Genomic DNA, 144,179 nt, shown 5'->3' on the forward strand with positions numbered 1-144,179 from the left:
TGTCGCCTGCATTGGCAGGCGGCTTCTTAACAACTGCGTCACCAGGGAAGTCCTTGTAATTCACTTTAAACCTTATTAAATGCATGTAATATAAATATCCAGCTTGTTCTATGTGTGTACTTCCATAGTGCCACAGAGCTAGCAGTTACTCAAGAGATCATGTTCAATTTCTTCATTGTATATATAAGGGAAACTGAGACCTGAAAAGATTGATTTGCCCAAAGGTACATGATTGGTCATTTCAAATAAGAACATGAGTCCCCCAAGCTCCAGATTTTTTCCATTATAAACCATGTTTCATGAATTTCATATCTGCCCTTAATATGTCTGCCCACATATCTAAAAACAACCAACAAATGCCCATATTCAAGTCTAAGGCAGACTTGATTAAACACGGGGTCAGAGGTTAGATTTACTAACAGCATGACTTCAAGCAACACTCTTAAAAGTTTTAGCCATCAGATTTTGTGTTCTGATTTTTGTTTTTTGTTTTTTTTTATTATTACTCTGTTTTCTGTTCATCTCTAGAATTGCTACTGGGTCCAAATTTATAAAACATTAACAATGTATTAATTCATTGAAGTCTAGACATGAAGGAGCCTAGAAATCTACTCTAACCCCTTTCTTTTATTCTGATAAAGGACTGTTTCTGAACATTGTCATGTTCATTTAACTTTTATTTCTTGTTTTTTTTAAACTGTTTAGGTAATACATCCAAATGGCTAAAGTTTAAAGCAATATAAAAAGCTTACATTAAGAAGCCTCATTCCCACCCCTCCAAGTCCACTAATTTCCCCAACCCAACCTATAGGTTTCTATTGTCATGTCTTTTGTGTATCCTCCCAATGCAAACACAAGAAAATAAAATATATATTCTTATTCCTTCCTTTCTTAAGCAAAAGAGCATACCATACATACATTTTGCACCTTGCATTTTCTATTTACTATTTTATATAAAAATTTTCTGACATATTGGGCTTCCCTGGTGGCTCAGTGGTTGACAGTCCGCCTGCCAATGCAGGGGACACGGGTTCGTGCCCCGGTTCAGGAGGATCCCGCATGCCGCGGAGTGGCTGGGCCCGTGAGCCATGGCCGCTGAGCCTGGGCGTCCGGAGCCTGTGCTCCGCGGCGGGAGAGGCCGCAACGGTGAGAGGCCCGCGTGCCGCAAAAAAAAAAAAAAAATTCTGACATACCAAAAGCAGAGAATAGTACATATTCCCAATACACAAATTTAAAATCATCAGACTTTCATTTTAAAATAAATCCCAGATGTCATGTAATTTCACCCTTACAGACTTCAGTGTGCATCTTGTTTTCAAAAAATTGACACTCTAGATATAACCATAATATCATTATCACACAAGACGTAATTAATAATGATGTTTTAGCAGTACCTGACTCTTCAGTCCATAATCGAATTCCCCTGATTATCTCAAAATTGTCCTTTTATTATAGGTTTAAGTCCAGACCTAAACAGCTCCCTACATTGCATTTGGTTGTTATGACACTTAAGTCTCTTTTAATTGAGGACAATCTTCCCTCCTTTCCCCCTGCCATTGACTAGTTGTACAAACCAACTGTCCTGTGCACTCTTCCATTTTCTGGGTTTGTCTGTTTCCTTGTGGCATCATTTAAAGTATTCCTCTTTTCTTTGTATTTCCTATAAATGAAGCTTAGCTCTAGAGGTTTGGTTAGATTCAGGTTCCACTTTTTGGCAAGAATACACAGCTGGTGCTATTCCATCACAGTTGTCTGGTTGCCCCACATCTAGAGATGCTAAGATTGATCAGCTTGCAACTTTCTTTTTCAACTTCACATTCTATGCTGAGCACCTCTCCATTTCAGCTCATATAGAATGTCCTCGTTCTTTATTATGGCTACATAGATCCCATTGGGTGAAAACACTGGGTGAAAATAACAAAGTGATCATTCCCTTGAAAAGAATACTTCATGTCTCAATTTATTTGTAAAGATGATCATAAAAGGCCCATCAAGGTCTATGATTCTTTAATTATGTGCAACAGAAGTTTGCTTTTTAAAAGGAGCCCTTGAATGTATTTTTGGTAAAGAAGTCTTTTGTATTGTAATTAATTAGTTTCTAAATTCTGTTTAGAAAGTCATATCATAAATTTTCTTAAGGGACAGTTGAGTGTTGGCTATAATTATGTGGAGGGATAACTACAAAAAAACTATTGCATATGATACTACTATAGAAATTGTTTTGCTTTTCTCCCTTCGTCAGCAGGAAAAGGGAGAGAAAATCTTAGACTCCTTAAAGATAGCCTCCAAACACCAAATGGAGACACTGGGATTATGTGTGATTAGAATTACACATTTATAGATAACTAAGGGGCCACTTGACAAAATTCATAAAATGGAAGTGAGAGAATTTTACTCAGGAGACAGGAAAGCATGGGCGATACAGATGGGATCACCTGGAAAAACTCAGTTCAATTAGAATCTACCCTGTACAATGGGGGAGCCACAGTGGAATGGATATGGGGGAGACAATAACGTCCACTAAAGCTGGAATCCTATATGTACTTAATTTGAATAAAAAATCCTCTCATTTAAATCACAGCATCTCAGTTAGGTTCTATGTATCATTAGTCCCAAAATTTTGCAAAGGTAGACACTGGGGTTGGATATAAAGGGTAAGAAGTTAAGCAACTTTGAGCTCAATCTTGACTTACAGATTACAGCTAGCCATGTGACTTTCGTTAAGAGTGCTTGTAACCTTGTGTGCCTGTACAGTACTTGAAAACTTTTTTTATTATTATACAGGTCATAGTCACTGTAGAAAATTCTGAAAAAAATAAGAATAAAAATAAATAAATAAAATAAAGGCCAGATCCCACTACCATGAAATACCCACTATCACCAAAACAGGTCTCCATTCAGATATTTTTCTATAAACCTCTCTATATATACAATGTGTTAATGCCAGTACCTCTGGTGGGTATATCTCTAGTAAGAAAGTCTTACTCATGGATGATTGTGAACATCATGAACTCAGTGGGATCCAGGAGAAGGTACAAAACATTTCTTTACACACCCCAAGTCTTTTTATTTTTATTTTACTTTTATTTGTGTGGTCTCAGTGCTCTCATTTGCATCAAGTTGCTTTCAGCATTGCCCTCTGCACTGGGTCCCAGCACTGAGAGGGCTACTTCATCCCTGTGGAAAACTCCAGGTTCTCAGGGTCACTTACAAGATGAATAAATTTCTCCCTTGCTACTGCCCATCTCTCACAGCATGATCTTGGTGTTCTTATGCCAACAAAGACTTCTTCTCTCACCAAAAACCCTACACTTTACTTATGTTGCAGATGACAGAAAACCCAACTCAAACTAGCTTAAACTACAGATTTATTGACTGACATTATTGAAAAGTCTAGCTTCAGGCAAGACTTGGTTCAGTGGCCCCAGTGAGGACAGCAGGGACCTGGTTTCTGGCTGTCTTGGCGTTGGCACCTTCTGCAGATTCCACACAGTGTCCTTCTCCTGTCCCTGCAGAGCACGTATCTGCACACCAAGAACATCTCTTGGCCACTCCCACACAAGCCCACAGATGCACACCCCCTCAAACACCCATGCTGGGTTACAGACTTATTCCTGAACAATCTGTGTCCATAGGTTCAGAAAGGACTAATTGGGTGAGCCCTGGGTCACATCCCCAATCTCATGCTCTGAAAGTGAGAGAAAGGTGGTTTCCCCAAAGAAAAAGTATGGTGCATTTTAGAAGGAGAAATGGTTGCTGGGCAGCAGAAGCAAATATCCAGTACAGACCCGCTCCCAGAAAGGGAAGGGGTGGGGAGATGGGGAAAGAAAACTTGCCCCTCCGAATATGGATGGTTCTTTTTCTTACAAAAACGACATTTTACTAATACGGTGCTTTTTTTTTTTTTTTTTTTTTTTTTACTGTACGCGGGCCTCTCACTGTTGCGGCCTCTCCCGTTGCGGAGCACAGGCTCCGGACGCGCAGGCTCAGCGGCCATGGCTCATGGGCCCAGCCGCTCCGCGGCACGTGGGATCTTCCCGGACCGGGGCACGAACCCGTGTCCCCCGTATCGGCAGGCGGACTCTCAACCACTGCGCCACCAGGGAAGCTAATACGGTGCTTTTTAACTTACAAGGACGCCCTCTTCACAACCCTGGGGTGATGCCAAGGAGCTCTCGTGTCTTTAGAGAGTCTTTATATTGAGTAACTCTGGATGAGTGCCAGAGAGATTAAGCTTGAGGCCACACTCAAACCAAGGCCAGAGCCAGCTCAGTGCTGCTCCTGCTCACGTAATCAAACCTTTCAGAGTGGAGGACATGGGAGGGGTGTGAAATAACTTACCCCGAGGCTCCCAGTGACGAAACTGAAAAGGGTGAAAACCATCAAGAAAATTCTGTTGAGCTATGTGTGAGTCACTGTGGGAACTCCTATCGGCGTTGAAAATGGCAGTCCCACTGTCTCCTCCAGGGCGACGCTGGTGGGGGAGCTGTGAGTCGTCACTCATCCCAAGCATGTTCTCCTGTATGGCAATTCTTTGTGTTTATTAGTTTTTGGCTCCAGGTTCAGATACTGAAGCTAATCATCCTCAGTTTGACGGACGTACTCCTCATCAATCCCAGTGAGGTCCCTCTCTTATTTTATTTCATTTTACTATTTCCCCACTTTGTCCTTGACGCACATTCTCATTTCTCTCGTCTCACGGCCATCTGCTTTACCCGAGAATGTTAAGCAGTTTTCCAAAGTGTTTATTCCAGCTCACATTCTGACAGTGAGAAGAACTCTTACGATGCCCCCCACATCTTTGCCGGTATCAGGACTGTCACACTTTTTAATTTTTTCCTATATGAGTGTATGATGATGTCACAATATGGTTTTAAGGTTAAACTACTGTTTAACGGAAAATGGCACAGATATACAGAACATTGCATACTTAAATTTATAGTTTACCAATACTTGGAAAGCAAACACTCAAGTAACCAGGACCCAAAACAAAAAATAAAACATGGCCTATCTCCTCAAGTCCCTCTGACCCCCACTCCAAGACCACATGTCCCTTCCTGATCACAAAGCCTTCCCCCTGTCCTACAGGCAATCACTATTTTAAATTTTGCAATAATTGCTTCCTTTTTTTTAAATAGTTTTACCATCTAGGTAATGCATCCTAAAGTTACATATATAATTTTGCTTGTTTTTGAACATCATATAGTGAAATCAAATTGTCTATAGGCTTTTGTGTTTTGTTTCTTTTACTTAACAGTGTATTTGTGAGATCCATTCATGCTGCTTTGTATCCCTGTGGGTTGTTTTTATTACTGAATAGTTTTCCTGGGACTGGATATGCCTCAAATTGTTTATTTCCAGGTGAACATTTCTTCTTCTGTTTCAGTTTTCATGAACAATGCCATCCTGGACATTCTCATACATGGATTCAGGTGGACACATATAGGAGTTTCTCTGGAGCATATTTCTGACAGCGCAATTACTGGGTCAGAGGGTATACATATTTTGAGCCTTATTACATAATGCCTGCTTCCAAGACATCTACCAGCAGAGTATAAGTTTCTCTTATTCCACATCCTCCTTAACACTTAGTATTGCCAGACTTTTTTTTTTTTTAGCCAAACTGGTAAAGGATATGATGGCCTCTCTCTACAGCTTTACTTTGCATTTTCCTCATTGCTAACAAGGTTAATGAGCACCTTTTCTTTTGTTTGTGAACCATTTGGATTTGGGGAAGGGGAGGAGCGCGAATGTTTGAGACTTTTGCCCATTTTTCTGTTGGCTTTCTCAGTTTTTCTTATTGCTGTATATGAATAATTTATATACTCAGGATACCAGTCCTCTGCTGGTTTAATCTGTCATATTTTCTCCCACTTCGTTGCTTTTCACTTATTTATGGTATGTTTTCTTGAACACAATTTCTTAATTCAAATGTAGTAAAATGTACTAGCCTTTTCTTTGGTGGGTTGTACTTTTTGTATTTTATTTACGAAGACTTCTCTTACCCAGAGATTATGAAGATATTCACCTACATTAGCTTTAAGGCTTTATAGTTTTTTCTTTCACTGTTGGCCTTTAATTTTCCCATAATTGATTTTTGTATATTTTGTCAATTGAAAATTCCAGCATTTTCCCATTACTTTGTAATGCCATCTCTGTTATATTTCAAAAATCATACAGGCATGGATCTATTTTTTGGCTTTCTAGTCTGTTCCAATAGTATATTTTCCTATCTTTCTTGTCAGTATAATACATCGTTTTAATTATTGCAGCTTTACGGGAAATGGTGATGTCACGCAAGGCAAATCCTCCCCTTAGTTCTTTTATCAAGGGTATCTTGGGACTTCCCTGGTGGTCCAGTGGTTAAGACTCTGCACTTCTACTGCAGGGGTCGTGGGTTTGATCCCTGGTTGGGAAACTAGGATACCATGTGTTGAGTGGCATGGCCAAAAAAAGGGTATCTTGGCTCTCTGGGTCCTTTGTACCTCCCAAAGGGAAGGGTATAGGCTGAGTCCATATTTGTGTCTCTCTGTCTCTCCATACTCAAATTGGAAAAATATATTAAAAACTATTTTATGGATGAGGAAATTGAGACTCAAAACTGTAACTTGCTGAACAAGTTACATTTGTTGAACAAGTGAGGGTACTCAGTAACTCACCATCCCAGTCCCATAAAAAGAGCTGGGGAATGTTCCCTCTTTTTCTATTCCCTGAGTCTGTATAAGATTTTTTTTTTTTTCCTAACAGTGCTTGGTAGAACTTGTCAGCAAAGCTATTTGAACTTGAAGTTTTCTTTCTGAGAAGATTTTGACAACTTTTTCTGTTTTTAATCATCAGAAAGCTATTCAAGTTTCCTACTCTTAAACCTTGGTAATTTTGTAAGAATTTGTCCAATTTATCTAAATTTTCAAATGTGTTGGTATAAAGTTATTCATAATATTTTATTATTTCTGTCTATAAAATCTGTAGTAATATCCCTTTTTCATTTCTGCTATTATTTGTGGCTTCCTTTTTTTTTTTTTAACCACTCTCCCCTTTAAGTAGTAGTGAGTCAGAACGCCTCAGGCTTATGAACCACTTAAGCCTTTCAGATACCCCCTCAGCCCTTCCAGATCAGATGTTTCTGCACAGATGATTCTGAGTATGTTGCCTGGGGACAAACAAGTTTCAGAAAGAATCAGCATGGGCCTTCTCTTTCATTCCCAACATAAATGGTACCTACCCTATACTATGGGTCCATAATTATCATAGTTAAGCAAATCGAGTGTCATGGAGGTTAATAGGTCAAACCAAGGCGAAACTACTAGTAAACAAAGGAGCCCAAATTCTACCACGCATTACTCTTTTTCTGTTTCTTTTCTTTTAAATCTGAGTTTTAACAGCCATTTACTAGCCCAAGTGTCCTCGGTGTGTAGCAAGTTACATTTCTGAGTCTCAATTTCCTCATCCATAAAATAGTTTTTAATATATTTTTCCAATTTGGGTATGGAGAGACAGAGAGACACAAATGTGGACTCAGCCTATACCCAGCAACTTCTGTTATATATAGAATGTATTTCCACATCAGTACTCTCATTCTTAATGGCTCTTAACGATGGTATTCATAGATCTTCAGGTTTGTTGAATGACTGAATAATTGTGAAAATCAATAAAGACCCCAAAGGCATCTTTCCTTATAGTTATGATACAATGCATTCCTAGCCAGCCACATCACCCCACCTGACACCCATCCTTTCAATGTCTTCCCTTACTCCAAACCTAGAGCAGGGGCAGGGAACCAGCAGCTTCACAGAACTTGGTGCTAAGCAGATATGAGAAGCATCTTACTGTCCTCATGTACTCAGAACTAACCAACAGTGCCTGAGGTCTTCCTCAGGTCTTGTCCAGGCAGTCCTGGGACAAAAGCTCTAACCAAAAATCTCTTATTTGCAACATAGTACTGGTTATTTTGACAAATTTACACCCTATTCTCTCCATCAGAAAAGAGTTTGTAGGCCACAGTCAGACACAAGCAGCAAGTCTCACTTGTTGAATAAAAAGCTCAGTATTACAAGCAGCACCTGTGAGTTTCTCCACCTTAATCTCCTCTGCCACCTGGCTGCAGCTTCTAAACTTGAGGTAAGACTGCCACTTACTGTTAGACTCATCACATTACAGTTTGAAACCAGTTCCTAAATCTTTGATTCTAAATGCCAAATGCAAAAGACTTAGCAGGGAAGGTACCAGTTAACCTTTGAAAGCTTACTAACTACCAGAAATTAGGCTTAGTGCTTTGTAGCCATAATCTCACTTAGGCCCTAGAACAAACCTATAATTTTTATTTTGTGGTTATTAAGTGGTTTTGTGAAAACACTCCAGGGTTTAGAATCCAATCACCTAGATTAGAACCTCTGGCTGAATTCATTTGGCTGCCTGTTTTTTGTACAGTCCACAGGCTAAGAATTATTTTAACATGTTTAAATGATTGGGAAAAAAATCAAAATAATAATATTTCATAACATGAAAATTATTTAAATTCAGGTTTCAATGTCCATATCTAAAGCTGGAACACAGCCGTGCTCATTTGTTTACATATTTTCTATGGCTGCCTTTGTACCATATAAAAGAGTACTTATAATGCCTAAAATATTTACTAACTGGCTTTTTACAGAAAAAGTTTGTTGACTCCTGACCTAGATTCTAATCTGGAAACACCACCTGAGCAGACCACAAAACTGACCCTCACTTTCATAAAGTGGCGGTGATATCTACTAAGAGGGAGTTTTAGGAAGTTTAGTGCTATACGCACAGCATCTCCTTAAGATAGCAGCAGAATTCTGACAAAAATGCTTTAAAATGTTCAAAGGGAGCTCATAATCTTTGTCTACAAATCTCCTTCCTCAGTCCAGTATCATGTAGTGTATAAGAGTATGGATTTTAGGGGTTTCCCTCATGGCACAGTGGTTGAGAGTCCACCTGCCGATGCAGGGGACACGGGTTCGTGCCCCAGTCCGGGAAGATCCCACATGCCGCGGAGCGGCTGGGCCCGTGAGCCATGGCCGCTGAGCCTGCGCGTCCGGAGCCTGTGCTCTGCAATGGGAGAGGCCACAACAGTGAGAGGCCCGTGTACCGCAAAAAAAAAAAAAAAAAAAAAAAAAAAAAAAAGAGTATGGATTTTAGGGTCAAAATATCAGATTCCACTCGACTCCATTACTTATTACCTATGATTTATTAACTATATGATGCAGTAGAGAGGTGACAGAGTATGAAGGTTGAGTGCTTAGTCTTTGAAACTAGAATGTTTCAATCCAGGGTTTGCCACTCACTAGCTTGGTGACCTTGGGTAAATGACACCTCTCTGAGCCTCTGCTTCCTCATCTGTAACATAGGTGTAAGAATCATAATGATTTCAATGGGTTGTTTTGAGGATAAAAATGGCTTTTTGTACATAAAGTGATTAGAACAGTGCCAACAAAGTGCTAGCAGGCTGCCCCAAAATATGCTATGACGGCATACTGAACTAAGAAATGGCCAATGCAAGAGGGACACTCTGACCCCCACTTTCTGTTTCCCCCAAAGCAAAAAATAAACCTCTCCCATGAAAGGTGCACTCCCTGCAGTAAAGGTAAAAGGACACCCTTATTGCCTGGGAGAAGGAATTTCAGCCAAGAAGCCTATACAAACCTTGTTACTTCTTTAATTTACTACCCCAAGCCCAAATTGTTTAGATTCTTCACTAATTGAGCACCCAAAACCTAAGTTTCTTTGTCCTGTCAATTCCTCAGAAATTCAGTGTTTGTCTAAAGAGTATATATGCTTTGGCTACTTCTTAGGTCCCATTTCTATGAGACCTCCCTGTATAAGAATTAAAATGTCTCTTCTCCTGTTAATTTGTCTTGCGTCAATTTTATTATTAGTCCAACCACAAGAACTCGAGAGGGGTGGAGGGGGAAATTTCTCTCTCTCCAACACTTCCCGTCAGATTTAGGATATAACAAACTCCTTCCCTTGGCCTTCTAAGTCCTGTAACCTGACCTCCATCTGCTTCTCTAGCTCCAACCTCCTCCCTCCCTATGCTGCGGCCATAATAGCCTTTTCTCCCAAATCATGCCAACTTTTAGTTGTCTCATGAGACCCTTGCACTTGCTGTTTCCTGTGACCTCAGGACCCAGGACACGTCTTTTCTCTCAGATACAACACAGCACAGTTGAAATGGCCTTCCAACACCCTTAACAACTGTGAACATAGAAACATAACTTGAAAAGAGAAGATAATGTGGACAAGGCATTTTGAGCAGGAAATAGGAATATAATTGGAAGCAAGATTCTTCTGTTATAATGGCTGAATGGTTAAAGCAAGAACTTATACCTTCAAAAATTAACCTATTTGTTTTCCTGTTTATCTTTCTTCCATTTTCCTTCCCACTCCTCATACCCCCAGCAACTAAACCAGTATCAGGAATAGAGAGGAACACAATATCCACTAAATGAATGCAAGGAATAAATGGACTTAAAGGGAGGGGTGGACCTCCTCCCCCCACACACTGACATGCTGGGGTCTGTCAGATTCTTACAGAATCTGCCCCCAGCTGAATGGCCCAGTTGGAATCAGGTGTGCCACCCCTAACTCCTCCCTCCGAACTGGTTAATTAGCCTTTCACCTTTTTTTTTTTTTTCGTTTTTGAGAGACAACTCCCAGAGAGTGGTATAGAAAGACCTAACACTTGGGAATCGTTAGCAGCCATGTTCTGCACCCATACCATCAAAGAATTTGGTTTGTAGAGAATGAAGCTAACAGAAAAGCCGAAGAGGAGAGACAGAGGGTTCTGGATCAGGTTTGAGTCCCAGTTGCCCTCGAGACCCTCCCAGTCCTTCATGGTTTGGATGTTTAACTTATGTAACACAGTATCCTTTCAACAAATTCATCTTTTGCTTAAACTAGTTCAATAGAGGGTACTGACTAATGTAATCCTCCTTTATCCTACTGCACAGTAGAGTCATCTACAGATTTCTTAAAACCAATACCAGGGCCCCAGTCCAGAACAATGAAACCAGAATCCTAGTGGTCTGGGGCCCAGGCACTGGTAATCTCAAGAGTTGCCCAGGTTATTCTTCCAGATATTTCACTTTGAGGAATCAATCTATCAGGAATATTCCTTATGACCAGAGATGTATTTTCATCCTCATAGACTGAATCTCTATATAAACTTTGAAATTTGTAACAACTATCAGACGACTAGTGCTCCTTCAACCCATTATAATACCAGGAGTTCACGTCAGAATTCTTTAGAGTTTATGCCAGGTCCCACCCACAGACCTACAAGATCGGGTCCTCCCAAGATCAGAATTTAAGATTCCACGTGAAATTTTAATCTCTTAATCCCTCTCTCCAACAAACACACACTATATACAAATGATGTCGTGACTCTCTTAAGGACGTGATAATGTGATTCAGTTAGTTTTTTCCATGCGACGAATTGTAAGGCAGCCAAAAATTGGTTTTGTACCTCTTAGCCCAGCACCCTCCTCAAAGTTGTAAAAAGATTGAGGTCTCCTTTACAAAGGAGATTCCTTTGGGGAGTCGCTCAAGTGTTGAGCAATGTCTACCTTGCCCCGCCACCGGGAGATGAGGGGGTTCCCCTCCGCCTTTAATTTAAGCTTGAGAGAGCCTGGACTGTGTCTCCTGAAGTCTCTGGAGTCCAAAAATCTATACCAAACACATATCAGGAAAAAACAAATGAGACTTGCCAACTAAGTGCCTAACAGAGGGGTTGTCTACTTGGAAACAGCCTACACTCCCCAGATTTTTAAAGAAAAGGATGCATGAATGTTTCACATATAGAACTGGCCTGTGGCCACTTTAAACTGGACTTTGCCAGCTTATCTGGCAAAAGGCCTTACCATTATCAGTGATTCTCAATCTTGAGCCTGCATGGGAATCACCTGAGGGCTCTTTAAACCACAGTTTGTTGAGCCCCACCCCTAGAGTTCGATTTAAGATGTCTGGGGTGCACCTGAGAATTTGCATTTCTAACCAGTCCCCAAGTGATAGCAATGCTGCTGGTCCAGGACTACGCTTTGAGAACCACTGGCCTTTATTAAGAGAAAGGCTGGCAGCCACCCTCAGATACAAGGCAGACTCTCCATCAAGATTTTGCTGGAAGGGAGGCTAGAGAACAGAAAAGAGAAGGTGCAGAAATGAAATCTCAGCGCTCAAAACAGGTTGACTTCTTATTCACGTGGTGAAGTCACATCAGTGGGGGTGGGGATGGGGACTGGGAGAGGGTGGAGTTAATGAAAGGAGGGCCTAGTCTTCAGGCTTTCAAGGACCCGAAATGATTGAACTTTTGCCATCTTCAAGTGGCTTCCAAAGTTTTCCGGGGTGTGACCATCAAACCAGCAGATAAGAAGAGAAATTTTTATGGGGCAGGCCTGGATTTTTACACCACATTCCACTGGTAAGAACTCAGTTACATGGCCTCACAGAGATGCAAGAGGAATGGGGGAACATAGTCCCTAGCAGGGCAGCATATCTCAGGCGAGCAAGAATCTCTGGTGGACATCCAGCAGTCTCTGCCACCAAAGCCCCTTCCCAGGGCAGGCTTCCAGCCTTAAGCAAGTCTGAGTTTAGGAAATGTATAGGTAATTACACAGACATTTTAATTATTAAAATGAATGTGACTAAAAGTGATCAAAGGACTTCTTAGTGACTGTAAAAAAGCTCTGGGACCCATCCAGGATAGGGACAAGAGGCTGAGACAGACTGTTGCAGGAGCAGCCCAGAGGAAAAATAAACTGCTGTTTTATAACTCTCCAGGGTTCCTCTCTTTTAACATGTTACACTATTCTTTTTTAGAGATTAACCAAATTTTTAAGTGAAATAAATCTAAGGATTTCATAATTTCATATTTATAAAGTTTGATATCCTTTATTATCTATCATTCTTAAAGCAATGACAAATCTACTTTTCAGGGATGAAAACCCACTATTACTGAGGATATCTTCAAAGTTTACTGCAACTCCGAAAACAGGGATGTTCCACACAATAGAGGCAAACACTGCTTTTATTAAGGTGATTACTCTTAATGTAGGCGTACTCATTTACCTAGGCTTGCCATAAAGTGAAATGACATAAACTGCCTGTGACGTCTAACAATTGAGAAAGTTGGAGAGTCAAGCTGCTTGCAAGACTTCTAGTGCTCTCTCTTTTGAGGTGCTCTAAAAGTGAATTAACTAATATATATGCTATTTACTGAAACGGAAAAAAAAAAGAAGAAAAACAAACATCCTTCACGGTCTTTCATTCATTTCGTCAATTAGGACACACAAAGCAGCATCTTTCTCTATAATCTGATCTCTCCTGTGACCTGAATTTTCTCTTTGTTGTTCATCCTGTCCAGCACAATTGTTGCTATCATCAGCATCCATTGGTTCAGTTTTTACTCTCAGCCCTGCTTCCGAATGGGGCAAATCATCAGGCAAAGAAGCCAAGCAATTCTGAATCATCTCAATGACTCGTTCCAGATGCTTCTGAAATCTCTCAGCTGTCTCAAGGCGTTGACGTTTCTGCACCTCCATCATGACTCTCAAGGTCTCTCTTGCTTGGTGGGGTCGGTATTCATTTATGAGATGATGCACATGTACAAAAAGCAGCTTAAGATCTTCTAGCTTCTCTTCCCGTTTTATACTCCCAGGGCTCCTTATCAAGATATCTAAGAGGTCTAAGAAATTAATAAGGATAGACATATTGAGTTTTCTCAGTTCTTTCTTGTGATCAAACTGCATAGGATGAAGCCGTTCGATACCCTGACTTTCTAAAGGGCGGATGATAAGGTCATCACACTGGAACTGGTTGCCGAACATCATATAACTGTCCTTTATTGGAGGTGGAGGCTTGGGAGCGAGGCCTTCCTGAATATTTTCATCTGTATACTCCTTGATGTACTGCATCGGAGGGGGTGGGAGGGCGCTTACTTGCTGTGGCTCACCCATTGTGGAAGATCAAGAACCTACAGAAATGGACCATCAGACAAAAAATAAGAAAAAAAAAAAAATCACACACACACACAGAAATAGACCAAAGATTGAGAGTGGAGCTACAAAACAAACCTGTCACATTCAGCGACTAATGACAGAACATTTTACTTTTTCTCCCCTGGCAGTTTGGCACCCAGGACAAAATGATCTCCCTGGTCTCTAAAACTAACATTTACAACAGGGAAAGGCTGCATCCTTTTCTAATTAGCAATATATACTCAATCATCGTATTTTTCCTGCTCTACTTAATACTTTCATTGGCACAAAAAATATACTGTAGTATACACTTGACCCCTGAGCAACACAGGTTTGAACTTGCACGGGTCCACTTACACGTGGATTTTTTTCAATAGTAAATACTAGAGTACTACAAGATCCATGGTTGGTTGAACCCTCAGATGCAGAACCGCAAATATGAAGGAACTGCAGATACGAAAGGTCAACTCTTAGTTATACTCAGATTTTCAACTGCACAGAGGGTGGGCGCCCCTAACCTCCCAGTTGTTCAAGGATCAACTGTATTTTCATCTATAAATTAAATCATCTGGATTCCACACCCCTCACCAGTTATGCCTCACTTCTCTACCCTCCCTACAGCCAAACTACACATGCTGCCTTCCCATCTCACGTTACAATCACTCATTTTATATTATAGATTGATCTCCAACAGCAAACACTTATAACTAAGGAACACTCTGACAAAATTAAAATTACTATATTCCAGACAAACTCACATCATCCATTCCCTTTTTTCCTACAATATACTCTACAATTTTTTATAGACTCATTAACTTTTCTACATCTACTACAGAAATTTCAAATTCAACTATACCTTCAATAGCCACAATAACCTCTATCTACTCCATTTGAAGCTTAGGTATATCATAAAATGAGAATATCCCGAGTGCTCACTTAGATGGATCTTACCAGATTTTCAAGATATAACGTAACACCATCCAACATGAGAGATAGCAAGTAATACCCTGGAGGCAGTTTTATACTTGGAATTTGTGAGGTAATAAGGGCAGCTGTGGGACAGCCCTGAGTTTCCACCAACCCACAGCAGTGAACTGGCTGCTGCTGAGAATCAGTCTGTCAGGGCCCACGGACATGATGAGTTACTCTATCAACCCACACTTCACTGCTTCACTAGCCTTCTGCATATTCATTTTTGTCACTATCCGATCTGGCGTCAACCTCCTACCTCCACAGAAACTGCTCATCACGGCCATCAACAACCACCACGTGACCAAATCCAATGGACATTTTTCTAAGCTGATCTTAATCTCTCAGCAGCATTTTCTTCCTTTTCAACACACTCCCCTTCTCTCTCAGCTTCTGTGATGCTACATTTACGTCTTCCTCCTACCACACTGGCCGCTGCCTCTCAGTCTCCTTTACTGCCCCTCCTTCTTCTAGGCAAATTTTAATGCTGGCATGCCTCAGAGACTCACAAACTCAAAACCCAAAGGGAAAAGGCAAGCAACATAAAAAGCGAAGGAGAACTGAGCATCTCCAAGACAGACCTCAAAGCCTCCAGCCACTAGCATTCATGTGCGAATGAAGATTCATTGTTCCGTTGTCTTGACTTTTCAAGGGCAAAAAAAATCCAGATTTTTATGTGAAATTTCTCAATTTTTAAAAATACTGGCAATTAATTGCAGAAATTGTCAAATACTGTGAGGTCAAAAAATATTTATCTCCAACAATCTTTGTGGTCTGCTGGCCACTAGTTTTAGGCCTCTGTTTTATGTTCTCCCTGGGATGATCTCAGTCAATTCCATAGCTTTTAATACCATTTCTATCCGTGGTTCTCAACCAGGTGTCATTTTGCCAACCAGAAGATATATGCAAGGTCTGGAGACACCTTTAGTTGCCACAACCAGGGAGGGGGTGCTACTGGCTTCTAATGAGTAAAGGCTGGGGATGCTATAAACATACAATGCACAGCAACAAAGAATTATCCAGCCCCAAATGTCAACAGATTGTGCCAAAGTGGAGAAACCCTGGTCTATATTTATGACTCTTGACTTTTTTTTTTAATTTAAGTATACTTGATTTACAATATTGTGTTAGTTTCAGGTGTACAGAAAAGTGATTCAGTTATTTTTTTCAGATTATATTCCATTATAGGTTATTACAAGATATTGAATATAATTCCCTGTGCTATACAGTAAATCCTTGTTGCTTACCTATTTTATGTATAGTAGTTTGTCCGTTAATCCCATACTCCTAATTTGCCCCTCTCTCTCTCCCTCTCCCCTTTGGCAACCGTAAGTTTGTTTTCTGTCTGTGAGTCTGTTTTGTACATAGATTCGTTTGTATTATTTTTAGATTCCACATATAAGTGATATAGTATTTGTCTTTCTTTTCTTGACTCTTGACTTTTTATCTCCAGTCCAGACTGCGTCTGGGCTGCTCCTGGATGTCTCACAGGGCATTCAAACTTAAAAAAAAAAAGAAAAAAAGAAAGTTCTTTTGAGTCCATCTACCATAAATACACATACCCTAAACCTGTTCCTCTCATAGCTTCTACTCTTTCCTGTTTCAGTAAAATGTCCCCATTATCCACCTAGTATTTCAAGCCAGAAACCTAACGGTTATCTTAATTCTCCTTTTTTACCAATCTCCTCTCCTCACCATCACTGCCAAATTTATCAAGTCCCAAAACTTCGATATCTCACTATCTCAAGTTCATCAGTTCTGATCAAGACACCATTCCCTCTTACCTGGAATACAATGGCTTCCCAGGGATCTTTTTGATTTCACTACAGTTCTTCTATCTAATAGCCAGCCTAATTCTCATACCACATTCCTTCTCCCTTATATCCTAGCATATTGTCTTCTAGTATTTGTTGGTAGCTCCATTCATTTCAAGAAGGCTTCAAATCAATGGGAATCTGGAAGTAGGTATAAACATCTTTAATGTTTATTTACTCTTTCAAATATTTACTGTTTGTCTAATATATGGCAATGATGATTATAATGGCAGATAACACCTGAGTACATAGTATGTGCCAGACACTGTGCTAAATACTTTTCTCATGGTTGCGAGAAATCTGAGGAAAGAAAGGTGCTCTTTCCATTTCAGAGATGAGATCACCATCACCGTGGCTCACAAAAGTTGATCCACTTGCGTAAAGTCACAGAGTAAAGGAAGGAGCCAGAGCCTAAAGATCTCAAACACTACATCATACTATCTTTCAAGGATAAACATGGCCTCCATCCTTGCGTTGCTTACAATCTATAAAGGAAAACAGACAAATAGCTAACTACATGTTTTAAGGTTACTACAAAAGACCAACAGATCTGACTACCAAAGATAAATCTAAAAATTCCATATAGGAAAATATACCATAAGCAAAATTAAAAGACAATCCCATTTTTCTGGGAGAAGAATGCCTGCAAGCTAACAAGGGTAAATATTAGAAATTTAATTTTGATTTTTTAAAAACATATTTTCTGATTCCATCCCCACAAGAAAAGCACTATGACTTCAGCAGTTGCCTGTCTTACTCACAACTCTACCTCCAGCACCTTAAACAATGCCTAGAAGGTGCTAAATCCTCAATAAAGATCCACGGAAAGAGTTTTTTTTTAAACCTATATATTTTTTAAAAAATAATAGAAAAATAGGCAAAAGATGATGAGAAAAATGCAAATGCTGAATAAAGGCAGGAAAATATTCAGACAAACACACTGTTAAAAGCAAATTTTACAAAGGATTCTTTTCATCTAACAGACTATCAAGATTTCACATACTCCATCATCTGACAAATGTTAGAACACCTTCTATGTGGCAGGCCCTGGATTCCAGCACAGGTCACACTCTCCTTCCTCTCAGTTTCTTCAGAGTGGCCATCCCAATTTTAGAAGCAGGCTCTTAGCTCCTCTGGCCCTGCAGGGAAGCCTACTGCGGTGGAGAGCATCCATTTCCCGCAGCTCTCACAGAAGCCACCATGACAGCCGCCACATAACACTCTCAGGTGGCAGGCCAGTACCGCCAAGAGAATATGGGGAATCCTCAGACACAACTGACAGGAAAGGAAACGAATATATTTATTTGGAATTTGACCTGACCGTATCAAAACTTTTAATGCTGATATTCTTTGACCCAACAATTCTTTTTTTTAAATTTTTATTTTATACTGGAGTATAGTTGATCAACAATGTTGTGTGACCCAACAATTCTATTTCTAGAAATTTATCCTACAAAAATATTGGTACAAGTACTCAAAAGTGTGTTTAAGGATGTGTAACGCAGCATTGTTTGAAAAGAGCAGGAAAAGCTGGAAACAGCCCATAATTTCATCAATATGAGGGCTGGATAAAGTGTCTATATATACACACAACACAGCCATTAAGAAAAAAGGGGTGAAAGTGCATGGGATGGAGGGTTATAAATACTGTGTACCATTTCATTTATTTACAACACACGAGTTGCAAATAGTTATAATCAACTTTTTAAAACTTCCAAAAACATCAATTCAGACTTACAGAAAAGCTGTATGAATAGTATAAAGAATATTCCATATTCTTCACTCAGACTCTCCAAATGTTAACATTTTCCCTCATTTGCCTTATTGGTCTCTCATCTCTGCACCCGCAAATACTTCAGTGGGTATCCCCCAAATAAGAATGTTCTCTTATAACCACATAATTACCAAAATCAGAGAATTAGCAATGATCTGGTACTTCAAAATAAATTTCAGACAGCCCAGGTTTCACCCCACTCAAGCCTTTTTAGATTGGAAGCCCAGTTATGTGCTTCCCAGCACCATGTGTAATCCTCTGCTTTAGCTGCCAATCCCCAAAGGGCAAGTAAGTGACAGGTACCATTGTTTCACATCCTCTCTTAATCTTCAAACCAATTCTATGCGTTAAGTAGTATTTTCAATTTCATTTTAGAGATGAGGCTCCCAAGTCTGTCTCACCAAGGGGAAGTGTCTGCAGCCAGATCAAAAGGCTAGTAAATGGCACAGCAGGAATTCTTAACCTTGGTTCTTGTACACAGTACAAGTTCCCTTAAATCAGTAAACTATGAAGCATCTAACAGTACAAAAGGAAACTGACGTATTACAGAAATCCTGCTTATCTCCCTATCACTTCTCTAGACTAAACTTGTCAAAGGCGATGGAGGTTTTTAGTAAAACAAGCGCCAGGCATCATAGCTGGTTATCAGACTCAAGATCCACCTTCTAGTGTTTGTTCCGTTCTGCGGTATTTCACCAAAAAAAGAAAGGTATTCTAGGGTCCCATCCCCAGACTTTTGACTCGTTTTGTCTACTGTGAATGGGGCCGCTGGTATGTTGTTTTTAAAACCTCGCCAGATGATCTAATGATTAGGCTTGGCATCTACCTCCTTCCCCGCCTCCCATTAATTCTTCTGATTTCAGGACTGCTCCCTGAGGAGGAAGAGCAAGGCTGGTTATCCCGTAAGGCTGGAGAGGCCAAAGGACTCGCCGAGGCCACCCACCTTAGCAAACCAGCCGCGAGAGACTAGAACTGAGGTCTGCCAACCTCTGGCCGGGCTCGGCCTCCCCACTCGAAGGAAGCCCAGAGCCCGCCGCAAGGAAGGTACCTACCGCCGGGCGGTTCACCCCGGGGCTCAGCGAGCGGCGGGGAGGCCGCGCTCCCCGAGCGACGCGGGAAAGGAAAGCGGGCGAGCGTACGCTGCACCAGTCCTCCCCCATTCCCAGCCCGCCCGGAGGAAGTCGCGGGGTCCGGAAGAAGAAATGCACACTGAACGGAGCACCAAACCGTCGCCGCCCACTCACCTCAGCCCCGGGTTTACACCGGTAGCTGCCTTCTCCACCGCCGCCGAGACCCAACTTCCAACCTCCTCTTCCAGGAAGAAGCCTCTGACGCTGTCCCTTGATTGGCTGAAATAGCTGTCCTTTAACCGAGGCTCTAGGCCCGCCTCTGACCGATGGCTTGCTATTGCGCCTGCGCACGGCAACCCCCCCCCCCACCAAACCCCACCCCCTCCCCGACCCCGAGCAGCCTGTCGCCTTCTGGCAATTTGGCTGCGGCTGCGGCTTTTGCAGCCGCGGAAGATTTCTGTACTTTGTATCAATAAAAGCAGCAGCTGGTAGCTCGTTCCTTTCTCTTTTTTTTTTTTCAACGCTTAAAATTGAGACATCCATACGTCTTACGTAAACGTTAGACAATACAGTAAGCAGATATTTTTAGAAATGATATCGACTGTAGCCCCACTGTCAAAAATAACATTAAAAAATATGAGGTTGGACTCTATACGCTGTTTAAGTATTTTGTAATCTGGAAATACTTGTGAACATGATTGAGAATCAATAATATATTCTTAATTTGCATTTTTTTTTACCATCTATTCACTTTTATTTTCATTTACGAATTCAGATTCTATTTCCAGGCAACAAATTACAAGTGTAAAAAAAAAAGTACACTTAATTCTTTTGGAGGTTATTTTCGTAAGAAATGTTACACATTTCTAAATTTATGGGAATCTTCCAAGAGCATGTTGCGCTTACAAAAATAAGGTTGTTATTCTGATAAACGTTCTCAACTTTAACTCTTTAAGATTATTTGATTTTTTTAAACTAATTACGGAGAGTTCCCAAACATACAAGAAAGTAGAGAGAATAGTGTATTCATCGCCCAACTTCAACAATTATCTACCGATAGACATTATTTCAGTTCATCAAGCATTTCTAAAACGTAAGGACTCGTTTTGTTTGTTCGTGGAACCAGAGAACCATTGTCTCATTTTAAAATAAATTAATAAGTATTTAATATCATCAAAATCAAGTCAGTATTTGTATACCAATTATCTGAGGATCCGATAACGTCCACCCCTTTGTAACTGGATGATGCATCATTTAATTATCCCTTAATCTATAGTTTCCTTCCTCCACCTCAATCCCCACCCCCCACCATCAGTTTATTTGTTAAAGAAATCTGTTCACTCTTGAGCATACCCCAATCAGGCTTTTCTCCCTTCACTGAGACCAATGTGACGTACACTGTGACCTCCAGTGGGCATTCTTAGTACTCATCTTATTCTACTCTCAGCAGCATTTGGCACATTTGATCTTTTGAATTGCCCCAGGGCTCAGTTATCAGTTCTTAGTGGGATGTCATCCAGGTGATAATACCCAGATGCTATCCAGGCCCTGGAAACACCCTCTCCTTTGCATTCAGACCCTCTTATCCCACATCTTTATTCAATTGCAAAGGCTCAAATCTAAAGGTTCACCTTTGCTCTTCTTTCTCTCGTACTCCATTCAAAACTACCATACCGGCCTTTTGTATTACTTCTATTTGGGAATAAGTAAAAGTCCTAAATATAATTAATTTTCACCATCTCCACTGCCTCAGTCCTAGTCCATGCCACCATAATCTCCCCTGGATTTATGAAATAGGCTAGTTTCCTTGCTTCCACTTTTGTCCTTCCTTAGCCTATTTACCACACTGTCTTAAAGTATAAGACAAATCTGAACAACCCAGTCAAAAAAGGGGTGGAAGACCTAAATAGACATTTCTCCAAAGAAGACATACAGATAGCCAAGAAGCACTTGAAAAGATGCTCAACATCACTAATTATTAGAGAAATGCAAATCAAAACTACAGTGCGGTATAACCTCACACTGGTCAGAATGGCCATCATCAAAAAAACCTACAAACAGTATATGCTGGAGAGGGTGTGGAGAAAAGGGAACCCTCTTACACTGTTGGTGGGAAGGCAAATTGATAAAGCCACTATGGAGAACACTATGGAGGTTCCTTAAAAAACTAAAAATAAAATCACCATATGACCCAGCAATCCCACTCCTGGGCATATACCCTGAGAAAATCATAATTCAAAAACACACATGCACCCCACTGTTCATTGCAGCACTATTTACAATAGCCAGGACATGGAAGCAACCTAAATGTCCACTGACAGATGAATGGATAAAGAAGATGTGGTACATATATAGAATGCAATATTACTCAGGGTAATTTGTAGAGATGTGGATGGACCTAGAGACTGTCATAGAGAGTGAAGTAAGTCAGAAAGAGAAGAACAAATATCGTATAATAACGCATATATGTGGAATCTAGAAAAATGGTACAGATGAACCTATTCGCAAAGCAGAGACACAGACGTAGAGAACAAAAGTATGGACACCATGGAGGGAAAGGTGGGGTGGGATGAATTGGGAGATTGGGATCGACATATACACACTACTATGTGTAAAATAGATAACTAATGAGAACCTACAGCACAGGGAACTCTACTCAATGCTCTGTGGTGACCTAAATGGGAAGGAAATCCAAAAAAAAGGTGATACATGTATACATATAGCTGATTCACTTCACTGTACAGCAGAAACTTACACAACACTGTAAAGCAACTATACCCCAATTAAAAAAAAATCTAACCACTCTATTCAAAGTTCTCCAAGGTTTTCCATCACATTTATAATAAAATCTAATGTCCTCACCATGGCCTATATAAGGCACTACAAAATCTAGTCCTTAGCTACTTCTCCAATAATAATATTTCCTACCATTTTTTTCCATGCTCAGTCTTCTCCAGCTACAGGATTTCTTTCCCTCGAAATTTTCAAGCCTACTGCTGCCTTAGACCCATTGCATTTGCCTGGAACTCTGTTTCCACAGATATTCACATGCCTCACCTCCTCACTTCATACAGGTCTCTGGTCAAATGTGACCTTGTCAGAGAGGTCTTCTGTGGTCACTCTATATAAAGTGGCATGCCCCAGTCATTCTCTTGGGGAATGTCCCCAATCCCCTTATTATGCATAATCCTTCCTTCATAGAACGTGTTATCATCTGATATCATATTATGTAGTTGATTTATTTTCATTGTCTTTCTTCCCCATTAAAATACAAGATTCATGAGAAGAGGGCCTTTGTTTCATTCACTGCTACATCCTCAGCACCTAGAACAGTACCTGAAATTGGCAAGTACTCCATGTACATCTATTGAATAAGTAACAAAATGAATACTGAATAATCATCATTTTCAAATGAATTCACAGTGTGACATTGATGGATAAACCAGGGTATATTTAGCCAAAACCATTGTGTGAAATTATCTTCTTCCCAACTTTGCTATTGTGAATACATTGGATGAGCATCCTGGTTCCTGGTGCACGTGTATATGTTTGTAATTTTCTCCTTGATATAAATTTCTAGAAATGGAATTTTGGGCCCAAATTTTCAGTGTTTTAGTTAGTGGCAGGATCAAGGCTAGAATTTGGGACCCTTGACTCTCAGTCTAGTGTTCTTTACAATAAACTACAAATGAATAATGGTATGAAATTCACATCATGGGAGGGACTAGTGAAAATATGGTGTATAATAAACATTTGTTTAGGTGGCTATACTTCCGGAATCTGAATAGGAAGTTTATTCCTTAAAGATGCCTTCCCTAGGGACTTCTCTGGGAGTCCAGTGGTTAAGACTCCACGCTTCCACTGCAGGGAGCACAGGTTCGATCCCTGGTTGAGGAACTAAGATCCTACATCCCATGTGCTGCGTGGCGTGGCCAAAAAAAAAAAAGATGTCTTCTCTAGTTTAACAAGGACTACATCCATTCAACAAATCTTTATTGCATCTGCTGTGCCAAAGACTGCCCTAGATGGTAAAAATGACAGACAAAAGCCTTGCCTTCTAATGGAGAGACACAGACAACAACATGCAAGCAAATAAGAATTTCAAATAGTGATAAGGGCTATCGGGAGAAAAATAATACAAAATAATGCGGTAGCTAGGTGGGTTGGCAGGTAGCTTCTTTCTAGAAGGTGATCAAGGTAGCCTCTTCTAGGAGCTGTCTTTGGAGCTAAGACATGAGTGATGAGAAGGAGTCGACTGTGCAAATATCTTGGAGACAGCTAGTGCAAAGAGTCTGGGGCTGCCGTGATCCTCCTGAGTTAGAGAGACAGGAAGGGAGCCTGTGTGCTCCACGACTAACGAGCAAAGGGAGAGTGGGAGGAGATGAGGGGGCAGTAACAGGCAGGAGTACATGATAACTAGCATCTTGCCTGTTTTAGGAGCTTGGCACATTATAGAGAACATCATTTTTATCACTTGATCCTAAGTGGCAAGCAGAAATAGTCACACTTTTTCTCCACCTTGTCGATTTTTTTAAGGTTACGTTTATTGAGGTATAGGTTACATACAGTAAAATTAACTTCAAGTGAACAGTTCAATGAGTTTTGATTAATATATACTGTCATCTAACCACCACCACCAGAATTAAGATATAGAATATTTGCCTCACCCCAAGCAATTCCTTTTGTGCCCCCTTAGTATTCAATCCCCGCCCTCACCCCTACCCCTTGGTAACTACTGATCTGATTTCTGTTTACATAGTTTTGCCTTTTCCAGAATGTCATATAAATGGAATCGTGCAGTACGTAGACTTTTGTGTCTGGCTTCTTTCACTTAGCATAAAAGTTTTGAGGTCCATCAGCATTGTTGTGTGTATTAATAGTTTGTTCCTTTTTACACTGAAGGAGGATTCCATTGTATGGATGCACCATAATTCATTTATTTATTCACCAGTTGATGGACATTTCAGCTGTTTCCAGTCCTATAAACATTCAGATACATATCCTTTATGGACATAAGATTTTCATTTTTTTTTTCGAGTTACTGCAAAGGGATTGCAAGTCCTTATAATAGGTATATGTTTCAGTACATAAGAAAGTGTCAAGCAGTTTTCTAAAGAGGCTATATCATTTTTCATTTCTACCAGCAAACTGTAAGAGTTGCAGTTGCTCTGTACCCTCCTCTGCAATTTTCCTTTTTGCGATTATAATGGCTATGTAGTGGTTTCAATTTGCATTTCTCTAGTGTTGAGTATCTTTTTTGTACTTATTTGCCATACATATCTTTTCTTGGTGAACTCTCTGTTCAAAGTTTTTGCCCATTTTTTAATTGGCTTGTTTGTTTTTTTTACTGTTGAGTTGTAAGAGCACACACACACACACACACACACACACACACACACACATACACACACAGGACAAAAGTCCCTTATCAGATATGTGTTTTGTTATTTATATTTATTTTCTTGCAAGCTGTGGCTAATCTTTTCATTTTCTTATCAGTGTCTTTCAAAGAGCAGAGCTTTGTAGTTTTGATGAAGTCCTAGTTATAAATTGTTTTTTTTATGGGTCATGCTTTTTGTGTCCTGTCCAAGGTCACAAAGATTTTTTCCCTTGTGTTTTCTTCTAGAAGATATTTTTTTAGCATGCAAAAGTCCAAATGTTCCAGCACATTTACCCTATTGATTTTTTTGGTCTTACTATGTTTGTCATTGGTAGACAGCTTCATAAATAATAATCTCTGAACTCTTATTAGTAAATTACATTGTGTCTCTGCTTGTTAAAAAGCCCAGACAGAAAAACAATGGAAGCTAGCTAATTAAATTGTTCATCTCCAGCCTCTGCTTTTTCCTGTCAAAAGACTTATCAGCTCATCTATATTGTTTGAACAATGCACTTTGAGTGAGAATCATCTCTAATGCACTGTTCTCTGCAGTCTGCTGTGTAGTTTTAATTCCTAATCACTGTTTTCACTGTTGCTGTTGTCTCATGGGTACTAATGACCTTATCACTAATAATAATCTCAACAACCCAGACCTGTGTGCAGCAGGTGGGCCAGGAGGATGTCCGTAGTTTGCTTTGCCTGCTACACCTTCCTGTAGCAGCAGGCGGCAGCAGTAACCCTGGCATTGGGGAACTAACCCCAGTTTACACTTAGTTTTATAACAGAAAGATGCGTTCCCCGCATATGAGTCCCACTGAGAAACAATGTCAGTTATCTCTTGCAGGCTGAAGAACTTTAAAAGGATGTAGAATCCTGCCAAAAAAAGGCAGGTAAGCCCTTTTAATTTATTTGTTGTACCTCCCAATGAAATAAAATGTATTTTTAAGGCAGGACAAAAAAAATTAAACATAAAATTTTCTCTCTGTGTTTGTTTGGGGCTTCTCCCTCCCTAATGTGCAGTATGCATCTGCATTACACACTGACCAGATCTCCTCAAAGATGCGGGTGCCTGCTCAGCCATAAACATCAAATTTTTTCTTTCTTCTGACGCTAGCAATGTAACTTCTTAAAAGAATAGTGTTCTTGGGCTTCCCTGGTGGCGCAGTGGTTGGGAGTCCTTCTGCCGATGCAGGGGACACGGGTTTGTGCCCCGGTCCGGGAAGATCCCACATGCCGCGGAGCGGCTGGGCCCGTGAGCCATGGCCGCTTAGCCTGCGCGTCCGGAGCCTGTGCTCCGCAACGGGAGAGGCCACAACAGTGAGAGGCCCGTGTACCAAAAAAAAAAAAAAAGAAGAAGAATAGTGTTCTTTCCCAGCTCTGTAGGGGGTCATGGTGACTTGCTGTTCACTTTGTATGTGTTTACCTGGATCATGTATCCCTGATGAATTTTATGTAAAATATCTGTATGTCATTTTGATGTATGATCCTTTGTCTCAAAAATGTATGTGACTGCCTTCGACCTCTAACAGGTGGAACGGTTCTCAGAACTTTCTGAGAAGCTGCTTCCCCGGGTTACAATCCTCAGTTTGGCTCAAATTAAATTCCCTTTTTTTCTTCTTAACTTCATAGTTAATTGAATTTTCGTCGACACTATTACTGTCATTAAAGTCTACATTTACATTATATAGCTGTGCCACTATCATATGTGTTTTTGAATCATCACAACATCTTTCCATTTTATCGACTGCTTGATTTATTTTCTAAACACTCCCCAAAAGATCTGGGTTGTATCCAACCCTTTTAAAGTCCATCTCAAACGTGACCTTCTTCAAAAAGTTTCTCCAAGTTCACCCAAATAAAAATTACCTCCATACCCACTCGTAGCCTCTTTTCTACACTTCCAGCCCTTCTCTGCCTTAAGTTGTAATTACACACCTGCTTTCTTTCTGTGGCTATAGCTAGCTTCCTAACTTATCTGTGCATCAGCTCTGACAATTCCTAGCATTGCCTCACACATAGCCAGTGCTGAATATATTTTTGCTGAAAGATGGGTATTGATGGGGAGTTCTGTGGTGGCCTAGTGGTTGGAATTCCAGGCTTTCACTGCCGTGGCCCAGGTTCAACTCCTTGGTCAGGGAACTGAGATCCCCGCAAGCCGCGCAGTGTGGCAAAAAAAAAAACAAAAACAAAAAACAAAAAAAAACATGTGGAAAGATGGGTATTGAACACAATCAAAAGAAATGAGAAAATTTTCAAGTTTCCTGAATGGCAGTTGTGTACAGATGTGAGCTGCTTGCTTTCAGAATCACTTCAGGGCTGGGACCAAGGTAAGGTATGTGAGGCACTTGCCTCAGATGCAAAATTAAGGAGGGGGAGAAAACCTCAGTAAGCAAGATAAATAAACACAATATTTAAAAAACAACAGTTAAGGCAAAAAGTCCATGATGGACAAAATATTACAATTTTAAATAAAGACAGGGTTAGCAGTTCACATACCACCATTTAAAAAGGAGAGGTCCTTCCATGGAACTCTGTCATTCAAAGATTGGAATTATTTTCCTGAAGGCATGGGTGGCAACACACACTTAGACAGGTTTTTAGAGCTTAATGATGCATTCATTTTCTAATAAATGCGATGACTCATCATTTTTATTGCTCATCTACTAAATGCCAACTACCGTCCTAGGGGTTGCAGATACACTGGTCCAACCCATTGCAAGCCCACATGCTGCTTCTCTGCAGTTATCTGAGAAAGTCTTTACCCACTTGGTTCCACCTGCTTGGGGTCCAGAATGAGCTTCTCTTAGAACATGGGGCCTCCAAAGGACAGAAACAGATTTCATGTGTTCAAGTTCCTATGGGCTTGTTTACCCCATGCAGACGCCAGTCTTTGTGACTTGCACAGAATTTAGCTATCTTCCTTCTGAATCTGCTTTCCTTTGCCTCCTTATTATCGTCCTCCAACTGACACCTGAGTCAGAGGGGTGACCCCAGCACATTACACTAACATGGTATCACAGATTGTATTCTCCAATAAGCAGATTTTGAGATAGAGTTTTGTGAGGAGGGTGTTTATTAAGAAGTACTCCTAGGATCACCTCTGGAAGGGAAGGGACAGAAGCAGGAGTGCACAGAGGGAGAAGCTGAGCTCTTGAACTGGAGTGACCCTTCAGAGAGGGTCTGTATTGGGCTACGATGACCTGACCTTCACACTCCACATCAATCATTTCTTGCCGTGCCCCTCGGGTGAGGAACCCAGGCAATTTCCAAACTCACTGCCAGCTGAAGGCTTTCTGTGGGAAGCACCCCCAGCAGCTGGGGCCATAAGTCCTTCGTTGAAGAAATGTCCACCCCATGTGGATATTTCAAATGGAACAGTGTCTTTCAAAACATACCCTCCAATCTCCTCATTATATAGATCCCGTGGCCAAAGATAGGAAGTAACATAAAGTCACATATTAACAACCCCCTAGCCAAATACTTCTTTTCACAGAAACCACAGTACCCTCCACAAAGGGCACATTTGATCAGACCACTCCCCTATTTAAAACATGTCATGGCTTTGCATCACTCCAAGGTCAGAAATCAAAATCCTTTAAATGGAAGCCTTGCATGGCCTGGACCCTGCTGTGTTCCCCAGCATCACATCACGCTTGCTCTGCCAGCCGTGACACTGCCTTCAATATTTTGAGGCAACTTGCTTCTTCCCACCATAGCACATCTTTCTTGTGTCTGAAAGACTCCAGTCGATCACAACAATCCTGTGAATGCCCTTATTTTGCTGCAGGGAAAAAACCCCTTTCTAGTATGTATGTGTGTTGCCAGACTTGAAGTTTGGGACACTGGTTAGTTTGTAATCAACCATCCATTGCCTAATTGCACTTGCAGCTGCAGAATCGCTACCATGGTGATGAATATTGCTGTCAAAAATATTGGCCTTTATCTGATAGGGTGTACTGACTTGATACCCAAATTGATGTCTCCCTCCAGAGGAAGATGCCTGTTGCTTTGAAATACGTAGGCATCTGTGCATGCGTCTCTTGATGAACTGTCAAGATAGAAAAGGAAATCCAGAGAAAGTGCCAGGCAGGGTACGTTGCGGTGGGCAAGTCCCCACCTCCACTTTACTTCAGTGGAGGTGTAAATTGTGTAAACTGTGGGTCTGCTCAGCTAACGCCCTGCATAGTGGACTAACTAGGTTCACGTTAAAGAAGTCCTTTGGGGTGAGGGAGTGAGAATGCATAATACAGGATAAGAAAGACAAAAGGTAAAGCCAAGGGTACAGAATCGTAAGATTAAGCTGTTTTAACTAGGCTGATTCAGCCTCTGGCATAGTGAAAATTTGGGGCTCTGAGTCAAAGGCTTTGGAAAGAGCTCCCCTTTATCTCTCTCCTCTACCCCATAACTCCTCACATTTCCAGAAGGCTTCCCCCAAATCCCTCTCAGGTCTTAGAGAACATGGCTCTTTCTCTCCTCTTACCAAGACCCACTGCTTCAAGAGTTAACTCCAAGGACACATTGATCCCCACCATCTATTGGTCTTTGTGTATCGGAAATCACAAGATGGGATTTTCCAGCCACCCACCAGATCAACTGAGAAGGGCTTCCTCTCATCCTCCCAAGCTACCACTCCTCCCAGAATCCGTATCTTATTTCTCACCTCCTCCACCTCTACCACTTACATTTGCTCTGCAGAGAAAGTCCCTAAGTTTTACTGGAAACCCAACTTCCGTCCTAGTAGACCCTGTTGTCACAGAAGAGAATGAGCAAAGAATTGCAAGGCTAGCAGATGACTCCCTGGCTCATACAAACACACATGGCTCTCAGAGGCATTCTTCTCAAATCCAAGTGTTGTTAACTGTTATCAACACTTCCTCTAATCCAACTGTTATCATCTGTTGTTAACAATTTAATGATTTTCATGGACTCATGAAATTTATTTACAACTCTTTTTAAATTGGAAAGACTTTTTTAAAATGGACATTTAAAAATGCATAATCTCATTATGAAATGAGATTTCATAATCTCATTTATGATTTTTTAATTTTTAGAATCGCTTTCCACATGCATACATAATTTACATAGTTCATTAGCACAGAGCATTTTGGATTATTCTATTATTTCTTAACGATATATCTAAACCTTTCTTGTGTTCCTGGATAGTGAGTATTTATGTCACTTAGTTTCTTTATCTTATATTTATTGAAAGATATCTTTCAGACTTTGTCATCCATCTCTTGTGCGTATATTGAAAGGAAAACAAAAGTGAAACAAATTGGTTAAGATATTTCTAAGGCAGAGACTGCCACTTGGCTGACAGAAATATAAAAATCATCCTGATGTCAGAGATGTTAAAATAAAATGGAAACAATAATACATTCCCATGGACATACCCCTTTGCATAATAGAAAAATTCCCACTCTGTTGAAGCTTTTCCTCCCAGACCATCCCTCCCTTCTTTTTACCCTACAGAAATCCACTATTGTGAATTTTGTGTTTATCATGTCCTAGTTTTTTTCTACACTTTTAGCAAATGTGTGTCCCTACTCACATTGTTTGATCTTGTTTTTGAACTTTTCTACAAATGGAACTATATTGCATGTATTTTTCTGACTTGCTTTTCTTATTCGACATTACGGGAGACTCCCCCATGCTACCCTGTACAGCTGTTATTCATCTTTCCTGCTGTATCATATGCACTGTAGGCATATGCCACAATTGCTCATTTCTCCTATTTGGTGAACATGTGGACTGTTTCCAGGGTTTTGCTGTTACAGTTTTACTACAAACATCCTCCTAGTTGTCTCCTGGCAAGCGTTTGTGAGAATTTATCCAGAGTACATACCCAGGAGGAAGAAGAATTTTAAGATTAAAATCAGGTGGGCAAAACTTTTCTGCCAAGTGACAGAAAATAAATATTTTAGACTTTGCAGGCCATGTGGTTTCTGATACAGCTACTCAAATCTGTCATTTTCATGTGAAAGCAGCCTTAGACAATATTTAAATAAATGACTGTAGCTATGCCCAATAAAACTTTATTCATAAAACCAGGCAGTTGGCAAGATTTGACCCTCAGGCTGTCAGTCCTGATCAAGATGATAAACTTCACTATTCTGATTGCCTACAAATGCTGAGGCACCCCTTCTTTTCTTCCCTGATTATCCCTAGAGGAGACATGAGTGCTGTCGTCACTTAGTCTATGGACTGGACTGAATGACCATGTTCAGGGACCTTCAGGGAGAAAAGGAAGGGCTTGGGGACGTGCTGGTGGTGATGCTTCCCAGCCCGTAGTCTGTGACTTGCAGCCATAGTCTTGGGGAAAACAAAGGCAGAAAGAGGTGGAGGCAAGGCAGAGCTCTAATGCTGGCTCTGCTGGGCGTGGGTGGGAGGTGGGGGTCCTGCTCGACTGGAGGCTAGGGTCTCAGGCCGAAGCACAATTCACATCACAGAAGTCACTGTGAAGTCACTACCAGGCGAGGGGACACAGAAAACAGAAGATAGCATTTCTTTTGGAGTTGTATGGTTTCCTTTATTAAAGAAAGCAGGAATTGCCTCTCTAGGGATCCTTCCCTGAAGCTGGGTCTCCATGGAAAGCTTCCTGCCCTGGCTTCTATTTAAATGGATTGGGTTTCAATAACGATGGTCTCCATCGGCTCTGATGTCATGGTTCCACTGATCTCCAGATCCCGGCCAGCTGGGGCTTTCTCCACCTTGGCCTCTATGTTGCGCTCCTCTACCGTCTTAGCCACGAAGTCTACCTCTCTGTCATGTGTGACCGTTGTTTTTGAACCAGGAATGACTCTCAAGCTCCTGAAAAACGAGTAGATCTTACTGAATTTCTTACTTGGAGTCCCTGAACTGGTGGCGGACCGGCTCTTGGCAGAGGAGCTGTGGCGGCCACTCCTTTGAGAGCTGTGTCTTCTGCCCCTGGTGCCACTGTGCCCTTTTTCTTTTTTGTCAACTTCTGAGTTTCCATGGCTGGATGAGGACCAGGGGGAGGATGATTTCTGGGTCTTGTCCCCTCCTGTCCTGCGGTGACTTTCACCTGTCCTGCGGTGATGGAAACTTTTCCTAGATGAAGACTTGTCCTTTTCCCTTCTTTTCTTTTTTTCCTTCCAGGCTTCATCCCTGGGGCGGGGGGAGATCTTCTGGCTTCCATCCCGTTTAGACATGTAGTCTTCGCTCTGCAAGGTGGAGACCAGGGGGGCTGCGACCTGCCCTTCAGCTCTTCCAGCAGCAGGCTTGTTGTTCGTGGCTGCACCTGCAAACACCACGCTCATGCTGCTCTCTGGACTATCTGCCCCCGTCGAGGATGTGCTGGCAGCACCTGCAATGGCCTTGCCGGATCTGCTTTCTCCTGGATCCCTGATGGTGGCTCTCGCCAGGGCCTTGCTCACCTGGCTGGTGCCTGTGCTCTTGGCTGCTGCCAAGCTCACAGCACCTCCTGCAGGGCCTGCTCCCACCCCCGAGGCTGCCACTCCTCCGCCAGGGCTTGATGCTGTCTCTGCTGCGACCTGGCCCGTGGTCTTCTCTGCAGCTGATCCTTCGGCACTTTTCACGGCTGCAGTTGAGCCATGGGGGGCATGATAGATTCCCTCTCCCCCAACATAATCACGACACATGGCTCCAGACACGTCACGAAGCTTGTGAAGCCCAGCCTCATCCTGATCCCTTTCTCTGTGGAGCTCTGTGGCCTGAGCCAAGAGGAGGAGAAACAGATAAGATAGAGATGACAGAAAGTGAGATCAGAACTGTCCGCTCCTCTCTCATCCTGGAGCTGAGCAACTCAAGGGCTTATACGCAGAATAACCTTTGAAATCACCAAATCTAAGCTCCCATTGGATGCAAGATCCCATCTACTGCACCCCTGTCAAACGGCCACTCCATTTTGCTTGAACAATCCCAGGGCCAGGGAAAGCACTGATACAATTCTCCACGATATACACTTTAATTTTATACCCTTGTGCTTCTCTCTCTGCAGGACAGATTCCTAGAAGCGGGGTTCCTGGGTCAAGGGATGCACACCTTCTACATTTTGGTGACTACACGGGTTGGGCTGATTTTAATCAGCATGTCAGAGTCACGGGGAGACAGAATGAAGGAAGGACTTCCTAACTGTGAATGATGTTCCACAACTGATGAGACTACCTGGGCTAGGGTAAGTGTTCAAGAAGAGACCGGACAATCAGGATGCTGTAGAAGGGATTACAGCCCTGGGGATGAGAGCAGTGCAGCTGATATGATACCTAAGGTCTCTCTAAAATTCGGCCTTGTGGGACAGAGTGGAGAAGCACTTGGAACCTCTCCAGTGTGGTGAATCCCATAGTGGTGGCTCATTTGTCCCTGACCCTTCTCAACAATGGAAGGTATTTCCCAGGTGAGTCTCAGAGAGCACCAAAGGCCATGAAGGACCAGCTTTGCCCTGCTCTCCCAAAGCACCCTGCCCTGTGTTCTTGAGTCTCTGTAGGTACTTACCACTAGGATTTTGGGATCCTCTATAGTCGCTGAATCTCCAGTTTGGAGCGTTGGGGTACTGCTGCAACTCTCTACCGGTGGTCTCAGGAGATAGACAAGCTTTACCCAATAGAAAAAGAGGTCTTCTCGAGCATCGGAAGAGGGGCACAGCTGCAGATAAAAAGTACGGCCGGTGGCAAGCTTCAGGCGCAGCCGCTGCTTCTCACAGTCATGGACGGAGATCTTGACAAACTTCAAGGGAAGCAGCCTGGTAAGCTCTAGGGTCTTCACGGGCTCGCGACCTCTTCTCTTGGTGATCTGGGCGTATCGGACATGCTCTTCACAGGCTTTTGTTGGCCGGGCCAGCAGCATGACGTCAGGTAGTGGGAGGAGGGGGCTGGTAGATGCGATGCCCACAGTCACCATTTGGACGTGGTTGTGTAGGTCAATCACCTCTCCTTTCTTGCTGATCTGTATAAAGTCGCTCTCAAACATGGGAGCATACTTGAAAATGTCATACTCTCCTCCCTTGTACAGTTGTCGTTGCAGGTCCCCCATGGAGGTACAGAACACGCCTACTGAACGGTAGCTGTTGGCCGTGTAATGAGGTAACAAATGCTCACTGCTCATGGTTCTATTCATTTGAGACAGCGGCCACCAGCCACAAATTGAGTCTCGGAGAGACAGGGAACGAAGGCAACTGGCCACCTCCCTGCAGGGCTCTGCCTAAGTCTCTTGACCCGACCTCATTTACCCTGCACAGTCCTTTGTGACCCATCACCATCACACACCCCTTTGTTGAGCCTCCAAGCTCCCACCCACTCGGGGCAGGCTCACCAGCCTCCCTGCTAAACCAACCACCACATCCATAGGGAACAGGCTGACCCTGCCAGGGTATAGGTGTGTGTAGGCTGGATAGTCTTTCTAATCAAAATGTTGAGAAAACCATCCTGCTTTTGTAAATATCTGGGTGGTTTCCAGTCTTGTTGTTACAAATCTCCCTGCAGGGATCATCTTCGTGCTTCTGCTGAATGATGCCCTGGGGATAAAATCCTGGAAGTGGACTGTGTACTTGCTAAGGGCAGGCATCCTATTGGGATTGCTGTTCTCTGTGCCCCCAGCGTATATAGCACAGTGCTGGCAGGAACTTAGAAAGAGTGCTACCTGTCAGAGTCCCATTGGTACTGTTGTTTCCAGGGTATGGAGAATTTTCTCACCCATTTTCTCATTTCAAGGAGGCTAACATATATATATATATGTATATGTATATATATATATATATATATACATATACATATATATATATTTACAGTTTTAGAAACTGTTTTTATTGTGAAATATAACACACATTCATGAAAGTGCACAAACCATAAATATATAGATTAATGAGTAACAAGAAAGTGAACACCCCTGTAGCTGCTACCCAGAGCAAGAAATAGAACCCTGCCAGCCCCTCTTCTGCATGCTCCCTCCCCACAAAGCTAACCCAACCTTGGCTTCTATTTTTTCTCTTTTCCTTCTTCTTTTTTATTTAAGTATAGTTGATTTACAATGTTGTGTTAATTTCTTCTGTTAATTTCTGATTCCGTTTTATGTATATATATATATATATTCTTTGTCATATTCTTTTCCATTATGGTTTATCAGAGGATATTGAATATAGTTCCCTGTGTTATATGGTAGGACTTTGTGGTTTATCCATCCTATATATAATAATCTGCATCTGCTAACCCCAAACTCCCAATCCATCCCTCCCCTACCACCCCCTTGGCAACCACAAGTCTGTTCTCTATGTCTGTGAGTCTCTTTGTTTCGTAGATAAGTTCATTTGTGTCATATTTTAGATTCCACAAATGTGATATCATACGGTATTTATCTTTCTCTTTCTGATGTACTTCACTTAGTGTGATAATCTCTAGGTCCATCCATGTTGCTGCAAATGGCATTATTCCATTCCTTTTATGGCTGAGTAGTACTCCATTTTATATACGTACCACATCTTCTATCTATATCCCTTCATCTGTTGAGGGACATTTAGGTTGTTTCCATGTCTTAGCTATTGTGAATAGTGCTGCTATGACATAGGGGTGCATGTGTCTTTTTGAACTATAGTTTTGTTCAGATGTATGCCCAGGAGAGGAGTGGGATTGCTGGATCATATGGTAATTCTATTTTGAGTTTTTTGAGGAACCTCCACACTGTTTCCCACAGTGGCTGTACCGATTTAATTTCCAACAGTGTAGGAGGGTTCCCTTTTCTCCATACCCTCTCCAGCGTTTGTTATTTGTAAACTTTTTAATGATGGCCATTCTGACTGGTGTGAGGTGATACCTCACTGTAATTCTGATTTGCGTTTCTCTAATAATTAGCGATGTTGAGCATCTTTTCACTTGCCTATTGCCCATCTGTATGTCTTCTTTGGAGTAATGTCTATTTAGTTCTTATGCCCATCTTTTGATTGGGTTGTTTTCTATTGTTGAGCTGTATGAGCCATTTGTATATTTTGGAAATTAAGCTCTTCTCAGTTGTATCATTTGCAAATATGTTCTCCTATTCCACAGGTTGTCTTTTTGTTTTGTTTATGGTTTTCTTTGCCATGCAAAAGCTTACAAGTTTGATCAGGTCCCATTTGTTTATTTTTGCTTTTATTTCTATTGCCTTGGGAGACTGACCTAAGAAAACATTGGTATGATTTAAGTCAGAGAATGTTTTGTCTATGTTCTCTTCTAGGAGTTTTATGGTGTCATGTCTTATATTTAAGTCTTTAAGCCATTTTGAGTTCATTTTTGTATATGGTGAGAGGGTGTGTTCTAACTTCACTCATTTACATGCAGCTGTCCAACTTTCCCAACACCACTTGCTGAAGAGACTGTCTTTTTCCCATTGTATATTCTTGTAAAGGAAGCTAGTTTTTAAAACCATAATTTTATGGTGAGGAACTGAGGCAGGGGCAGAACGTAGCACTGGATGGATTCTATCCCCAGTCTTGCACTTCAGGTCAGGCTTTTTCTCTGTCTCAAGCTGCATGGCTCACCATCGTACTCTCATTCTGCACCAAATATAGAATCACTCATGGTTAGCAAGATACGTGGGGACCCCAGGAAATCACTAAAGTCTTGAATCACCATAGGATTTCCCATATTGGTCTGCCTGCTTCTTCACTCTTGATGTCTACCTGATAAACCATTGATGTTCTGTTTCTTTGAAAAGCTCTTCAGAGAAATTACGGCAAAGATGCCTTTCTGGAGTTTTTGTACTTTGCACAAGGTGATGAATCCAAATTCGCCCTCCCCCAGTTAGAAGACTACTTTTGAGGTAAAAATACATCTCCCAAACTCAATGATTACTATGTGAAGGTATTGAAATAAACTTCACCCCCCAAATGTTCTTTTTTATATCCCTAGTGCCTACTGCAGTACCTGGCAAATTGCAGCTTTTCAGTAAATATGAACTTGCTTATACCCACTGAGATTCATTCTTCCATTTGTTTAGTCAACAAAATTTATTGAGCAGGCACTATTTTCAGGACCAGCTAGAAAATGGAAAATGCAGAGATAAAGGTCCCTACTTCTGAAGAGCTAAAATTTTTTTTCTGAAGATGTTAAATGATTTCTCCAAAAAAAGAACAAAGTGGCTTATATTCTATTGTAAGGAGATAATCACTAAAAGTTAGCACTATTGGGTTTTTAAACAAGAAGTTTTTATATACTCAATCATCTCTTCTTCTCGTAAGTCCATTTCTGATGAATGATTAATGAGAGAAATCATAATTATATTATAAATAACTTACTATAAATCAGGCATAGTGCTAAACACTTTACATTCTTTTAAAAATGTAATTCCCAAACAATGCTATAAAACGTAGGTACAACTACTATTCCCATTTTATAGGGGAGAAAATCAAGGCTCAGGGAAGTTAGGCAAATTTATCAATGTCAAAAGGTACCAAAAGCATATATAAGTCCCCAAATATGGCAATGGTTAAACTATACTACACTGGGTCACACAAGTAGAACACAAATATACAAGTACTATGCAGCATAAATTCATCAATTCTTTTAATTAATATTATTAGGTACCTACTTTGTGCCAGGCCCTGTTCTAGGTGCTAGGAATGCAGCAGTGGACAAAAGAAACAAATATCCTCACTTTCATGGAGCTTATATGTAGATGAGTAAAATATATGGTATGTCCGATGCTGTGGAGAAAGATAAAGTAGGCAAATGGGATGGGAGTGTGTGCATGAGAGAAGGAGCTGGAGGTGGTGGTCAAGGAAGGCTCAGTGAGAAGCCACTTTTAAGCAAAGACCTCAAGGAGGTCAGGGAGGAAGCCATGCAGATGTCTGGCGAGTAGCCTCTTGTCAGAGGGAATAGCAAGGGGTGGGAGTCCTGAGGTGGGAGTGTGCCTGATATGTTAGAGGAACACCAAGGGGCCACAGTGACAAGAGTGGAGTGAGGGAGAGAGATTGGAGTTGAGGCCAAGAAGCAACTGTGGTGATGGTAGGGAAGCAGATCATGTGTGAAGGACCTTGTAGGACATTGTGAGGTGTTTAGCTCTGCTCTAAATGGGAGATGATCTGACCTACATATATGGAGAATCATTCTGGCCACCATGTTGCAAAGAGATCATAGAGGTGTAATAGGGATGGAAACGGAGACTGCGTAGCTCCTGCAAGAGATGAAGATGTGTGTGGAAGCAGTGGAAGTAGTGAAAAGTGATCAGCCACCAGACATGTTTTGACTGAGGCAACTATTATGTATACGGACGTTGAACAATTTTCAATAAACATCAGTAAGTAAAAAAAGCAAGTTGCAAAGAGCGTATAAGGCATGCCATGTATTTTTTAATAAAAATTTTAAAAATGTGTGTTTGTGTGTGTGTGTGTGTGTGTGTGTATGTGAAAATATGCACAGGAAACCAGTACCAGGAGCAAACTTACTGGATGAAGGAAATGGTGGGATGGGGACTTAGCTTCCCAGGGCATTCTCTTCTATACATTTCAGATTTTATTCTATCTCATACACTACTTGCCCAAAAATAAATAATACTTTAAATTTTAGAATTTGAGAACCCAAATACAAAATATCATTCCAAATTCATTTTCTGACTTTTCTTAAAGACTTTCTGAAAATTTATTCTCTCTTTCCAAAGTTTAAAAGTCTGATGTATCCCCTATCAAAGAAATGGAGATCAGTAAGTCAAGACGTATTTATTGATTGCCAGCTATGTGCCCACCATTGAGCTAAGAGAATTCAGATTGTCAAATAGAAGTTTCAAAAACTTTAAAACATGACTCTCACACAAATATACAATGAAAACATGTCACAGATTTCATTAGCTCATCAATGAGGGAATCAGCATGATGGTAAAGCTGGTTCAAAGGAGAATTAAAGGTATAGGCACTGGCATTGGAGAAGGAATATTGGACTAACACTGCCAGTTTAGATACAAAACTGGCTAAATGTCTACAGGACAATAAAAACATAAGCTTTGGGGCTACCTTTTTTACTAAACAGAAATCATTTGCATCTCTTCTGAATGAAAATCTATAAGTTATTAGAGAACTTCACTGAGTCTGAGACTTTAATCAATAATAGATAGTCTTCTTAGGGTGCTGAAAATGTTCCAAAGTTACATTGTGATAGTTTCACAACTGTGAATATATGAAAAAGCACTGAACTGTACACTTTCAATGCATGAATGTTTTGATATGTGAAATGTATCTCAATAAAGCTATTAAAAATAATAGACAGCAATACTTCAGTCTTGATTTATTAATCCAATTCCATTGTCTTACTTCCTTCTCTTAGATAATCACATAATCCTCGGGCAGGTATTTAAACAATGCTTTAATATGACATTGAAAGTACATGCTGGACTTCCCTGGTGGCACAATGGTTAAGAATCCGCCTGCCAGTGCAGGGGACACAGGTTTGAGCCCTGGTCCGGGAAGATCCCACATGCCACAGAGCAACTAAGCCCGTGCGCCACAACTACTGAGCCTGCGCTCTAGAGCCCACGAGCTGTAACTACTGAGCCCATGTGCCACAGCTACTGAAGCCCTCGTGCCTAGACCCCATGCTCCGCAGCAAGAGAAGCCACCGCAATGAGAAGTCCGAGCACTGCTGCGAAGGGTAGCCCCTCCTCACCGCAACTAGAGAAAGCCCTCACGCAGCAACGAAGACCCAGCACAGCCAAAAATAAATAAATAAATTTATAAAAAAAAAAAAGAAAGAAAGAAAGTACATGTTACCTGCTTTATATTTTTTTCTATTTACAAGTTTTTGGTAATTCTTCTTAACAAGGACTATAGTGAAGCATGTATAAACCACCACCCGAATTTCAGAAACTTTACAATACAGGAGAACACCCTGAAGAGACAGAGAGCAATACAGGAGGACAATTAAATACATGCTAGAGTAATAGTGAATGAGTTGAATGAATGGACCTGATAATACTTATCTCAATATTTAAAACCAACAATGTTTTGTGAGAAGAGAAACTGCCAGAACCACAATTCTAAGGAGAGTTTCCTGTACATTTTTAACTGGCCTGAGATTAAAGAGATGTGAAGCGTGAAAACACAAAATACTGTATATGATGTACTGAGTATAGGTAGACATGCAAGATTATAGATGGCTGAAGTCCACCTGTTTATCATGGGAAGACGTTTCAAGTCAATAACTTTTGTTCCGCACCTATCACTTTGTAAAGCAAGGGAAGCAGACAGCTATATATAGCCTTTTCAAAGAGCATGCCACCTGAGAGGGCCTAGTGAGCTAGGCAGGATGTGAGGGTGGGGAGATTTCCATACTGTACACAGCATATATCTGCTGGGTAAATCCCCTGGCCTAAAATACAATCCACAGTCCTTATCTGTCAACACTGCTAAACCGAGGTGGCGTGGGATGAAGTGTGGTGAGCCTTGGGCACCTAGGACTTCAGGAAGCCAACCTGATTTCTGCCTTACCTTCTGGTTGTCAGAAAAAGACCACAGTCACCTAGACTCTTTCCCTAAGCCCCATTATGCAAATCAGTTTGCTTCTGCCTTAGGTTTCAAAAGAAAATGAGCTGGTATAGATGAAAGAAGCCAGACAGGAGATCTAAAGAATTTTATTTCTCAGCATTATGGTCCAACAAGTGTCACCTCTCTTCCCCACCTACTTGCTTTCTGCTCCCTTCTAGTTTCTGTCCTCAGACATGTTTAGCCCCACTCAGAGCCAAAATTCTTATGACAATTTCCCTCCCTTGGGTTCCAATTTTGCTGCGTTTATAAGCCATGAGACATCCCATCTCGGTCTAAATATTTATTTCTTTGATGTTATATTGAAGAAGCTTACAATTAAATACACATACAAATAATAAAATAGTTAACATTTAAGATAAAAATAAAGATTAGAAACTGTAGAGGTGGGAGATGGTAAATGATCCAGGAGCTGGGATAAGATGATTATTGCAATTATATTGCAATGAATAAATATTAACTTCAATTCTGAAAAAATATTGGAATAAAGTAAAATAACTGTTAACATTGATTATCTCTGAGGGGTGAGACTAAAAGTGATTATTATTTTTGTCTATTTGATGGTTGACTCTTTCCAGCAAGATATATTTCACTTCTGTAACCAGAAATACATATATATGTATGTATGTGTATATATATATATATATATATATACACATATATATATCTCGTTCAAAAATTAGGTCTAAGCTCTAACTGGCCACCTCAGTTATCACTATCTTCTAGTAATCAAACCAATTATTTCTGACAAAGGACTAAATTGGAAAGTAAAAAATTCCCCCACAATATGGTCTTTTTTAATTACATAAATTAAAAAGCAAAACAACTCTCTATCTTTCCAGTTCCTTGCTGGAAGTTTGATATAGAAACTTTCTGACATTGCGCTGCACATATACGTACATATTAATACAAACACAAAAGACTTTTATGTAAAAATGGGATTATGCCATACATATTTTTCTGCACCTTTTCTATCTTAACAATAGATCTTGTACTTTTTTAGAGTGATACATTATAGAAATTCTTCATTCATTTTCGTTATCTCAGTGTTCCACTGAATGGATGCACCATAGATTAATCAGCTTCTCACTGATGCACGTACAGGTTGTTTCCATTACAAACACTGCAATGAACATTTAGTACAAATACCTCTATGTTACTTTTTTTTCTCTAGGATTAATAGTTTTAGAAGGAATAAGGTTTTTTTTTTAATTTTTCAGAAGATAGAAGCTATATAATTACCAAAATATTCTGGGTATCACTCTTAAACAGATCCATATAAACCTGATCAAGTTTGGATGAGAACCACAAGGATAATGAAGGCCCTGGAAGCCACATCCTAAGGGTGCAGTTGAAGGATCTCTTCATCCTGGACACAGGAGGGCTCTGGAGTTATGTAAGAAGCAACTCCACTTATCTAAACGGCTATTCCCTGGACCAGAGAAGAGGATTGGACTTGCAGGGCCTCAAATGCTAGAACAATGAAGATGGGCTTCAGGGCAGAGTAAAGGTGAGATGATTTATTGATGAGCTGACATCCGTTCTACTTCCTCTAGTGGCAACACTCTTGGTGTTCCTTTAGAGGAAAACCCCTCTCTGCTCTCAGCCCATGTGGCTGGATAGGGCCGACTGTATCCCATCCCCAAATCCAGGAAAGGGTGCAGACCTTGGCTGTAATGACTGAGCTACATATTAGCAACCGACCCAGGCCAGGGCAATGATTCATAGTTCTGAGACTTCTGCTGGAACTATTAGGAAAAAGAATCCAGTTCCACTGGCAAAATGTCAGCCTTTTGCTGCCACAGAGGAAAGCCTTCCTAAGCGTGGAGCTGATACAAAACTAAGAAATGAAAATCAAAATTTCTGATGTCACTAAGTAGCTGGATCCAGTAGTGCCAGGCTGAATTGTTTTTTTCTTTGTGAGAGGATGTTAAACTAACTTTTCCAACTCAGTTTCAGTTGAGGCCTCAAAGACCTAAAATAATACAATTTAAGGAATCAAGTGACTTTCTGTCCTAAAGTAAAATACCTTATCATCTGTGCTTGACACAATAGGAAGCAAAACAAGTTCTGCCAGTAATAGTCTTTGCCCACCTCCAGCTTTTAGAAAACAAAAGCTTGAAAAACCAAGGGAGAGTTTTTGGTGCACTGTGCGTTTCCTCTCACAACCCACTCAGGGGGAAAGGGGGCAGGTGTTTGCATCCACCAGAAGCTAAGTGACAGGAACTTTAAAGGACTACTCACTAGCTTGACCTAAGTCTCATAGGGTTTATGAGGAATGTTGTCTAAATCCCATTTGGAGAAAGGCAAAGGTTAAATCTCGCGGAAGAGCTCCTTGTTTGGTGTCAGAGGGAGAAGAGGCTGAACTTGGGGCAAATGGTACATACATCCATCAATGGATACCTGAGTCTTCTCTAGAGCCATGGGAGGGAATAAGTGGCATGCAGTTCATTTTCAAGGAACATTTACCCAAGAGGACAACGAAGATGGGCAAAGGGATCCCAACAGAGTTGCAGGGGAGGCATGCTGGAGGAGGACCGGCAGAAGCCCAAGAGCTGAAGGTTGGGCTCACTGGGAGTCAGACTGGCATCTCTAATATCAAGAGAACTGCTGTCAGAGCCCTCTGAAAATAATGGCAACAACACACATGACAAAACTTTCCCACGAAAGAAAAAGCAACAATTGTGTATCCACCACATTCAGAGGGCATCAACCTAAGATTACAACTGTGACCTCATTGAATTCAGTGCCTGTTTCCCTTCTTGCCCCAAGCCTGAGCCAGAAGGAGTGCGTCAGAAGCAAGGCTAGTGTATGGGGAAGGAGGAGGAGTTAGGATATAGTAGAAAAGGCAACATGCTTCAAAGCCTGTACCAGACCTCTGCTTAGGTTGAGGAAAAGCATTAAATGCAATATGTGTTTGGAGGTTTTGTTATTAGACTGACTTGGACAGGCCTTTTTCTTAACTTTTATTATGAAAAATTTCAAACATATAGCAATGTAAGGAGAATAAAGAACCACCAACCCATCCATCACCCAGCTTCAACCGTCAACTCAGCCAAACATTTGTCATCTCTTGCCCTGCCTATTTCTCCCCCTCCGCTGGATTATAACAAAGCAAATCTCATATATTTTGTTATTTTATCAATAATTATTTCTGCATGTTTCTGTATACAATACTCTTTTATAATAACAACACTGCCATTATCATGCCTTAAAAATTAAAAAATTTAGTCATCAAATATGCAGTGTTCTGATTTCCCAACTGTCTCATAATGTCTTTATGTAATTGATTTGTTTGAATATAAATCCAAACAAAATCAGCACATGCTTGATATGGCTCTTAAAGTCTCTTTCTCCCTCTGACTTACTTGTTACAGACATGGGGTCAGTTGTCTTTAGCGATTTGGGTACAGATCCGAGGTGTCCATGGTGGATTGGTTCCAGGACCCCCCAAATACAAAATGCTCTAGTCCCTTATAGAAAATGGCATAGTATTTGTATATAACTTACACATATCCTCCTGTAAACTTTCAAACATCTCTGGATTTCTTATAATACCCAATACAATATAAAAGCTATATAAATAGTTGTAAGTATACTGTAAATGCTATGTAAATAGTTTCTGGTGCACAGTAAATTCAAGTTTTGCTTTTTGGAACTTGCTGGAATTTTTTTTTTTTGACCCACAGTTGGTTGAATCCACAGATGCAGAACCCGCAGATATAGAGGGTCCACTGTATTCTGAACTTATCTCCATGCTGTCGTTTGTCATGTTCCTTTATCTCTTGTATTTCCTGCAAACTTGAATTTAGATCTAGAGGTTGGATGAGATTGTTTGCTTTTTTTCTTTTTTTTTCCTTTGGCAAGGCTTCTGTGTACTTCCTATTGCATCACTTCAGGAAATACATCATGTCTGATTGTCTCTCTTTTCCTGCTGTTAAGATTGATCAATGTGTTACAATGCTATCAGTCTAATAAATATATTATAGATTTTCCTACTGGCTCTTCACGTAATGATTATAGCAACCATTGATGAGCATTGCCTAAAACCATTATGCATTATTAGGATTGCAAAATGGTGATATTCTATCACTCCTTAATTTATTCATTGGAATTCTTCTGTAAAGAAGGACTCTCCATTAAATATTTGATTACTAAACTGAGATACGGCTCTTCAGGAAAAATAGGAAATATATTTTATTCTTTCCCTTTGTTTTGCAGTTTACAGAATAATAAATTGGTTTTCCAGCATCCTCCAAAAGTTATCAATAGGTATTTTTTGTTTTGCTTTGGGTTTTTTTTAGAATTTTTTTCAATGTTTTATTTATTATTTTTGGCTGCACTGGGTCTTCGTTGCTGTGCATGGGCTTTCTCTAGTTGCAGTGAGTGGGGGCTACTTTTCGTTGTGGTGCACAGGCTTCTCATTGCCGTGGCTTCTCTTGTTGCGGAGCACAGGCTCTAGATGTGTGGGCTCAGTAGTTGCGGCACGCAGGCCCTAGAGCGCGTGGGCTTCAGTAGTTGCGGCACACAGGCTCAGTAGTTGTGGCTCACGGGCTTAGTTGCTCCACGGCATGTGGGATCTTCCTGGACCAGGGATCGAATCTGTGTCCCCTGCTTTGGCAGGCAGATTCTTAACCACTGTGCCACCAGGGAATTCCCAATAGGACTTTAAAACAAAACAAAGGGATTATTTTTACACATGTTTTCCTAAGAGTGATGGGGAGAATATTGGGTCTCTTAAGGTTATGTTTAGGTGAGGACAAAAACCAATCTCAGTGAGTGGGTTTGAAGGTGCTATGAGAGAGAGAGAATAAAATTACTTATAATTACACTCCATGGAGATTTGGCAAAGGAAAGGCTCCTATTACAACAGCTACTGATGACATTTTGCTTTCCCACATGAGAATACTTTGTGAAGTCTGTAAATCTTTCAACCTGAACAAACCAGGTATAAATCTACCCTTCTCAAAGGACTTTACAGTCTAGTTTGAAAATGCACTGTATTAGTTAAAATTACGTTTACTGTTTGCGACAGAATCTCAAAATAACAGGGGCTTAGAAAATAAAATTTTATTTCTTTTTACATTAAAGAAAAAGTGCTCCCAGGCTGCAAGGAGGATCCAAGGTCATCAGGACCACAGAACCTTTCTATGTTATGCTCCACTGACCTCAACATGCAATTTCTATTTCAAGGTGTAAGATAGCTGCTCTAGCTCCAACTTTCACATTCACATTTTAGTTAGCAGGAAGGAGGAAAAAGAGAATGAAAAGGGTATGATGACTGCCATTAAGGACATTTCCTTGAAATTGTGCTCATAACTTCTGCCCTGTTCAATTAGCTAGAATACAGTTAACATGACTGAAAAATGTAATCTTTATTCTGGCTGGCCAGATGCCCCGATAACCTTCAGGGAGTCTGTTACCTGGGAAGAAGGGGAGAATAGATACTTGGAGAAAATAGCAATCCCTGTCTCAAGCCCATATTCAGGAGAGAAAAGAAATACTATCTCTTTGGGGCAGTGTATTTCCACACATATATCTTAAAATCTCAGAATGGAGGTGGGGAAATCATTTAAAGTATTCCCTCCCCAACAATCTTGAGTGTCGTGATTATGCTGGGGCATCCAATATATGAGACAAAATTAAGCTGCAGTCTGGTAACTCACATGAAAAAAATAAATTCTAGATCATTGCACTCCTATACAGCAATAATGATTGTTCTGTTTCATTATTTATCCCTGTCTGGCATATGTCATCTCTCCCTACACTGAGATTTCTTGGTTATTTACTTCATGCTAGAAGTAGGACTCATGATACTTTATACCTTAATTCTAAGGCCAGATACATGACTAGCATCCACCACTCCCAGAGCTTATGGGATTGTCTTCAAAAGGACCCTCACAGAGACCAAGGATCAGCGAGGGAAAGTAGCTCACTCAAAGAAACAGCTTAGTAAGTGACAGAGCTGGGATTCCAATGTAATTTTGTCTGTCTTCAGAGCTCATGTATACTTTATTATGCCATTCTGAAGGATTTAATTATTTTCTGCTCTTCCACTATGTTTTGCGATGGAAAAGCAATCATTTCTCTGTAGCACAGACAAACTACTATGGACTTTTATTTAAATTTAACAAAATAATAAACTTTAATATATTTCTCTTAAGTGTTTTATGCCCATTGTCTCTTATAACTGTCCAACCCAGTTTGGTGATTACTCATTCAACACATTTTTCTAAACATCCTTTTAATGTGCCAGGCACCGTAATGGTTGCTGAGTATGTAATGGTGAGCAAAACCACACATAGTCCTCCTTACCATTAGGGAGCTTCCAGACTAGTGGGGGAGACAAACATTAATCCAAAAATCACCCTTCAAAAAGTACAATGACAATTGTCATAAGGGGTATGTCATAAGGTGTCCTCTACATATATAATTGGCGGATTTGACTTAGTAAAGCCAGGAAGGCTTCCCTGAGGAAGTGACATGGCTGAGACTAGCAGTATAATTTGGAGTTAAAGCAGGCAAAGCGGGGAGAGAAGATGTTTTCAGGCAAGGGGAGCAGATGTTCAAAGCAGCATGAGAAGCACGCATGAGGGCTAAAGTGAAAATGTGTGAGCAGAGAAGTAGGAGATGAGACTGGCAAGGAAGCCGGAGACTAGCCCCACATGTAGGGACACCATTATTCCCCTTCACAGGTAAAAAAGCTGAGGCTCAGAGCTCTTGAGTAATTTGCTTATAGTCTCACAGTTAGCTGGTGGAGCCAGAAGACAACCTGTGGTAGGTAAAGATGTCCTTGTCCTAATCACTAGAACCTGTGCATGTGTTCGCTTACATGACAAAGGGGAATTAAGGTAGAATATGGAATTAAGGTTGCTAATAAACAGATCTTAAAATAGGGAGATTATTTTAGATTATCCAGGCAAGCCCAGTGTAATCTTAAGGAATCTTAAATATGGAAGAGGGAGGCAGAAGAAGAGGTTACAGTTGTGTGAGATGAGAGAATTTGACCTGCTGTTGTAGGCTTTGAAGATGGAGGAAGAGGGCTGAGAGTCAAGGCATGCGGGTGGTCCTAGAAGCTGGAAAGGGCAAGGAAACAGATTCTACCCCAGAGATCCTCCAGAAAGGATCACAACCCTGCTGACATCTTGATTTTAGCCCAGTGAGACCCATTTTGCACTTCTGAACTACAGAACTGTAAGATAATAAATTCGTGAGGCATCTAAACTTGGGATAATTTGTTACAGCAGCCAACAGAAAACTAACACACAAACTATTGTCCATTGACCCCAAAGTCCACGTTTCTACCCCTTGTAATACATGCCTTAACTGTTAGACGGGCTAAAGCAGGAACTATGAAGATTAAACTCTGATCTGTCATATCATTTTGAGTCTGAGGTTCTTCAAATATCATTTCTAAACCGTACAGCAAAGGGTATGTATAATTTTTACTTATGCTTCTAGTTTTCTGAATTTTGAAAGGATGTGGTTGTGGGCTTTGACATCAGAAGAGAAGCTCTGCAATGTTGACTGAATGTTGGTAGAGAGATAACATTGGAGGCAAGTTGCCTTTGAACAGCTCTCTGAAGATCAACTGCCTCTCCAACTCATTCCTTGTCGTGAAGCTGTTTCCTCTGGTTGTGCTGAGGGGTGATGCCTAAGGTGCATCACTTTTCAAGGACTGGATCATGAACAACTTTATCCTCCTGGAAGAACAACTCATCAAGAAATCCCAACAAAAGAGAAGAACTTCTCCTTCGAACTTTAAAGTTCGATTCTTTGTTTTAACCAAAACCAGCCTGGCATACTTTGAGGACCGTCATGGGGTATGTGAGCACTTTGTTTTGTCCTTTTTAAAACAGTATTTTATAGTTAGACTGGGCTGACTCATGAAGATATACAGAGAATAAAATAAGAACACAGAAAACACAGATGTACTTGTTATAACAACCTAAAAAGTACAGTAAGAGCAATTGGAAGAGAGCATGGAGAAAAGTCAAGAGATGGGTTAACTGTATTAGGTGATTTCAGTTCTAAAAACTGTAAAAGAGTAAGTTTATTATTCATTAGCTTATCTTTCCCCTGCAAGGTTAAGTTTGACTTTTAAATTATAATATTTTATGTGGCAAATGGAATGGTTAAGTGATGTGTCCCATGTCAACATTTTTATGGATTCAGTTTTAATTGTCTCAATGGTCATCACTCACCTGACATAGGGAACAATGGTCCTTGGGCATTTAATTGTCTAGAATTTGCAAAGCCCGGTGGTAAACCTCTTCATCCCTAGGAGAACTTCCCAGGAGACTATCACGCACAAAACGTTATGCAGTATAGAACAGTAGTTCTTATCTAGAAGATTACAGCTGCTTAGCTAAGTCAGTATTTATATATCTAAAGATAGTCTTATAGTCCATAACATCAATAATAATAAGTGCAACGTGAATAATCATAACAATGTAGTTTGGTACGAAAAGCACTGGAAGAGGGGTCAGGAGACCAAACTCCACTTCTCTCTAGGTGAGTTAGCCTGGGCAAATGTCTCTACCTTCTGCATCAGGTTCATTCTTTATAAAATGAAAGGACTGGAAATACCACCTACAACATTCCTTTCTTCTTTCCTTGTTTCTATGAAGTAGCACTTGTATAGCCCTTTTCAGCAATTTTTCGAAGTATGTTTGCCTCCTTACTATATCATTATATTATTTTTCCATCATCAAGGAGGCAGGGGAAATAACGTTGGTGCTTGATGGTCCCTTAGAGACAAAGGCGCTCTGATTCTTGGCTGGGGTCCGACTTCGTTGGTGTAGGCATGAGTTTGGGGTCTTTTGAGAGTGAGGCTTTGAAGTGTTCAATGAGATGGAGACTTGAAAGAGGCCAGGCCGGGTATGGAGTCTATGGATTTCTAGACTTCTAAGTTGCAGGTGAGATAACACTGCCTCTTTTTTAGAGGTGAAAAGACATGCTCATCTTAAGCAGATGCTTACTGATAATAATCAGCCAATCAATTGGGAATAATATGTAATTACTTATGCGCAAGGCCCCTGTGGTAGATATTTAATAAATATTTGTTGACTAACTTAATGGAGGGCCAATAGCCAAGTTTTCAACTTGGAGAATTCATCATTTAGAGTTGATTAATCACATGGTATCAGTCAATTTTTTTTCTGTTGTGAATGGGACATTAGAAGTTCTGGTTTCATATTCGACGAGTAGTCATTTATGTTTAAATATTTTTTTCAAAGCCCATTTTACAGTTTTCACTAATTTTCTTTCCTGACTCATCACTTGACATAGCATCATCCCATGTACGTAGTACTGATCATTTCTGAGTGTAACTGCTTGTTGTGAACTGTTTGGTTGTGAATTCTGTACAATATTATTTGCAGATAGACATACAACCAAATGGTCTTGATTCAGAATTTTGTTGGTTATAATCTGCATGTAGACAATGTTGCAAAATAACTCAGCTTCTTCATTCAAGTATTATGAAAATTCTAGGACAATTAATTCATTCTGGGGAGCCCTGAGCTATAGTTTCTAACATTTCCACGTGGGATACAGCAGATATATAACGCACAGACATCAAATTTCTTATTTTCTAATGTCTATGCTTTATATTCATAAATAACATTTTAAAAAGCATTTCTTTAAATATTACAGAAATTTATCAATTAGAAAAATTTCCAAGGTCACTGAGAAAGGCAAGATATGTCAGGTATTATTGTTTATGTTCTATGTACATTCCATTGCTTAGGGCCATCGATTTGCACACAAGAGTTCATTGTTCATTGCCCATAAATAAGAATAACACTTGTGGGAAGAAAGCTTTTTTAAATTTATTTTTAAATTAAAGCTTCAGTCTTGCCATCTGTAAAATGGGTGTGATAATAGTATTCACTTCATGGGAAAATGGTGAATACTTAGAGAGAATATATTTAGATTGACCTATTAGAAATTACCATTTGATAGACTAAAAAAAGATCAAATGTTGGCAATTTCATATACGTAGTTCAACTTAATATATAAAGCACTTAACATAAGTCCTGTCACCTATTAAGCACCTAGTAAAAATTAGCTATTATTTGTATCATCATTATATCTGTGAAGGAGCTGGCAGGGTGGCATAACATAATCATTTTCAAATGAAGGGAAACGTTCAAGGATTCTTCAAAGTGTGGCTAACATCAGGGTTCTGGATTCCCTCTATTCTGTGACTAAATATAACTGTGTGGGTAGAGACATACATGCATCATGAGATGCGTGATGTTGGGCCAACATTTCCCCTCTCAGGGTCTCAGCTTCTTTTTGTCTTTTCTCATTTGTAAAATTATGTTCATTGCAACTCTAAAATTCTGTGGATTTATGATATCATATAAAAATAATCCTTTACATATTCAGGAACAAATACTGTAGTTCTGCAAAATAAGTCTGCTTTTTTCTAATTTCAAATTTCCATGCCCATTGTCATTATAATTCATACTGACTGAGCCTTTTATTTTAACATGGATTTAGATCTGATGTCAGATGCCTGTTCAAAGTATTGAGATGTGCAAGTGTTTTCCTTGGGGCCGGGAAGCTGCTTTGTCATGCTGGAGCAGTGGGCCAGAGAGAAGCATGGAGCTGTCAGGTGGTGACTGGCCACCAGGCGTGATTTCAGACACTCCCTGTGCCTGCCAATTTCTCAGCAAAGTGATCCCTGTTGCCAGACATTCTTTAACAAAGGACAAGGAGAGATGAGGGCCCAGTGGTATGCTGGTAAATGTCTAACAATCATTGTAGTGGTAATGGCAGTAGAGAATATGGGAGAGCCTTTGTTTGTGGTGTTTGCCAATTTCTGTAGAGTAAATACTCCCATCATGACCAATGTCAAACTATCAATGTAAAGTCTACTGGCTCAAAGAACTCCTGAAAATGTAGCAATCAGCTCTTACGTGGGCCAACATAAGCACACCACTGGCAGGGGCAGGCTTAAATAAAAATAAACTCTGAAGAGGTAGTCACTTCCTGAACAACGTGCTTAGTTGTACAGGACTGAAATCAGATCCTTTTTAGGGGTAAAAGAGAGAAGTGGGGGGGCTGGGGCCTCAGGCACTTTGAGTAAGCATGAGATGGGAGGGGCAGCACAGCACAGAGGGGAGACAAGTGTCACAGAATGGTGAGGCCAGAATAGTCTGCTACAGCTGGATTCAAATGCTGCTTCTATCACTTTCTAGTTGTGGGATCTCAGGCAAGACATTTAACCTCTTTAAGCCTCTGTTTCCTATTTGTAAAGTAAGGACCCCAACACTACTCAATGCTGAGTATTTCATGAGAAAAGTATGCTATAAGCTTGGTACTAATAGGACCATCTTGATCTTCTGAAAGGCCCTAAGGAGAAATGGAAAGGTTTCCCTATTTTAATGACTCTTTGCACCTTAGGAAACAAGTTTTCCATGGTCACCATAGCATGGGAGCCATTACCACTTACACAGGACAGGAGAAACAGTCAAGATCACCATTCTAGTCATTTTCTGGATAGGGCCACCACTCCTCATGGACACTTCCCTTTAGCCAAAGTCTGATCTAGCAGCAGAAACATCTCTTATAATATGCATGCTTCCTAAATTAAAGATGGCAGGTGGGAAGAGGATCCCCTTTCCTTGTTTTTGGCAACATTATTGCATAGTGGTCAAAAACACAGCTTCTGGTGTCAACAGATTTGGGTCAAAGAGCAGCTCTACCACTTAAGAGCTGTGTGGCTTTGCAAAGGTTGCTGAAGGCTGTGTGACCCTCTATAAAGCTATTTACATGTTTTAAAATGATCAAACATTCCTTCTTTACTTTTTTTAATGAAATGAACGTCACCATTATTCTAATAATTATAGTAACTAATATTTACCGAGTACTTACTATGTGTCAGTCACTGTGCTAAATGAATTATTTCATCTAATCCTTACACCTACCCTGTAAGTTAGGAACTATCATTACCTCAATTGACAGAGCATGTAACTGAGGCAAAGAGAATTTAAATAACTCCCTTGTGTCTCCAGAGCCAACACAGCCTCCCTGTCAAACAGTTCTTATTACTATTAACTGTTGCTGCTCATAGGCAATTGGCGATTCCACTGGGTTATTACAAAGTACGTAATGCCTTCTGGCTCTAGAGCCCTCCATATAAAGGGCAGTCCTGAAAATCAGCAACCATGCCACATATGTCTTCTGCAATGAAATGTGTTATGAGTCCTATCATTTCCACATATACTCCAGGACAAATTTTTGTCTCCATTCACTTCTGGGAGCCTCCACCATGTGTCCAAATTTTGGCACTGAAAGTTCCTCTAGGATCTGTCCATTTCTCTCCATTTCCTAGAGTCACCTTCCTCGTGGAAGCTGCGAGCATCTCTCACCTGGGATTGCTACCACTTCGTAATGGTCTCCCTGCACCCACTCCGCCGCCCCCCCACCACTCCATTCCCCACACAGTAGCCAGTGTGAGCTTTTCACATGGTGACTGTGATCATGTCCTGATGACCCTCATCAGAAGCTGGCATGTCCCTTCAGTGGTTCTCCCTTTACCCTGAGAGTGGACGCCAAAATCTATCCCATGGTCTCCTCCATTTCAGTTCATGCTCCTTTTCCTCCCATCTCACTGAGCTCCAAACACATAAGATTTTCTTTAACTTTAAGACCCCCCCATTTTGAAGGTCACTTGCTTGGGGAAGACTTCCTTCGTTTCCCTAGCCTAGGTCATCTCCTCTTGTTACGCTCTGATACAGTGGCACATACGCTTCTTCAAAGTGCATGCCAAATTGTAATTACCTAGTTATAAATGTGATTATTGTACTGATGTCATTCCCCTCCATTAGACTGTAAGCTTTACAAGAGTTGGTGCCCAATTTGCTAAAGATGGCATCATCAGGGTCTACCACAGTGCCTGGTACATATTATTCACTCATTATTTGCGAAAGAAAGAAAAGAAGGGAAGGAGGAATGTGTAGATACAGTTGGAGAGGTTAGAGTTACACACAGGGACCCCTAACAGAACAAGGCTCAACACCAAAAGAGTTCAGAACAAAGCAAGTGATAAAGGACTTCAAACAGGAGATTCCTGGGTGCAGGAGTAAGTAATTAGGACTCCCTGGAGGCAGCAGATCATGGCTAGCCATGAGAATTCAGGAGGTTGGAGTCTTAAGATTTAGGTCAGAGACACACGTAGAAACCAGCAGGTAGACCAGTCCGTCCCCCCTCCCAACTCTTTTTAAAAGAACCAAGCAACTCTGTTCTCTTTTACCCTCCACCCTGTCTTACCCTTCCTTCCTTCCCTTTTACAGCTAAACCCTTGGTAGATAACATTCTCAGAGCTACCCGAGCATTTTTGCTTGAGACTTTCACCACTCGTGATCTCTCTCCACTTCATTCCTACGTGACTGAGTTGCCTTCCAGCTCAGCTCCCACTGACACTCAAGGCTTCCTACAATCTACTATCCATGCAACACCTAGAATAGACTTTTAAAATGAGAAATCAGATATTATGCCCTACTGTAAAGGCCTCCGTGACCGTTTAGAGTATTTAAATTAATCCTCAACTATGGCCTACAAGACCCTTCACCCATGGTCCCTACCTGCCTTTCAGATTCATTTATTCTGATCCCTTCATCCATCATATCTGACTTCTTTCTGAACCTTGAACACTCCAGGCCATGCCCCCCGCTAGGGCCTCTGTACAGGAGCAGGACTAGGGTGAGATACACTTAAGGGGCCGCTCACTTTTAGGTCCTGCAAGGGCAGGGTCTTTGCATCAGCTGTTCCCACTGTCTGCAACAACCCAGATTTTTGTAGGGTTGGTTCTTTATTGTTTCCCATCTCTTCAAGTATTTTCCCAGAATCCTGTTTCTTTTTCTTTTCTTTTAAAGTCCATAGACACTTCAGTAATCAATATCTGCACTTATTTATTGGGTTTATTGATGTGCTTCCCTGTTCATTTTCTGTCTTATGTCCACTGGAAGGTCACTTCCATGAGCGACTGACTGCCTCGCTCATCCCTGTAACCTCTAGTACGGTGCTGGGCACGTAGTAGGTGGTCAGTAAATATCCAGGGAATGAATGAAGGTCACATAACTCAAATTGAATTCAGAAGAGTATCTGGGAGCTAAAAATGTGGGCCTTGCCTAACCAGGCAAAGAAAAGTAAGAATCCAAAGCAAAGTACTTTACAGTTCAGGCCACTCAAAGCCAAGAATGTGCGGTTTTGATGTCTGCATTAATGGCATTTCTTTGTGAATTGATTTTTGCTCGTCTGATGCGATGTTGATGTTTTATGGAGGTAGCCATTGGATAGAGAATTCTTGTTTTAGAGGCAAATACTCCCAAGTTAAAATTAGATTCAATTCCTACTGCTCAGGGTCTAGTACATCCATTAATCAGTTTCTGCAGTAAAAATAGGCCACAGGGTAAGACCATAAATGTAAGGGCTTAGTTCCTGACTCAGTCTGGAAGAAAGGTTTCACTGGAAAGCACACGAGCTCAGTTTCTTAAACCATGAGGTTCATGTAATATATGATATCTTTATCTCAAACTCAGAAATGGACCCTATGGAAAACGAGTTTAAAGCTCTTCTCATATTTTCAAGGCCCAAATAGTAGTCCTCATCCCCCCATTTCCCTAACTAACTAGTAGTAAATTCTTCCACTCATCAATGAGTTTTTAGGCCTACAGAAGATAGTATATCTTCCAGGACCTAATTTTCATTGAGAGGTTCGTCTGGGTTTGCCTTCACAAGACCCAGGATCCTCACTTAAAGTTATGCAGAGGAGGGAATGGAAGGTCTGACATGGTTTCCTATACACAGAAAATCCAGTTCCTTGAAATTTAGTGAAAGTTGTCAGTATTTTAATGGAATAAGAACCTGATCCAAACTCTTATGTTGCCATATAATTCCCACTAACCTAGAGTTATTTATAAGTAGACTTCTCATTATATTTTCCCTTTTTTGATATTTAAAAGTCACAGAATTATACCTGCATATTATAAAAATTCAAATACAAGACTTTTCTCTCTAAAATGACATATATTTGTGCCAAAGTTTTATTACTATTATTATTATTAACCTAACACTGTATCAGGGAACTGTTTCTATTCTGATATACATAGATTTACTCATTTGTTCAGCAAAATTTCCTGAGCACCTACTATGTGCAGGGTGTTATGTTAGAGACTAGGAATACAGTGGTAAGTAATAGAGACAAGGTGTCTGACCTCATGCTTACACACTAGTGGGGGAAACAGACAACAAGCAAGTATATAAATATATAGAGCAGATACAGACTGCTGTAGGTTCTATGGAAAAACTAAGCAGTTGCTGGGGCTGAGTGGGAAGAGTGGTCAGAGAAGAAATTTCTATCCAGGGTAAAACTTGAAGGATGAGAAAGACAGTCAAGTTAAGAAATGGAGGGGAGCATTCCAGGCAAAAGGAACTGCCAATACGAAGCCTCAAGGTAGAAAAAGCCTTGACCTGTGTTAGGGACAGACAATTGAACACACAGAGTTCAAGAGCCCCTTTCTTATATCTTACAGCATCCCTCTTCCAGGGATACTTGGTCTAGACTCATCCCACTCCACGTTTTGGTGGAAAAGCACCTGGTGTACCAACACTGAGGACCTCAGACTCACACTGAGCTCGGGTGGCCTTTAACAGCAAAGGCTGAAAACAAGTTAGAATCCAGTTAAATCCACAATTAATCTCCAGAGACAGAGCAGCGGACCCTCACACCTCCATACTGTTAAAAAAATTAATGAAACAATTACACCCAATTGTTCTCCAAAACCCTTTTGTCTAAAAACATCAATTTACTGCCTCTGTGAGAATGATCTTTACTCTCATGCAGACATAAATTTCGTGTAGTTATAATCATAATGCATGACAATTTTATACTTTTCCATTTATTCTTTTTCCATTATTCTTTTGTAGATACATTTCCATTCATGGACTCCAAAGTAATCATTTTCTCACATATATGATTTTTTAAATAATCGAGTGGTTCATGTCAGAGATGTACTTATCTATTTTCTGTACTGAACACATCGACGAACTTATCTATCATCTATTGTTTGACATTCAGGTTGTTTTCAGGTGTAGTGAAAATGCTGAAAAGTAACAGTATACCTAATATAGAACTTTCTGCTTTTTAAAATCGGCTCTTTAGGATAGAGTTATGTGGAATAACTGTGTCACGGGATAGCATTTTCTGATCTCTACCGTTTGTTGCTACATAATCTTCCAAAGAGATTGAAGCAATGCATGGGGCCACCAATAGTTGCCAGAATCATTGGAGAAGATTATGTTTCTAAGAAGAAACTAATAAGAAAACACAAGAATGCTGTTGTGGTGGTGATCTTCAAATATCTAATACTATTTTGATAGGTTTTAAATGTTATAGTGAGAGAAAGGGCAAAAATATAATATTTTATACATGGGCAAGATAATTTGATTTAAAATCAGTCTTATGTATATGCAGATGAACCCACCCTGCATAGTAGGATTGAAGGGGTGCCAAAAAGGGGTGCCAGAAAGCCTCCTACCCTGCAAAATATTCGTCTCCCTAGATGATCACCTTAGGGGGTCTGAAATGTTCACGTGAATGAGCTCTTTGGGTTAGATCATCAAGCCTCTTTATCAAGAAGCAAATGAAATACAGAAAGGTATGACATAAGCCACTTTTAACTGCTCTGTAGAGGTTAGCTCTAACTTTAGACAGGGTCTCAGGGACTGAAAGTCTCAAGCAGACTGTAATTCTGTAATTCTAGAAAAGCGAGATAAGGTGAGAAAGCAACAGCACAGCAGCTTAACAGAATGGGGACCTGGTACTGATTAATCTGGGTGACCTTGGTCAAGTCCTTCTTCTATCTGGGATTTGGTTATCTTGTCCATACTATCAAGGGATTGGACTAGATCAAAGTTTTCCAACTTTTTAAAACCTGGAGCCCCCTTTTAGTATAAAATTACACATGTCATTCTCATTCCCATATGTGAAGCAGCAGAAGAAGTGTTCTAGTTGAAGAGAGAACAAGGAGGCTGCCCAGAACCCTACACTCTTGGCCTTACCCTTGGTCTGCAATAATCACCAAAGTGCTTCCAATTCTATGACCTCGGTCTCCCCAGGCTGTAAATTGAATAGTAGAAATGAAAAGGTAACAGCTAGTTTAGAAAGTCATTTCACCTTGAAGCCTCATCTCTAACATAAAAATTTAGATTGAATGATCTCTAAAGACCCCACCAGCTCAAAAGAAGTGGAAACTATGTGATTGTATCTCACTGCCAATGATATCAGGAATTCACAAATAGACATGGAGATTAGTTAAATATGGAAATCTTTCCAGGAAGTAATACAGCTAAGAGAAGGTTAATAACTGTATGGCTGATAAAAAAAACCACGTTATCAAAATCCACGCATGAACCCAAGAATGCACCCTAAAAAGAAGGCAGTCATTTCAAATGTAACCAATATAAAATTTAGAATAATATGAGCCAATACCTAATGAGTCCTTGCTGCGTTTCAGGGCACCAGATTAAGAGCTTTACATGTATCGGATCAAAAATATTCACAATAACCACATGCAGTAGGTCCTATTGTTGTCCCCATTGTATTGATGAGAAAAACAGAGGCTTGGAAAGGCTAAGTATCTTTTCTTAGGTCAGACGTCTGGGACAAATATTAAAGTTGGAATTAAGTGTTCTACAATGGATATTTTCAGATCTAGGCTTGTTTGGGTCTGAGAAGTCTTATAATAGAAGCCATGGTGACTGAGAAGGGAGAGTTGGGGCAAGGACTCATTGGTGAGTTTCCAACACTGTCTAATGAAGTCCTGAGTGGGGACCAGTAGGAATGCTCCTGTTAGCTCAGCAGGCCTACCTGAATGACAACACAACAACAGCATTAACAAGAGCAGCTTGCAACAATAACCACAAGGACAGGACTGAACACGTTCCTATGGATTTTTCTCATTTATCCTCACAATTCTTTGAAGAAGATAAAAGTCAAATTCTGTTTTACAGAGGAAGCAATCGAAACACAGGGAAGTTAAGCAATTTGCCCAAGGTCACAATAGCAGCTGTAAGTACAAAAGCAACAACTTACCTTAGGATTAGGGATTCCTTGTAATTTGATCCCACACTGCTTCCTAGCCTGTAAAGCAACCAACATAATCAACTTATCAGCTCTTCCAATGATTCTTTATGCATATATATATATAAATACAAATAAACTTTCTTCTTTCCCTCCTTTTTATACAATGGTAGCATATGCCACATACACTTCCTAACTTTTCTTTTGGTTGATTAGCAATACTTCTTGAAGGTCAATACATACTGATATGCGAGGGGCTTCTTTATTCTTTATTTTTGGGGGGGATGTTGCATAACGTGTTGTTGTATGGATAAAAAAACTATCTTGATGGACATTTAGTCTGTTTTCAATTTTCTTGTCACTACAAACAATGAGGAATGAATAACCTTATAGGTATCTCACTTTCTATATGTATGAATATGTCTTAACCAGGGGCAATATTGCCCACCATTGGCAATGTCTGGAAATTTTTGGTTGTCATAACTGGGGAAGGGGGTGCTATTGGCTTTGGTGGGTAGAGCCAGGATGTTAAGTATCCTACAATGCACAGGACAAACTCACAACAAAGAATTATTCAGCCCAAAATGTTAATAGTGCCAAGGCTGGGAAGCTGTGGTCTATAGAAAACATTTCTAGAAGTGGGATTGCTGTGTCAAAGGATATCTGCATCTGTTATTTTGCTGAACATGACCTAATTATTCTCCACGGAAGTTGTACCAATCAACATTCTCCAGGGCCACGTGTAAAATTCTTGTTTTCTCAAAACCTCACCAACAGTATTATCATATGTTTTGATCTTTGCAAGTCTGATAGACTTAAAAAAATGGTATATCAGTAAAATTTATTTACACGTCTATTTTATAGTCAGTGAGCATCTTTTCATATGTTTAAGAGCAGTTTAGATCCCTTTTGCCCATCTTTCTATAATGTTGTTAGTATCTATCTTAATAATTTGTAGGAGCTCTTTATCTATTAGCTAAAACCTTTGGGCAGGCTAGTTTTATCTTACCTCTACGTTGTCAAGAAATTGTTATCCACTTGCCAATCATTCTAGATGTCTTTTTCAAATCATTTCTATTAAGAATTTTGTCACGGAGTCCACAAATACTACTTTTTGCTGCACACTTGGTCCTACCTGCTGTTCCCTCAATCAACCAAGTAACAAATAATCAATTGAACATCATCTCTGTGCAAGGAGTTATTTCCTGAAATCTAATGAAGTTGTTATCCATTTATATACTTTGGCTACTGAATCACCAGTGCTCGAAAGGTAGATTCAAAAATACATTCTTTCAAACTCATTCGAAATCTAATATGCCCTATATTGGAAAGAAGGAGGGCTTTGAAAGAGCATTCAAAGACCAGAGATGCTGAGAGAGAAAATGTGCAGGACACCTTCAGGGTCTACTCTGTACCACTTAGTTCTTGCTCTTAATTTCCACATTAAGTCCTTTTCTCTCTACCCACTTTTGTAAGCAAATTTAAACGAACAATGCTTTTTTAAGGCTAAGATCACTAATATCATTGCTAAGAAGAATTAGGCTGGAATTATTCCTGAATTGTTGCTTCACCTCTAAGACAAATACACCACATAAAAGCACACAGAGCTGTTTATTAATCTATAAAGAAAATGACTAGCACTCAAGGAGAGCAGGAGAGGAAATGTCATGAACTTGAACCTCCATGGATACAGAAGAGCAGGCGGCAGGTGCTGCCTGGCTGCCACTGACTGCTAAAGGGGTCATGAGGTTATAAAAGCAAAGAGCTGCGTCATTTTGCACACCCAGCATTTGATGTGTACCACTTGGCCTTCTCCCATAGTCATCTGCCAAACCCGTATTACAGTGTGGTGTTTTTAAAATGGGTGACTGCTTTAAAATAGTATTTTTATTTTTCTGCTTAGTAAATTTACATGCTTACGGCAAAAACTTCAGATATTATAATAATATATAATTTACCTTGCAAAAGTCTTCCATAGTGTCATCCACAAGGGAGAACCAGTATAGCAGTGTTACTTCTTGTAGTATTTCTTTGATTATTGAACATATTAATATATATTTTATTATGTCTTTTCCCAAAAATGAGATGATGCTCCACCTATTGTTCTAAACCTACTTTTTTTTTTTTTTTTTTTTTTTTTTTTGCGGTAAGCGGGCCTCTCACTGTTGTGGCCTCTCCCACTGCGGAGCACAGGCTCCGGACACACAGGCTCAGCGGCCATGGCTCACGGGCCCAGCCGCTCCGCGGCATGTGGGATCCTCCCGAACTGGGGCACGAACCCGCGTCCCCCACATCCGCAGGCGGACTCTCAACCACTGCGCCACCCGGGAAGCCCTCTAAACCTACTTTTTACATTTTATATATATATATTTTTTTTCCCCTCCGTATAGACCAGCTTTACTCTTTGTTGATGGCTACAGAGTGGTCACAAGACAGATGAACCATAACTAATCTGACCGTTTGTCTATTGGTGGGTATTTAGGTTTCTCTAGACTTTTCAGTGCAATAAATAATGCCACAAGGATTTTCCTACTTCTTTATATTTTAAACAAATGTTTCCATAGGATAAATCCTATAAGGGAAATGTATTTATTTATTTTAGTTAACTGCTTCTAAGTACAATAAAAGAAATACACGTTCATGGTAAAATAGTGAAACAGTATAGAAGGATATGAGGTGAAAAGAAAGTCTCTCTACTTCCTACTCCCAAACCCCAGAACTACTCCCAGGGGTATCTGCTCTTAATAGCTTCTTGTGAGAAAACACATTCATAATTTTAATAGAGGATCCCAAATTGAGTCTGGAAACTGTATGAGAGTATAGTCCTGTTTCTTTTCTTTTCTTTCTTTCTTTCTTCTTGTTTTTTTTTGTTTGTTTGTTTGTTTTTGTGGGGAGGTGGGGAGAGGGTGAGTAAAATCCTTTTATTTTCAGGTAGTCAGGGTGCTACTACTAATGAGATGGTGGACTTTAAGGGAAGCTTGAGTGTTTTCCCCACAGCACAACCAGCCTCATCGTAAACCAAGGTGTGAAAAGCTGAGGTGAGGAAAGCCAGTTTACTCTGGTTCGGCCATGACGAAAAGGTCTTGTGGAAAGAAAAGGAGGCAGGTGTGGGATGGATCATAGTTTCCTGGCTTTAAGTCAGTCTAGGTGCCTCGAAACCTGCTACCTTAGCTCCAGATCTTCCCAGAACTTGAAAGTTTAGTGGGGGTAGGTCCAGGTGAACATGGACTGGGAGAGGGAAGAACCAGCAACAGCTAATTACAAATTACACTGGTGTTCTAGAAGACGCTGCTTTTTCCATTGAGATCACATCTTTATTAGGTACCAAGTAGCTCAGGTCATTATAACCCTGAGTTGCAGCTGTCAGCAGCATCCCTACTCCCCAAGAACTAAATGATTCAGAAGACCTAAGAGAACTAAGCCCAGAGAACTGAGACAACTTGCCCAATAATACTTGTTCTCATAGGGATTCCAACCATGACTTTTCCAAGTTCCGAATTTCTGCTTGTCTCCCCTTCAGCATGAGGGTTCCCTTTGCCATAAAAGACAGAAAGCTGCATTGGGAGACTGGGAGGGAACTCATGGGTTACCTCCAGCATGTTTTGCAGAGGGGATGGGACTAGAATCCAGGAAAGCTCCTAAAACCAGTCTTAGAACTGATAGTCGGAATTCTGGTAGGGGTGGGCGAAAGCAGCCCCCAAGTCAGTCACTGAAGTTTCACCTCACATGACATCAGTTTTCATTTCGATTTCATCATTCTGCCGTTTCAGATTGGTACAATGGCTGGCTGTACCACACGCCAGAAGAAGCAATGAACAAAATATTCAAAATGCCTGGTTAAAATCATCAAAAGTATTTCCTAATCTTAAAGAAACTGATAAAAGCAGCATATGGCTCCTTTTACAGTGTGATCCGAGAAAGCCTTTTTTTATTATTTTATTATTTTTGGCTGTGTTGGGTCTTTGTTGCTGTGCGCGGCTTTCTCTAGTTGCGGTGCGCGGGCTTCTCATTGCGGTGGCTTCACTTGCTGTGGAGCACGGGCTCTAGGCACGCGGGCTTCAGTAGTTGTGGCTCTCGGGCTCTAGAGTGCGGGCTCAGTAGTTGTGACGCACAGGCTTAGTTGCTCCGCAGCATGTGGGATCTTACCAGACCAGGGCTCGGACACGTGTTCCCTGCATTGGCAGGCGGATTCTTAACCACTGCGCCACTAGGGAAGTCCCCGAGAAAGTCTTAAATGCATCGCTCCCCTTTGAAAAATACTGCTTCCCTTTGAAAAACACTCTCCCAGTTGATGCTTGAAATTTGATTATCAAATCTCCCTCTAGGTTTAAGTCTCTAATACCTGTCCTAATCCAAACTCCTGTGAAACAAATCAAGCCTTAAGCTCTCAGGAAGTTAAATCTTAGGTGAATGACTATTTGGGCGAAGTTTTGACGGGCGAGGGGGAAGGGAAGCAGAGAGCTAAAGTCCCCACGTTTGCTAAAATGAGAGCAAATGTGACGCAGATGGGAAGACCAGGCAACAGGCCCCTTTCAAGGTTTTGCCCTGGTTTTACAAATAATTGGCAAAGTAAACAAATAACTCCGGAATGTCAAAATCACCAGGATCACCAGTTAAATATTAATGTTGTCCTCCCAAATGGTGGTTCTCAGTTACATATTTACCTGAAAGAAAACCCCAAAGAAAATGTGGACACATAAAGACAAGAGAGTGAGGTCTTGATCTTTGGGCAGCATTTGGAGAAGGAAAGGAAAGGAAGTAACACTTGGGTGGGTGGTTTAATCATTTGAATGATTTTCTTTTGCTAGTAGGTTTATGTAGATCTTTTAAATCCTCTAAGTTAACCCACTGATTCAGGGACAGTTATTATTTCCACTTAAAAAAAAAAAGCAAGGCAACAGAGAAGTTGAGACATTTGCCTGAGGTTGCACAGCTGGTCAGACAGACATGGGTTTGCCTGATATGAAAGTTCCATTTCTCTCTCACTCAGCCTCACTGGAGGAGAAGGCTGAAGTTCTACTGTTTTTCAGAAGGGTGGAGATGTCCTCTTTCATGGGTAACCGACACACAGCTTCTTACTGATGTATCTGCTGGACTAGCTGAGCAGCCAAGGCACCAATGTTATAGGAGCGAAGAGGGAGCTCTGGGCTACCACTTTGAAATCCAACATAAGCATTTCACAACCAAATGAGGCAGAAACAAATCTCCACTGGGTCACGGCTTACAGAAATTGGTCATGCAATTGATTATTCAGCGTTGGGTTTGGGGAATGAAAGCCTCCTACCTTAAGTCAGGGCAGGTGCAAAGCCATGAAGCAGTCATTAATCACTCAGGCTCTGGAGTCACAGAGTTGAGCTTGTATGCTCACTTATAAAGAGACTTGGTCCCTCTGAACCTCAATGTCCTCACAAAATGGGGGGAATAATACTCTGTAGGACTGTAATTAAATGAGATGGCCTGTTGAGTGCCTGAAGTATAGGAAATGCTCCCAAATGTTATGGTCTTTTTGTTTTTTCCTGCCTTCTTTAAAAGTCACAATCCAAAATTCTATTTCATAGGATACATTAACATAAAAAAAAAGGCGATATAAAAGCCACTTGCACAAGCTTTCCTTGTACAAATATGTGGGCATCAGCATCTTTTTAGATTGTGTTTGACATATATCAAATGTCCGGGGTGAAGCTTTGCCATATGAGGACAGCTTTGAATGTGGCCAAGAAAAGAGACAAGGCCAAGTGAAGTTCTGTGATCTTCACCTCAAGGGGTGCAGATGGAATAACGAGGAAGAATGAGGACCTGCTTTACTTGGTGTCTCTCTTTCTCTGGTGGCTTTCATGTGGCTTCCTTGGAAGGTTTTACGCTGGCATTTTTCAGAAATAGCGCAGTTGTTTGGGATGATTACAGGCAGTCACCATCTCCCAGAGACAAAGCTGTGTTTAGCTCACTGACCGACTGTCCCCCCCTGCCCAGCTCGGGGAAGGCACAGCTGACCCTGCAATTTACCACGTAGCAGGTCTTTGGAGATCTGAGGAGAACTGGCCTTAGGGTGTCAGAGAGACTGACCAAGCAGGACGCATTGTGAGGGAGGAACCTGATCACTCCTCTGGGGCTGAGAGTGAACTTTGATGATAGAATGTGAAATCCATTTCCACCGAAGGCTCACCTGACAGTCCCTTAAAATCCATGTTGGAACTCAATGAATATTAAGAAGTCAAAGAAGATCATCTGAGTTTAGAGAAATCTTCCCTGGAAATCTTGAAGCCACACTGCCTAATAAGGTAGCCACCAGTCATGTGTGGCTACTGATCACTTGCAGTGTGGAGAATCCAAATTGAGACATCTTGTAAAATACACAAAGTCTTAGTCCTTAAACATAATAGCTCTCAATTTTTTTATGTTGATAACATGTGGAAATGATAATATTTAGAAATACTGGGTTAAACAAAATACTGTGCTCTTAAAATTAATTGTACTTGTTTCTTTTTGCTATTTTTAGTGTGGCTACTAGAAATTTTTAAATTCCATATATGGCTCACATTATGTTTCTGTGGGTTAGCACTGCTTTAGAACTTCACATAGAATTTGTATCCCTAGTCACAACTCCAGTTACTGTTTATGTCCACCTGATGCCCTGATTATGATGATCCCAGGCTATTAACAACTGATACTTATCCAGAACCTTTCTACCCCAGGGCTTTTGCTCTTGCTGTTTACTCTACCTCAGGGCTCACTCTCCCAGGCCTTCTCTTATCTGGCTCCTTTATTGACTTTCTGATCTCTACTCAAATGCCCTGTCTCCAGTGAGGGCTGCCCTGACCACCAGTTGACCACATCAACCTGTCCTATTCTCCTTAGAGCACTTGTGTGTATTGTCTGCCTTCCCAGCTAGACTAGAGCTCCATGAGAAGGTCTACCATGTTCATCTCTCTATTTCCTGCACCCAGAACACCACCTGGCTCAGAGCTGGCCCTCAATAAATATTCCTGAATGGCTAAACGCATTAGCCTTAAGTCTGATTGAGACTATCTAAGCTGCCTTCCAACTCGGCACCCTTCGTTTATATCATCCTAACTGGGCACCCATGGTGGACCAGCCACCAGGCTTGGGGGATAGGGTAACAGATGTCCTGGTCTTTACCCTCAGGAATGCAGGAGTTCCAGTGACAAAAATGTTTGCAAACAGAGTGGTCCTGTTACTGCCATGAACCTTCTGTTGCATTTTACCATGTACGCTACTAAGGAAATAACCCAACAGAGGTTGAAAACCAAGATAACCTCAAAGCTCAGACTCCCTGTTTATCACCTGTAACTGCAGATGGTTTTTGAGAAGACAGCTCTCTTGTGCTCTTCTGCTTTTGAAAACAGATTACTATTACATAGAAAGACTATGATTATGGGCAGGATCAGGACACGTATTTCTAGCTATCAAAGACTCTAAATGAGAAGAGAGTTTGGGTCCAAAGGGCACATGTTTTCAGAGGTTTTTAAGGGAAGACTGACCTCTTAATACATCCTGAGATTACAAAAGCACACTGGAGACCACTATGTGGAAGAGATGCTCATTTTCGTATTATATATCCTATAAATATGTGTGGGAAAGATAAATACATTCCAAATGGTTAACCTTGGCTAGCTCAGAGTTGTGGAGAAGGATAGGATACTGAAATACTAGAAATATTTTCTCAACATACCTCCATATTGTTTTATTTGTTACAATGAACATGGATAGATTTTGTACTTTCAAAAATGAATAAATTTGTTTTCAGAAAGAAAATTTAAAAAAAGGAAATACCACAAAACTTCCCTGTATTCAATAAAGAGTACTTCTCACATCTTGAATTCTTTTCCTCTCAATTCTGTGCCTCATCTACTAAAGCAAATGCTAGCCATTAGGCTGAGTATCAAGAAGTGGTGAGTAAAGCCTGAGCTCATTTCTGGAGAATTTGATGATGTCATACTTCCCAAATACCCACCAAGTACCCTCATATATCACAACTCTCTTGCCATACTTAGGACTTCTTTAACCTCTTTCACTGGGAGGGTACCCTTTATTGAGGGCACATATCATAGGCCAGGTCATTTGTTTACATACTCCCATCTTATTCTGCAATCAACACTTAAAGGGTAGGCATTATTATCCTCACTTCTCAGACGTGGAAACTGAAGTGCAGGGAGGTAGATGAATGACCCAAGGTCACAGAGCTGGTTAGAAGCAGAGCCCAACTTTGTCCCTAGCCCTTTCCAACCTTGTGCCTGATTCACCACCATCTGTGCTACCTCTTTCTTAAGGATAAGCTAAGATGAATTGTTTTGCAACCGGTTCCATAACTGAATTAAACTCTATTCTCAATGGAAGCCTAATTCCAGGCACCTGTGAAAGGCTCCTGCTCTCCAAAAGCTTTTCCCTAACTAGCCTTCTATGGACCCTTATCATCTACCAACCTAACATGCCCTGGGATCCAAGGACGAGGACCCTTAGAAATGGGTAACATGTGACATGGTTATAAATCACAAAGACCATCATGTGAATTAGTTATCAAGGAATACATCTAGCAGCTTCCAAGGAAATGAGACACGGGGCCAGTAAAATTTAATGAGGGTGTGGAGAAGGGATAGTTACAGAGCAGAGTCAGGAATGTCCTACAGGGGTGCCATTGTGAGATCATGGGTAACTAAGGGACACAGAGGAGGCAGATATAGAAAAGAAAGGTGCCACTAAAGGTATTTGTCACCAACCAGGTCAGGCCTGAGCTCACTTACTATGCTAATAAGGCCATGAACAGGTACAAAGCAGAAAAAAACTGGCACATGTGTGGTTTCCCACAGATTGCGCTACCCATCCCAGCTGTAAGTTCTGCAAATGCTGCTGTTTGTCACAAGGTAACTGGGATATAAGGCACAGTGGCTCAATGAACAGAAGTCAGTCATTCCATCAAAAAGATGATTCAAATAACATGTTCTCCCAGAAGTCCGCTCAGAGTGTTCTTCTCAGGCACTGAGGGCTAAGAAGCTTCTGGATATTTGGAGGGTTGGTTTACAGTGGATCTTATCTAGTAATGTATTTCTAGAAGCAGCCTGGACAAAAATATTGTCTTCCTTCTTCCTTAAATGGAATGTGCTTTTTCTCCCCACAGAAAAAGCGCACTTTGAAGGGCTCCATTGAACTTTCCCGAATCAAATGTGTCGAGATTGTGAAAAGTGACATTATCATCCCATGCCACTATAAATATCCATTTCAGGTAAGTGCGTCAGGGACAATGGTTAAAATGCTCAGTCACTGTACAAGAAAGTGGGACAGAGATGACTCTGGTCAAGGGTTAGAACTTAGACCAAGCCCAGAAGAAATTGCTGTTTTCTTTCAACCGATGATGCATTCATTCATTCAACAAAGATTAACCACAAAATCTTGAAAAAGTTGTCATTCATTTCCCTTTCCCTCATGTCTTCCCCACCTCAAGGAAAGTCCTAAGTACTCTACTCCTGGGGGGAGGAAAAAAGCTATCAAGCGCCCCAAGCCTAATATTCCATAAGGGTGGTTTACTCATGACTTGGGACAACAGATTACAATACTTGGTTATAAATTGCTTGGAGGTCCTGGAGTAAAAAGACTCAGATTTTATAATCTGAGAACTATATGGAGTTGTGCTGTCCAATACAGTAGCCAGTAGCCACATGCAGATGTTTACATTTAAATGTAAATTAATTTAAAGTACACAATATTAATCAGCTCCTGAGTCACACTAAGCCACATTCAATGAATAAACTTTTCACACCTTCAATAGCCACACGTGGCTAGTGGCTAATTTATTGGACAGCAGAGATTTTAGAACATTTCCATCACTGCAGAAAGTTCTATTGGACAGAGCTGGTGGAGAGTATATTTAGTCTTTAGGTCATGACATCATCTAAATCTCGTTACCACTCTTGACGTTTATGGTTCTGAAAGAGTGGATATCTTCTTGCACATCCTAGGGTACTGTTCATGTTTACCAATCTGAGGAGTTAATATTCCACTTTTTAATGTGGCATAAAAAAGGACTTTTTTCCTACTAGAAATATGACCTCCACAAGTTGGAATTTTTAGTACCAAAAGTAAAAGGAATAACACATATTTTTCCCATCATTAAAATTCCAATTACAAATGAGTGCATGGAAAAAAAAAAAAAAGCCTGGTGAAATTCAAAGATGTGTAGTACATTAATAGTATTTGCTCAATGTCAATTTCCTGATTTTAAAAACATACTATGTTATGTAAGATGTTATCATTGGAGAAAAGTGGGTGAAAAGTATACAGGAACTCTGTACTATCTTTGGAAATTCTTGGTGTCTTATTTCAAATTAAGAAGTTTTAAAAATCTCGATTATATATTTATCATCTAATATCTTACTCTTTCATATGCCAGAATTTTTTTTAATCACTGAAAAATTAATATGAGAAGTAAACGTCCTGTCTAGGTAAGTGGAGAACTCTTTTCTCCAGCGATTTGAATTTAGTGATGGCATACTGGTGACATGTATTCGAAGATGAGCTGTGGAGTTTCACCCTGTATCTGCACAGCATCCAAACTCCTGGATAAAAAGGACACTAGTCCCTAAATTACCCAAATGTTTGCCTTTGATGACAACTTGAGACCCCACTCTTGGCCCAGTAAGCCAGGTGGGCCTGCTGCCAGTCATACATCTCTGGCTGCATTGTTCACCTTGAACTCTGTGTGTGTTTCCAGGTTGTGCATGACAACTACCTCCTGTATGTGTTTGCTCCAGATCGTGAGAGCCGGCAGCGCTGGGTGCTGGCCCTTAAAGAAGGTAATTAACCTCCTGTGCAATTGAATCCCTGAGATGCCTAGATCCTCTAGAAGGCTTGAGTTCCGTGATAGACTAAAGGGCGGCTGATGGTCAAACATTTCTCCCTTTTGGTGCTGGTGGAGGGTCCCACGTTTTCAACTTGGGTGACAACCAGTATAGTACAGGGTCAGGTAAATCCTCTCTGCCACCTGCTTTCGTAAAGGTCTGAGATAAGGATGTTTTTAAATTTTTTTTAATGGTTCTATTTAAAAGGGTTATACCTCCATAATATATCAATTGTGCCTGCTGGTGAGCAAAACCTAAAATATTTACTACCTAATCCTTTAAGAAAAAGTCTGCTGACCCCTCATATAGTATGAAGAATAAGAGCATGGGCCCTTGAGTTAGATGACCTGGGTTTGAATCCTGGCTCTGCCACTCACTAGCCACGTGTGCTTGGGCAACTTCCTCAACTGCTCTGTGCTTCAGTTTCTCCATCTGTTTTTAACAAGGGGAGGAGGAGGGAATAAAAATAATAGTACCTGCCTCCTGGTATTATGCTAAGTAGAATAAGTCAGACAGAGAAAGACAAATGCTGTATGTTTTCACTTATATGTGGAATCTAAAAAATAAAACAAATGAATATAACAAAACAGAAACAGACTCACATAAACGGAGAACAAACTAGCAGTCTCCAGAGCAGAGGGGGGTGGGAGGAGGGGCAAAAGAGAAGAAGGGGATTAAGAGGTACAAACTACCAGTCATAAAATAAATAAGTCACAGGAATGTAATGTACAGCACAGGGAATATAGTCACTATTTTATAATAACTTTGTATGGTATGTAATCTACAAAAACACTGAATCACTATGTTGTGCACCTGAAACTAATATCGTAAGTCAACTATACTTTTTTTTAATACATTTATTTATTTATTTATTTTTGGCTGCGTTGGGTCTTCGTTGCTACATGCAGGCTTTCTCTAGTTGCAGCGAGTGGGGGCTACTCTTTGTTGCTGTGCAAGGGCTTCTCATTGCAGTAGCTTCTCTTGTTGAGGAGCACGGGCTCTAGGTGCACAGGCTTCAGTAGCTGTGGCACACGGGCTTAGTTGCTCTGCCGCATGTGGGAGCTTCCCGGACCAGGGCTCGAACCCGTGTCCCACGCGTTGGCAGGAGGATTCTTAACCACTGCGCCACCTGGGAAGTCCCAACTATACTTTAATAAATAAATTTTTTCTAAAGCACCTGCCTCCAGAGCTGCTAAGAGTAAGACCCTTGGGACTATCCAGGCCCATAGTCAGAACCCAACAAATGTCAAGTAGCCTTAAAGGTTTTCAGATCATTGTAAGGGTACTTCTTAGGACTCGCCTTCCCGACAGCATAATCAGAACCAGCACAGCGTTTATGAACATGAGCTGTGGAGCCAGGCTGCTAAGGAGAAAATTCCAGCTCTGCCAACTATTAGTGTGTGACCTTGGGCAAATTCCTTGACTTTTCAGTGTCTCCACTTCCTCAGCTATAAATTCTGACTAGAAACAGGCAGTCATAGGGTTATTGTGAGAATTAAATGTGTTAGGACGTTGATTCACTTTGTTATAAAGCAGAAACGAACACACCATTGTAAAGCAATTATACTGCAATAGAGATGTTAAAAAAAAAGTGTTAGGACATGACTTGGAATCATACCCAAAGAAAGCACTCAATCCATCTTACTATTATTTAATATTATTTTATTGTCATTTAGCCTGAAGCCCTGGATTTGCAGGAGAACTGGGTTCAAATATTAATCTAAGTAGCTGTGGGGACTGAGGGTAGGCAAGCCATTTGAAATCTCGGGAGCCACAATGCCTCTATCTGAAAAATAGTCTCTATCTCTATCTGAGACTAAACATACAAGTCTTATCTTCTTTCAAGGTTGTTGTGAGTCCCAAACGGCACGTGCCAGATAAACTGGGAAGGGCTCTCAAGTTTAACAGTCAACGGGCAGAGAACAAACCCTAAAGTACGAAGTAACCAAAAGGGCCCCAACTATGTTCATTGGCTGCTCTACCTCGGTGGAGGGGTTTTACTCACAGGATGTTAAAGCTGAAAGAAGCATTAGAGATCATCTGTCTAGTCCTCTGTTTTTTTATACTTTTTTTTTTCCTTAGGAGGAAAGCCTCTTTTTTCCTGTACCCAAATCTGACTTTAAAGCCACAAATCTAGAAAGGATAAAAGCAAAGTTGCTATAGTTGAAGGTGGGAGAAATGGAGTGGTGAGAATCCTACCTATTCAGCCTTCCCTAAGTTCCCTAAGGTGCTTTTGTGGGGCCCATGGTCCCAGTCTAACAATATCATGGCACAGTGGGAACTGGGGCTCAGATGAGGGTTTTGCCCAACCTGAGGACACACAACTAACTCAAGGCAGAGCCGGATAAGAACCCGGATCTGCTGATGCCTAGATTCAGTATGCACTCCTCTGTAGATGTATATGCCTGGAAAAAAGGCCATTTTTCTGACTATCCTAGGCAATACTCATGCAAGCTCACACAGCAGGGTCAATCTCAAGGAATTATAAAGTTGGTGGCCCTTGATAGACCGACCTGGAAATAACTCTTCTGCCGGTTTCAGAAACCAGAAATAACAACAGTTTGGTGCCCAAGTATCATCCTAATTTCTGGATGGACGGGAGATGGAGATGCTGTGCTCAACTGGAGAAGCTTGCTGTGGGCTGTGCCCAGTATGATCCCACCAAGAATGGTAAGTGACTATGAATTCCCTTTCTTCTTCGTACAGTGACTGGCCTCTCTACTAGTAGGAAGGAAAGGCTCTTTGCTTCCCATCACCAGGGGTGTCCAGGATTGAATGCAAAAGTCCACAATTTCAAAATTTTCAGAAGGCAATCATCCGCCTCTACCACCAGTCTGTTGATGTTTTTTTGTTTGTTTGTTTGTTTTTTGTGGTACGCGGACCTCTCACTGTTGTGGCCTCTCCCGCCACGGAGCACAGGCTCCAGACGCGCAGGCTCAGCGACCATGGCTCACGGGCCCAGCCGCTCCGTGGCATGTGGGATCCTCCTGGACCGGGGCACGAACCCGTGTCCCCTGCATCGGCAGGCGGACTCCCAACCACTGCACCACCAGGGAAGCCCTGTTGATGTTTTTTCATCTCAAGGCCGATATCTTTTTAACTCCTTGCTACTCAAAGTGTGGTTCTTAGACCAGCGGCATCAACATCACCTGGAAGCTAGTTAGAAATGAAAATACTAGGCCCCCTCCTAGGTTTACTGGATAAGAATTTGTATTTTAACAAGATAAGATCCCCAGGAGATCTGTGTGCACAGTAAAGTTTGAATAGCACCACTATACCTTCAAGTTAGGAAATTTGATTGCCACAGTCTACTCAAATCTGAAGTTGTAGAGACAGCCCTAGAGATACATAGTATTATCTATTACAGTGGCATCATATCACACGTGTTCAATCACACAAGTTGAATTCTATACACTTGGAGGGGGAAGAAAGTAAAACCGAAACAACCGCTCATTTTACAGTGTGGCTTCTCCCCACCTCTACTTACTTGCCCTTGACCTCCACAGTCTCAGAGAAAAGGAGGCCACAGCCTAACTGCACAGCAAAAACAAAAGATATTGGGTTTTGGCCTTTGAGGTCAAAGACCCAGGTCCTAGAGATCGGAGTGCACCTCGATTTTATCTTATGTGATGACTTTGGGACCTGAACCCCCAGTGAAGGGCAACTCCACTCTGATGCACTTTTACGTACATTACACTCTCATTCCTCATAACCATCTGGGGTAGATGGTATGATGTTAAAGAAAGAGGAGGCTTGAGGACTTCAACATGCTCAAGGTCATACAGCGAGGAGGTGCTCTGCAAAGCCATTGTTGACTAGGAATGACGGATCATGTGGACTGTTTGCTTCCATAGCCCTCTCCTCTCAACCTCTCTTACCGTACTTAACTTTTCTCATCAATCAGTTTCTTTTTTGCACTAAAACCTAATACCTCAGATTGACAGCCCAAGGCGGATGTGCTAAATGTAAAACGTGGCTGGGTTTTCTGCGGCTTCCTGAGTTGCAGCCCCTCTTAGTGCCACTTTTTTTTTTTTTTTTTTTGCGGTACGCGGGCCTCTCACTGTTGTGGCCCCTACCGTTGCGGAGCACAGGCTCCGGACGCGCAGGCTCAGCGGCCATGGCTCATGGGCCCAGCCACTCCGCGGCATGTGGGATCTTCCCGGACCGGGGCACGAACCTGCGTCCCCCGCATCGGCAGGCGGACCCTCAACCACTGCACCACCAGGGAAGCCCCCTAGTGTCACTTTTAAAACAACTACTTCTCACCCTCTACCTTGGGAGAGAAAGTTCAAGGTTACCACTCCCTTGGCCCAGAAGAATATCTACCTAGTTTTAGAGGTCAGTGATCCCCTGCATTAGCCCTGTGGACCATCCTCATGAAGGTTAGTATCTCACGAAAAAGAAGTGGAAGGTTTTATATAAGTGGAATCAACCACAAGAACAGGATGGTGTGGGCTTGCCTCAGTGACTGAAAGCTCTTTCCGAGGCCAGAGTGGTCTCCAAATTCCTGCCAGCACCTTGCTGTAGGTCCTTGGATGGGTCACTTTGCCATAAAGGACCCTAATATCCTCATCTCTAAAATGGAAGGGGAAGTTTTAGGGGTCCTAAGATGAAATATTCTCTAAGCCCATTTCCAATTCTGAAATTCTTTGAAACTATGTTTCTGTTTTGCAATTTCCACCATGCATGTAGCGGCTGTTCCTATCCAAGGCAGACAGTATTTCCTCCCCACATGAAGCCAGGGTCTAACCACTGCACCCTGCTGCTGCTCCTGCTTTTGAGTTGCAGTCTACCACCATCTCCTCATCTGAGCCTGTCCTCACTTCCCCTTCTTCTGACTTGGTTTAAATAACGTCATGCACCATAGTTTTGACAGAATCGAGAGCAGACTTTCGAAGAAGCACACTGCACTGGGCACGTAGCACATGATCATCTACTCTGAGTGAAGGCTTGTAGAATCCAGTGTTGGGCACATGTACCAAGCAGGGTCTAAGAGCACAGGGCTTCAGGATGAGAAACACCTGGTGTGAGTCCCAGCCCCCTCACGTCCTTGCTCTGTGACTTCGTATATGTTACTTAACCTTTCTGAGTCTCTGTGCCTGTCTCCTCATCTGTAAAATGGGGATTATGAGAATAAGTAGCTACTTTGTGGGGGTGCTGGGAGACTCAGTGTGGGTGGGGAAAACTCTTAGCACAGCTGCAGGCACTTAGTGAGCTTGCAATAAATGGTAATTGTGTCTCCGAGCCTTTCTCATTTGTGGACAGAAGAATCTGAAGCCGAGATAGTATGTGTGTGTCTGTCTGGGAAGTAGCAGAGGTGGTTGAGTTTTAAACAGACTCTGCTATACCCAACGCACAGCAGCACTTAACGTCTGCAACCAGAACTGGCCCCGATCGCACCACATATGAACTTCACCCAGAGAGGGAGGAAGAAAGGCAAGAGCAAGGCCAGAGGAAGAAGAAAGAGAGACCAGGCACAGAATGCTCAGGGCTGGAATGGGCTCAAGTCCACACAGCTTGTGTGTGGTGGAGCTGGGGTTAGGACACCTGGCTCCTGGCTCCAAGCTGAGTGCCGAATAGGAACCATATTTCCTATTATGTATGTCTCCTTCTCTGTTAACTGCACACCCAATACCCAATCCTGCCCTTGCTTAAGGAGTTAGCACAAGGGTTGGGCTCCAGTGTCAATGTGTGAATCCCTTCTTACTACATCCCTGACACAGGCTGCCCACCTCCAAGTCAACCCCCTGCAGAGATGAGGCGCTTGCCGCCTGTAGATGCAGCCCACTCCCTGTTTACCTCTAATTGTTAAAGAAGTCCTTGAACTGAGCAGAAGCCTGGGCACTGCCTCCCATATCACACATCCTCCCAGACACACAGACACACAACTCAGGTCCGTTGATTCCAGGCTTGACCTTTTTTAGTGCCTCAAAGGACAAATGCTGAGAGACACAGATGGAGAGATGAAAGGGAAGAGAGAGGGAAAGGGAGAGAAAGAAGAGAAGAGAAAGGAGGAAAGAAGAAAAAGACACAGAGAGAAGGAGCTATGGAGACACAGAGATAAACAGAGCGGGGTGTTGGGGTGTTGTCTGGGGGAGTCAGCAAGAACAAATACTCGGAGTCCTTAAGATAAGTAACTGAAAGTGGATTCCAGCCCTCTCAACGAGCAGCGCGATGACCTCTCACCTCACCCACCCCCTGCTCAAGCCCACAGGGGCATCAGGAAACCAGTGAGTCACTGTCCCCCTGAGTCACCAATTCCAAGTCTTGGTTTAACAGGTGGAGGAGCCTTCGTGGAAGGCTCCATGCCCACTGGGAAGGACACACACTGAGAACCGACGTCAGCCCCTTTGGGCGAGGCTTTTCCTGGGGATACAGGAAGAGGGGCCCAGATATTGGCTTCTGGAAGTCTCTGGTGTCTCCTGGAAAACAAGATTGGGAACGAGCAGGCTGAAAGAGAAAAAACCCAGGCCCTGTGTCTCATCCTCCCCTCCTGCTGTTCTCTTTGGGGCCCCTTTTCTCTGAAAAGCCCCCTGCCGCTCACCTTTAGTTGGGCACATTCGGTTTCATGCTCATTTTCTTTTTCTGTTTTTCTCGTTTCAGCTTCAAAGAAGCCTCTTCCTCCTACTCCTGAAGACAACAGGGTGAGTGAGAGCACGAGGTCCGGGCGCGGTGGGCTGGCGGCGCCACGGGCTACAGCTCTGGTGTTTCCCATCTGCCCAGGTTTCTCAAATGCTAGGCAGATGCAGCAGATTTGTGGTGATGCAGCTGAACTCAACACCATGGGTTTCTCGGGCCTGAATTGTCTCGTGGGTGTGTCCAGGTAAAAGCCACCAGATCTTCACCCCACTGCCTTCACTCGGCAAACACTTATTGGTAACAAAGTGTGCAGCCAGGCACCTGACTAGGTTGGGGCATAATAACAGCTCACAGCTATATAAAATGTGTATTTACCCCACCCTTTGACATACAATCATTTTGGAAGCATACATCTGAGAATACCTTTTATTCTTCAAAGCACATCCACACTTTTACCAGCTATTTCGAAACTCACTATCTTCTCTAGCCACTTCAGGGGGTTATAGTTTTATTCGCGTGTGAAAGCTTGGGAAAGCAAGTCCCATGAGAGGTTCTCCCAAAGCCATTCAGTAACTTAGTAGTCAGGCTAGTAGGATGCAGTTTCTGGTGTGGTGGTCTTGAACTCACGTGGTGGTTCTCAAAGTGTGGTCCAGGGACCAGCAGCATCCCCATCACCTGGGAGCTTGTTAGAAATGCAAATTCTCAGGCCCCACCCCAGACTTACTACATGCAAAATTCTAGGGGAGGAGCCCAGTAATCTGCATTTTAATAAACTTCCAGGTGATCCTGAGGCACACTGGAGTTTGAGACACATCGGTCTAATGTACTGACTTACAAGACTTAGGTGATATCAAGTCAACTCTCGGGAAGCTATTTAGTTAAGAAGACAAAAAAAAAAAAAAAAAAGGAGAAAAATCAACCTAAGCCCTCACTTTATGGTAACATCAGCACCGATATCCACATCTGAGTAATTGCCCTTTATTCTAGAACCTACTGATTCAGCTTCCTCATGCTTCTTCCTGAAGAATGAGCTCCGCTTTTTCCCTCCAGCCAGTATGGTGACATTTCAAAGACTGGCAGCTTCCCCATAAGGGAAGTTCTACGTCGCTCAAAAGCGGGCTGGCTTTCAGATTTGTCGTCAGCCCCCTTCCTCACAACAGGAAAGAAGTGGACTGAAATTGTAGCAGAAAATGAGCTCTCCCCCTTTTTATTTCATTCATCTTCTAAAGAATATTTCACGATCACCCTGGAAAACATGGTTTGGAATCCCCCTGCCCTGGCTTGTCGGGGGTTCCCCCCACAGTCCCACCTAAACCCGCACTTCTGCACCTTAGACTGGTTTGCTCCTGTCTGGTTTGCACTATCAGTGAAGGTGGAAGTCAGAAAACAGGGCCTATCCATCTCCCCTTGGACGCCACCACTTGGCTTCTCAGATTTCTTGGAGGAGAAGCCTCTATACTGCTCTAGCACTCCAACCACAGGGCTTTTGGAATCACAGCTGTAGCTTCAACCATACGTCTAAATCCACAGTAACATTTCTTTTATCTTGGATTACTTGAATTCACTTCTCCCTTCACCTTCATCTTCTGTCTTCTAATGAGTGATGGCATCTGGAGTTGGCATCTGGAGAAGCTATACTTTTATTGATCTTTTCTAAAATAAATTTATTTATTTATTTTTGGCTGCGTTGGGTCTTCGCTGCTACGTGCAGGCTTTCTCTAGTTGCGGCGAGCGGGAGCTGCTCTTCGTTGTGGCGCGCAGGCTTCTCATTGCGGTGGCTTCTCTTGTTGCAGAGCACGGACTCTAGGCACGTGGGCTCAGTAGCTGTGGCGCACAGGCTTAGTTGCTCCGTGGCATGTGGGATCTTCCCGGAACAGGGATCGAACCCATGTCCCCTGCATTGGCAGGAGGATTCTTAACCACTATGCCACCAAGGAAGTCCCCATATATGTTTTTATATACAAATATTGGGGCATGACTATACTGGACAACGTAATAAAATAAAATGCACCTGTATTTGAATCCTGTTGGATTTGGCAGCTCAAATGCAACTGATACAGGAATGTAGTATCAGTGACTCAAAACTAGTATTACCATCTGTGATACGATTTTCCAAAATGGCAAACAACTCTTGGTCAAGTTCTGAACTAAACAAAGTGTAATATTCTCTCAATGTAAAGGGTGGTTGTACTCCTAGGAAACCAAGTACTTCATAGGGTTGAAGTAGGATCTAGGCTCAGAGTGTCATTGTACATTATTGTTGTAAGCAGGCTGCTCACCACGTGAATGTCTAACAGGACATTGAAAAGTTGTACAGGATGTGGGATGCTGCAGAGAGTTTTGCGTCCTTCACCCTCTCCCATTCAATGCTAGTAGCACACCTCAACCTTTGTGACCTTTGAAACACTGCCATAGATGTCCAAAATGCCCCCTATGGAAAGGTTCCACATGGTTTGAGAACCCTGCTCTGATCTTTCTCTTGATAATAATTAATCAGTTGGGCCTATAATGAGATGAATACCATATCATATCCTTTCTTTATCTTCAGGTGCCCTTGAACAACTCCTTCCTCCTCTGGCTCTTAGGGTGAAAGCCTCAGGCCCAACAACTCTTATCTGTAGTTCCAAATATATCACCTCACAAGCTCCACAGATAATCTTGACTTCAAATTCCAATCTGGGCTCAGCTGGGATGACACACTGTATCAGTATGACAATTTTTTTTTTTAATCTCCAGGATGTTTATGCCACCGATTGCTTCAATGTACTCAGAGAACTTATGATTTCCCATCACCGAATCTCATTCTAGCCAGTAATCTCAATCTCTTCCCATGTTTGCTGTCTCACAAAGTCTGCCAACCTGTAGCAGGTGTGCCCACCCTGAACCCTTGTGATTGTTTACAGTCTCCTCTTCACATCTCAATATCTCTTCCTAAGAAACACACTGAAAAGTAGAGACATAGGCAAGGCAGCCCACAAGAGGAACAAGGGGTCCCACATGCTATAGTAGAGAAAGCATAAGGCTAATTCAATTGCTAAACTTGGCCACATCCATTTCTCCATCTGGGCCTCAGTTTCCCTATTCTAAACAAAAGAATGGATCAAATGATCTCTCAGAGGCACTCCAGCTCCAATAGTCTATGATTCTATGGATCAGGACAAGCCCACAAATAAAATCAGAAAAGCATATGGACTGAACGATTTAGTGTTGACTTCATCCCCTTTGCAAACAATGTGATGCTTCTAGCAGAGAGGCTGTGAATTGTGACATGGTTCAAGGAAAGAGACAAGCAGACTTTTGTGAAAAGCACAGCCACTGGGAATTCACTGGGGTCAGAATTTACCACATAGAATGGGAGAGGCAATGAACTCCAGGTATTGAATGTCTTTGTGTCCTATTCAGCACCATAAGCCTAACTCATAAAGAAAGCCAACTAGGCAGGCAAATGGCCACAGCAAATACCCCCAATGGTCTGTAGGAACCGGTGTCTGTCTGGCCTGGCATAGGTCCAAGAGCAAGCTACAGCTCGGGAACTTGCTGACCTCGTTCCACAGTTTACCTCCTTTCTGCATCTTTGCTTGATTTTATTGTGTCCCTCCTCCAGCAGTTACTTCGAGAACCTGAAGAAACCTTGGTCATTGCCTTGTATGACTACCAAACGAATGACCCACAGGAGCTCACGCTACAACGCAATGAGGAGTACTACCTGCTGGACAGTTCCGAGATTCACTGGTGGAGAGTTCAGGACAGGAATGGGTAAGGTACCTTCGTGCTTGCTGTCCCAGTTTTTGAGGTGAGGTGGGAACAAAGAAAATACTGGAACGATTGTCTGACCTCTCTCAGCAGGACCACGGCGCTGAGTTAGGAGAGGAGAGCAGAGGCAGGAGGAGGAAGGAAGAAATAGTTGAAGAGGGTCTTTCCCCTTCTCAGAAGTGGCTGGGAGGCAGTCACTTGCTATACTGGCTCCCTGCACCCCATCAAGCAGTCCCAGCCTCCAAACTCATCTAAAAATCTCCTGGGTTCTTCCACTGACATCCACAGTTTGGGAGAAGGGCAACTTGTTCCACAAAGCACCATTGTTCTTGAGTGTTTAAGTAAGATTGAAGGTACATCCCATTATGAGGGTCTTATTTTTGGTGGAAAGAAAAGGTGCGTACAGATGGTGCAGATTGGTGGTTACATTAAGAAGCATCAGGAAAAAAATACTAAAGATTTAGTTAAACCAACAGCCTTTGAACTAGCCATCCGAACGGTTCGTGGAGAAAATAAAGTTGTGCAAATACAGTTTGCCCACTATAAGACTTCCAAATGAAAAAGATCGTATGACCCCTCCTCTGATCTGAAATATAGGAAAATTACTGTTATTGACTTTCAGAATGCTCTGGGATGTATATGACTTAGATACTAGTGCTTAGTTTAAAGTTATCAGATTCACACTGCTTTATAAGGCTTTATTTTTTTCCTTTAAATATCAGAGGTATTTACCTATGCCCTGGAATAGTCTCCAGAATCATCTCCAGAAGATGATTTCAGTGATTGCCTAAATCCAACATAAAAGTGCGCCATAATTTAGCAAATTCCCTTCTTGGATGCTTAGGTTGTTTCTAATATTTTGCAAATATTAACAATACTGCAATTAACATTTTTCTATATTAATATTAAGGGTTTAAACATTTTCAAAGTGTGAGGTTATTATTAGTTTCAAAATATTTTAAAAAGAGAAAGAAAACACTCCATCATTGCAACATCTGGATAGCCTATGTCAATGCTTTATAAAAAAAAAAAACTAACAGTAGCAAGAAGTATACATAAAAATAAGCCACCCTCCATTTGCCCGCACATCAATCCTAAAAGTATTCATTATTAAGTTACTTGTTCATCCTAAGCAAAAAAGTTATACGTATAGAAATGCATCCTTTTTTCATTCGCACTAAGGTGGTCCATTCTGGTCTTCACCTTGCTTTTAACCTCTAATGATATATCTTAGAGATACTTTCATAACAGCACATACAAATCTACCTTATTCTTTAAATAATTGCATAGTTTTAGAATGTATCCTTGCATTATAAATATTTAGACAATATTTTATAGTGGGACATTTAGTTTCCAGTTTGCTCAGTGAAGATCTTGTATTGCTCGTGTTCGTGTATCTTGGTAATCTTTTGAAATTTATATATTTTTGAAAAAAATTTTTCGGAAAAAATATTTTTTTCTTCGGGAAAAAAATATATATCTCACATTTCTAACTATGGAACTGGTGAGTCAGACTATGTGAAGTCTTAATTTTGAAAGATAAATCCCTCAAAACCTTTGCCAAATTCCCACCAACAGGGTATTCGAGTGCCAACACTGGGTATCATTAAACTTAACCAAAAAAAAAAGGACCAATCGTTGAGTAAAAACAAAGAGGTACACAAATATCTTTAGGGTTAAGGCTTTACTTTTCATATATATCAAAACTTACATTTTCAAGGCACCATCTCTTTAAGTAGCCGTATCAACTCCACTGCAGGGGAAGTGAGGGAGAGGTATAAAACAAGATTAGATCAAGAACTGTGATCTTGGAGGCAGTGTCTCTTGCTAGCTGAGAACAGACGCCAAAGCCCCTCATCTGGAACCTCTCTCTCTAGTTGACTGGGGGAAACAAACAAGACTAGTCACCTTACCTTCTCTTTGCCTGTTATGGAGAGGCCCACAGCAGAAACAGGTTCAAGACTGCCTGGCTCTACAAACACCAGAGGAACTTACTCACAAATTCATCCCTTCAATCAACTGACATTTCTTTTTTTATTTTTTTGCGGTATGTGGGCCTCTCACTGCTGTGGCCTCTCCCATTGTGGAGCACAGGCTCCGGACGCACAGGCCCAGCGGCCTTGGCTCACAGGCCCAGCCGCTCCGCGGCCTGTGGGATCTTCCCGGACCGGGGCATGAACCCGCATCCCCTGCATCGGCAGGCGGACTCAACCACTGCGCCACCAGGGAAGCCCCGACTGACATTTCTTTAGCACAACTAATGTGCCAGGAAATTTCTTCTCCTAGGTCTCACTTCCCCAAATGACAGTTTACCCTTTGTTCATTGGCCTGTGGAAAGGCTCAACTCTGCACTTCAAAGGCCATCGAAGAGGACACCCCAGAGGCCAGTCGGGCATATGGGAATTTCCCCAGTTTGCTTTGTAATAGCCTGGTGAAGCAGGAAGTACACAAGATGGGGAAAAAGGAGACTTGGACTTGAGTATCAGCTGCTTTTGTTGTACAGGACTTTGGAAAAGTCACTGAACTTCTGTGAATCCATTTCCTTATCTGTAAAATGCAGATGATAATATCAGCTTTCCATCTCAGAGTGTTGAGAAAATCAGTGAGATGAAGAAAGTGAAAGGGCTTTGTAAATTCTAGACCAATAAACCGGTGAAGAGAATTATCATCATTTTGTAGATAACCCAGCTTTGGCTGACATATTAAAACACAGTCATTCTACATGAAAGTGAAAACAGTATTTGACCTACTAATATAATTGTAAACACATGGTGTGGCAAAAACAGACGTAATTAAAAGGATTGCCAAAAGAAAGACATAAAAGAAATAGCAAACTTGAGAATAAGTTGACTCCCATCAGTTGGCACTGACTGCCTTGAGCACTGGGTTAAGAATGATTCTGAGGCTGGGTGTTCAGTTCTCCAAAGAAAGCATGCCATAATTGACTAGCAAGGTCAGGTCAGCCATGGGTACAAGATATGAGATATCCCGTATTTGACATCACCATTCTTGATTTCTTCACTCCTCAGAACAATTATGTGAAATAGATTACACATTCCCCATTAAACATAAATCACTAGGGACTTCCCCGGCGGTTCAGTGGTTAAGACTTCGCCTTCCAATGCAGGGGGTGCGGCTTCGATCCCTGGTCAGGGAGCTAAGATCCCACGTGCCTAGTGGCCGAAAAACCAAAACATAAAACAGAAGCAATATTGTAACAAATTCAATAAAGACTTTAAAAATGGTCCACATCAAAAAAAATCTTAAAAAAAAAAAAACGAAAAAACATAAGTCACTAGATTACAAAATGGCCTTGTACAAAAATTAAAACAGGTGATAGAGTAAACAGCAAGAAGTTATGAGACATCTTTTTATAGATTGCAGGGTCTGGAGGGATTTTACATGTGATGTAGTTTAGGTCCTTCATTTTACAGGTACAGTGTCAGAGGCCTAGAGAGTGAAGGAGACACTGTTCTCACTTTGCAGTATTAAATGCGATAGTGTTTTGAAAAGTACAAAGCTACACACAGGTGTAAGGTATTTTGATGTTCTTATTATTCTCTTAATCCATATATCTTTGTTTATACACAATTTATTCCTGTTCAAAAGAAACCCCCAACCCCAAATCCAGCATGATTTTATCCTTTTTTCTCATGTTTTACCATTTATGTTGGAAGGAGCTCATTTAACAAAAAATATTAGGGAGGTCTTGAATTAAAAGCTCACAAGTTCGACTGGCAGTATCTTTTGGGACCTGTGGTTGGAAAGTAATTCTTTATGTTTTATTTATTTTGGTTTCCCGACTGTAAAACAACACTAGCACTAAAGCGGAAAAAATACTGATTATTACACACACACACACAAATGTTTCCTAATAAAAAATAGAGACTGAACATTAATCTTTTTTCTAGAGGAAATTTCCAGAGGAAATTTCCAGAGGAAATTTCACAATGAAGAGATTAGCAAGCAGAGCTATTAAAGTAACCACTTCTTATTTATTATGATTCATATTTTAGTGGTAAAATCTACATAGCCTTTAACAGATAGCAGGTTGTTATTTTTAGCAATTCTTTGATTTGAAAATTTTAAAATGTCTTATCCCAAATGCTAAATAACATGAGACTTCATCTTTAAATGACTTTTGGTTGATTAAACCTATGAAATGGAGATGTGAAATTAGTTCTACATTAATCTAAACACTAATTTCCCTTTTAACAGGCATGAAGGATACGTACCAAGCAGTTATCTGGTGGAAAAGTCTCCAAATAACCTGGAAACCTACGAGTAAGATATTTTATTTGTTTTCCAAAAATATGGTGCTAAGGAGTCCTCTTACATTAGGAGTGAATTATTGGTTGATTATTAAAATACCAGGCATTTTCTCTTCTTGACCTGCTTTCTTCTCCCCCCATACTCTGATCCCTAAGTAAACAGTTGAGGGTCACTTCACTTTATTTATTTTCTTTTTTATTAGAAAGGTATTTTTATTTATTTATTTATTTAATTTATTTGTTCTGGCTGCGTTGGGTCTTCGTTGCTGCACATAGGCTTTCTGTAGCTGTGGTGAGCGGGGGCTACTCTTCGTTGCAGTGTGCGGGCTTCACACTGCGGTGGCTTCTCTTGCTGTGGAGCATGGGCTCTAGGCATGCGGGCTTCAGTAGTTGTGGTGGGCAGGCTCAGTAGTTGTGGCTCGCAGGCTCTAGAGCACAGGCTCAGTAGTTGTTGCACATGGGCTTAGTTGCTCCGCGGCATGTGGGATCTACCCCTGCCAGGGATCGAACCTGTGTCCTCTACATTGGCAGGAGGATTCTTAACCACTGCACCACCTGGGAAGCCCAAGGGTCACTTTATTTTATTTATTTATTTTTGGCTGCATCGGGTCTTAGTTGCGGCATGCAGGATCTTACGTTGCAGTGTGCAGGCTTCTCTCTAGTTGTGGCGTGCAGGTGTTTTTTCTCTCTCTAGTTGTGGCGCACAGGCTCCAGGGCACATGGGCTCTGTAGTTGTGGTGCACGGGTTCCAGAGTGCTTGGGCTCTGTAGTTTGTGGCCCGCAGGCTCTCTAGTTGAGGCGCGTGAGCCCAGTAGTTGTGGTGCATGGGCTTAGTTGCCCCTGCAGCATGTGGGATCTTAGTTCCCTGACCAGGGATCGAACCCGCATCCCCTGCATTGTAAGGTGGATTCTTTACCACTGGACCACCAGGGAAATCCCGAGGGTCACTTTAAATAGAAGGGGGAGGGTATGTGTTCTCATCTCCCCTTTAATCTAAGGGATGATTTTCAGATGCCTGCACATAACTGTGGTCAAAGGAAAAGTTTCTTCTGGGAATCCCAGGAATATTTATCTTACTTGAGAAGGAAAAAACACTATGAACACTGGATCAAATACAAACTGACTTAAAACATGGTTTAATGCAATACTTCCAATACCAAGATAGCAGACAAAAATATAGGTATTAAATATCTGCTTAGCTTGTGTTGTTTATTTCAAGATGGCATTTAAAAGAAGAGTTCACACGGATATAATTTTTATTTTTATTTTTATTTTTCTGCAGTACGCGGGCGTCTCACTGTTGCGGCCTCTCCCGCTGCGGAGCACAGGCTCCGGACGCGCAGGCCCAGCGGCCATGGCTCACGGGCCCAGCCGCTCCGTGGCATGTGGGATCTTCCCGGACCGGGGCACGAACCCGTGTCCCCTGCATCGGCAGGCAGACTCCCAACCACTGCGCCACCAGGGAAGCCCAGTTTTTTTTTTTTTTTTTTAATTTATTTTTGGCTGTGCTGGGTCTTCGTTGCTGTTCAGGCTTTCTCTAGTTGCGGCGAGCGGGGGCCACTCCTCGTTGCAGTGCGCAGTCTTCTCACTGCAGTGGCTTTTCCTATTGTGGAGCACAGGCTCTAGGTGCACGGGCTTCAGTAGTCGTGTCTCACGGGCTCTAGAGTGCAGGCTCAGTAGTTGTGGCGCATGGGCTTAGTTGCTCCGCGGCATGTGGGATCTTCCCGGCCCAGGGCTTGCATCTGTGTCCCCTGCATTGGCAGGCGGATTCTTAATCACTGTGCCACCAGGAAAGCCCCACATGGATACAATTTTAATGGAATTACTTAATGTTTAATAAAATTCAAGTGTAGAGTACAGTGTACTCACCATGTACATGTATTTCCTAGCTCAGCTGCTGGAAGGCCCAGAAACAATAGTACTACAGTAGCAATGTGTACACTCAGATCTTGGTTTTTAAATAACACTTCCCACTAAAAAGAACTAGGACTTCTTCTTAGAGAAATGGCTTGGGGATTCAGAGTCGGGGCAGGGAAAGAACAACGATGAAACTGGAACATTTTGATGCATCAAAAAGTAAAGAAGTACCCCCCAATATTTTTTTGTTAAATAATGTGAACATATTGAATGATCACAGAAGTCAGCTTAAAAATGCTCCTTCTGACTAAATCTGGGATAATTTGAGTATCAAAATAAATAAGGACAGTAAGGGACTACAATCCACTGAGTAAAATTTAAAAATCAATAATAAATAAATAGCTTGATAGATAAGTAAGTAAATAAATAAATGGACAAGAAGAGAGAAAAGCTCTTTCTTGCAGCAAAATGCCAACTAATGAATGTAGAAGGAATGATAAAGTTTAAAAATCACCATTTTGTAACTCAAAGTACCAACTGATTCAGGCAAAAATCATCAATGAGTGTCACAAATAGGTGGTGAAAGGTTTGATATTTACATAGTTTCAAAGTATCTTCTCACAAATCACTTACTAATAACAAAGAGGAAATATCTGGTAGATCCCATCTTAGCTAAATGATCCAAGTTCACATCAATAATGGGGCAAGCAGACACCGTGCATCTCCTGATGTGATACACTGAGAAGGACACAACATCACTTCTGTGATAGTCCTGCCCAAACATGCATAACCTGAATTATTCATGAGGAAATAATAGACAAATCCAAACTGAGGATAGTCTACAGAATAATTGCCCTGTGCTCTACAAAAATGTTAAGATCATGAAAGACATGAAAGGCTGAGAAATTGGTCCACGTTAAAAAACTGAAGAGATGGGGTAACTAAATGCACCAGTAATCCTGGATCAATCTTGAATCATAAAAAAGCAAACCAAAAAAAGTTACAAAATATATTATTGAGACAACTGATGAAATTTGAATAAGGTCTAAAATTAGGTAATAGTATTGTATCAATGTTAAATTTCATGATTTTGGTAATTGTACTATGGTTATACAAGTGTATATTCTACTTATTAGAAAGAAGTACTTAGGGGTAAAATTCTATTCTCAAATGGCTCAAAAAATCTATTTATCTATATCTATCTATCTCTCTAACTATCTATCTGGACAGAATGGTAAAGCAAATGTGTAAATTATCAACAATTGGTTCATCTATATGTGGGAGTTCTTTTACAGTATTTTACAACTTTTCTGTAAGTTCAAAATCATTTAAGGATAAAATTTTAAGTACTTATCAAGCTTAAGATACCAGCGTTGAAGAATGATAGCTAATGAAACCTTCTATTAACTCATTTGTGTTCTTATTAGTTCAAATGTGGTCAAGTTATTTGTTGCTGAAATTCTAATAGATTCTATAGTGAAGAACTATCATTTTCTGAAGAGTCTCTCAACCTGAGATTCATTTTGATCAAGTAGGTAAGAGAAGCCCCTCCCTCAGCTAACAGAAGTCATCACTTCCAAGAATACTCAAACTGTAATGAAATATATGAGATATGCTTTAAAAATAAAATTCTTTTATTATTTTACAGTCAACACCTTTAGAAAAAATTAGGTATTTATTTCAAATGATCAGTAGGCTGGGAAGTTTTCTTTTTGTTTTGGTTTTTTACTTTTAATCAGAATTTCTTCATTTATGATAGAAGGGGCACATTCAAACTTCCAACAGAGTATAAGGCCATAGGGAATGATGGAGCTTGGGGCAAAAAAAAGGTATATTCCCCCTCTTGAAGATATTTTAATTCACTTTTAAAATGAAACACTACAGCATACAAACAAAACAGTCTGTGAACTCTATTTATTCTGCACTCTGTCAGTTTGCATTTCAGATATGGAATCGTAGCTAGAGAATTAAATGACTCATAAACAAGCAGCCAGATAGTTAGTTATTATATCTGGATATAACAAAAAAAAAACGGCCCAATATGATTACTTTTTTCCTAGAACTTAACATTGTCTAGATATCTGCATAAGAACTCAAAATTGTACCCCGGGAACATGATCATGGGTTGGTAAGTTGATTGGCTTCAGGTCTCCTGCCGTGGTTTGGGGACATGACTTGGGGCAAGTTTCTTCACCAGGTTGGATCTCAGATCCCTTTGCCTTTAAACTGAAGGGTCAGGTAAGATGAAGGAAAGCAAATCGTGGCACTCTTGCTGACATTTCCTCCCTGTGCCTGAACTCAGGGCAGACATCACTCTTAGAGAGTGACATTCTTACTCCCTGAGCTCAGACTGGCCTCTATCTTTGCAACACACAGCTCCAGGAAGCCAGTACTGACAGATCAGAGCTGACACATAAGATGAAGCATGTTTGCCAGGCTTCAACTAAATAAGTTCTAAGAGCCCACTGAGTTGGAAAGTACCATCCAGTTGCATGTGTTCAAAAGTTCAGATGAAGTGAAGTAAGTCAGACAGAGAAAGAAATATCGTATGATATCACTCTTATGGGGAATCTAAAAAAATGGCACAAATGACCTTATTTACAGGACAGAAATTGAGTCACAGATGTAGGAAACTTATGGTTACCAAGGGGGAAAGTGTGGTATAAATTGGGAGATTGGGATTCACATATACACACTACTATATATAAAAGATAACTAATAAGAACCTACTGTATAGCACAGGGAACTCTATTTGGTGCTCTACAATGACCTATATGGGAATGGAGTCTAGAAGAGAGTAGATATATGTATATGTATGACTGACTCACTTTGCTGTACAGCAGAAACTAACACAACATTGTAAATCCAATTAATTTAGAACAATTTTTTTAAAAAAGCTCAGATGAATCCACTAATTCCCTTATTCGTGGCTACTCTCAAATAACCAAACAAGTTTGGTAAGTGGTGTTGCTTCCCCACCCAGAACTTCTCTCCCCCTGGGCTTATTAATTTCCACAACTGATTGTTAACTGATGATCATTCTATCTCCTCTAACCTAATAAGTGGACAGGGAGGCCAGGATATGGTTCAAGTGTTAACAACACTGAAAAACTTCAACCCTAAAAAATCACTCACATTCTTTTTTACCACTTTTTAGTTGTTTTCTCACCAGACAACAAAATTATAAAAATAATGCTCCTGTTTGGACATGCTCCAGTTTGAAGAGCTCTACTTTAGAAGATACAGGGAGTAGGGGTAGTAAAAGAATATAAATTATTTCACTCCATTTCATTTCTCTTTCAAACTTATATGTTACACATTTAATTTCTGTATTAAAAGATAGATAAGGAAAGAAGGACCCATGTGAGAACATGCACATGATAAATAGTGCAAAAATTACGTTCCTTAGGAGTTTGCAGATCGCAAGAAGTGTATCTGACAGGTGTAACCCCTGAAAGATGTGGAGTTGGGGGCTACAGCATAGCAAACTAGGATTTTCTGGGGGGAGAGAGGGAGCCTGGTAATGTTTTTCCTGAAGTCCCTGGTATATGATAGTTACAGGCTCTTTATGGTGGTGATAAGAGCATGGACTCTGAAGCCAGACTGGCTGGGCTCACTTCTGGCTACACCTTACTAGCTCATTATTGACCTTGGGCAAGTCCCATAACCTGCTGATAACACTTTCTGACACATGATAGGTGAGCTACACATAAGCTAAATATTCTTTGAGTTCTCACCAGAGTATGGCTGGAGCTTTCTCCGCAGCAAACTTTGATAGAGTCCACTGACCAGAGATACGATGTCAGCCTAGCTACAGCTAATGCAAAAGAGACTAATCAGGGCATACTCAGGAAGCCAAAGTTCATATCGAGGCTGTCTTAATGGAAACTTTATGAAAAGTCAGTTAGCATCTTTGTATAACTTGGATAATTCTAGTTTAGCGCCATCAGTCATTAAAATTCCAAGAATGATACTACACTGCATTTATGTTACACGTCATCTGTTGTTGCTTGCTTGAGTACGACATGCCACACATACAGATTAATGGCCAGCCAGGCAAGGAGCTGGACTGCTAGTTTCAAATGCTCAGATGTATGAAGAAGAGCTTTCAGCACTACACATGTTAATGAAATCAAACTATAAAAATGACATTGAACCCATAGTGTACTTAGATTTGCTTTTCCCCATTATCCAAATCATTCCTTCACACTGCATTGGTTCCTAAAGGTGTCTGACATGAATTATTTCAGGTTAAGATCTATTCTTTGGTAGCAAAAATCAAGAAGTATCTTTACTTTCTTTTTTTATTTATACATTTAATCTATTATTCAAATTGCTTATAGAAAATTTGATTTTAAAACTTCTCCAGAGAAGAAATGAGACACTTATCCTGAGAAAATTAGCCAGAAATCTTAAGAAATTAAAACAGCTGTATGATAAAATCAGAAACACAAAATTAAACAATATCGTGTCATCACATTAACCCCGTGACACATTTTCCTTTTAAACCAACTTTGAAGCTCAATCTCAGCTTAGTTCGCTTTGTAAAAGTAGAAAATATGTGAATGTTTACCTTACTTTTAGCAGATTACATCCATTAAATTTTTTTTTTTTTTTTTTTGCGGTACGCGGGCCTCTCACTGTTATGTCCTCTCCCGTTGCGGAGCACAGGGTCCGGACGCACAGGCTCAGCGGCCATGGCTCACGGCCCTAGCCGCTCCGCGGCATGTGGGATCCTCCCGGACCGGGGCACGAACCCGTGTCCCCTGCATCGGCAGGCGGACTCTCAAGCACTGCACCACCAGGGAAGCCCCATAAAAATTTTTTAGTTTTTTCAGCAAATAAATTTAGCATTCCTTTGACAAGGAATAACAGGGATGCGTAAGGTTTTTCTACATTTGCATTTTTTACAAAGATAAACTAGCCTTGTGAGACACTGTCAATGTCATTTGTGCAAGAGCTTTTGTGCAGCTGGGAAAAAAATGTAATTATCTTGCAGAAGATCTTGAAAACCAGTCTTACAGAGGAAAATACTACAATTGTTTTAAAAGGATATTTGCTACACTTTCAAATTTATATTAAATTTTTATAGCTGCCCTAGCGTCATCCTGCTAATAACCACCCCACTGATTTACAAAATAGAGCAGAAGATAAATGTTTTCTAAAATTTTAATGTGGAAATTTTCCAACATGCACAAAAGTAGAGAGAAAAATATAATGAACCTCCATGTACCCCAAACCCAGCTTCAACAATTATCAACATTTCACCGATTCTGATTCATTTGTTCCAATTAAACATTTTATTACCTGGAAATGGTTCACGCTTTTGCTTTTGAGTTTGAAAGCATTGGTAGAAACAAAAAGAACAAAAAACTTTCTGGCATTCATTTTCTTTCGTAAGTAAATAATGACGTTTTTCAAAATGTCATTGATCTATGACTTTTTCCTGCTTTCAGGTGGTACAATAAGAGTATCAGCCGAGACAAAGCCGAGAAACTTCTTTTGGACACAGTAAGTCTCCTTAAACTGTCTTTTAACTTCAAATAAACTGAATTGTGTTACTTTTTTTCAGCCATGCTGTGGTTTGTGCTAATGCAGTGAGTTGACATATTGGATTCACAGTGGTGTCCATGTCTGGTAAAAGTATTCTGGGGGTTCACAGGGTTAGCATACATCAGTATAAGAAACCTGGAGAGGATCAAAGGCCTTGGTGTTCACGTGTGACCATGACCACAGCTTCCGTGGGTGGTCTTTCGGGCCGTGATGGCTGGCCCTGGGGAGCTGTGCTGCTGGTCTTCCTTGCCTGCGTCTCTGGCTGGGTCAGGAGTGCCTGTGCCTCAGATTCCGCCTGGTTGGGCTGTGTGTGGCTATAGAGGAAATACACCACTTGTTTTAACTCATTTTTCACGCAACCGTTCTTCTTGAGAGCCATACGGTGTCGGGAGCGGGACTGAGCTTACACAAGGGTGTCAGGATTAAGGGAGAGAAGGCATGGTGTGGTGAGGAAAGTACTGGGTCCTGGCCACTGCTCTGGCTCCAACTCAGTGTGTGACTTCGGAAACATCTCTTCTTCCTTCTGGGCCTCGGTTTCTCAATGAGTACAAGAGGAGTACTGGACTGAATCAGGGATGACAATTACCCAGACTCATACTGCCACTCTCTGCTCCTGGCCCTGTGGCCGACACAGTTGATCAGAGTCCATGGCTTTGGGATCCTTCTCAACACAGTGCTCCAGGAAGCTGCCATCAATTGACTGGCATGCAAGGTAAAACCTTCTCTTCCTGGATCAGAAGATCATTTGTGATTCTAAAACAGTGCCTCTCAAAGTACCCGTGGTGATGGACTACTTTTTGTGGTTGGTTTTTAATTCCCAATCTGTCACAGACTTACATTTTGTAAAATACAATAAAAATGAATTATCAGAAAAAATAAAAAGCAAAAATAAGAAGCAAAGACATAAAAAATGCAAGTCCAATTTTTTTATGAGTATTAGACATAAAATTACTGTCTGATTGCTATAAAAAGATTCTAAATGCTTACTCTCAATTTTTAGTAACAATTTGCTAACTGGCACCCATCCATACACCACACTTAAAGTAGCACAGAAAATTGCACATTTAGGGCCCTTGCAGAGAAACCCAATGCATGCAGGTATTGAGAGAAAGCTTTCTACAAGGAAATCAATCAATGTATCAGCGTATTTGCTTAGAGCAGTGGTTCGCAGGCCTGTCTGCACATTAAAATCACCTGGGAAACATTTTCAAAATACCAATGCCCAGGTCCCAGCCCAGATTCATTAAATCAAAATCTCTAGTGGGCTAGAGGGGTGGGATAGGGAGGGTGGGAGGGAGATGCAAGAGGGAGGGGATATGGGGATATATGTATATGTATAGCTGATTCACTTTGTTATACAGCAGAAACTAACACACCATTGTAAAGCAACTATACTCCAATAAAGATGTTAAAAAAGAAGAAAACCTCTAGTGGGTAGGGTCCAGGCATTAGTAATTTAGAGGAAAATCTCTCCAGGTGAATCTAATATTCAAATTATGTTAATGACCCGCGCCCAACACAAGCCTCACCAGTGAGACTAGTAAACAGTAGGCCTGGGTTGATGGAGGCATCAGTCTCTCCGTGCCAAAATGCTAGCCCTGTTCCTGCCATTTCATGTTCCTGCCATTTCCCAGTTATGGTTTGAAGGTATTTCCTATCTTTAAGAATCTTAAACTGCAAACCTCTCCTGGATGGAATGAAGCTGGAGTGACCAACTCATCCTGGTTTGCCTGGAACTGTTCCAGTTTTAAAACTGAGAGTCCTATGGCCCCAGAGCCCCCACACCTCAGTCCCAGACAAACTGGGACAGTTGATCACCCAAACCGGTAAGCATTACCAGTTTGGACAGTGGCTAGAGGTGAGCTTAGAGAAGGAGACCTGGGAAGATATCAGGTAGGGAATGAAAGTCTGCGATGGGAAGGTGGAGGGATGATGAATATTGTCAAAGAATAATCTAAAGGCATATAGTTGATTAATATACTATTTACTTTTGCACAAGGGAAACTGATGATAGATTGATTCATTCTATCAAAGGCAAACATATAATTTCTATAAGAGGAAATCGAGACGGGAGGAGAGCCCACAGTCATATTTTGGAGCAGTGAACTTTTTCTCCTTTGGTTAAGTTGCCAGTGAGTAGGCAGCTGGCAAAGACGACAAGGTGAGATGCTCTGCCCTTGGGCAGTTTTGTTCTCATCAAAGAGGGCAAGTCCAGTTGTTTGTGGATTTTCCAAAAGACTATATGTGTTTACCAGTGACAGATGCAAAACAGGCAGTCTGTATGATGTCAGCCGTCTCCAGCATCTGTTGCCTTTATGACGTCTGCACCATTTCATTTATTAGGATTTCTCAGTATAAACTCACATACCTTACCATGTTGCTGAGCACAGATCTAAGCTATAGAGATACTTGAGACAAGGTCTTTGATCTCAATAAGCTTTAGACTCTATTGAGAAACAAGACAAACTCTGAAGAAACAGAGGATAATCTAAGAAAAACTGAGCATATGGAGCAGGCTTTCAGTGGCCTCAGAGTTCTGAGAATATTCTAGAAGAATTAGAAAGATTTCATGGAGGAAGAGGAATTAAGCTGAGTCATTACTAGACTCTGGTTTCTCCTTGGTTCCACCTCGACTCCACACTTAATTATTTCCTGTGGTTCCCAATATCACACATTAGAATCACTGGGACATTTTTAAAACTACAGACTTCCAGACCCCAAGCCCAGACCTACAGAATCAGACTCTCCAGGGTTAGTTTGTGGGAATCTATATTTTTTCAAGTCAAACTTGTGATGCATATGTGGCCCACTCAGCACCTATGTTACTGGATAACATAATAAATTATTAAATTAACCAAAAAGAACTTATAATTAAATAAGAATTATACTGAGTTTAAACAAGTGCAGTTTTGTTATTTTCAATCCCACATTGGTTAATGAAGTATTGCCCATGGAACACCTAAAACAGCCCACATTAATGATTAGCAAAAGATGATTTCTATTTTATAGCAGTTCTTTGGAGACACAAATACTTGCTAGCGCAGTTGAAACATTCCTCCTTATTAATATTCTAGACTACTTCACCAAATCCTCTTTGCCTTCTTAGGTAATATAAGGGTAAACTTCAGTGGGTCCCTATATTGTATGATTTTTGAAACATCAGCTTTTCATCAGCTGTTTCAGGGGTGAATTTAGTGTGTCCTTATCTAACAATTATAGGACCCTTAAAAGATTGATTGATTCATTATTATTGACCAAAAATGGATTTGTTTTATTTTTATTAATGAAATCTCCTGATATACTGCCCCATGCATATTTCTCCACTAGAATATAAACACTTTACCTTGTTCCTGCTGTACACAGGACCCCAGAACTGTACCTATGATAACGTAGCTGCTCAATGAATATTTATTGAGTGAATGAATACAGCAAATACTTAAGAAGTGTTTTTAAATTAACAAATATGCTGTAGGAGAAGCTGGCTAATCATGAGCATCATTGGGGAGCTTTTAAAAAATACAAATTCCAGTACTCCAGCCCTCACCAGTCAGAACCTTAGGAAGTGGTACCCAGGTGATTCTGGGTCTTACCCAAGTTTGGGAACCACAGAAAATATCTCCTATTGTGTCCTATCAGTTCTTCGGATAGCACCTCCTCTAAGAAACCACTCATGCTTTCCCTCCCACAAGCTGTGGAATGTGGGGTTTCCACACCTTTGAACCCTTGTGGTGCAACGTCATGTCATCTCCAGTGGCTTTGTTTTCAGCCTCAGACCTCAGCAGTCTCTCTTCTGTCGTAACACATTTAGGTAGAGGGTAAATTCCTTGCAAGCAGGTACTCTATACTTTACGGCATTGCATACGTTGGGTGGCCTGAATTTTGGGCAGAAGCCTTATCTAAGACATTGGTTTATCATATTTCCATGATTCTAAGATGTTATTAAAGATACGGTACTGACTCCATACCAGGATTTTTTCAAGAAAAGAAATGAACCACCTCCAGAATGAAGAGTGGCTATCTGTCAGAGACACTCTTAAATTATAATGCAGTGTGAACAAGCTATAGGTTATCAGTCCATCTTTTTCACAATAACCTACCCTGTGCAGCAAGATTATCTTCTGTAAGGTGCCCTTCAAATCATATGGACAGAAAGAAAGGAGTAAATTCCTAACAGTCAACATGTCTCAGATGAAAGCAGACAATGGCATTAATACTTCTAACAGATGGTATACCATAGCATCTAATGATAGTCCCAATAGTCCTTGTTCTGGTATTATATTCCAGGAACTGTTTTATATACTTTAATTCTCCCAACCATCTTGCAAAAGTCATATTACAACTGAGAAAACTGAAGCTCCTACATTTAATCAGGAAACATCTGTATTGACAGAATTATAGACTGAGTTAGAATTCCTTTTAAAGAACATCTGGTCCATCCCCTTTGTGCTACAGGGGACTAAACTGAGTGTAAATCAGTGGCATAGCCTGGACTAGAGCAGGGACGCTTCTTCATAGACACACACACACACACACGCACACGCACACACACACATACACACATGCACGCACACACAGTTAGTAAGGGAATATATGAGTTAAGTTCTATTCTCCCATCCCTATACTTCCCATCCGTGTATTTTACCCCCTTGGCATGATTTTTTTTTCTATTGTTACATCTTTATTTTTCTAGATAAAATAGTAAAAGGCAAAGTGAGACCTTGACTATATCCCGTGGGAACAAGCCCCCTCCCCGACCTACCCTGGCTGCGTTGCACAGATCAGTGCCCCTATGCATGGAGATGACAGGAGCAGAGACCCTTTAGACTCCACCGTTCTTGGTGTTTGTGACTTCCTCTGAGCCCCTTGCAGGAAGTAGGTGATAAGGCACATGCCGGATGCCTCCTTTTCCTCAGAACCCTGCGCTGCCTCAGCCCTAAACCAGAGTTTCCTGTCACCAGCACTGAATGCCACCTAGAGCAACTACAATGGAGGAAGAGCTCTGCCAGCCTCCCGTCCTCGGCAGAGCTGACTGAAAACTTTACCTCTACTTTGTCTGATGTCTTTGGATCAGTTTACTCTTGTTAACAGTTGGGCCCCTCTCTAATCACAAATTAAAAAATAATAATAATGGTTTCTTTGAAAGAATAAAACAACAAAACATTCTTGATTAAATAAAAGAGACATTACCACTCCCTTCTTCACAGATAGTGGATAAACTTGGGGTCTTTTTGGTCTATGTTTCTTCCCTTTAGAATAAGTTACATATGTAGATAATATCTGCCTCGACTAAAGTTTAGTTTCTTCCTGTCTTGAACTTAACCCATCACATTTCAGTGAGGCAAGAGCAAAAGCTTCGATATTTGGCAAAAGGGGAGGAATTTTGAAGACAAGTGATGGTACATGTAATACATGGATGAATATCACAAACATGATGTTGAGTAGAAGAAGCCAGACACAAATTCATTATTCACAACAGCCAAAGGTTGAAACAACCCCAATGGCCAGCAATTGATGAATAGATAAACAAAATGTGGTGTAATCCATACAACGGAATATTATGCAGCCATAAAAAGGAATGAAGTACTGATACATGCTACAACTTGATGAACCTTGTAAACAATATGCTAAGAGGAAGAATCCAGTCATAAGAGACCACATATTATATGATTTCATTTACATGAAATTTCTAGAATTGGCAAATCTATAGAGAAGTCATATTAGTGTGGCAGGGGTGCAAATGGTACTGAGGTGTCTTTTGGGAGTGATGAAATATTCTAAAATTATATTCTGGTGATGGTTATACAACTCTGTGGTTTTGATAAAAATCACTGATTTGTACACTTAAAAGAGGAGAATTTCAAGTTTTCTAAATTAGGCTTCAAAAGCTATTTTAAAATCTAATGAACTAATCTGGGAGTTTTTGGTGTCACATAGATCACCTTTACTTCAGAAACTGAATAAACTACTGACCCCAAAGGGGGGAAAATCTAATTTTTGGAAAATCAAGTTTTTTAAAAGGCCGATTTGCATGCAAAAGTTAGAAGGGTGTTTACTATTGCACTGGATAAACCGTTTACATTCATATCTGAGAAGACGAAAATAAGAATCTGGTTAGTTCTCTGTTGTCCTCACCATGTCCAAGGTCATGAACAGAGCACACTGTAGAGAATGTGGGAGGCTAACTATGGGCATAAGGTTGTACTATTGGTCCAGAAAGATTGACAACTCGTTTTCTTAAATTTCAAAAAAATCATGAAATACAAAATCATTAAAGTAAATTCTGTGTGTACAAAGACAGAATACTAGGACTGTCCTAGAGTACTATGACATCTTAGAAAAAGAAATGTAACAGCTTTCTGTATTTTCCTCAATTCTTTCCCCGCTTTCAGGCAACAGCTAGGGCAGCCCTAGCTCACGACCTTGAGAAAGGAAGGTCAAGGGTGGACAACAGAGACCTGAAGATTCAGGTCTCAGCTTCGAATTTCTTCCTTTCTTTTTCCAGTTTTAGTGAGACATACTTGACCCATAACATTGTATCATTTGAAGGTGTGCCACATAATGATTTGATTTATGTATATATTGTAAAATGATTAATACAATTTTAGTTAACATCCATCTCTATACATAGTTACAATTTTTTTTCTTGTGATGAGAACTCTTAAGATCTACTCTGAGCAACTTTCAAATGTACAATATGGTACTGTTAACTGTAGTCACCATGCTGTACATTACATCCCCAGAATATATCTTATAACTGGAAATGTGGACCTTTTGACCACCTTCATCCAACTCCCCTACCCTCTGCTTCCCTCAAATTTCAAAATAGACTCTTGAATCTCCCAGCAGGGAGAAGAAGAGTTTGGGGAGTCTCACAAAGTTGTTGTGGTAACCTCTAAGTTTGGCAAGAATGCACAATGATGTAAGGGCCAACCGTCCCCCCCAAATTCCCCTCTGCGGGTTTAGGGCCAAGTCAGAGGAAGCAGGTTACGTGTCTACATGAGGATGAACTTTCTAACTATTAGTGCTCTTTCAGACGACAGGGACTACTCTTCAGGACTGTTATAAATAAGAAATGCATTTTCAGTTGAGTCAGTGGAGACCAAATCTGGATGTCCATAAGCCTTTTAAAAGTTCAGGTCCCAGGGCCTCAGTCCTGGAGATTCCAAGTGTGTAGGTATGGGGAGGCAGTGGGAGGGGGGGGAGCATGGTAAACTGCTCGTAGTCGTCGTTTTGTTTTGTCTTGTTCTGTGCTTTAGATTCTTCAAGTGATTGTGATTACCAGCAGTTTGGGGCACAGGGGTTTAGGGAGTTAGGCCAGATCAGTGGTTCCCAACCAGGGGTGATTTTGTCCCCCAGGGAACATGTGACAATGTCTGGCAGCCAGTTGATAGAGGCCAGGGATGCTGCTAAACATCCTATGATGACAGGGCAGCCCCCATGACAAAGAATTACTGCCCCCCCAATCGTCTATAGTACTGAGGTTGGGATAACCCTGGGCTAGAGAACCTTTCTAGGTTCTTCTAAAAGGTCTTTTCTAACCCTGAAATTCTAGGATGCAAACAATTAGCATGGCCATCTGTGTATTATTTGTATGTGTAGAGGACCCACCTTTGGGATTAGGGGGTGGAAGAGCTTCTAAACTGTGTATATTTTGCTCCATATACAACAAGTGTATGCCCACCACACGAGGTTCCTCTCTCTCTGGCTTTCACTTATGGCCCTTAGTGTGTCTAAGTTAAGCAAACCATAGCAACAGATTTTGCAAATATCACCAGCACAGATTGACAGGTGGGTAGGAACAGAGCCTTAGACACAAAGTACTCAAAAAACAGTGTTAAGACTTTCAAGTTCCTACCAGGACTGAAAAAACTGGTCTCCCTGTTTGTTAGTACTTATTTCATCAGCACTGGCAAAATTGTCAGTGGGGTGAAGGGTATATGTGGGGGCCTTCCCCTTCTCTCCACTTCCCTCAAGCAACCAGCAGCTTCGTTTTCTTTCTCCTTTTGCCCTGCAGCAAAATCAGCACTTGAGAAAGGGCCTACAAAATATATTCCCATTAAGAAACTGATGAAGCTTCCAAGACAGAAGTTTTGTGCCCTTGTGGGGAACAGAGAAATGGCTTCTAACGTTTGTTGAATGGAGGTACCACGGACTAGTAGAATGAGCAAAGGTTTTGCTCACCTGCCACATTCAAGGTTCAAATCCCAGGTCTGCCACCTATATTCGTAGGTCGTGAGAGAGTCACTTCAGCTCTGCAGCACTCAGTATCCTCATCAGGAAATTGAAGATAATAACATCTAGACTGCAATGTTGTGGTGAGGGCTGGGCAATATCTGTAATGAGCTCCAAGAGGGCAGAGCTTGTGTCTGTTTGCCTCCGTTTACTGTTTATGTCATCACTAGAATAGTCTTGGAACCACGGTAGGAGCTCAAGAAATGTCTCTGGAATGAATGAATGAAACAGTAGCCTTTATAGCTGAAAGGCTGCTCTGTGCCAAGCTGGCCTACAGTATTTCCTCCTTTCACAGGCAAGAAAGTGAAGCTGGATGCATGAGCCTGGTTTCCTGGGATCGCTGATTTTCCATTCTTTCTAACCCTTCCAGGGCAAAGAAGGAGCCTTCATGGTACGAGATTCCAGGACTCCAGGGACATACACTGTGTCTGTTTTCACCAAGGCCATCGTAAGGTATGGTGCTAACTCAGCAAAGTGGGGAGAGACAGTCCTGAGGTGGGTGAGTGATGACCCACACACAGGAATGTCAGACAGTGCAAGAGGTAGAGGAGTCTCTAAAAATACTGTGTTTTCCTGATCCCTCTGAGAAAACCAAGGCTAGGGAGATTAAAAACATAACTGAAGTCACTTACCTAGAAAGTGACAGAGCTAGGGCCGGATGCCAGGTTGACTTCCCAGTTGGCATCCCTGATTGCAAAGCCCTAAAGAAATAAATACCTGGTCCTGTATTTGATGCATTTATAATTTAATCCAAAGAATAACAGAAAAGATACGTTTGACTGCAAGCGAGAAAATATGAATTCTAGTTCTGGCTCTGCTAATAAAACTATCCACCATTTACTGAGTCCTTACTACATGCCAGAACCTTACAGATCCTTTCACTGGGGGCTGGTCACCTGGGTACCCTCTGCCTAGCACAGAGCAAAATTCCAGACTCCCAGGAGAAAAGCAAGCATTGAGCATAAGCCACATTGTTTATACAAACAATTTAGGTGTAGGGAGCCATCCTTATCAGTTAGAGAATGGCGAGAGCCCTCCTGAAATCTAAGTTCTCAGAAGCCAGCCAAGGCCCAATCTTGCAAGCAGCCCTTTCTAAGGATAGCAGTCAGGGCTGCTATGTTAACTCTGCTATACAAAGCCAAATAAGTACGAAGGGGCCAAGATGCTTCCTTAACATATGCTGAAGATTAGTTAAATCCACACAGCAGGGAAGGCAAACATGTAGCACATACAAGACGACTGTCCATTTTGAGGTTTTGGAAGAAACATCACCAATCCATCATGGCACCAATCCTGAGTCCAGATGCAGCCTCAGAGTCCTTCTTAATACAGCACCCAAGGCCAGCCTGTCAAGACTGATACACAAGTTGAAATGTATCTGCCATCCATGTGAGAGGGCAAAAAACAAAGCTAATAGGAATCTGCTACCAGTAGACATTTCTGTCTCTAAACATTGCCTTTTAATAACCACTGCATTTATGTTTAATTTGTTTAAGTGAGAACAACCCCTGTATAAAGCACTATCACATCAAAGAAACAAATGACAACCCCAAGCGATATTACGTGGCTGAAAAGTACGTGTTTGATTCCATCCCTCTCCTCGTCAATTATCACCAACACAATGGAGGAGGTGAGTTCTAAGGGACAAGGCCAGAGGGGGAAGCCTCACAGGGGAACTTGGAGAAAAGTGACAAACACCCAGCTGGGTTTCTTCATCTCAGACAAACTGACTATAAGTAATAACTATACAAATAGAAAAGTATGCCAAATATTTGATTATATTACATATTCTTCATTAGCAAATTCTGCTGCTGGAATCATGCGATTTCACCACCTGCCCACCTGTGACATTATACCTCTTCTCAGGGAAGATGTAATATCAGTGATTGGGCTTTGGAATTTGTTTTCCAGAATAAAAATAGCTTTTGCATTGGATTATATTTTTTCCTGGTGATTTGACTTGGATGGTTGCTATGGTAAAACTCTAATGACTGCCTTTCACTTTGTAATCAACACAGGCCTAGTCACTAGACTCCGGTATCCAGTTAGTTCCTGGAGGCAGAAAGCCCCGGTCACGGCAGGGCTGAGATACGGTAAGCAGTGCATTTGGGAATGTTATTCATTTGCACTAACTCACATCCCTAGAGGTCTGGGGTAAATTCTGAATGGACTTCCCCGGACGTAAAATGATCATTAAACAGGTACACTGTATCTCTGGAGATGGTGTGCACAAATGAACATTTACAATGTGTGTAAGATTACATCTATATGTATGCACATTTATCTAGGTCGAATCAATGTCTATTGGTTTTAGATGACAGTTCACCAATGAAGTGTTTACTGAGCACCTACTTTGTACAGAGCACTCTGCTAAATGCTATTAGAAAAAAATATTAGGAACCAGTGCTATAGTACTGTGTTCTTGCATATTTTCTAGAACTTCTGTATCATCTAGTTTGTTAGGTATGGGTCCATTGCAAGTGCTGTAAGCTAGCAGCATTCAGAAATGTCTGTCTGCATAGCACTGTGTTAAATTTTTTTGAATGCTTTTAGGCAGGGCATGCATCTCTAGGGCCATAGGCCCTACTATTCCTTCTTGTCCTATGGAACCGTTTCACCCACTTGTGATTTTCTGCCTGCATCCCCTGGTCCAAACTGTGCTGGTCGAGAAGGCTGGTGTACCTTTCATTTTATATCTTCTAGATTGGTGGTTCTCAAGCTTCACTGTGCATCAGAGTTATATAGGATGCTTAAGAAAAGTGTTGACTTCCAGCCCCGACCCAACATTTACCAAAACACAGTCCCAGACAGTGGGGTCCTGGGGTTGCCTTTTCAACAAGTGCCCTAGGTGATTTTGACACAGGGGTTAAAGAAACAGTGTGTGGGCTCTCCATCCCTAACCAGCACCATATCTGCACACAGTAGGTGCTCGGTACTGTTTTCTGTTGAGTCTGTGCCTCAAAGAGATAGAAACTGAACTGTTTATGGTACTAGACCAAGCATCAGGAAAGGTTAATGCCCCTCAGCCTCCTTATAAAAATAAGATAATTCTAATGCCTGTGGAATCTGCATGTGCCCATGCTGGATGGAAGCCCAGAGAGTATTTTATGAACCCACTCATTTTTGCCAGTGTGAAAATTGAGACTTGGATCCCTTTTATTCTTTTTTTGAGCATTTATTGAAAGCCTACCTATATGCGAGACTGTGTGCTGGCTTGCACCTCTGTACCAGTCCTCTTGGAATCCACCACCTTACCCCTAACCCCTGCTAAGGCCTAGCAAGTGCTATGTACATAATGGATGCTCTTGATGGATGAATGAACGAATGAATGACCCGTTCAAATAAAACTTGCTCTATGTGAAAAATGACAATAAACATTTTTCAATCAGGTATAGGAAATGGTTGGGGCCTTAGAACCCTGTCATTGACTTTCTTTAATATCTCAACTAATGCCATCCTCCTTTCTCTTTCCATGTAATCGTCCCCATGCACATTTTTCATGGCTTTCAATACATATTCTATGTTATTATTTGGGAAAAAAGATACTTTTATCTATCTATAGTTCTAAGTATACAGGCTTATACCATTTGCCATCTTTGAGTTATATTAACAATAGGCTAACATTCTGTATAGGGCTATATAGTCTCCTGGGAGTCCTATACTTCATATCTACTGCTTGCCAACTCTGGAAAACTCTTTCTCTTCCAGGGAAATGGGTGATTGATCCCTCAGAGCTCACTTTTGTGCAGGAGATTGGCAGCGGGCAGTTTGGGTTGGTGCATCTTGGCTACTGGCTCAACAGGGACAAGGTGGCCATCAAAACCATTCAGGAAGGAGCTATGTCGGAAGAGGACTTCGTCGAGGAGGCTGAAGTCATGATGTGAGTGGCCAAGACAAGAGTATGCAGAGATACCTTGGGAAGGATGTTCTGTGCTGTGCTCTTTGAATACCATTCTGATGCCATCTTGTGCCACCTCCCTGCTCAAGTCCAGCAATGGCTTCCCATGGTATGGAGAATAACTCCAAGCTCCTCACTGTGGTCTAAAAGGCCCACCATGGTCTGGCCCTGCCCGCTCCCCAATCTCATCTCCTGCCCATCTTTCCTCTGGTTCCATGACACGCCAACCACACTGGCCTTCGTTCATTCTCGCGTACACCAGCTGAGTCCCTGCATTCTTCAGGTCTCAGTTCAATGAGACATTTTTGTTTGGGGGAGGGAGTGTATTTTGGGGAGACTAAACTTAGACCATCTCACCCCTTGCCATTTTTCTCCAGGAAACTCTCTCACCCCAAGCTGGTCCAGCTCTATGGAGTGTGCCTGGAGCAAGCCCCCATCTGCCTGGTGTTTGAGTTCATGGAACACGGCTGCCTGTCAGATTACCTGCGCAGCCAGCGGGGGCTCTTTGCTGCCGAGACCCTGCTGGGCATGTGCCTGGACGTGTGTGAGGGCATGGCCTACCTGGAAGAGGCGTGTGTCATCCACAGAGACCTGGTAAGAGGGCGTAGGGCAAACCCCTACAGGTCCAGGGTGAAGGCACATGTCCCACTGAAATGTAGAGCTACGAAGGCTGGGAATGCATGAATCAATAACAAGGCATAAGCCCTCTTCCTTCCCCTCTCAACTTCTTCCTTCCTCCACCCACTGTGGGATGTCCTCATGGGACTCAGATCTGGGCTCTATTTCCAGCCCCACCTCTGACTTTCACCCTCTGAGTTGGAGTTTACATTCTTTCTAAATAAAGCTAACAGCCTCTCCTTTTTAACCTCTCTGTGCCTCCTTTTCCTCTTGGTAAAATGAAAGAAATTGACAAGCACATGTTTCTCAAAATGTTATCCAAGGATCTACCAGGATCACATTGGGGTGATCCTAGAACCATCCTCAGAATTTCTGGGGGTTGAGGTTTGGGAATATTCATTTTAACATGTCCCCCCATGGGATTTGCAGGCACATTAAAATTTGAGACTCATGGGTCTTTTCTTGGTAAGGGCTCTTCCAATCGAATTAGGGACCATGTACCATCCCTACTGAGGGATAGTTTTAAGAGAATTCGCAACTTCAACACATTCTTATTTTAGTCAAATGGGCAACAGCTTCTTCATATCATTCCTGAGGTTAACATCAGGTTGCACTGGAGTTTACAGTTGGTTACACAACACCATGGATTTTTCTTCTGATTAGGATCCCAGGAATGAAGATGAAAGACCAGATTTACTCATCCTGATAAAGGATTTTAACATACAACTTTCCATCAGGCACTAGTGAAGCTTAACTAGCATTTGTGAAGCTCCTCATTGCTTCTGCACAGCAGCACGTGGAAAAGCAAAGGACTGTGATTATAGGAGACTCCTTAATTACTGATTACCCACCAAGTTTTCCTTTCCCTTTCGTTTGCCTGTCTCTGCTCCAGGCTGCCCGGAATTGTCTGGTTGGAGAAAACCAAGTCATCAAGGTGTCCGACTTTGGGATGACAAGGTAATACGGACCTGTGGTGCCGGCAAAGTCTCAGGAATGGGATGCAGGCCACCAGGACACTCAGACGATCTCTCTCCACTCTCTCCCCAGGTTCGTCCTTGATGACCAGTACACCAGTTCCTCAGGCACCAAATTCCCGGTGAAGTGGGCGTCCCCGGAAGTCTTCTCTTTCAGTCGCTATAGCAGCAAGTCGGATGTGTGGTCATTTGGTAAGTGTCATTCTGGCCCCACTCCCACATGACCTGGGACTGTGGGCCAACTGTTTTATTTGTCAAATTCAGGCAGCCTTACTTGCCCTGAACACTGGATGGTGAGGGCGTCCCACTGAGAGTCTGTACAAACAGCTCTGAAAGGAATGAAGGGGCCCTCATTATTGCATCTAGTCTTGGACATTTTTGAAATAGGGGCAAAAATAAAAGCGAAAACAGGATGCTGGTGATAGCTGCTGTGACATCAAAAGCTGGAGTCAGGAGATTAGCATATGAGCCCTTGAGAGCAAGGATCATGTTTTTTCCCAACATTATATTTATTCTCACATTTATTCCCACATTTAACTCTCAATAAAGTATTTTACCCCTTCATTCAACAACGATTTATTGAGCATCTACTACATGCTAGGAGCTAATTTAGGTGCTCACAAAGCAGTGGTACATAGGACAGAAAAGGCTCCTATTCTCTTGGAGCCAAGTTGTAAGGGGAGACAGTAGCAATCATGCAAACAAGCTAACAAATATGTGTATAAGATAAAGTCAGGTAGCGGTAAGTGCTATGAATAAAACAAAAGAGTAATGGGAAAGAGAGTAACTGGAAGGGAGGGAGGGTCTGTTTTAAATAGCAGGGTCCGGGAAGGCCTCTCTGAGGAGGTGACTGTTGAGCAGAGAGCTGAATGATGAGACGGAGCTGTCTCCATTTGAAGGTCCAGGGAACAGTGTCTCTAACAAAGGAAGCGGCAAGTGCCAAAGCTTGGTGTGTCCAAAGAAAAGAGGTACTGACTTAGTGGGAGAACAGTAGGCAATGAAAACGGCAGGCCATGGTAAGGAATTAGAATTTCTTATAAGTGCAAATGGGCAAGAATGAAAAGACAAAATGAATGATGCCGGTGTGGCAAGAAGTACTAAATATTCTTGCTGGATGTGTCATGTCTTTCTAAGCCACAGTTTTTGCATATTAATGTATACAGAAAAATATACTGGACAACCTCTTTGACTTGGATTGTAAGAAGGATTCTACTTCGGATAGGAATAGTTTAGAGTTTGATGCTGTCATTCTATGTGAAGGGAAAGTTTGCCAAATATATTGACTAGTAGTAGAAACCAGGGAGAAGATGACTAATTAAATCTCTTACGAGGAGAACTAACTAATCTTCTCCAGCATTTTAGAATATCCATTTCCAACAACCAAGTGATTTTTGATTTTGAGTCCTTCTGAATGGTTCCTTAAAGTAGTTACCCTGTTCAACAGGCCTAACTATGACTTTGTTAGTCAAATTTAAGGTACAGAATGAACTTAGAAGAAAACAAACTGCGCTTGAGCAACCTCACCTTCTCTTTTCCCCAGTGCATATAACTAGGAAGGGTCTGGCTGATGTGTGGCCACTCTCTATCGGTACGGCGGGTCATGCTGCACCCAGCCAGGTGTCCCATAAAGAGATATTTGCAGCCAGGGCCACTTTGTCGCATTCACCTGCTGACTCGGAATGGGGTTTATTCTGCCACAGGTTGTCAGCCTAGGACTTTGCTGCTGCATCTTATAATTAGAGGGTTGAGCTAAAGTCCATCCCTTCCTAGGATATGTCATCTGAAGTGTCTAAAGATGAGATTGACCGATGGAAGCAGAATAGAGGGATGAGAAAACTGGGGTGGCAAACCTGAGAAACAGAAACCTGGATGGAGGAGAGCTTTTGCCTGCCTCAAGGCCACTGGGCTTTGTCACGCATTTTGAGGTTTTTCCCCTAATTAACTGCACTATTTTTTTTAACATCTTTATTGGAGTATAATTGCTTTACATTGTTGTGTTAGTTGCTGCTGTATAACAAAGTGAATCAGCTATACGTATACATATATCCCCATATCTCCTCCCTCTTGCGTCTCCCATCCCACCCTCCCTATCCCACCCCTCTAGGTGGTCACAAAGCATGAGCTGATCTCCCTGCGCTATGTGGCTGCTTCCCACTATCTGTTTTACATCTGGTAGTGTTTATATGTCAATGCCATTCTCTCACTTCGTCTCAGCTTCCCCTTCCCCTTCCCCTTCCCCGTGACCTCAAGTCCATTCCCTACGTCTGCGTCTTTATTCCTGTCTTGCCCCTAGGTTCTTCAGAGCCTTTTTTTAGATTCCATATGTATGAACTGCACTATTTTAAACAAGTTCAACTAACCCCTTTGGGCCTTACTCAGTTCCTCAATGCATCACAAGATTTGCATGAAAGCAATTGTTTTCCAGCCAGCTTTCCCCCATTTTCCAAAGAAATCTCACCGGAAATCCTGGCATCTTGGGGTACTAATTGGTCTTATTTACTGAATTTCCAAAACTCCTGAGGCATTTCTGAGGATCGCTTAGAAATTCTAATCCAGTTGTCTGGGCTAGGGCCCAGGATCTGCCATTGGAACAAATTTCTGAGTTGATTTTTCAAAACTTCAGATGTTTTAGGGATCATACTTTGGAAAACTCTGCCCTCAGGATCTCTGGACTATGCTTTGAAAACCACTGGATTAGGTGATCTGCAAGCTCTGTTCCCACTCTGACAACCTATGAATAGATGAGTACATAATAAAGCTGGGTGTGACATTTCTACTGAGGGCAAAAAAGGAAAAGGGATTAAATCGGAGGTCAAAAATGGACAACCTAAAGATTTTTGCTTGGTTAACACAGTATTTCTTTTAAATCAAATTGAGTTTAGGGCTTCCCTGGTGGCGCAGTGATTGAGAGTCCACCTGCCGATGCAGGGGACGCGGGTTCGTGCCCCGGTCCAGGAAGATCCCACATGCCGCACAGCGGCTGGGCCCGTGAGCCATGGCCGCTGAGCCTGCGCGTCCGGAGCCTGTACTCTGCAACGGGAGAGGCCACGGCAGTGAGAGGCCGGCGTACAGCAAAAAAAAAAAAAAAAAATTGAGTTTATATTTTAAAACTCCCAATTTATGACTTATCTTTAAAAAATCAGAAAATGTGGCAATTCAGAGCCCTCATTCCCATGTGCCCTATGCTGGCTGGAGCTAAATCACAGCTGCCCCTTTGGGGATAGAATTTTTGACCTCCAGTTTTTCACAGTCCTCCCTAGTCCCTATTATGCAGACCTCATCCACTCCATTCATCTATATCATGTGTAGACATTTGAGTTTACATCGCCTGCAACTTTTAGTAGTAGCATTTGAGTTAGATATAACAAAGGGCTGAGCTTGAACATTCTTCACCACTAGAAAGGTAGGGAAGGGACTTCCCTGGTGGCGCAGTGGTTGAGAATCCGCCTGCCAATGCAGGGGACGCGAGTTCAAGCCCTGGTCCAGGAGGATCCCACATGCCACGGAGCAACTAAGTCCGTGAGCCACAATGAGCCCACGCACCTGGAGCCCATGCTCTGCAACAAGAGAAGCCACTGCAGTGGAGGGCCGGTGCACTGCAATGAAGAGTGGTCCCCCGCTTGCTGCAACTAGAGAAAACCCGCGCGTAGCAATGAAGACCCAATGCAGCTATAAATAAATAAAATAAATTAAAAAAAAAAAGAAAGGTAGGGAAATCGCTCTTTAGAAATAGCACAGGCCTTGTGCAGCCCGCCACTGCCAGGGTCCCGGGATCCAGGGACAACTCCCCCGGGAGAACGCACAGGCGCGCCTCAGGCTGCAACGTCTCGCCGGCCTCTGCCGCTGCAGGCCCGCCCCACACTCCGTGCCCCTCCCTACCCCCGGGCCTGAGTGAGCCAGAGCCTCCGAATCAGCGGCTCCTTTAACCCCGTCCTGTCTGAGCAAAGAACAGACGCCCTCCGGCGACCTACACGCACAGGCGGGGCTAAATCCAAAGCTGAGCCCCTGGGAGCTGTGAGAACAAAGAAGAGAAAGGGAAATCTCTCCCAGCAGCCTCAGAAGCAGCGGATTAAAGCTCCACAATCAACTTGATATACCCTGCATCTGTGGAATACCTGAATAGACAACCAATCATCCCAAATTAAGGAGCCCTGTGGATGAAAGGCTCTTGGTGCTGCAGCCAGGAGTCAGTGCTGTGCCTCTGAGGTGGGAGAGCCAACTTCAGGACACTGATCCACAAGAGACCTCCCAGCTGCACATAATATCAAACAGCAAAAATTTCCGAGAGATCTCCATCTCAACGCCAGCACCCAGCTTCACTCAACGACCAGCAAGCTACAGTGCTGGACATCCTATGCCAAACAACTAGCAAGACAGGAACACAACCCCACCCATTAGCAGAGAGGCGGCCCAAAATCATAATAAGTCTACAGACATCCCAAAACACACCACCAGACGTGGACCTGCCCACCAGAAAGACAAGATCTAGCCTCATCCACCAGAACACAGGCACTAGTACCCTCCACCAGGAAGCCTACACAACCCACTGAACCAACCTTAGCCACTGGGGACAGACACAAAAAACAACAGGAACTACGAACCTTCAGCCTGCAAAAAAGGAGACCCCAAACACAGTAAGATAAGCAAAATGAAAAGACAGAAAAACACACCGCAGATGAAGGAGCAAGATAAAAACCCATCAGACCTAACAAATGAAGAGGAAATAGGCAGTCTACCTGAAAAAGAACTCAGAATAATGATAGTAAGGTTGATCCGAAATCTTGGAGATAGAATGGACAATAGAATGGACAAAATGCAAGAATCAGTTAACAAGGACCTAGAAGAACTAAAGATGAAACAAGCAACGATGAACAACACAATAAATGAAATTAAAAGTACTCTAGATGGGATCAATAGCAGAATAACTGAGGCAGAAGAACGGATAAGTGACCTGGAAGATAAAATAGTGGAAATAACTACTGCAGAGCAGAATAAAGAAAAAAGAATGAAAAGAACTGAGGACAGTCTCAGAGACCTCTGGGACAACATTAAACGTACCAACATTCGAATTATAGGGGTTCCAGAAGAAGAAGAGAAAAAGAAAGGGACTGAGAAAATATTTGAAGAGATTATAGTTGAAAACTTCCCTAATATGGGAAAGGAAATAGTTAATCAAGTCCAGGAAGCACAGAGAGTCCCATACAGGATAAATCCAAGGAGAAATACACCAAGACACATATTAATCAAACTGTCAAAAATTAAATACAAAGAAAACATATTAAAAGCAGCAAGGGAAAAACAACAAATAACACACAAGGGAATCCCCATAAGGTTAACAGCTGATCTTTCAGCAGAAACTCTGCAAGCCAGAAGGGAGTGGCAGGACATATTGAAAGTGTTGAAGGAGAAAAAGCTGCAACCAAGATTACTCTACCCAGCAAGGATCTCATTCAGATTTGATGGAGAAATTAAAACCTTTAGAGACAAGCAAAAGCTGAGAGAGTTCAGCACCACCAAACCAGCTCTACAACAACTGCTAAAGGAACTTCTCTAGGCAAGAAACACAAAAGAAGGAAAAGACCTACAATAACAAACCCAAAACAATTAAGAAAATGGGAATGGGAACACACATATCGATAATTACCTTAAATGTAAATGGACTAAATGCTCCCACCAAAAGACACAGATTGGCTGAATGGATACAAAAACAAGACCCATATATTTGCTGTCTACAAGAGACCCACTTCAGACCTAGAGACACATACAGACTGAAAGTAAGGGGATGGAAAAACGTATTTCATGCAAATGGAAACCAAAAGAAAGCTGGAGTAGCAATTCTCATATCAGACAAAATAGACTTTAAAACAAAGACTATTAGAAGAGACAAAGAAGGACACTACATAATGATCAAGGGATCGATCCAAGAAGAAGATATAACGATTGTAAATATTTATGCACCCAACATAGGTGCACCTCAATACATAAGGCAAATACTGACAACCATAAAAGGGGAAATCGACAGTAACACATTCATAGTAGGGGACTTTAACACCCCACTTTCACCAATGGACAGATCATCCAAAATGAAAATAAATAAGGAAACACAAGCTTTAAATGATACATTAAATGAGATGGAGTTAATTGATATTTATAGGACATTCCATCCAAAAACAACAGAATACACATTTTTCTCAAGTGCTCATGGAACATTCTCCAGGATAGATCATATCCTGGGTCACAAATCAAGCCTTGGTAAATTTAAGAAAATTGAAATTGTATCAAGTATCTTTTCCGACCACAACGCTATGAGACTCGATATCAATCACAGGAGAAGATCTGTAAAAAATACAAACACATGGAGGCTAAACAATACACTACTTAATAACGAAGTGATCACTGAAGAAATCAAAGGGGAAATCAAAAAATACCTAGAAACAAATGACAATGGAGACACGACGACTCAAAATCTATGGGATACAGCAAAAGCAGTTCTAAGAGGGAAGTTTATAGCAATACAATCTTACCTTAAGAAACAGGAAACATCTCGAATAAACAACCTAACCTTGCACCTAAAGCAATTAGAGAAAGAAGAACAAAAAAACCCCAAAGTTAGCAGGAGGAAAGAAATCATAAAAATCAGATCAGAAATAAATGAAAAAGAAATGAAGGAAACGATAGCAAAGATCAATAAAACTAAAAGCTGGTTCTTTGAAAGGATAAACAAAATTGATAAACCATTAGCCAGACTCATCAAGAAAAAAAGGGAGAAGACTCAAATCAATAGAATTAGAAATGAAAAAGGAGAAGTAACGACTGACACTGCAGAAATACAAAAGATCATGAGAGATTACTACAAGCAACTCTATGCCAATAAAATGGACAACCTGGAAGAAATGGACAAATTCTTAGAAAGGCACAACCTGCCAAGACTGAATCAGGAAGAAATAGAAAATATGAACAGACCAATCACAAGCACTGAAATTGAAACTGTGATTAAAAATCTTCCAACAAGCAAAAGCCCAGGACCAGATGGCTTCACAGGCGAATTCTATCAAACATTTAGAGAAGAGCTATCACCTATCCTTCTCAGACTCTTCCAAAATATAGCAGAGGGAGGAACACTCCCCAACTCATTCTACGAGGCCACCATCACCCTGATACCAAAACCAGACAAGGATGTCACAAAGAAAGAAAACTACAGGCCAATATCACTGATGAACATAGATGCAAAGATCCTCAACAAAATACTAGCAAACAGAATCCAACAGCACATTAAAAGGATCATACACCATGATCAAGTGGGGTTTATTCCAGGAATGCAAGGATTCTTCAATATACGCAAATCAATCAACGTGATACACCATATTAACAAATTGAAGGAGAAAAACCATATGATCATCTCAATAGATGCAGAGAAAGCTTTTGACAAAATTCAACATCCATTTATGATAAAAACCCTGCAGAAAGTAGGCATAGAGGGAACTTTCCTCAACATAATAAAGGCTATATATGACAAACCCACAGCCAACATCGTCCTCAATGGTGAAAAACTGAAAGCATTTCCACTAAGATCAGGAACAAGACAAGGTTGCCCACTCTCACCACTCTTATTCAACATAGTTTTGGAAGTTTCAGAGCAATCAGAGCAATCAGAGAAGAAAAGGAAATAAAAGGAATCCAAATCGGAAAAGAAGAAGTAAAGCTGTCACTGTTTGCAGATGACATGATACTATACTTACAGAACCCTAAAGATGCTACCAGAAAACTACTAGAGCTAATCAATGAATTTGGTAAAGTAGCAGGATACAAAATTAATGCACAGAAATCTCTGGCATTCCTATACACTAAGGATGAAAAATCTGAAAGTGAAATCAAGAAAACACTCCCATTTACCATTGCAACAAAAAGAATAAAATACCTAGGAATAAACCTACCTAAGGAGACAAAAGACCTGTATGCAGAAAATTATAAGACACTGATGAAAGAAATTAAAAATGATACAAATAGATGGAGAGATATACCATGTTCTTGGATTGGAAGAATCAACATTGTGAAAATGACTCTACTACCCAAAGCAATCTACAGATTCAATGCAATCCCTATGAAACTACCACTGGCATTTTTCACAGAACTAGAACAAAAAATCTCACAATTTGTATGGAAACACAAAAGACCCCGAATAGCCAAAGCAATCTTGAGAACGAAAAATGGAGCTGGAGGAATCAGGCTTCCTGACTTCAGACTATACTACAAAGCTACAGTAATCAAGACAGTATGGTACTGGCACAAAAACAGAAATATAGATCAATGGAACAGGATAGAAAGCCCAGAGATAAACCCACGCACATATGGTCACCTTATCTTTGACAAAGGAGGCAGAAATGTACAGTGGAGAAAGGACAGCCTCTTCAATAAGTGGTGCTGGGAAAACTGGACAGCTACATGTAAAAGTATGAGATTAGATCACTCCCTAACACCATACACAAAAATAAGCTCAAAATGGATTAAAGACCTAAATGTAAGGCCAGAAACTATCAAACTCTTAGAGGAAAACATAGGCAGAACACTCTATGACATAAATCACAGCAAGATCCTTTTTGACCCACCTCCTAGAGAAATGGAAATAAAAACAAAAGTAAACAAATGGGACCTAATGAAACTTAAAAGCTTTTGCGCAGCAAAGGAAACCATAAAGAAGACCAAAAGACAACCCTCAGAATGGGAGAAAATATTTGCAAATGAAGCAACTGACAAAGGATTAATCTCCAAAATTTATAAGCAGCTCATGCAGCTTAATAACAAAAGAACAAACAACCCAATCCAAAAATGGGCAGAAGACCTAAATAGACATTTCTCCAAAGAAGATATACAGAGTGCCAACAAACACATGAAAGAATGCTCAACATCACTAATCATTAGAGAAATGCAAATCAAAACTACAATGAGATATCATCTCACACCAGTCAGAATGGCCATCATCAAAAAATCTAGAAACAATAAATGCTGGAGAGGGTGTGGAGAAAAGGGAACCCTCTTACACTGTTGGTGGGAATGTAAATTGATACAGCCACTGTGGAGAACAGTATGGAGGTTCCTTAAAAAGCTACAAATAGAACTACCATATGACCCAGCAATCCCACTACTGGGCATATACCCTGAGAAAACCATAATTCAAAAAGAGTCATGTACCAAAATGTTCATTGCAGCTCTATTTACAATAGCCCTAGATGGAAACAACCTAAGTGTCCATCATCGGATGAATGGATAAAGAAGATGTGGCACATATATACAATGGAGTATTACTCAGCCATAAAAAGAGACGAAATTGAGCTATTTGTAATGAGGTGGATAGACCTAGAGTCTGTCATACAGAGTGAAGTAAGTCAGAAAGAGAGAGACAAATACCGTATGCTAACACATATACATGGAATTTAAGAAAAAAAAAATGTCATGAAAAACCTAGGGGTGAAACAGGAATAAAGACACAGACTTACTAGAGAATGGACTTGAGGCTATGGGGAGGGGGAAGGGTAAACGGTGACAAAGCAATAAAGAGGCGTGGACATGTATACACTACCAAACGTAAGGTAGATAGCTAGTGGGAAGCAGCCGCATAGCACAGGGAGATCAGCTCGGTGCTGTGTGACCGCCTGGAGGGGTGGGATAGGGAGGGTGGGAGGGAGGGTGACGCAAGCGGGAAGAGATATGGGAACATATGTATATATATAACTGATTCATTTTGTTGTGAAGCTGAAACTAACATACCATTGTAAAGCAATTATGCTCCAATAAAGATGTTTAAAAAAAAAAAAAAAGAAATAGCACAGGCCTAATAAGCCTCAGGTGGCTTTTGATATTGTACTTTCTGGAGGTAGGGACTTGAATCTTAATGTCAAGGAGTCTGTGATTTCTAGAGGTAAGTTGGTTTGTTCGCTATTTAGGAACTTTATCACTAGCTGTTTCGACTCACCATTTCGATTCACCTATTCACACTCATAGGTGTGCTGATGTGGGAAGTCTTCAGTGAAGGAAAAATCCCGTATGAAAACCGAAGCAACTCAGAAGTGGTGGAAGACATCACCACTGGATTTCGGTTATACAAGCCTCGACTGGCCTCCTCACATATCTACCAGATCATGAATCATTGCTGGAAAGAGGTCAGTAAAGGAAGTGGTTCCCCCCGCCCCGCCTCATTATAATCTGCAATTGCAGGGTCTGCCCCCATCCCTGAAGAAAGGAACCCTCTCAGAGTATGAGGCAGTAGGGATGACAAAATAGATTAGCAAGAAAGTGACGTTGAGCATCTATTAACTAAAGGAGTTACTCATCCCTAGAAGAGCTGGCAGGGACCTTAAATGTTATTTGATTTGTAATATAATGTCACAAGCCATCAACATACTGTCAGAAAGGAAGAGTGGGGAAGGCCTATGTCAATTTTTTGAGAAAAAAAGCATCTGTAACATCATAAAACCATTAAATATACATGAAGTTAGTTCTATAAACTGGTAAACAGAAGTTCACTGGTGCTGTGAAACTATTAAAATGACTGAATTAAAATTCATACAACATGTTCATACAAATACAAAATTCATACAATTCATGTTTATTCATACAACAATTCAGAATGGGAGCCAATTACTCTGCACCCTCCCAGACATCTCAGTTATCCTTGGGTGGCAGTGTATGCCTTAAGCCACATTAGCATGAGATGTCCTTGTGTGAGTTAGCAAATTTTAAATTTCAACCACAGTTGAAAGTTGCTGAATAGAGAATTAACACAAATTCGGATCATTATGATATGATAGCTGACATTTAGTACTTTTTTCTTTTTTTAATTTTTATTAATTTTTTAAATTAATAGACTTTGTCTAGAAGTTTTAGGTTTATAGAAAATTTGAGCAAAGAGTGCAGAGAGTTCTGCCCTATAAATAACATTTTGCATTAGTGTGGTACATTTGTTACAATTATTCTACCACCACTGATACATTATTATTAACTAAAGTCCATGTTTTACATTAAGGTTCACTGCTTTTTTTGTACAGTTCTGTGAGTTTTGACAAATGTATATCATGTATCTACCATTATAGTATCATACAGAATAGTGTCACTGCCTTTAAGTGCACTGTGCTTCACCTATTTATCCCTTCCCCTCTTCTTCCCAAATCCCTGGAAACCATTGATCTTTTTATTGTCCAAGTTCTGCCTTTGCCAGAATGTTACATAGTTGAATCATACAGTATGTAGCCTTTTCAGATTGGCTTCTTCCACTTAGAACTATGCATTTAAGATTCCTCCATGTCTTCATGGCTTGAAAGCTAACTTTTTTTTAAATCACTGAATAATATTTCCATTGTATGGATATACCATAGTTTCTTTATCCATTCACCTACTGAAGGACATCTTGGTGGCTTCCAGTTTTTGGCAGCTATGAATAAAGCTGCTATAAACATTTGTGTGCAAGTTTTTATATGAACATAGATTTGTAGCTCAATTGGGTAAATATCTAGTGGTGTCATTCCTGGATCATATGAAATGAATAGTTTCATAACACTAGCATATGAAAATGTTTAGCCTTGTAAGAAACTGCCAGACTGTCTTCCAAAATGGCTACCATTTTCACATTCCCACCAGCAATGAGAGTTCCTGTTGCTCCACATCCTCACCAGCATTTGGTGGTGTCAGTGCTTTGATTTTAGCCATCTTAATAAGAATATAGTGGTATCTCATTGTTATTTTAATTTGCAAATCCCTAACATATGATGTTGAGCATCTTTTCATATGTGTATTTTCCATTTGTATACCTTTTTAAATGAGGTAACTGCTTAGATCTTTGCCCATTTTTTAATAGGATTATTTGTTTTCTTGCTTTTGAGTTTTAAGAGGTCTTTGCATATTTTGGATATAAGTCCTTTATCAGATATGTGTTTTAAAAACATTTTCTCCCAGCCTATGGCTTATCTTTTCTTTCACTTAACAGTGCCTTTTACAGAGCAGAAGTCTTTTACAGAGCAGAAGTTGTTAATTTTAACAAAGTTCAACATCAATTTTTTTTCTTTTATGAATCGTGCTTTTTGTGTTGTATCTAAAAACTCATTGCCAAACCCAAGGTCACCCAGATTTTCTCCTATGTTATCTTCTAGATGTCTTATAAGTTTTGCATTTTACATTTAGTTCTATGATCCATTTTGAGTTAATTTTTGTGAAGAGTGTCAGGCCTGTGTCTAGAGTCATTGTATTGCATGTGGATGTCCAATTGCTCTAGAACCGTTTGTTGAAAAGACTACCTTTGCTCCATTGAATTGCCTTTGCTCCTCTGTCAAAGATTTGACTACATTTGTGTGGGTCTATTTCTGGGATCCCAACTCTATTCCATTGACCTATTTGTCTATTCTTTCACCAATACCATGCTCTCTTGATTACTATAGCTTTATAGTAAGTCTTGAAGTCAGGAAGTATCAGTCCTCCAAACTTGTTCTTCTTCAGTATTGTGTTGGCTATTCTGAGTCTTTGGCCTTTCCATATGGAGTTTAGAGTTGGTGTGTCAGTATCTACAAAATAACTTGCTGGGATTCTTGTGATTGTGTTGAATCCATACATCAAGTTGAAAAGAAATGACATCTTAGCAATAGCAAGTCTTCCTAACCATGAACATGGAATATTTCTCGATATATTTAGCTCTCCTTTGATTTCTATCTTTAGAATTTTATATTTTTCCTAAAATAGACCCTGTACATATTTTATGAGATTTATACCTAAATATTTTCTTTTTTAGTCTTACTGAGTGCTTATTTTATGTTGCATTTTTACATACAATTTTATTTAATTCTTACAACAATCTTATGAGATTGATAATATTATTATCCCCATTTTACAGATGACAAAACTGAGGTTCAAAAAGGTTAAGTAACCTGTTCAAAGGTCACACAGCTAATGAGTAGAAAAGCTGTGATTCAAAAGCAGGCCATATGATTCCAAAATACCTGCTGTTAACAACTAAGACATAATGGCCTCAAATACAATATATATAGAAACATATTTAAAACTCAGCAGAGGGGATTGCTGTTTAACTCTGGTTTGCTTTGGAATTAGCTATGACACACAAGTACAAGGAAATCACAGAGTTCTTTTCTTCCTTCTCTAGAAACCAGAAGACCGGCCACCTTTCTCCAGACTCTTGAGTCAACTGGCTGAAATTGCAGAATCGGGACTTTAAAAGAGACTCAGTGCCAGGCCATGGGCTGCAGATCCTGAGTGGGGCAAGGAGGTCTTCCCACCACAGAGCATTAAAAGCTGCCACCATCCCAGGACTCCTCAGAGGCAACTGGCCTGTGGCGCCAGTCCCTAAGCTGCCACGGAGGCAGCGGCCTGATAGAGGCGGGCACCAGGCCACAGGCAGGAGGCTCAGCCACTGAACTGGGAGCAGGGCCAGAGCAGTCTGTACCCTTCCTCCAGCCTCTTATCTCGTGTGGAGCGCAAACCTCAATCGACAGCTTTCAAGCAACATTCCTTGCACTTCTTAGAGAAAGGGAGAGATGGGGCAGCACCCTGGATTATTACCCTTATTGTTATTTTAAACATGGACCTGAAGTTCATGGTCAAGGGATTTTTTATTTGACCTGACAACACAGAATCCCAGGATATGGGGCAAGATGAACAAGGAGCATGACTCTTTTTCAAGGAGAACTAGTGAGTTAATTAAAGTCACCAAGAGTAAGCTCTGCCTCTGTGATGCTGTCAACCACAGCTTCCTGCCTTAGAGGACGATGGAACAGCTGCTCACATTAGAGGCCGGATATTCTGAGAAGCAGCTTTATGAGGTTTTACCCATAGAGACACTGCCACCTCTCTCCTTGAAGGGAGCATAATGGACTGGGGTGAACAATTCTGATCTCACCGCTCGAGTATTGGGTATCTGGTGTCTGGGCAGAAAGAGGACATCGGATGGTGGAAACACCTGGTACAGGGAAAGGCCTTAGGTTGTAACCACTTGGACACTCGTCTTTACTACCAAGCCAAGCAAGTGACTCTGAGTCCCCTTCTGTGCCGAATGCTTCCACAGGCATCCTGGGAGGAAATCATGGCTTCCGTAAACACTGACTTACTGAGACCTCCAGGAATCAGTCCCCTCTCTGCATTCTTTTATCCTCATCAACAGAGTGCAGACTTGTGCTGGGGAGTGTGGCCTGGCAGAGAAACTGAAGCTGGTTTAGGCCCTAGAGATTTGCAACTTTAAGGTTGAGACTTCCAAGTCTCCCCAGATTCTAAGAGAGGAGTAAGAGGTCTGTTCTTGTTCAAGCCATCTGGATGGAAACTGAGTCGGGCACCGAGTGGGGGGCTTCCAAGATGCGCAAGGATGCCTACTGTTGATTGAGCACTTGAATATGCAAAATGAATAGGTACTGAGTTACAAGCCTTAATTGCAGAATCTCAGTTCACCCTGAGTTCACACCAGTGCAGTGAGATATTATTATTATTCCCATTTTACAGATAGTGGAACTTAGGCTTTGAAAAGCTTGGACACCGGCCTGAAGTGACAGAGCTAGGAAGAATACAGCCCACCTCTGTCTGACTGCAATGCACAGTTTCTCTATTTTTATTCAACACTGCCTTCTACTGAGGGTGAAAGGGATTGCTGAGGAGGTAAGTACAGTAGAGGGGAAAGTCCTAGAGAGCCAATAAAGAAGCCAACACAGCACCATCAGCAAGTAAATCGGCTCCTGCATAGACCAGGGTGGCTGGCAGTGTAGCCCTCCAACTTGGAATAGGATCTTTTTTTCCTCATCTGTATCCTCACCTTCATCAGAGTTAATGACGTTGGAGTTACTAAAGGAGTAATTAGCCCTTCGATTCACTCAACCCACCAGAGTCATATTGCATGAGGCAATTTGTAGATGAGCTTCAAAGCAGCTTTAAAAGATTCTCCTGCAGAAGTATAAATACTTCCTTGAATTATCACTTCAGCTTTGAGCCGGCTGCGGTCTTCTTGGACACTTTCTGGGGAAGGGTATTCCCTGATGTAAGAGAGATTTAATTTTCATACAGCGTTCAGGGAAAACTCTTTTTGGATGGTGTTGAAATCAGCTCTTTCTAAAAAATCATGTGATATTTTGACCGGCTGAAGATGCAGATGTACAACTTTTAAGTATAATTATTGTGAAACTGGTAGCTTCAAAAAAAAACTATCATTTAGAAGATGATATTCTCAACTTATCCAAAATCATCCCTGTTTACTTTTTTAGCATTTTGTACATTCTTTTTTGGAACCTTTAATTAGAGATGATTTCGGGAACATCCAGCCTGGAAGGAAAACATCAGAATTGACTGATTTCTGTGGTATGGTTTAGAAAAATTCTCCCTTACATGGTATTATCTTGTTCAAGCTCAGAATCATTGAGGCTTTAACTTAACATGTGTCAAGAGGTTACCTCTCAGTGTCCTGCAAAATAGACTTCTGCCTGTTTGGTTTTTGGCTTTTTTTTTTCCTTCTCACATTTTGAAAACGGTGCCATGTGCTCACAGGGAATTCCCCTTATGCAAAGTTTTAGTTCTAGATGCATTTTATAGATTTTGCATTGTGCCCTTTTGAGACTATGTATTTATATTTGGATAGACTGAATATTTATTAGTGTACAGTGATTGCTAATGTTCACAATTAAAATGTTACAAATATCTCTTATGCTTTGTAAATCACACCAAGTTAAAGGTTGGGTCTAGCAAATAAAGCTGTGCATTTTAGTAAATAGGGTATGTATAGCCTGGGTCCATACTTATCCCAATGTCAGACAACCAAAAGTTTTCCATAAATAATAATGGTTACATAGTTTCACATTCCACAGACAAATAAAGACTATACATCGTTCAACATTGTTTCACCAGGTAAATATCAAATGCTTCCTGTGATCTCTGATATGCTGCACTGAGTGCTGCAGAAACAAAGATGAAAAAGACACAGTCTTTACTTTTAAGAAACTCCAGGTATGGTTGGGAAGGCAGACAAATAAACAAGTAAAATTATAATACAGCAATTAGAGCAACAACAGAAATAAGGTCAAAGTAGAGAAGAGCTCAGAAAAAGTGATGGAATCTATTGGGCAAAGGGTGACATCAGTGGAAACTTCTTAGAAACCTGCTACTGAAAGTGTGGTCCCCGGACCAGCAACAGCAGCATTACTAGCTTGTGAGAAATGCAAATTCTCTCTTCACCCTGAGATCCACTGAATGAGAATCTGCATTTTAACAAGATCTACAGGTGATCATCTGCACATTAAAGTTTGGGAAGCGCTGTCACAGAAGATATCATCTCTGACTCAGTTTTGAAGATGAATTATGCTTTTTGTAGGCAAGCCAATGGGCAGAAATACTTTCCAGGTAGAGGGATAGAGGAAACAAAACATATTGGGAAGCTATTATCAGTTTACCATTGCTGGGGCAAAGGGTGTGTGTGTGTGTGTGTGTGTGTGTGTGTGTGTGTGTAGACAAGGACTTAGATTTTAAAACACAAAAAATGTTGGAACTCTAGTTGTAGAGAGGAAAAATGTCATTGAACAAGGAGAGAAGGTCAAATTTGTGTTTAAAAATATATTCTGGCAGCAGTGTGGAGAGTGGATTTGAGAGAGGGAAAGCTGGTGAAAGAGAAACCAATCTGGAGATGATTTCTGACTTGCTCCTAGTACCAAATTATTGTTCATACTCATTCTGTCATCTGCTATGTGGGTGACATGTGGAAACTGTAATTCGGAGCTCTTAAGCCACAGTTGGACAGCAAGGCACAGCTGTTCTCCTCCCTCTTAAAATCCCAGTGAAATAAGGGCTGGGTTATTATAGTTTGGGTGTATTGAGCTCTCCCTGTACCTTTCAGTTCACCAAATGCCCACATCCACTGCTGGAGCCAGCTCATGCACCCAGAGGACCATCAGGCACCAGTGAGAAAGCCTGTGGCTTCCACACAGTCCTTTGTGGGACTCACCTCTGGGCTTGACTCCCCCTGGCAAATGACCCAGAGAGGAAGCTTCTAGAGCAGGACGGATGAACAGATCGGTTTCTCAGAGAGCATTTATCCTGCAGATCCTACTCTGCCTGGAACCTCCCAACACACAAGACCACCAAACTCAGGAAAAGGCAGAACATACCCCATTCAGCCAGATGGGCAGTGTGTGTGTGTGTGTGTGTGTGTGTGTGTGTGTATGAGTGTGTCTTCAGTGACTTTGCATTTCTTCCCAAGTCATCATGAGTAGTTGGTTTCTGGGATAATTGAATCATACAGATACTGTTAGGAGGAGTTTTAGAGATCATTGTTACCATTCACCTGCTATTACTTGGCACTGTGTCAGGTGTATACGATGAATAAGATATCAGTTGAGGACCAAACACATCACAGTCAAATTATGATAATTCAAGGCAAGCCTATTTCAAAAGGGCTGCTTAACACAGTGTGGGTTTAGAAGAACCATAGTAAGTAGTACAGAGGGAAAGAACAGCCAAGGAACAGTTACCACGCCTAGGCCCAAAGAAATGAGGAACGGGAGTGGTCACTTGCTTGTGGAAGCAGAGAGTCAGCTGGAGAAAGGTGCCTCGAGAGGACAGCACATTTAGTGAGAAACAGAGGAAGCCCAAGGCAGCAACACAAGGAGGAGGCTGTGGAATAAATATGCTGGCCCCACTCTCCTCCCTTCCCCCCATCAACTGCTGGGGTTTCTTGTTGGCCAAACCCAGCTGGAAGCCAGAGGATGAAGAAATCCTAGTAGAGTAGTCCACAGAGGTCAGTCTGCAGGGGCAGGGGCAGGGTGAGAAGAGTGAAGTAGGTCTGGAGGAGCAAGAGAAGATATCCAGGGCTTCCCTGATGGCACAGTGGTTAAGAATCCGCCTGCCGATGCAGGGGACACCGGTTCGAGCCCTGGTCCGAGAAGATCCCACATGCCGTGGAGCCACTAAGCCTGTGTGCCACAACTACTGAGCCTGCGCTCTAGAGCCCGCGAGCCATGACTACTGAAGCCTGGGCGCCTAGAGCCCGTGCTCCGCAACAAAGAGAAGCCACCGCAATGAGAAGCCCGCGCACCACAACGAAGAGTATCCCTGGCTCGCCACAACTAGAGAAAAGCCCATGCACAGCAACAAAGACCAATGTAGCCAAAAATAAAATAAATAAATGTAAAAAAAAGAGAGAGAGAAGATATCCAGTACACATGCCAACCTTTCTGTAAGAAGCCTCAGGCTAGTAAAAAAGTCCAACACATAAATAAATACAGTTGATTTATGCTTTGCAGACTTTATACTTGCAAACTGCCTGCTCACTAAAATCTATCTGTAACCCCAAAGTCAATTCTTGCAGCCCTTTCACAGTCATTTATGACACGCCCATGCCCAGAGCAGAGAAAAATTTGTCACTCTACAGGCACATTCCCAGCTGAGGTCGAACAAGGCGAGGCCCTGCCTTCTCGTTTCAGCTCATACCATAAACTAGTGTCCTTCTTGAGGTCTATTTAGTGCCAAATTTTTTGCACTTGTGTACATTTTATTGGTCATTTTGCTCTTTAAAGTGACCCTCAAGCATAGAGCTGAGATGTTGTCTCGTGTAAGTGAAAGAAGGCTGTGATGTAGCTTACAAAGAAAACATGTGTTAGATGAGTTTCACTCAGCACGAGTTATAGTTCTGTTGACGGTGAGTTCAATGTTAATGAAGCCACAATACATACAAAACAAGGTGTTTTTGAACAGAAATGTGCATAAGACAATGTTATGTGTAAATCAGGTGACTTTATTAAACATAACCACTGAATGATGAGAATCAACTGTGATTGCAGAGCACTGCTGTAGGTCATCTGATGGAGCAATGGTCACGATCCCTTGAGAGCACAGAGAGTGAAAATACCCAAGGAAGCAGGGAGGGCTTCACAGAGGAAATGATATTTGAGCTGTGTCTTAAAGGGTAAATGGGAGTTCCTAAGGAAGGGAAGGTCTGGAAGAACGTTTCAGGCCAGAGAAACCAGCATGCATAAAATCACATCTTATTCCACCTTCTTCCCTTGCATTAATTGGATGTTAGGAGTGGGAACCTTGGGGCCCAAAGCCAGCAGGTGCTGGAGAATCAGTTAAAGGAACCTAGTAGATTATGGTTCCTCACCCTCCAGGTTCACATCTACCCACACCCCGCTCTACCATCTAGAGCTAACAAGGAGTTCCTGATCCCCTTTTCATTTTCTCAGATTCATTTTGACTACAAATGTCTATAAGCTGAGACAAGCTATAGAAACATTTACTTGTTTTTCTGTTGTGTATATCTCAAAGCTCTTTCCCATTTAAGATGATGTTTGACCTCTCCAGCAGCTTTGACATGGAAGGGTGGGTGACAGGGTCTCACTTGACAGACAAGGGAAGTGAAACACAGCATGCTGAGGTTGTAGAGCAACACAACACAAGTGAGAATAGAACTCAGATCTTATTCCAAGTCCTGCATTCTTCCTAAAGACCACGCCCAAATTCAAACCATGGTAATAATAATAAAAACAACAAAAGCTCCCATTTTTTTAAACATCTTTATTGGAGTAAAATTGTTTTACAATGGTGTGTTAGTTTCTGCTTTATAACAAAGTGAATCAGCTATACATATACATGTATCACCATATCCCCTCCCTTTTGCGTCTCCCTCCCATCCTCCCTACCCCACCCCTCTAGGTGGTCACAAAGCACCGAGCTGATCTCCCTGAGCTATGTGACTGCTTCCCACTAGCTATCTATTTTACATTTGGTAGTGTATATATGTCCATGCCACTATCTCACTTCGTCCCAGCTTACCCTTCCCTATCCCTGTGTCCTCAAGTCCATTCTCTATGTCTGCATCTTTATTCCTAGTCTGCCCCTAGGTTCTTCAGAACCTTTTTTCTTTTCTTTTTTTAGATTCCATATATATGTGTTAGCATATGGTATTTGTTTTTCTCTTTCTGACTTACTTCACTCTGTATAACAGATTCTAGGTCCATCCCCCTCACTACAAATAACTCAATTTCGTTTCTTTTTATGGCTGAGTAATATTCCATTGTATATATGTGTCACATCTTCTTTATCCATTCATCTGTCAATGGACAGTTACGTTGCTTACATGTCCTGGCTATTGTAAATAGTGCTGCCATGAACATCGTGGTACATGTGTCTTTTTGAATTATGGTTTTCTCCAGGTATATGCCCAGTAGTGGGATTGCTGGGTTGTATGGTAGTCCTGTTTTTAGTTTTGTAAAGAACCTCCATACTGTTCTCCATAGTGGTTGTATCAATTTACATTCCCACCAACAGTGCAAGAGGGCTCCTTTTCTCCACACCCTCTTCAGCATTTATTGTTTGTAGATTTTTTGACAATGGTCATTCTGACTGGTGTGAGGTGATACCACATTGTAGTTTTGATTTGCATTTCTCTAATGATTAGTGATGTTGAACAACCTTTCATGTGTTTGTTGGCCATCTGTATATCTTCTTTGGAGAAATGTCTATTTAGGTCTTCTGCCCATTTTTGGATTGGGTTGTTTGGTTTTTTTTGATATTGACCTGCATGAGCTGTTTGTAAATTTTGGAGATTAATCCTTTGTCAGTTGCTTCTTTTGTAAATATTTTCTCCCATTCTGAGGGTTGTCTTTTCATCTTGTTTATGGTTTCCTTTGCTGTGCAAAAGCTTTTAAGTTTCATTAGGTCCCATTTGTTTATTTTTGTTTCTATTCTCATTTCTCTAGGAGTTGGGTCAAAAAGGATCTTGCTGTGATGTGTGTCATAGAGGGTTCTGCCTATGTTTTCCTCTAAGAGTTTTATAGTATCTGGCCTTACATTTAGGTCTTTAATCCATTTTGAGTTTATTTTTGTGTATGGTGTTAGGGAGTGTTCTAATTTCATTCTTTTACACGTAGTTGTCCAGTTTCCCCAGCACCACTTATTGAAAAGGCTGTCCTTTCTCGTGTATATTCTTGCCTCCTATATCAAAAATAAGGCGACCATATGTGCGTGGGTTTATCTCTGGGCTTTCTATCCTGTTCCATTGAGCTATGTTTCTGTTTTTGTGCCAGTACCATACTGTCTTGATTACTGTAGCTTTGTAGTATAGTCTGAAGTCAGGGAGCCTGAGTCCTCCAGGCCCGTTTTTCTCTCTAAAGATTGCTTTAGTTATTTGGGGTCTTTTGTGTTTCCACACAAATTGTGAAATTTTTTGTTCTAGTTCTGTGAAAAATGCCAGTGGTAGTTTGATAGGGATTGCATTGAATCTGTAGATTGCTTTGGGTAGTATAGTCATTTTCACAATGTTGATTCTTCCAATCTAGGAACACAGTATATCTCTCCATCTGTTTGTATCATCTTTAATTGCTTTCATCAGTGTCTTATAGTTTTGTGCATATAGGTCTTTTGTCTCCTTAGGTATGTTTATTCCTAGGTATTTTATTCTTTTGCTTGCAATGGTAAATGGGAGTGTTTCCTTAATTTCTCTTTCTGATTTTTCATCATCAGTATATAGGAATGAAAGAGATTTCTGAGCATTAATTTTGTATCCTGCTACTTTACCAAATTCATTGATTAGCTCTAGTAGTTTTCTGGTGGCATCTTTAGGATTTTCTATGTATAGTATCATGTCATCTGCAAACAGTGACAGTTTTACTTTTTCTCTTCTGATTTGGATTCCTTTCATTTCTGTTTCTTCTCTGATTGCTGTGGCTAAAACTTCCAAAACTATGTTGAATAGTAGTGTTGAAAGTGGGCAACCTTGTCTTGTTCTTGATCTTAGTGGAAATGGTTTCAGGTTTTCACCATCAAGAACGATGTTGACTGTGGATTTGTCAAATATGGCCTTCATTATGTTGAGGTAAGTTCCCTCTATGCCTACTTTCTGGAGGGTTTTTATCATAAATGGGTGTTGAATTTTGTCAAAAGCTTTTTCTGCATCTATTGAGATGATCACATGGTTTTTATCCTTCAATTTGTTAATATGGTGTATCACATTGATTGATTTGCGTATATTGAAGAATCCTTGCATTCCTGGGATAAACCCCACTTGATCATGGTGTATGATCCTTTTAATGTGCTTTGGATTTTGTTTGCTAGTATTTTGTCGAGGATCTTTGCATCTATGTTCATCAGTGATATTGGTCTGTAGTTTTCTTTTTTTGTGACATCTTTGTCTGCTTTTGGTATCAGGGTGATGGTGGCCTGGTAGAATGAGTTTAGGAGTGTTCCTCCCTCTGCTATATTTTGGAAGAGTTTGCGAAGGATAGGTGTGAGCTCTTCTCTAAACATTTGATAGAATTCACCTGTGAATCCATCTGGTCCTGGGCTTTTGTTTGCTGGAAGATTTTTAATCACAGTTTCAATTTCAGTGCTTGTGATTGGTCTGTTCATATTTTCTATTTCTTCCTGGTTCAGTCTCAGAAGGTTGTGCTCTTCTAAGAATTTGTCCATTTCTTCCAGGTTGTCCATTTTATTGGCATATAGTTGCTTGTAGTAATCTCTCATGATCCTTTGTATTTCTGCAGTGTCAGTTGTTACTTCTCCTTTTTCATTTCTAATTCTATTGATTTGAGTCTCCTCCCTTTTTTTCTTGATGAGTCTGGCTAATGGTCTATCAATTTTGTTTATCTTCTCAAAGAACCAGCTTTTAGTTTTATTGATCTTTGCTATTGTTTCCTTCATTTCTTTTTCATTTATTTCTGATCTGATCTTTATGATCTCTTTCCTTCTGCTAACTTTGGGGTTTTTTTGTTCTTCTTTCTCTAATTGCTTTAGGTGTAAGGTTAGGTGTTTATTTGAGATGTTTCTTGTTTCTTGAGGTAGGATTCTATTGCTATAAACTTCCCTCTTAGAACTGCTTTTGCTGCATCACATAGGTTTTGGGTCATCGTGTTTTCATTGTCATTTGTTTCTATGTATTTTTTGATTTCCTCTTTGATTTCTTCTGTGATCTCTTGGTTATTTAGTAGTGTATTGTTTAGCCTCCATGTGTTTGTATTTTTTACAGATATTTCCTGTAATTGATATCTAGTCTCATAGCATCGTGGTTGGAAACAATACTTGATATAACTTTAATTTTCTTAAATTTACCAAGGCTTGATTTGTGACCCAAGATATGATCTATCCTGGAGAATGTTCCATGAGCACTTGAGAAGAAATTGCATTCTGTTGTTTTTGGATGGAATGTCCTATAAATATCAATCAAGTCCATCTTGTTTAATGTATCATTTAAAGCCTGTGTTTCCTTATTTATTTTCATTTTGGATGATCTGTCCATGGGTGAAAGTGGGGTGTTAACATCCCCTTCTATGATTTTGTTACTGTCGATTTCCCCTTTTATGGCTGTTAGCATTTGCCTTATGAATTGAAGTGCTCCTATGTTGAGTACATAAATATTTACAATTGTTATATGTTCTTCTTGGACTGATCCCTTGATCATTATGTAGTTTCCTAGTCTCCTGTAGTAGTCTTTATTTTAAAGTCTATTTTGTCAGATATGAGAATTGCTACTCCAGCTTTCTTTAGATTTCCATTTGCATGGAATATCTTTTTCCATCCCCTCACTTTCAGTCTTTATGTGTCCATAGGTCTGAAGTGGGTCTCTTGTAGACAGCATATATATGGGTCTTGTTTTTGTATCCATTCAGCCAGTCTATGTCTTTTGGTTGGAGCATTTAATCCATTTACATTTAAGGATATTATCGATATGTATCCTCCTATTACGATTTTCTTAAGTGTTTTGGGTTTGTTATTGTAGGTCTTTTCCTTTTCTTGTGTTTCCTGCCTAGAGAAGTGCCTTTAGCATTTGTTGTAAAGCTGGTTTGGTGGTGCTGAATTCTCTTATCTTTTGCTTGTCTGTAAATATTTTAATTTCTCCATCAAATGTGAATGAGATCCTTGCTGAGTAGAGTAATCTTGGTTGTAGGTTTTTCCCTTTCATCACTTTAAATATGTCTTGCCACTCCCTTCTGGCTTGCAGCGTTTCTGCTGAAAGATCAGCCGTTAACCTTATGGGGATTCCCTTTTGTGTTATTTGTTGTTTTTCCCTTGTTGCTTTTAATATTTTTTCTTTGTATTTAATTTTTGATAGTTTGATTAATATGTGTCTTGGCATGTTTCTCCTTGGATTTATCCTGTATGGGATTCTCTGCAATTCCTGGACTTGATTGACTCTTTCTTTTCCCATGTCAGGGAAATTTTCAACTATAATCTCTTCAAATATTTTCTCAGTCCCTTTTTTTTTCTCTTCTTCTTCTGGGACCCCTATAATTTGAAGATTGGTGCGTTTAATGCTGTCCCAGAGGTCTCTAAGACTGTCCTCAACTCTTTTCATTCCTTTTTCTTTATTCTGCTCTGCAGTAGTTATTTCAACTATTTTATCTTCCAGGTCACTTATCCGTTCTTCTGCCTCAGTTATTCTGCTTTTGATTCCTTCTAGAGAATTTTACTTTCATTTATTGTGTTGTTCATCATTGTTTGTTTGCTCTTTAGTTCTTCTAGGTCCTTGTTAAACGTTTCTTGTATTTTCTCCATTCTATTTCCCAGATTTTGGATCATCTTTACTATTATTACTCTGAATTCTTTTTCAGGTAGACTGCCTATTTCTTCTTCATTTGTTTGGACTGGTGGGTTTTTACCTTGCTCTTTCAACTGCTGTCTGTTTCTCTGTCTTCTCATTTTGCTTAACTTACTGTGTTTGGGGTGTCCTTTTCGCAGGCTGCAGGTTCGTTGTTCCCATTTTTTTTGGTGTCTGCCCCCAATGGCTAAGGTTGGTTCAGTGGGTAGGGTAGGCTTCCTAGTGAAGGGGACTAGTGCCTGTGTTCTGGTGGATGAGGCTGGATCTTGTCTTTCTGGTGGGCAGGACCGCAACCGGTGGTGTGTTTTTGGGGTGTCTGTGACCTTATTATTATGTTAGGTAGCCTCTCTGCTAATGGGTGCAGTTGTGTTCCTGTCTTGCTAGTTGTTTGGCATAAGGTGTCCAGCACCGTAGCTTGCTGGTTGTTGAGTGGAGCTGGGTCTTAGTGTTGAGATAGAGATCTCTGGGAGAGCTTTCGCCGTTTGATATTACATGGAGCTGGGAGGTCTCTGGTGGACCAATGTCCTGAACTCAGCTCTCCCACCTCAGAGGCACAGGCCTGACACCTGGCGAGAGCACCAAGACCCTGTCAGCCACATGGCTCAGGAGAAAAAAAGAAAGAAATAAATAAAAAATAAATAAAAAGAAATAAAGTTATTAAAATAAAAACTAAAAGAAAATTATTAAAAATTTTAAAAATTAAAAAGTAATAAAAGAAAGAAGAGAGCAACCAAACCAAAAAACTAATCCACCAATGATAACAAGTGCTAAAAACTATACTAAAAAAAAAAGGAGAGACAGAACCCTAGGAGAAATGGTAAAAGCAAAGCTATACAGACAAAATCACACAATGAAGCATACATATACACTCTCACAGAAAGAGTAAAAGGAAAAATATATATATATATATATACATATAAAAAAAAAGAAGAGAGCAACCAAATCAGTAAACAAATCTACCAATGATAATAAACTCTAAATACTAAACTAAGATAAACATAAAACCAGAAACCAGTCAGTTCCATACAGCAAACCCCAAGTCTACAGCTGCTCCCAAAGTCCACTGCCTCAGTTTTGGGATGATTCGTTGTCTATTCAGGTATTCCAGAGATGCAGGGTACATCAAGTTGATTGTGGAGGAGTAATCCGCTGCTCCTGAGGCTGCTGGGAGAAATTTCCCTTTCTCTCCTTTGTTCGCACAGCTCCCGGGGTTCAGCTTTGGATTCGGTCCCGCCTCTGCGTGTAGGTCGGCTGAGGGCGTCTGTTCTTCGCTCAGACATGACTGGGTCAAAGGAGGGCTGATTAGGGGGCTCTGGCTCACTCAGGCCAGGGGAGGGAGGGGTACGGAGTGCGGGGCGAGCCTGCGGCGGCAGAGGCCGACGGGGACGTTGCACCAGCCTGATGCGCGCCGTGCGTTCTTCCTGGGAAGTTGTCCCTGGATCACGGGACCCTGGCAGTGGTGGGCTGCACAGGCTCTCGGGAGGGGAGGTGTGGGTAGTGACCTGTGCTCGCACACAGGCTTCTTGGTGGCTGCAGCAGCAGCCTTAGCGTTTCATGCCCATCTCTGGGGTCCGTGCTGATAGCCGCGGCTCGCGCCTGTCTCTGGAGCTCGTTTAGGCGGTGCTGTGAATCCCCTCTCCTCGTGCACCCTGAAACAATGGTCTCTTGCCTCTTCGGCAGCTCCAGACCTTTTTCCGGACTCCCTCCCGGCTAGCTGTGGCGCACTAGCCCCCTTCGCGCTGTGTTCACGCAGCCAACCCCAGTCCTCTCCCTGGAATCCGACCTTCGAAGCCCGAGCCTCTGCTCCCAGCCCCGCCCTCCCCGGCGGGTGAGCAGTCAAGCCTCTCGGGCTGGTGAGGGCTGGTCGGCACTGATCCTCTGTGTGGGAATCTCTCTGCTTTGCCCTCCGCACCCCTGTTGCTGTGCTCTCCTCCGTGGTTCCGAAGCTTCCCCCCACCTCCCCCCGTCTCCTCCAGTGAAGGGGCTTCCTAGTGCCAGAGGTTCAGGTCCTGTCCCTATTCTTTTCTCTCTGTTTTTTCTTTTTCCTTATGCCCTACCCAGGTACGTGGAGAGTTTCTTGCATTTTGGGAAGTCTGAGGTCTTCTGCCAGCGTTCAGGTGTTCTGTAGGAGTTGTTCCACATGTAGATGTATCTCTGATGTATTTGTGGGGAGGAAGGTGATCTCCACATCTTACTCCTCCGCCATCTTGAATGCCTCCCAAAGCTCCCATTTTTGAGCATCTATGATGGCTCTGCTTACTGTGTTACATTGACTGTTTCATTTAATCTTCCGAGAACCCAAGGGATAGAAACAATTATGATCATCTCAATTTTGTAGATGAGGAGTACGGTGCTCAGTAACTTAGGAAAACCATTCATGGTCCCATAATTAGTAACAGGCAGAATTCGGGCTTGAAGCTAGACCTGTTGTTCCGAAATTCCATGCTCCCAACCATTCTGTGGGGTGGATTATAGGGCCACTATGCCAGCCTCTGAGAATACAGCAGCACAGCACCAACCTCATTGTACCTCGGCTATGTTGTTGCATTCCAAACCTGGTTTGGAATATGCTCAAACTCTCCTCATCCATTCTCATCCAAAATTATGGTAAATAGTATTTGTTTAAATAAAGATGAAAGGTCCTTTGCTGTCAAGTTCTATGTAAAATATCTGACCTTCAGGGGAGGCCAGTTCTCTAGAAGTCGCAGAAGTGAGCAAAGTGAGAAAAAGACAGCAGAGAAGAGAGGGAATGCATTTCCAAATGACCCAGGACAGATCTGCAATATTTCAATAGCAAAAAAGCCCCCAATATTTCATCTATAAAACAACAGAGCTACTTCTGAGGATTTTGTGAAGATAAAATTTGCCCATCCATACACAGTACTTGGCACAGAGACTAATCCCAAATAAACATCCAATAAATGTTAGTGTAGAATATCTGCTTTAACAAATTTTCAAAGAAGGAAACAGGCAACTCTGTTTCCTATGGAAAGACCTGGGTGTGGGTCCAGCCAGCCTTGGGCAACCCTTCCCCTCTCTGGGCCCCAGTTCTTTCGTCTGTAAAATAAGGCAGTTTTGAGCAAGTGGTCAGGTTTTATCTAATGGACAATGTAAATTGTGTAACTGACCATCAAATTTCCCTTTTCCTGCTAACTACATGAATGTTTAACTACACAAACCAAATGTGTGAGCCTACTGTAGCAAACCCAAAGCACATGGAGATAGTTTTTGTATCATTCACATTTTCTCTCCATCTCATATCCCTTTTCCTTTCAAAAGAAATTATTACTGATTTAAAAACATTTTAATACAATGTGTCTCTATAACTTGCATTAAATGTGGTTTTAGAATAAGGTGACACAGTAATGAAAACATGGATTCTGTTTGGGAGGGGGAAATGAGGCTATATATAATTTTGGTTAAAAGTTAAAAGCGTAAGTTTTGGTTTCACTACCTTGAGCAAGTTATTTAACCTGCCTTAGTTTCCTCAATTATAAAATGGGACTAACAGCTATAGTTTCCTCATAGGATAATTTTAAATATATATTTTTTTAATTTTAAATATTAAATGAGATAATGCACTTGATAAATGTTAGCCATTATTATTAATATTTATGTTTTCTCTCTCCAGAACCAGTTCTTATGCCCATTTCAGATGCTCCACTATCGGTTTCTATGAAACAGGGTCTGCCAATGGATTTTAAAAGGAAACGTAGATGTCCTGACTTGGGGCTTTTCTAAAAACAAGGCAATGTTGCCACACAGACAACTGCAATGCGTGGCCCACAACTTTGCCAGGGGCGAAGCGATTCTCACCTTATAGCTGTGGTCCTCTCATTGCTGATGGTGCAGCCTGGGGATGGACCGGAAGGATATCTGAAGGCAGTAGACAGATGGCTCCAAATTTCAATGGCAACGTGTAAGCTTTCGCTTTCGATTATTCATTCAACCCACTTTTACTATTATCTCTATTATTTTACATAATAGAATGCCTGTTATGTACTAGGCACTGAGGATGCAATGGAGAGCAAGACACATCTCTGCTCTGTTAGATTTTATGTTCAAATGGTGGTATTCAGGCAAGTATGCCAACAATTACAACACAGCGTAACAAGTGGTAAGGTAGAGGAAGTCCAGGGAGTTATAGGAGCATGGACAGCTGACCCTAATCCAACCCAAACGTGGAGGGGTCATGGAGGAAGCAACAACTGAGTGGATACCAGAAGGATGACTAGAAGGTAGGCACCATTGTAGGGGCAGAGTGTGGAAAGGGTAGGGAAAGGAGGAGAGATCAGTCCAAGCAAAAAAGCCTAGCTTGTGCAAAGGCCAAATGCAAGAGAGAACACAGCAAGTTTGGGGAACTAAAAGATTCCTCTTAGCTGAAGCACAGCAAGCTTGTTCACAGAAGAAGAGACTGGACAGGTAGACTCCAGATCATGGAGGCCACAGTAAGGAGGTTTGGCTCCATCCTGTGAGGAGTGAGGAACTAGTGAATGCTTTAAGCATGGCAGGGGCATGTCCTTTGTTTTAACTCATGCAGTATTCCACATGCAGGGGGACCTTGGAGTATATCCGACCTACTTCACTCTACACATGGGGAAACATAGGTCAAGTGACTTATCTAAGATCACTTAGTTGCAAAACCAGGACCAAAAGGCAAGCCTCTGGATTTCCAAAACAGTGGTTTCAACAAAACCATATCGCTTCCCCTTACAAGCAAATAGAATTCAGGGGCCAGGGAATTATTTTTGCCCAAGATCTAACCAAACATATACATAATTGTCTTTTTTGTTTTTAAGCAACGTGTTCCTGCAAGGTGAAAAGACAAGGAAGGAACCACAGGGAGAAATATGTCTTCCAGAAATCTACAGCATCTAAAATAATACGCCGTATAGAATGAAAATCCAATCTCTCATTGTTAGATATTTGTAATCACTGACACCCAAAATCCCAAGGATCACAGCACAAAATTAAAAATTAAAAAAAAGAAAGAAACCTCACTTCTGTTTTTAAAGCCATCCTCCACAAACACACCCACAGCTTTCTCACATGGCACCAGGGACAGAATGTATATATATATATATATATATATATATATATATATATATATATATATATATATATATATATATATATATATGTCATCCTTTCTGAAATAGCAATTTAAATTAGTATGAGTGAGGTAACATCAAACCACAAAGGATCATGAATCCTGAGTGCTAGGGAAATGATGTGAGATCAGGGAGGGCAAAGACTTCCACAAGTTCTTTGCTGAGTGTTGAGTAATGTGGCTCCTCTATAAATAGCCCCTGATGGGAAGAGCTGAGTGATTAACTAGAAATTTGTGCGCCCTTTGGAAATATTTCAGAAAGGTTCTCCTGTAGCAAGACTTTTACCCCTTAACTTTAAAAAGTCTCAAATGCTTTCAAATTATTTACCTTGTGAAGTAGGAAAGGCAACTCTTATTCCCCACATTGTAGATAAGGTGGCACCTCAGGAACAGAGTGGTGAAATGACTTGCTCAGGGGTCCCAAGGTTGGAATTCGGTGCTGCCTGACTTTCACCTGGTTTGAGGGCTCACCAGGCTGCATCTCCATGAGAACCGTTTCTTTGGAGACTTAGAGCAGATAAGTCTTGAGGAGAAAGGTGCCTGTCCTCTCAGTTCTTTCCCGGGCTTTGCCGGTAAATACTTCCTGTCACCACGTATTTGCCTTTTTGTCCATGAGGCAATTAATTCTTCCTGAATGAAGCTGAGGGAGATCCCTGCTTCAAAGAGGGCAGCTTCAGAGATTTGGCCCCAGGGAAGTGAAACGGAGGGTGAGAAGGTAATTTTGAACAGAGGAACAGCATTTGGGATCAGACTCCATTGGTGGAAGCCCCGTCTCCCCAACCCTCAGGTTTATTTTCTATCACTTCACCCTGTTCTTCTTCTTCACAGAACGTCTCTCAGTTGGAACTGGACATTTGCTAGGTACATTTATTCTCCATCTCTCCTAATAGATGATAAGCTCCAAAAGTGCCGGGGCCTGTCTTTTGTACACCAGTACCTACTCAACTCCTGGCACGGTGCTTGGAACAAAATAGGTGCTCGATAAATATTAGGGAGATAAATGAGCACTTGGAAATAATGTGAGATCAATGAGGTCCGAAAGGAGCCCAAATCTTCAGTCCTCCTACTGCTGCAGGTGTGGTTCCCAGGCCTGAGGGGTCCTGGGGACAAGTTCTCCCTAAGCGGCGCGGCTGTCTCTCCCGGGGCGGGAGCCCGGGTTGCAGGTCCGGGATGCGCCGGCCGCGCAGAGGGGCGCGCCCAGAGACCCTGGCCGCAGCCATTTCCTGCTCTTTGTGTGACAGCCGCAACGGCGAAGGGGCGGGATACCGGGGGCGGAGGAGGAGCCGCGGCGGGTGGAGGGGCGGGGCCGAGGGCGGGGCCCAGCGCGGCCGCAGCGGAGCGGAGCCGGGCAGAGCATCCTGCGCCCCGGCGCGGGCCACCGCAGTAGCCTCGGGCCGCTCCCCTAGACCTGCCGCAGACCCAGGTAAGCGGTGCTGGCAGGCCTTGGGGCCGGCGTGGGGACTGGGATGCTGCTGGGGATGGCGACGCGGCCGTAAGAATGCTCGAGGGGCCGGCACCTCTTCTCCCAGCCCCGGGGGTGTGCTCAGCACGGCGGCTGGGCTGGCGCGGCCTGGGGGCCCTCGAAGCCCCCGGAGGCTGGGCCTCCGGCCCGGAACAGCTCCCTGCCCCCTCCGGCCCACCCTGGGCCCCGCGGCGCGTACCCCCTGCGGGAGGCGCCGACGCACGGCGGAGCTGGGGCGCGGCGGCTGTGGCAGCAGCAGCAGGTGCGCGGCCTGGGCCGGAGCCGCCGGCCGGGGAGGAAGCGGCGCTCATCACGAGCATCGGAGACACCTGCAGCGGCCGCGAGCCTGGCGGCGGCGGCGACGGTCTCCCCGCGCTCAGGTACTGCAGAGCGCCGGCCGCCGCCTCTGCCGCTCCGGCCACCATCGCCTCCCGCAGGGCCAGCAAGAACCGCCTGGGCCCGCCTGGCAGCCGCCTCGGGCACACAGAGCCCTTCAGTGAACGTGAGATGGGTGGGGCGAGGGGCGAAGAGGCGGTGTTTGGGGGTGAGGGCTTTAATGAGAGAGGAGGCACGCCTGACCTGCTTTGAAACCTTCCGGCCTAGCTCGCCCTCCCTCCCGGCTTCTGGGGGCGGGGGAGGAGGTAGGGGAAAGGAGATGAGTGGGTGACTCCTGGGGAAAAGGTTGGGTTTTCATGAGCTCTGAACAATCGGGAAGATGCCTACCTGTCAGTAGTAGGCTTCTGCTTTTCAGGGCAGCCCTCCCCCTGCATGGGTATACACCGTCTAAAAAGGAAGAGAAGGGCGTGCTCTCCGTGTGCCAGTGGGGACGGCGGCGGGAAGCATGGTCCGAGAGGAGTATGGTTGTATTGAGAACCTGGCAGAGAAGGACGCTGGGACTGCCTAGGTGCCCTCCCCAGCCCAGGGAATTTGACCTCTGCTTGCCTAGTTTCCCCAGCACAGCAGAAAGACTCACCAAGGGCTGATGGGCTCTTACAGCCAGGCCAAGAAGGGGACAAGTATCTTTTCTTGCCAGGTCCTGGGCACCCCCTGCCTGTGTCCCCTTTAGGGCAGGGGGTGTCTTACGTTACTTTGGGGCACAGGCCCTGTTGCAAGCCATTCTGGCAACCATGAGATCACAGATGTTGGAGGGCAAAAATCTAGGTTCACATCCCTGGCAGGATGGTGAAGGCCTTGAAGGTTGTTTTCTCCACCATCAGACCTTCCTTCTCTGTGACCCTCCCTGAGACTGCCCACCTCCAGTTCCATACACTGTCCTGTGCTCCACCATCCCCCCACCCATTCTCCTGTGTCAAAAATTGTTTTCAAGAAAGGAGCCAGTGAACACATTTATCCTCAAGAGCTAAATACACAAGAACTTCCCATTAGACCCAGGAGGTGTTTTAGAAGTCATCTGACCAGAAAGGAAACAGAGGCTTAGAGGCATTTTAATGGGAAACAACGCTTTAAGTAAATAATATTTGATATCTCTAATGGTGGAATTTCAGGCAGTGAGCTGGAAGTGGGAGTGGGGAGCTGGGTAGCAATTTTGGGGAACAGCTTGATGAAATGACAACATTTAGCAGCTGTCAGCTCTGTTTGCTGGCTGCAGGGGCAGCTTCAGCCCTAAGGGCAAAAATACCATAGGAGTAGTGTGTGTGTGTGTGTGTGTGTGTGTGTGTGTGTGTGTGTGTGTGTGTGTGTGTGTGTGTGTGTGTGTGTGTGTGTGTGTGTAACTGGTCAGGGGTTACTGTCACTAGAGGGTATTGTGGAGCGCCCAGTGTACACTTGGAGGAGGTGAAACTTTCCTATAGAGAGTTACTTGTTGGCACTGGCTACCATCTGCCAGGGCAGCTCCGAGGCCACAAGGAGAGTGTGTTATTGCTCACAAAGCCAGTCCCTCTGGCTAGCTCTGCAGGCTGAGCCTCTGGCTGGGGGCATTAGCGCTCTGCTCACTAAGCTTCTTTATTATATTTCCTGGCCAGTTCTGACTGGTTCTGCAGGCACCCAAGCCTGCCTTATTCAGTCCCTGCTAGTAATGGAAAAGGAAAAACTCATTTTAGGTATTAGGCCAATAGTAGGGTGTAAAATCCACCAGGATCGGAGAGTTTTACTCCAATCAAATCAGAGGCTGGCCCAGAGAAGGCAGTAGGCAAGAATTTAAAAACTGGAAAAGGGTCTCGGGGGAACAGTACATGTCCCCTGTGATATATCACGCCCTCTCAGACATTCAGTGGGCCTCCGCTGCCGTCATTGATCAGCAAGCCGAATTAGGTGATGAATAGGCAACAAGCTAATTGACATTGGGAACCGCACTCCTGGAAAACAGTGCCGAGCAGTCTCCATGTTTGAGGATCAGCCTACACTCTCAAAGAGGTTTCTTTTGGCCGCTGTTGGCCCCAGGGTTCCACCAAGAGCTGCACAAAATGGCCTTTTATAGCCTCCATGTGGCCACTGTAACAATGTGTCTATTTCTTTACTGGCAAGTATTAATTATTCACTTGTAGTTGATGAAACCAGGCATCAGTCACCTCATTGGAGCCTTTGTAAAAGGCCTTTGGTCTTATTGTTCTGAGGGGCAAAGCTAAGCCTAGGGTCCAGAGGATGGACCCTGCATTAGTAGCGGAGGTGGGGCAAGAGGGTAGAGCATACTGTCACCTGGGGCAGTGACACGGTGCGCCCGCAGTGGTGGGGGAGGAGCTGGTACTTAATTGGATGCTCTAGTAAACAAGGGATGCATGCAAATGCTCTGTTGAGTGTCTAGCACATAGTACTATTATGTTTATATGTTTATCATTATAATGTATTAATTACATAATCATTAAGAATATGGCTCATGCCACATTATATATTGTGTGTCAATCTAAAAACACAGATCTTTTATTGTTGTCATTGTTGACTCTGCTAAAGGATTCAGTGACCTTAGAAGGCCTCCCACAGTGAAGGTTCCGCCCTGGTCACTCAGCAGACACCTCATTGCTGGTGGCCATGTCCAAGAACAGCACACCTGCGAGTTGGCTGGTGTAAGTCTTCATTGCTGGGGATGAGGAGGGATAGTTTGATCCCTGCTAAGAGGAGTCCCAGTTGGGGGAAGGAGGTGTCATCAACCCCGAGTTCTTACCAACTCTTCTACCTCCAGAGCCTTCCTGGATTTTGCTTTTCCCAGGGGAGTTGGTCTCTGTGACCAAGGAACCCAGCCCCAGGTTGACCTGCAGAAGGTAGCCAAAGAAAGCGTGGTAAGCTGTGGTGTCAGCAAGGGCCTCAGCTGGGAAGTGCTCCTGAGTAGCACACTGAAGGTGGGTACAGCTGCAGTAGGAAGAGAGAAGGGGGAGGGAATATGCCCAGCGGAAGCCCAGAGGTAGTTCTCACATTTCAACACAGATCGGGAAGGACCTCTTCCTCTGTGTACATTCAGCATTTTGCAACCCAACCAAAAATGTTGAAGGCATGCTTTGCTTCCCCCTGCGGACAAAGCAGTACTGTGGTCTTTGGACACAAGATTTATTCCTGACTTGCTGTGTGCCGTTAAATCAGCCACTACCTCTCTGACTTTGAAAATTGGGGAACCGAAAGCAGCCTGCGCAGCTTGTTACCTACCTGTTGGCCACGGGAGCCTGTGGATGAGATAATGTTTGTAAACTTCAGGCTGAGAAGAAAAGGCCCTGGAAACAGGGGAGAAGGAGGTTCCTGAATGTATGGCTCCTTTGGATGGCTGCCCTCCATTCCTAAAGGAACAATTTATTAATTATATACTGTGTGTCAACTTAAGAAGACAAATCTGTGGTCTCTCTGCACCACTGAGCCAACTGAAAGGGACACTGAAAGGCACTTTGTGATTCACAGATTCTGTCAAGGACCCTGGATGGTCTTGTCTGTACAAAGACACTTCAGAATTCGGTCAGTGCGTGTGGGACGCTTCCCAGGATGCAAAGATGTTGGGTACTGGCTGCCTAGCCATGGCCACTATGCTAAGCACTGTGTGTGATGTGCCTCAAAGGACCACCATTCAAGCCATACTTCTTGGACCCTGGCAACAGAGGCAAAAACAAATTGGGTACAAATTCTTGAAAGAAATTGTTTTGAGAAGGCAGAGGTTGGGTTCAGGCAGAATTTCTTGCAGGGATCATTCTGGCTGAGTGGCATTTTGATAGACTTGCAGCAACTCAGGAACAGTACAAGCAGAGAGGAAAGTAAACGTGACCCGGAGAGCTGCGCGATAAAGACCCAACGATGACTTATCAATAGGTCTTTTGATTTTGTGTTTCCATTATCATTAGGCCATCTTAGGGTAGTGGTTCTCAGACGTTCATCTCTCCGTGGAACAGAGAGACGTTTAGTGTGTCCGTGGTGTGTGGTCTCTGTCTTCTAAATGAGGCAGGAGATGAGGTCCTCTGCAGAAGTTAAAGGTGGTGGACTGGTTAGGAAAGTGCGGGAGATGTCTGGAGATTTGGAACAGCTGTCTTTGTGGGTGGAATAAGAAATCAAATGGGGATGAATGAGAGCATTGTCTAACTTTACTGAAGGCCCAGCTGAGATCAAAGAGAATCTGCAGGGCTGACCCTCATAGAAGACACTCAGTAACTCAGTGTTAAGTGAAGGGATACCTGAGAATGACTTTCTATTTGTGCTTTTAAATTGTGATGGCTTAAGACCGATTCAGGCAAGGTATGAATGGTGAGACAAGAATTCAAAACTCAGGGTCAGCCATCAACCTCCAAGTATGCTATACCTTCATATGAGAAAGAGAAATGAAGTTCTGTTTTTTATTTTTTGAGGTGGAAACTGTATGACAGGAGAATTTTCTAAATATATCTCTTCAGATTCTTACAGTAATAAGGCTGACTTAGATATGGTACCTTAGGGGACCATGATGTTTAAAATTTTTTTTTTTTAATCAGAAGATAATGAATTTTGGCCATTGGCTCTTGTATTCAACAAATAGTTCATGAAGTGTTAATTAAGCAAGTAATGCCTAGGATGTGCCCAGCTCTGTGCTAGTTGCTATGGGTCAGACCCCCACAAAAGATGACAGTTATCCTTGTCATTTTTGGTGGTGCAAAGAATTAGTAAAATATAAAGCAGTTTATAATGCAATAGGAAATTATGGACTCCAGACTGTGAGTGCTATGGGAATCCAAGAAATGAAGGTTGAGGTGGAGTTTGGCTGGTCAGACCTTCATGGAGGGGGCCTGTCTTGACTTGGGCCTTGACAGTGGTCAAAGGTAGGACATGAGAAGGGGAGAGGACAGTCCACTAGGGAGCAGAGAGAGTTTGAGCAAAGGCACAAGGCAAGAATGTCCATGGGCAGGTTTATGGCACCGTAAGTACTCTTGCCACAGTGGACATGTCGTGTTGGGAAGCATAGTCTTGAAGGACGTCCTTTGGATGGAGTGTCCCATTTATAGTCACAGTCATTTGCTTTTGAGTTGGAATGACTCTGAGAGAGGTTCAAGTTCAGTGATTCCTAACTAGTTGTTTTTGGGTTTGCTTTTGTTTTTTCCTAAGTACATTTGATGGACAGTGTCTACATACTCAGTACATCACACCCAGCAGCCATTCCCCTCCCCAGCTCTACCCCATTTTCTCCCACTCAAGAAAAGAGATGAACATGCAAACAATGATACCATGGGAGGACTTTGAACCCTCCCTCACACATAATAAAAAGCACCTTGTTTGCAAACCTCACTAGTCAAACTGTTACTGGGACAAGTTGCCGCAATAACCTTCGCAACAGAGGTTTTGCCGTCACGGTTGAGAAGCACTACTAGGCCAGCCTTCATATTTTACAGACAGAGAAATTGCCCTTTTAGAGTGAGGGAAAGTGTGGTTTGAGGGTCTATGTCAGTCTGCAGGCTGAGCCACATTCGAGTTGCAACTTCACATCCGTGAAGCTGAGGTTTGCATGCCCCGAGCTGGTGGTCGAACTGAAGTCTCGCTCTTTGTTTCCACAGCAGATGGAATGGCTTCCCTTTCTGAGTTTTAGCAGGTGCCTCTGAAAGGCAGCTTCTCTCCCCAGATACAAGTCACGTTGCTGCCCCTCCTGTGGTGCCCTGTCACAGGCCCCAGCGGGAGCAAATCAGCAAGCTGCCTTCTGTGGCATGACCTCCCCTCCCAAGAGGGTGGGATCTGCTGGGTTGGGTCGTCAACGCAAAGGCCTCCTCAACCCTGGCAACACAGGAAGCAGCTGAGTGAAACGGCGAATGGAGTGGCAAGCCCTTTAGCCCCGCCAGGATCTTCTTCTTTGCTGTAAACAAACAGGAGGGTAGGCCTTCTCCAGAGACCCAAGTCGAGGCTGACTTGGACTTCTCTGCTGTGACCTCAGGCCCCCTGTGTGGAGAGAAGCTGCAAGTGACGGGGCCTCTGGGCCTAGGAGCCCCACAGGGAGGGACTTACATAGCAAAGGCTGCCTGAGACAGAGCAGTGGACTGGCCAGCTGTCTGACTGCCAGCAAGGAAGCCTTGAGTTGTTGTCTTTTAAAGTAAATTTTAAATTCTTGATCAAAGCAATACCCGCACATGCTTCAAAGAATCAAATAGTATTGAAAGACTCACTGAGAAAAGCAAGCATCCAGTGCCCACCTCCCCCAGAGGCTGCTGCTTTTAACTCACCATTTCTTCCAGTAGTTGCCTCCAGATCTCTAAATGATATGCTTATGCTGCTACTTCTTGATTTATCTATTCTGTGTGTCATCTGTTCACTTCCTGCTGTGATGGATGAAGATTTCGCCTTCTGACACCATCCCCCTCTCTCCTCTGCCCTCATCTCCCAATATAGTAAGAGCTCTGTTTTAACCCAAATCATGTTTAAAACATCTACCTTATTGAGACGTGTAAGTGATGACCACGAGAGAACCAAGTAATGTCCTTCGATTGTAGTATTTCCTTTCTTACATGGATTTTTGTTTTACTGCAGAATTCTTCCTCCCTCCTTCCCTCCCTCCCTTCCTTCTTTCTAATATTCCTCTTTTTCTTTTGCGGCACTGTCATATCAGTTGTGTCAGGTCCCCTTGTCTTCCCAGGAAGTTGCAGTGTTAGCCCAGCTCAGCCCCGAACTAGCCAAGGGACCCTCCCCAAGTCCTCTCGTGTCTCGACCTCAGTGTCCTTATAGTAAAAAGAGAGCTCAGGCAGGAGGCTAGAGACCCATCTTGTCCTCATTCTAAACCTCAAAGCCCATCAGCCCACCTCAGAGATTTGTATGTCTGAGGAGTCTCTCCTCCTGGGCGGGGCAACCCCAGGCGCTGGCAGGTGGCAGTGCCACAGAAACAGGCCGGGGATGGGCCTGCTTCAGGCCCTGCCTCATGGTGGTTCGCTCACCCTGCGGTCTAGGGGCTGCTCCCTGGGGTAGTGTGGCTGCGTCTCTTGCTTTCTCTTCCCTGTTCATTTTCATTCAGCACAGTCTCTGCGTGTAGGGGCAGCATCATACTCCCCAGACTCCCCAAGCTCCTGCCCCAGCTCCAGCTCTCTTTGCCCCACTCCCGCTTATGTTACATATACGCAAAGTTCCCCAAAAGTGGTCATACAAATACTAACATTTTTTGGTAAAAGCTTTATTGAGGTATAGTTCACATATTGTACAATTCACCCATTTAAAGCATACAGCTCAGTGACTTTTAGTATATTCAGAGTTGTGCAACCATCATCATGATTAATTCCCATAACATTTTCATCACCTCAGAAAGAAACCTCATACCCTTTAGCAACACCACCTATTTCCCTCAATCTCTACCCTGAGGCTAGGCAATTACTAATCAACCTTATATCTCTATAGATTTGCCTATTTGGGGCATTTCCTTTAGAAGGTATGTTATGCTTCTTTCACTTAATATAATTTATTGTTTCCAGAGTTCATCTACATTGTAGCATGTATCCATAATGCATTCCTTTTTGTGGCTGAGTCATATTC

The 144,179-nt window shown here is 41.8% G+C and overlaps 3 protein-coding genes across 6 annotated transcripts; 1 reads left to right on the plus strand and 2 right to left on the minus strand.

Annotated features, from left to right (window-relative positions):
- Positions 1 to 12,953: 12,953 nt before the first annotated feature.
- MED7 (mediator complex subunit 7) lies at positions 12,954 to 19,881 on the minus strand. Of its 2 annotated transcripts, none has more exons than XM_082651595.1 (2): positions 19,793 to 19,881; positions 12,954 to 13,987 (listed from the first exon to the last, which is right to left on the minus strand). In XM_082651595.1, the coding sequence occupies exon 2, from the start codon at positions 13,968 to 13,970 to the stop codon at positions 13,269 to 13,271; it is 702 nt and encodes a 233-aa protein (XP_082507721.1). In that variant the 5' UTR covers positions 13,971 to 13,987; positions 19,793 to 19,881; the 3' UTR covers positions 12,954 to 13,268. The 2 variants fall into 2 exon arrangements, with proteins under 2 accessions (XP_082507721.1, XP_082507722.1); XM_082651596.1 differs by lacking the exon at positions 19,793 to 19,881 and adding an exon at positions 19,601 to 19,734.
- Positions 19,882 to 31,612: 11,731 nt separating this feature from the next.
- GARIN3 (golgi associated RAB2 interactor family member 3) lies at positions 31,613 to 34,094 on the minus strand (the record flags this gene model as incomplete). Its single annotated transcript, XM_082652373.1, has 2 exons — positions 31,613 to 32,692; positions 33,474 to 34,094. The coding sequence occupies 2 exons, from the start codon at positions 34,092 to 34,094 to the stop codon at positions 31,613 to 31,615; spliced, it is 1,701 nt and encodes a 566-aa protein (XP_082508499.1).
- A 14,067-nt stretch (positions 34,095 to 48,161) lies between these two features.
- Positions 48,162 to 118,371, plus strand: ITK (IL2 inducible T cell kinase; the record flags this gene model as incomplete). 3 transcript variants are annotated; one of them, XM_082651667.1, is made up of 17 exons in its annotated part: positions 48,162 to 48,299; positions 67,707 to 67,811; positions 69,297 to 69,378; positions 71,965 to 72,093; positions 76,027 to 76,095; positions 79,620 to 79,758; positions 83,974 to 84,039; positions 91,340 to 91,394; positions 100,039 to 100,121; positions 101,165 to 101,298; positions 101,687 to 101,761; positions 103,377 to 103,548; positions 103,944 to 104,160; positions 105,077 to 105,141; positions 105,232 to 105,350; positions 115,158 to 115,315; positions 118,300 to 118,371. In XM_082651667.1, 17 exons carry the CDS (start codon positions 48,162 to 48,164, stop codon positions 118,369 to 118,371), a joined length of 1,878 nt encoding a protein of 625 aa, XP_082507793.1. The 3 variants fall into 3 exon arrangements, with proteins under 3 accessions (XP_082507793.1, XP_082507794.1, XP_082507795.1); XM_082651668.1 differs by having other exon boundaries at positions 76,027 to 76,067; positions 79,607 to 79,758; XM_082651669.1 differs by having other exon boundaries at positions 67,710 to 67,811; positions 76,027 to 76,067; positions 79,607 to 79,758.
- Positions 118,372 to 144,179: the final 25,808 nt, after the last annotated feature.

The sequence above is a fragment of the Grampus griseus genome (assembly GCF_964374135.1).
Source record: "Grampus griseus genome assembly, chromosome: 3".
Lineage (NCBI taxonomy): Eukaryota > Metazoa > Chordata > Mammalia > Artiodactyla > Delphinidae > Grampus > Grampus griseus.

Bases quoted from the DNA above. Each gene is read 5' to 3' on its own strand.
- MED7 (XM_082651595.1), bottom strand. From the start codon at position 13,970: ATGGGTGAGCCACAGCAAGTAAGCGCCCTCCCACCCCCTCCGATGCAG.